The sequence below is a fragment of the Opisthocomus hoazin genome, chromosome 1 (genome assembly GCF_030867145.1).
Source record: "Opisthocomus hoazin isolate bOpiHoa1 chromosome 1, bOpiHoa1.hap1, whole genome shotgun sequence".
NCBI lineage: Eukaryota > Metazoa > Chordata > Aves > Opisthocomiformes > Opisthocomidae > Opisthocomus > Opisthocomus hoazin.
This window is the reverse complement of record NC_134414.1, coordinates 88,479,648-88,611,798: the sequence shown is the minus strand read 5'-3', so window position 1 is coordinate 88,611,798 and position 132,151 is coordinate 88,479,648. Positions and strand designations below refer to the sequence as shown.

General features: G+C 41.9%; 3 protein-coding genes across 15 annotated transcripts in view; all 3 read right to left on the bottom strand.

Moving 5' to 3' along the window:
* The window catches only part of RAB9A (RAB9A, member RAS oncogene family), a 10,567-nt gene extending 5,501 nt beyond the window's left edge, over positions 1-5,066 (bottom strand). For 3 of the 8 annotated variants that reach the window (XM_075428572.1, XM_075428566.1, XM_075428577.1), the window contains exon 1: positions 4,933-5,066. The gene's annotated coding sequence lies outside the window, so the exon portion shown is untranslated. Of the gene's footprint in view, positions 1-1,544; positions 2,314-4,563; positions 4,640-4,932 lie in introns of those variants that run through there. The other 5 variants (XM_075428578.1, XM_075428591.1, XM_075428606.1 and 2 more) reach the window with 4 other exon arrangements.
* A 6,276-nt stretch (positions 5,067-11,342) lies between these two features.
* On the bottom strand, positions 11,343-27,896 carry TCEANC (transcription elongation factor A N-terminal and central domain containing). 6 transcript variants are annotated; one of them, XM_075428523.1, is made up of 5 exons: positions 27,800-27,887; positions 23,450-23,576; positions 22,087-22,137; positions 19,654-19,716; positions 11,344-13,539 (listed from the first exon to the last, which is right to left on the bottom strand). In XM_075428523.1, the coding sequence occupies exons 3-5, from the start codon at positions 22,109-22,111 to the stop codon at positions 12,449-12,451; spliced, it is 1,179 nt and encodes a 392-aa protein (XP_075284638.1). In that variant the 5' UTR covers positions 22,112-22,137; positions 23,450-23,576; positions 27,800-27,887; the 3' UTR covers positions 11,344-12,448. The 6 variants fall into 6 exon arrangements, with proteins under 6 accessions (XP_075284660.1, XP_075284638.1, XP_075284664.1 ...); XM_075428549.1 differs by lacking the exon at positions 22,087-22,137; XM_075428557.1 differs by lacking the exons at positions 19,654-19,716; positions 22,087-22,137.
* Positions 27,897-41,463: 13,567 nt separating this feature from the next.
* On the bottom strand, positions 41,464-90,344 carry EGFL6 (EGF like domain multiple 6). The gene is made up of 12 exons (XM_075441466.1): positions 90,256-90,344; positions 84,397-84,509; positions 82,125-82,217; positions 79,212-79,331; positions 75,358-75,477; positions 72,386-72,520; positions 70,517-70,639; positions 57,013-57,351; positions 46,924-47,004; positions 44,907-44,993; positions 43,262-43,527; positions 41,464-42,058 (listed from the first exon to the last, which is right to left on the bottom strand). The coding sequence occupies exons 1-12, from the start codon at positions 90,321-90,323 to the stop codon at positions 41,963-41,965; spliced, it is 1,641 nt and encodes a 546-aa protein (XP_075297581.1). The 5' UTR covers positions 90,324-90,344; the 3' UTR covers positions 41,464-41,962.
* Positions 90,345-132,151: the final 41,807 nt, after the last annotated feature.

Below are 132,151 nucleotides of genomic sequence, written 5' to 3'. Positions count from 1 at the left end.
TATAATGAGTCCAGCTCTTCTACCACCAACTTCAATATTCCTGTTAAAAGGAGGGAACAGTTTCCACTAAACACCATTTCTAACATGATCATACACCATAATACAAAAAGTAATTTAATTGTCACGTCCCATAATCTTCCTTTTAAACAGTGAAATGAATTACAAATCAAACATTTCCATTAGCAGTCCAAGTATTTGCTGGCAAGACTGAAAACAACATGCTAAGCAACTTAAAAAAAAACAACCACCCAGTGCATATTACAGAATCTTTGATTCCCAGCCCCTCAAAGCTTAAACACCACTGCCTTGTCCAATCTATCCATCTACATTTTTTTTTTAAGTTTCATGACTGTCAACTTCGTAGCTGCCTTTTGAGTGCAATTACCTCTTTTAGGTACTGAGGCAGCACTCAGAGAAAAGCGAGATTCTTGGTCTAGAAAACCATAGCAACAACATGCAAACTTAACTTATGAATCTGTCTTTTTTTACTATAAAAATAATTTAATAGAATAAGGAGGACCTACTTATACCAGAGTACTGAAGGCTGAAGACAAGTGCTGAACTCAAGTTTTGTCTATGGAAAAATAAGTGTTAGCCAATACGATAACTGCGTTGTATTTATGATGTCAGCAAGCTACAACCCCAACTTAAACTATCAAGCAAACAGAGTCAACTGGACTGATTCATAGTTTCACTTTTACTGATACCAGACAGAGTAGCACACCAAAAAAACCCCAAACCACACAGCAACTGCAATCTCACTTCTACACCCCGCTCCCCTGCTTTTTTAATGAAAGACACCAAAAACCGGATCTGTTGCAACAGCACCACTGAATTCCCTCTGTATTCTTGAATAAACAGCTGTAAGGGACACTTCAAATTTCCAAACTATTGTTTCTCCACTTGTACCTACTTTCTAACTTGGAAACAGGAAAGAGAATGTATTTCAACCACCATTTCCAGCCATGGTCACTGACGAACCACCTGCTATATGAAATCAAGACTAAACCCAAAGGTTTCCTTGTAGATACATGGTGAACCGACCTTTAACTAAAGTTGTTAAAGAGCACCCGTTTGACTTGGGGAAGGAAAGAAAGCAAAAATCCAAGGAAAGGCAGGCTCAAGTTTGTTCCAACTAATTGCATTTATTTACAGCCTCATAAGCTTTCAGCCAAGATTTCTTATAAAAGGGGCCATCTTTGTTAAAGATTTAAGAAAACGCTCTCTCAAAGTTACTGACAAGCAGAATTAGCAGTTCCATAACTGGCATAACAATAACACTGACCATGTTACATAGCTTCCTATCTATCCTCAAATTTACACATACACAACACATCCATTTCAGCTCTGAAGGTTATTCACAATTTTCTTTGCTAAGCCATCTTATTTTGTTAACAGGTCTCAGACATTAACAGTTTAAAAGGGCACACTAACACTTCCAAGTATTTTGTCTGACCAAAACACTTGCCTTTCAATAATGTAATCTTACTCTCCCATTAGTAATTATTTTTCTTAACACTAACAAAGCATTTGCTGATATTTACCAGGCTAGCATAAAAAAAAAAAAAGCTGTTTCCTGTGGTTTGTTAGTTGCAGTGGCTCATGAAAAAATGACATAAATTGCTTCTCTGTAAAGTGTCTGAAAAAAGTCCCAAGAATATCAGAGTTGCAGCAGAAGGGGCAGAATCCAGACTGTGAAAAGTAGTTTTCAACACACTTGCTGTTTGTGGAATCTTGACATGCCCTCAATTACTACAGAGTAGTTATACTTGTCACCTACAGCATATCTGCAAGTTTCCAGGAATCTGAAAAGAAAGGACAGAAGAAAATTGTCTCCTCTTTCTCCATTTGGCCAATCCTTGTTCTTGTATTTAGAAGGTACTGGTTTACACCCTGGCCAATTAAGTGGCACAGGAACAGTTACTTGGTGCATAAGAAGTCACCAGCCTGTTCAACCCCAAAACATTTTGCTCTCAATTCAGGGGGAAACGTACAGATATGAAACCTAAACTGCTGCACGCATTGTACTTCTGAACGCATTACATGCCCAGACATTACTCAGCCTCCAAACTGACTCTCCCCTCTACCTAAGACCTGTGGATCAGGAACACCCCTTAAATAATGGGCACTTGTCAGCTGCCTGGTTCTCTACAAGCCCTTTAGTCACATGGCTCGACCTACTGAGATCCTAATCATCTTGCAAGTCTTCCTTCCTTTATCTACGATTTCACCACTGCACTGTGAAGGTAGCTTGTGTTTTCTGACGGATAGCTCTTTAGTAATTTGATGACAGGTTATCTGAAAATTGCCTCTAGTTTTAAACAGCCTAAACAGGCCTTATCTAACACCAGAATATCACTAGAGTTTATTCATAATAATTTGTAATACGAACACAACCGAAACTGAACTGACACACAGCTGTTGCCACTCTTTTCTATATCAAAAAATATTTGGGGGGTTTTTTAGAAGGTTATTTTGACCTCCTGCATAGTTCAGGACTCTAGTTCAAACAGTTGCCTGGCATGACTCAGGACTATGAAAGCAGCAGCCCAGGGAAGGAATCCTTCAGTCCTCATAACCCCAGCATCATGACGTCATTCCAGTATCTACTGCCAGAATCTCTTCATTTATTCTAATTTACATCTAGCCACAAACTCAGTCAGCAAAACTTGTCACGAGAAATACCTACATTTATACCTCTGCTAGTTTAATCTTGCAGAGACCTAGCCTTCACTTTCCATCTTGTGCCCCCATGTTCAAGTAGAATGAGCAAACTATTCTTTATTCTGATTTAGTAAGAGCTGACACTTCTCAGCAGCTCACAGTTGAGCATCTCCCAACTTAAATATTCTGTTACTTTCAGCCAACTTCAAAATACCCTTAGGTCCAACATTTCTAACAATTTGTGAGGTAACTGACATCCTCCTTGCACCTACTTCTCTGTTACTGCTTCCACACTTTCAATAACTTGCCAAGCAATTATTTCTGCTCTTCTGTGCTTGTCTTTCTCCCTTGCATTAGTTTCCCTTCTGCTCCAGGGACTCTTAGCAACAGCAGCTTCTATTGGCCAGGCTATATTGTGCATTCATATTCTTCCCAATATAACTATGTGACCAGAGCCCGTCCCTAAGGGATTATGTGGGTTACACTGTTCCGGGCCAACATACTGTCTCCTCTGTGGAGAACAAAAACAAAACACTAAGGAGAATGAACATTATAAAAAGGAAAACCCAACTTGAGGAATTCTTATAAGCCTTTTTGCTGAGAAGTTCTTATTCACTGTGAAACCTTCATGTAAAATTCCAATCCTAAGGAGCCAAAAGATCTGTTTCTCATGATTTATTACTAACTTGACACAAAATAAAATATAGCTGGAAATCCAAATACCTCATTTGACCCTCTGCAATTTTTTTTCACAAATTTTCAATTATAGGAAGCTGACGGTTTGTTTGAGCACTCAAAAGCAAAACAAGGACTGCTGGAGCTTTTATTTTTTTAACTACACACTCATTTTTAACTTAATGGAAAAGGCTTTACTAAAATTAAGGCAACAAACAGAGCTCCTTACAACCCGAAAGAAGACAGAGAAAAATAAGTTTGTTATAAATCCCATGTTGGTACTGACACAGATGTAGTTGTACCACCGTTTGGTTAGATTTCTCTAGAAATGAAAGTGCCACAAAAAAAAGGTTTCGCATTTATTTTGGGTATGTCTGAGAAACAGCCCTCCCCCTCCAGCCTGCCATTACAGTTTGTTACTTTATAAGCTACTAAAAAAATCACAAAAAAATTCCCCAAAAAAACCCAGCCACACACAATCACTCTTGAGCTGAAAAAAGCAAGCACTGGCAATTTCAGTGTTGTACAACACTTCAAAGACAATGCTTACTTAGTAGAGCTGTAAATTACTGTGGACAAGAAGGAGGAAAGCAACACGCGGGGCAGCAGACTGCATGACAGCTATCTGCAGACAGGCGAGTGTTTTAATTCCAAAACAAAATTTAGCCACGGAGTTCCCTACTTGCCTACCCCACCCAAGTTAATAAAATTCAGTGGTCTCCATGTATCTAGCTATATGCAACCTTGCTCGAAAGGCCACTAATAGAGGTTTTTAAAAGCAGTTTTCTTGCACTATACTGCTATTCGTTCGACTGTTTTGCACAAGCTACATGGAATACTTACACCGAAACTGCTCCTTACCCATTCGGACGACAGAGATTCAGCTATTTTAACCCGACCTTTTGGCCCTCCGGCCACCCCCGTACCTAGGTTTGCCATCACAGCCACCCTTCGGGTCCGGGAAGCAACCGGCCGCTGCAGAGCGGAGCTCAACCGAGCCGCTGCTTCAGAAAAGAAGAACTAAAACCGTGCAGCACGCACCGCTCAGGGCCCCTCGGGAGCGCGCAGTCCTCCTTCAGCAGACACCAACCCCAAAATACGACAGAGCAACTTATTTTTCCACACCTCCCCCCCCATTTTCGGTTTGCAAGGTGCCGAACGGACACCGCAACCGCCTTCCACCCGCGCAGACCCCCCAGGCCTTCACCCGCGCCGAGTACGCACCGCGGAGCCGCAGCCGGACCCCGCTCCGCCTGGGAACCCCCCGCCCGGAGCCGCTTCCCAGGGAGCCACCGCCTGCCCCGCAGTCACGGGATCCCCGGTCACGCCACCGCGGGGAGAGGCGGGGCGCGGCGGCCGGGGCTCCCCTCCCGCTCCCCGCAGGCCGGCGGGCACCGGGCGAACGCCCGGGAGCCGGCAGAGCTCGGACGGCGGCGGGGGGAGCGGCCCCTCACCCCGCGACGCCGAGCCAGGGGAGAGCGCTCGGCGCTCGGTCCACCCCCCCCGGGACACCGGCCCCGGAGCCGGCGGCCACTGCTCGCCCCGCGCCCGCCAGAAAAAGGGGGAGGGGGATCCCGCCGCACCAGCCGATACCTGCCAGAGGGAAGGGGGCTACCGCCCGTCCCGAGCCCAGGCCACACCGCCGCCCGAAGCCGCCGCCGGGCGCCGGGGAAGGAAGAAACAACATGGCGGAGCGGGCAGGGGGCGGGGACCGATCGGATCACGTGAGCAGACCCCGGCCACCCGACCCCGCCCTCCCGGGAAGGGGCGGGAGCGCGGCTCGCCCCGCCCTCCCCCGAAGCCCCGCCCCCGGCCCGGGACCGCCGCGGGGGCGGTGACGCGGCGCTGGCCTCCAGCCGGGGCAGGGGCGTAGGCACGGAGGGTGTCTGTCGGTCTGTCTGTCCGACCTGCCGAAGAGTTTTGGACGGTAACGGGAGCGGCTGCCCTCCCAGCAAGCGCACGGCCCTGAGGCGCCCAGAGAGGGCCACGCCCCCCACCGACCGCACGCCGTTGAAAAGCGGACGCGCTGCTCCACGGCCGGAGGGCGGGACTCGCTTGCTCCGGAGCGCTCTGAATTATTGAGCTTTCGAACGCCTTCGTACAGTTCCGTGCAGGCCGGAGTTATTTACTACAGGCAGCAGCCTCGCTGTGCCCCGCGCCAAGGGCGCCGTGCGAGCAAACGTGTGGCGGGAAGGCAGCTTCACCTTACAGCTAGAGATGTTTCAAAATGTACATCTGGGCCTGAAGGAACTCACCAAAACCCGAAGTATGCTACTTAAAAGGAGTAGTCAGACACTCCTCTCTGTAGTAATTCAGAGTAACGTCAGCTTGACTGTTTAAACGAGATCACAGGAAATAAAAAAGCCTGAAGAGGCTGGTGACAGAGCTCTTGCAACTCATCGCAGGATAGGGCAAGACGTAATTAAAATGAAAAGAGCAGAAATGTACTTAAGTGTATCCGAAGAGGTTCCCACATCATCAAGAGGAACAGGTGATGACAGGCCTATTCTCTAAGGGGAAATATACCCGTTTGCTCAAGCAGCCATCACATGCTCCCGATCATGAGGGAGATGCCAGCAGACTGGAACTGCCACTTGCAGTCGTCTTGTTGTGGATCAGATTCACAACACGGCCCAAGGAATGGAAAACAAGATCTCAGCGTCATCAAATGGAAATGTCTCCTACTGACAGGAGCAGGATTATTAAAAGGCAGTCCATGCCGGAGGCAAAACTGACGATACTAGACCCGTTCTTATTCAACAAAGCTGGACTTTGAAAATTTTAAAGCACTTTTTTTCCTGGCATCTGCTTTCATCCAGTGCTTAAGTAAAATGGAAACATGTGCTGGAGGGGTAGAAAAATGGCCTCTTTAAATGGTGGTAATTCAAAGACATAAGTTCTGATCCGTTATGGCATCATTTTGTGATTCAAAAAGAAAAAACAAATCTGCATTTAGGAGTGGAGGAAACAAGTACTCTATTTTGCACTCGGTACCTTGCAGGATGAAGTAACCATCCTTTTCTCTTGAGACAGCACTGGTTCTCAGACATCTGATTACGTTTCAGGAAATTCTTAAAATTCTAGTTAGAAACAAAATCCTTAAACCTCTCAGATAAGGTGTGTCTTTATTTCTTCTACATGGGAACACAAAAGAAAACAGACAAGGACCATGCTGTAACCATAGCCTATGACGCTTACGGTCTTACAGGCATAGCGGAGTATTGGCCATGTTGCTCTTCTGGTTAAAACATACACACGTGTGCTTGTGGATCGGGAACTGAAGACCCTTTTCCCTTGCGACCACCCTGTTGCTGTTATTCATGTACACAACAAAACTGACAGATGCTGCAGAACAACCAGGAACTGTAGAACAGATAACGCCATCGGCAGGGCTGGCCACGCGCAGCGTCCCTGCCAGCTCGTAGGAACAGGCAGGAGAAAAAGCCCAGCTGAGACGTGGTTTGGAAGGCATACGCCGAAACCGCCCCCGTTCCAAATCCTGCCGGTGTCGGGGGCTGCGGGTGCCCCAGGGTCCCCCCGCCAGCGGGAGCCACACTTCGGCCCCGGCCCTGCCTGAGCTCGGCAGCCCCAGTGCTGCACCCACCTCATACCCCGACTCAGCACGGCCTCCTCCCTGCTCTCCCCGTCCGGGTTCTGTGGGACGGTGACCCTTTCGCTGAAGCCACTGTCGCCGTGCTCCTTGTCACCCACCCTCCGCTCCTGGCTCCCCTCCCCTCGCAGCCCACCCTCGCTGCTCCCTCACCTGCACGTTCGCCTGAAAGCCGACCTTGCGCCTTAAGGACGTTATTCACAGAGCTGAATTAATGAAGAGGTAATTGTTGTTATGTCATGTGCTAGCAAACGGTGCAAATAACATCCCAAAGGCAAAGAGCAATTTCTGTGCCTGTGTGTGTATGAGAAAGTTCTGTGCCAGCAAAGCTCTCACATAATAGAGCTTCTGAATAATGCTTTTTACCATCTGTAGTTGGCAAGGAGGCTTTGTCCCATCCTGGCAAGTGATGCCACGGCCTTAATAAAACCTGACTTTTTCACCTTCTGGCTGAATTACAGCAGCATGAAATCAGGGGATATGAAGTCATCTGCCTTTATGGCTCTGCTAATACCAGAACGAAGCGAGCCAGCCCCCAAGCAATCCAAGAAATGATCAAAGTGCTTGTTTCTTTCCTTATCTTCCAGGCACTCAGTGAACTGGGCCATTACACCCTGAACATTCCCTGAAGGACTGTAATTCAACATATTTGCTCCTCAACCACAGCCTGTTACCAGGTAACTTTCCTTTTTTTGCCAGAAATAGAGCTGTTCTTTTTCTGTTTAAAGAGTTGTAGTTCTTGGCTTTGGTAACAAACGTACCTAGCACAGCAGACTGAAAGGAATACATTTTAAATAAACAACAAACAGCACGTATTTCCTTTTGGCTTGGAAAGGAAGAAACAGTTATAAACAACAAATGGCAGCTGAGTGCTTTTCTGAAAAGTGCTACAGTAAGAGGGTTAGGAGGGAGACACAAAAGGCCCTCCACAGAACGAAATTCAATGGATCCGGCAGCAGATCTCCAGCAGTTAGGAGGAGTTTTGTCACTGGCGTTAAGGGAGCAAAATTCCAACTAACAGAGCACTTCTATCTTCACTTTTACATTGAAAGATGTGTGAAATTAATTGTTAATCTAGCTCTCATCTTCTTTAGACGCGTATTACAAGTTCTGCCACTAAAGGCTGCTTGAGCTTTGAGTGCAACCTACATGTGAGACCTTATTGCTGAATTTACAGCATCTCTGCAAAGCCAGTGAAAACAAATATAGACTTGGGCCTTCTTCGGCATGCATTTGACCTACATCTGTGTGGATCACCTCTAGTATCATGCTCCTTTATGGAGCAGCATGACGGATGTGCTAAATGTCACACCAAAATTAACTGTCTCTGCTTAAAAGTTGAGAGATCTTTTTCCCTTTCTTGGAACAAACTGAAAAAAGGTTACTTCAACAACATAAACCAACCTCACTTTTCAAAGCTTTCCTTTTATTCTTGTTTCTGGACTCTGACACTCCCTGTACTCCCCTACTCCAGACCGTGCTGCTGGTGCGCAGGCTGTGTAGCTGCAAGCTGACCTTGTAGAGCCACTTTGAGCCAAGGCATACAATCGCACCCTGTCAAACATGTCAGCCTGCGCAGTTACACAATCTGGGTAGGGACAATATAACCTATTGACAAACTGCGGCCTGGAGCAGTACTTTGCTTAGTCAAACTACGACCACACCTTTTTTCAGTAAGAGCAATGATTTACTCAATGACCGTTGCTCACACTTGGCACTCCAGGTCTGTACAGTATTCTGATATACAGTGGCACATGACCCTACACAACATCTGCTTTGTACTAAACCTTTCAAGTAACGAGGCTTGGATACAAACGCAGATGGAAAAATGGCCAAAGTGGTAACAAACTCTGTTAGGTGAATATAACTAACAGCGTAAGATGATCAAGAAAGTAATACAGAAATTCATTATTTTGTATACAGTTTCACTAGCTGTTAAATGTGAAGTTGTGGGCAGCACGTTTATCAGCATGAATGAGGCATAAAGCAAAACCAAACCCAGATGAACTTTTTCACCAGCCCTGGAACAACAAAGCCTCATTTCCTGCAGATCTGTGTCCTCAGCACACTTACAATGGGCCTGGTTCCCTCTCCCTGCATCCCAACACTCTCTGCTCCTTTCTGCCAGTATTCCCACATCTCCTCCTTGTCCCAGACCACAATCTACGCAAGCTGGAGTGTATTTTGTGCCTGGCTTTTAGGTAATGCCAACAGCCTAGCAACTATGGGAGTGTTGCGCCAGCAGCTAGCAGCTTAGACTAGGTAACTCCTGAATAAAGGTAAGGGCTCCATCTCTTCCAATAGGAACAGAAATTCTTTTCACGATTACTGAATTTCACAAAATTTACAAATATATTCTCATCTTATAATGTCTTTAACTAGCTTTAACTGGATGTGTTACACAGCCAGCTCTCAAGTTCAATTGTTATTGGGAAGGAAGGCAACAGAGGAATGCCTGCTCACAATGTATTACCATGGAAAACTACTTTGAAAGCCTGAGTTTACAACTGCAACTGTACCAAGGACTTGCCCTAAGAGTTCCGACTGCTCTTGGTTTGAAACGGATGGAAGAAAGTTAAGGGACAGCTGTAAAAGGGGCATGGTTACAATCCATTTTTTGACTATTTGTAGTTACTGACAGTTGTTTCTATACCATATGCTGCAACCGCAGTTGTTAGTAACCAATTTTATTATTTCCATATCCTAGAAGAAAGGGCAAGATGTGGAACGCTAGAACCAAACGACCCTCTTGCTGCTGCAGGTATGGCTCACTCAGATCCACAGTGGGACAGGCTTGCTCACTGATTTGAAAAAAGTTTTAAGACACCCGCTGTTTACATTTTCTTAGCTGCTCAATAAATATGGATCTACGGAAAATCCCAGTCACGTTGTGGCATATAGCTTAGCACTAGACATTTAGCGATGGGCAGTTCGAAAGAAAATGACGTTACACATCACGTCACCAATGTAGTCAGCAGTATGGCCACAAATTTTACCTTTGAAATACATTCTATCAAAAACACCGTCCATGCCCTGTAACACTTCCCTTCGCCAAGACGAAACCTGGACATGCTAGACATTACTGGAGCGGCTTCACAACCATCCCCAGGCAGAAATTATTTCTAAGTGCCCGTTGTTCACCATTAAAATAAAGGCTCCTGCGACACAGTGTTCTGACACAGCACAGTGCTGGCATACAGCTCTCCTCAACAGGACCACAACCTCCAAAACGACAGCACACAACCCTGCGCTTACTGTGAACCAGTAACACAGAAGTGTTTGCTTTCCTATGGTTTTACTGAAACCTAAAAATACTACTTCACACAGAAGTACCTTCACTTAGACAAGCAGGACTACTTGTAAGCATCAATTCCAGCACTTGGGTAAGGGCTGGGAAGGAAGGTCAGATATTAACTGATTGGTTACACAGTTAACACTGGGGATCTGGCCTAATGGTTTAATATTTGTTTTACATCAGTGCAATTCCACTAAACACACATTTTCGCCTGATAAAAATCTAGGCAATGCCACAGAAAATCACAGCGCTGAAAGTTAACTGTTAGCACTTCAAAGAATGGAAAAGATTTTTCTTGGGGTTTTTTTTCAGTAGAATAAATAGTAAGTGCCTCTTTGTAACATCAGGTTACACACTGTTTTCAGCATATACAGATAAAGGCCTGTCTTCTGTTTTGTTTTCAGTCCTGGCTGGCTTTTAGTTCACCAACAGCTATTTCCTCACCTCCTGCTCCCAACTCCTTTCTCCGCCAGCCCGTGCGGCTGGAGAGCTCCAGGGCGGTGCCCGAGCCCAGCGAAGCCGGCCAGCCTCAGCTGTTACAGCCAGATGGGCGCAGGAACTGCCCTCAGCTCCTCCAGCAACTACTCACCAGGTTTCTCTGCTCAGCTGATGCATTTTAGCCTTGAACTGCAAAATGCCTGTCGTGCATTTGTAAAAGATATCTCCATTAAAGCCAAGTATACAGCTTTATTGTGTTTACACAATAGGGTGAAACCAAACACTTTCCTCTGTGCCCAAAGCATGACTTTGGCAATTTACTGACCCATTTCACCATCTTGCCCGTACTCCAGCAAGGAAACTCATTATGAAGGTTATGTTTCCAAACAGTACTACTGCTTTGCTGCAAGAAACCAACCTCTCAGGCAGGGCAGACTTACTCTTCACTGCATTTCCTTACGTGTGTGAGTTGACACATTCGTGTGCTCAGAAAATCAGGACTCAATGCAAGACCCATTTCCTCTCATTTAAACATTTACACTAAGTCAAAAACAGTGAAGAAACCAAAAAAGAGACACACAGTGTGAACACAGTCTTCTACAGACCAACACACAGCTGTGAAAGATACCCAGACTCGGGTGGTTCGCCCAGTTCAGAAAGAAACATCTCCCTGACTTCTGACACATACTCCATTCAAGTACTCAGCTGATTTTGAAGCAATTTTAAGTTTTCTAGGGGCGGAAGGAAGGCTATTACTTGAGTGAGAAGAACACTAAGGTGAATATTTTTGACATAATAAATGCCTCTAGTATATAGCCAGTGGGAATCCTCTTGACTCTGGAACAAAAACATGTATAAAAACTTAAGCTATTAGATTTCCTTCTATTAATTATTTCTGGGAAATCTGCACTATACAAAAGCATTTACTTGCTCAGTTCAGGACAGATGTTTCTGTTCAAGAAAGGCTATCCACTCAGAAAGTGATTAACTCCTACTAATTTCATGCTTTTATTAAACAAAGATAAATAATGTATTTACATCATTTACTGAAATAAACCATTGTCTGATCCATCATTAATTTCTTAACAGTTGCAGGACACACTGTCTTACATTGCAAATCTGAACTGCAAACTGATAGATTGTCACCAGTCCTATTTTCTTCCCAAAAGCTATAAAAATCTAAAGCAGAAATTAATTTTGCTTTCAATTGCTAGCTGCCTTCTCCCCCTTTTACACTCTATTTTTCATTCCTTTTTTCCTTTTCTAAAGCAACTTAATAATCTAACGCTTACTTGCAAAAAGTGATTTAATTAAGGAGTGAATCCATGCTGAACATTCTGCAATGCAGGCCAGTATGTGAACTGCAGTTTTGGAAACAATTTGTTTACTATAAACAAAACTTATGTTCTGTGAAAGAACTCCTTCTGAAGATAATGAAAATTCCAAGTACTCAGTACCTTGGGGAAAAGAAATTGCAGCACTTGGAATATTTGCAGAGGATTTACTAGCGAATATTCCTCTTTCAGACATAGTATTACCATTTTTTCCCTTTTTTCTTTTATTTCTTTACATATTGACATCACTTATAAACACATAGATTTATTCAAGTCATCTTCAAAAATAACTTAGCAATTTTTAAAACGGATTTTGCACCTTTTAATGGCAGCATCTACATAATAGCAATACAGAATTTTAAATTATGCAATTTCAACAGAGATATCTTCTCATATCTATGTTTCTCAGCCACTTCTTAAAGAGGGATAGCGTTACAAACAAATCCATCTGCTGTGATACCACTGTTCCCCACATTCATTACAAATAACATAAGTCAACATCTGTTCATCTGGATTTGTGTTTTGCACCCAGCCTGGAAGAAAGAGAGTTCCTCTGGCGATCATAGTGACAGTGCAGTCAAATTTTTCACAGCGCCTACACTTTATTTTGTTTGTCTGTGTGCCATTAATAACTTGTGGAAGCTGATGTTCCTGAACAGATGATTCTGTGTACAGAGCCCTGAGCTGTTTCAGTTCATCGCTGGCCATTTCCATCACTGTCATCTCAGCAAAAGCCTTTGGACTCAACATCCCTGAAAAAAGGTTATGTTTTAAGTGGCAACTTTTAGGGTTCTTCAGGTTAGAGATTTTGCTTCTGATACAATTTTTATACTTTTTGTCATTTTTAGCATGAAGAGCAAAAATATGTTCTTCAATTTCTTTAGATAGCTCTAGCCATTTATCAGTTTCTTCTTCGTCTGTGGCAGAACCAGTCAAAGCTTTATGAAGAAGATGCGTACACTTACACCTCAGAGCTCTCACTGAATCCACCTGCAGACTTACTTCATTCACATGAGATTTAGAATCTTCATTATCGGTGTGTTGTTCCTCAAAAGAAGAAAGCTGATTCATGCTGCCTTCTGTGTTTTTATGTACCACATTTTTAACAGTTTGCGATGGGACCAAAATTTTAGAACTTGCAGCATCTAAAGCCTCCTGCTGACATGGTCCTTCACACAGCGACTGCTCTCTAGGAAACACACTGAGATGTTCATTTTCCTTTTTCACACACACAGGAACTGACTTTTTAATTTGCATTGACCGAACACAGTTATTCTTGTAAAGTCCTTTCCACCTTGATAATAACTGCTTTGCTTTCTTTTTCAACCCCACTGAAGGGCAGCTTTTGAGTACTCGGAATACAGCCTTGGCAACTTCTGTCCCCTGAAGATATTCTATAGTCATATCAATATCTTCAAGCTCTTTAAGATGATCCTCGACATCTTGGAAATTGTTCTCAGACAGTAGTTTTTCAATACAATGGGCTCTGTGTACAATATTTTTCTGGTCAGACATTTTTAAACCTGAAAGGGAAAAAAACATTTATCACATTTATTGCAATTATTACATTAATTCATTTTCTGTATATTCTCACAAGGTTTTCTTATTATTTTATGCTGATTTACACTATTTTATTTGTATACATCACTGGGTTTGCCAGTTTTTTTCTTGAAATGGTGTAGAGTAGAGCTAGTGGAGCATATGCAAAATGCACAGAAGCCCGGGTCCTGGAAAAATGCAAGTGGGCATGCTCATCTAACTCGTGCAAGGAAAATACTGGTGGAAAGGAGAGCCCACAGGGACTTCTGCTGGGGTAGGGTTAATACATTAAAAAGTAGGTTATGACACTAATTTTTCAAGAAAATCACAGTGTCTTGCCAGAAACCACAACAAAGACACTGCCAGCATAATGAAGATGTTTGTCATACTTGCTTTTCTACGCATGCCCACCACAACAGAAGTTCACAGGGAGATTCTCAAACGCCACACGAAGGTAGGTACCTACACGACCACTCTGCTGTATGAGATTACGGGCAGACTTTGCAGTGTTTGCGCATTAGTAGACTCCGGTACTACTGGACTACCAAGAAGCAATGAGTTTAGAAATTCAGCATTTGTCACCAAAAGCAGCAGATGATCACCAACTCACATTTACAACTGAGACACCATTACCAAATGATACGCTTTCCAAAAAATAAAAAGGAGGCTTTATTGGCAATGTATCTCCCACTCCTCACACATACAGGGAAACTATAAAAACATTAGTAAGATTTTTACAGTGCTGGTGTCAACAATTTGAATTTAATAAGAACGCTGTCTTCAGAAAATCAGTTTGTTTTTCTATCACAGAAATTTACAGTCTATTAAAAAACACGTCTGGGACCTTCTGCTGTAACAGGTATTTGAATAACATAATGATCTCACACTACTGAATACATTCTGTACTGGCTTCCCACTAATCTCCAAAGGCAGATTTGTAGGTAAACACTGCACTGATTTAATCTGAAAGTTGCAATGACATGGAAGCTCACTGCAAGACTCTAAACCCAGGGAGACCATTGCTGTCATTCTTCCAGAATGCATATGCAAAATAACCCTCCTCAGAAAAACTGACTTATGTCTCAACTTTTGGGAACCTTTATTTAAATATCTTCTTCCATTTTTCACAGTTTTCAAGCATCTGACTCATTATTAACTCATTTATTAAATATTACTACAAATTAACTCATTTATTAAATATTAAATATTAAATATTTATGACTATAAATTAACTCATAATTCAAGCATCTGACTACAAATTAACTTGTAAGTTGCAATGATACAGAATAACAGACAAATCAAAGTGAGTCAAAAACCTCCACATTCTAAGGGGCTTTTTTGGTTGCTGGTTTTTGGGGGTTGTATGTTTGTTGGGTTTTGTTTTTCTTTAAAAAAAAATCAGTCATTCTTGCAACTATACCCTAACTTATCAAGACTTTTTCACAAATGCTTATAATAAATGCCGAGATGTTTGGCTATCTGTGGTTTTGATTTTTAATTAAATCTGCAAGTTTTGACTTGGTTTCTCATAACAAACCCTTTAGTTAAAATCAAATATATAATCTGGAGTAGGGAAAAAGGTGTAGCACAGCTGTTTTTCACAAAGTTGTTTGGTTTTGCCACTGTCATATATGTCGTAGCCTGTATAACGGAGAATCCTTGATACACGCAGAAATTAGACATATGCATTAAGAATGACCCATAAAACATACAAACTTAGAAAGTTTAAGAAAACTTGCACACTCACATTGTTTCAGTTAATATTAACTCCTACAGCAGACAGATGAGATACCTGTGAATTTTTTTTTTAATTTCAGACTTTTTGCTCAAGCCTTTGTTCCTTCAAAAGAATAAAACTAACTAGCTAATGCTGGCATGGTATCTGACCAAAAACCACTGACCTAAATTACTTTTTCAAGCACCTGGTGGAGATGTCAGAGTTTTCAGTCCTTTTGAGGAACTTTTATATGTCACCATAGCTTGATATTAGTGATTTTTTCAATTACTAAACAGTAAGTAGCTGAACACATTTTACTGGGAGCTGCAAAGCAAAGGTTTAGGGCTACTCTGCAGCAAGTTTGAGTAAGTGAGCCTGACATAACTCAGTGGTTTTTAAGCCCAAAATGCCATTCTGGTTCCTACATGACCCTTAACCTTTCACTTGCTATGCAAGAGACCACGCATTGTATCTCTACCAACAGTTCCTCTTTACAGCAGCTAACAGAGAAGCAAGCCAGACTACTAAACTTTTCACCGAGGTCCCCACAGCTGCCCTTTCACTTGCTAGCTCTGGCATCATATTACAGTTTGATTACCAAGGCAGGGCAGCTCAAAAAAGTGACACCTGCAAAACAGTTTCAAAACAGTGACATCTACAAACTCCTAACTGGTATTTTTATTTTTGGAAATTCTCAAAAGTTAAAGACACACCCCTCTACATCCTAAAAAGTACCCATTATCTTACAGCCATAGCATTATTAAAGCATGCTTTCACACATTTTGACATGTCAAATGAAAAGAAAAAGGGGATTTCAGAATGTGGAGTCTCATGGCTTGACTAAGATTTCCTTTTGATTGCTTTTCATCAAGCCCTTTGACCAAAAAACGCTCAGTGCATTGCTATGTGAAAATTTACACACACAAAGAGTTAGTACTACTAACATTCTTCTCCTGTTTGCTGAAAAGGAGAAATAAATGTAGAATGCAGAATTGAATGGTGTGTTGTGTTCCTCTTTTCTTAGGAGTTAGTCTTCTAAATTTGTGCAAAAAACCAGTGTTTTGTCTGAAGCTGCATACATCCTAATTCTACTCTAGAAAAAGTCACCTGCCTGATAAGAGACTGACAGAAGGCTAGCCACACATGTCCATATTTAAATGAACTCATAAGCAGATCTCCTGCACCATCACTGTTTCCATGCTGAAACCTTCTGAGAACGGGAGAAGAGGAGGGACAAGTGATACAGCTGTGTAATTTGCACGCTCTGTTGCATTTCTATGACCACCAGCCCAGCTAATTTGTTTTCTGCATGACGGAAGTAAGTTCAAACTTTAGGTAGGGCCTCAGAGCTCCACAGAAGAAAAGGACAGAGACAGAGCGAGCATAAACCTTCACCTGTTTCTACAATCCTGAACCACAGACCAACCTGACCTCCACAGTGAACGATCTCTGCATTCACTTAACCTGTATTTTAACAGCTCATTCTTGTCTGGCATTCTGCAGTCCTGCAAAACCTCAACAATGGGTATTACAAAAACTGATTCATTACTCAAGAAGTTTCAGAATCAGAGAAACAGGATGCATTTTTCAAATACTTAAGTTGAACTCTATGCATAATCGCCATCCTGAAAAGCACATATAATTGCATCCTTGCTCATCTGTTCTGCTGCAAGAACACACAGAGTTTGTGAGACTGGAAGGGGTGTTTTCTTATGTAGAGCAGCCAACGCTATGGCAGGACAGTTCCTTGTCTCCCAAACACTACGCAGCCGACATCAGAAAATGACCTGCTTGCATTTACTGTTTTTCATGCAATCTAGGGCGGAGCTGGTGACACAGTTACATGCTCAACCGACATGAATGCCCTATGACTTAGACCCAGTTGTGCTCCTTCCAACATACTCCACTTCAAACGTAATTTTCTACAGTTCTTGTACCCATCTACATATGTATTGTATTATGCTAAACATACCGGAAAATAGACTTATCCAAATGCAAGATGACTTCATGAATTCTCAGTATTTAGTATACAGGACCATGGACATGTGAAGAAATTACTACACACAAAGTGCTCTGCTGATAACGTGTCTGTGCATATACTTTTACCCTGCAACAACAGTGAGGTATTTTGATGCTTCATTGAGGACTATGCCTCATAGAAAGCTTCCTTTCTAATACTGCAGGGTGAGGATCCACACGTAAGAAATGGTGCACAAAGTTCATGGATATCACATGCTTTATGGTCGTCGTCCTTGCTCACAGTTATCCACCTGACCCTAGGCAGCCCACGGTGGCAAAGTGAAGACATGCCTGTTTCTGTCAGCAATCTCACCCAAGAAAATTATATGGCTGAAAAAAGACTCCGTCGGCTCCAGAGCTATGAGTAGGCACTGGCAGCTGGGGTGGCTAACACAGAGCCTCTGAGGGGGAGCTGGAGCCCATGCGTTGGCATCTGCAGTGAGAACACAGCCATTCTGTCACACACTCACAGTGAATTACCTTACACTTACCGGTCACCTACAGCTACCAAGAAGGAGCCGACATATGCTAACTCCTCACCCCACACTAAGACGCTTTTATCCTAAAAGGCAGATCTAAGACAACCTGCTTTTTTTTAACCCTCTACTAGATATATAAAAGGCTGGTTTAGATTGGATTAAATGCAGTATCTACGTTCTACCTTAGGACTTTCTCCACACGTGCTCTAAGGCAATACATTAAATAATTAGAAATATTATGATTTCTTAGTCATGCACTGACTTTTCAAGTTTATGGAATATTAAATTCAAGTACATAGATGTTATGGCAGCAATTAAATAAACAAACTGAAAACAGAATATGGACATCAAAATATGAACAATAATTTTAAATAATGTTGGAAATTCAACCACCTAACAGACTACTCACATTTAAACCAAAACAATCACTTCTAAGGCAATGCTTTTCTCAACATGTGCAACATACAGCAAAGAGGTAGGACTGAGTGACTCCAATCTTATTAAGCAAAGCTAGGTAAAAGTAACAGAAAAAATAAGTCATCAACAATATATGACAAGAACAGAACCAAATCCATAATGAATTACTTCAATGAAGTGGGATATTCACTGGTAACTGGCAGAAGCACAAGAAACAGCCAGTAGAGAAACCACTAAATAAAGGTAATAAACATGTCTTTATCAGGGCCAATAAAGAGGTTTCTGTGGGGAAAGCATTCTTGGAATGGCACTGGCTTTGTTGCGTGTACCTAGTTTGCAAAGGATTTTAAGATCCTTCAGATGAAAAGTAATACATACATCTGAAATACTATACTAACTACTTAATCAGAAAGTTCATCTCAGCTTCCAAATTACAAGGCAGTGTGGTGAACAAAAAAAGAAGTTGTTTGTGCATTTGTTGCCCTATAAATCAAGCAAGGACTGGATTTATCACCAAGGTCGACAGAGACTATTATTTCACAGGATCAGAAATTAAACAGAGATTCCTGAACTCATAAAAAACATGTAAGGCTATGAAATGGTTCATTTTACTACTGCTGGCGTCCTTCAAAGGACGAGGCAGAGCTCTTCTTTAATACTGGGAATCCCGCACAGCATTTCATATTAGGTCTGGATGTCAAGCACCTCTTCTGCTTCTCCAGCCAAGGCACAACATGATTTCCTTAAGTAACTGTAGGAAACATTTTTCATGTTCACATAGGGAGAAACAAGAAGTTACTGATGCAGTGGTAATACTCCAGTGTATTTTCTAGATAAAGTACACTAGAAACTTAACTATAGCTAGCCTGAGTTCTGTCCTGCTCAGCCTCCTGTTCCTCAAACTTTGATGTTTCTGCTGCAAATCAGGGTTTTGGTGCTTTGTGGAATGATGGCAAAACCTCCAGGTATGTGTATGCTTTGTTACTTTGTAGAAAGAAGAGTGGAAGTCTGTGACACCCAAGACAGCTACCAGATCTCTGCCCCACTGACCAGGGATTTTTGAGTTTTCTGCTATGTCAGACAAGCAAAATCATTGATTAAAATAAAAGTTACTTTTAAAAATAATTGCAAAATAGGTTAAAAATACTCTAGGTGATCTACAAATATTTATCATTCTCTCTAGCTCTTAGATGCCAGAAATGAGGCTTACAGGGTGAAGTGACCTGCCCCAGATGGTTCAGTAGGTTAGCTGCAGAACAAAGATTGTGACCACAACCCTTTAACCTACAGCTCTACTACTCTTGTGACCCCACAGTCCTAAGCACCTGTTCATAATGTTCAACATGTGAGGGGGGGAACAAAAAGATAGAACAAAGAGGAAGCTGAAGGAAGCCTTAAAACTTTCTGAAGAGAAAGCAAGTGTTTCACAGAAAAAAGCTGCAATTCCATATGGGAAATTATTTTACCACTTGAGGGAGCTGTAGCGTAGCAAACCCATGGAGTCTTGTGAAATGCGCATGAACTCACGCCTGTTAAGAAAAAAGATAAAACAATTTTACTGTGATCTTTAGGAGACGTCACATTTTTAGGGTAACTATTTGCCTAAATTTGGCAAAAAAAGTGGTGTCAGTCCAAAGGCGCTGGGATACTGACAGGAGGGAAAGGGTGCATCCCTTACTCAGTCATTGTCTTGTACATTGCTCTTTCATTCAACATTTTTTAAATTTGGAATTTGACCATTTTTCTACCTGATTTAATGCTATTTGGCAAATGCTGCTGAACAAATATTTGTAAAATTAACTGAATTGTACTCAGTCAGCACTGTTCTGCTGTGTTCCTAATTCCAAGAGGCAAGAAATCCAGGAAAAAGGATTTTTTTTTTCCTTACGTTATGAATCATGCATTTTTGTTATAGTACAGATGCAAGAACAAAAGCACAAATGACAGTATCACAATTCTGTGCAGTACAAAACAAACATCCTTATCCCTCCTACAACGACACAAGGCATTTCTATCCTGCTTAACTTCAGCAATGCAACAGAATATCCATTTGAACTCCAAGTGTCCATGAAGGTTACAAGGTAGAGATTGACTCATATTTACAATGAGACTCTGCAATACTGTGCTGATGAGGTACTTTCTTGCCAAGTCATTAGGAGCTTTCACACTGACTGCATGGTATAATGAGTCACTTGTGTACACAAGAATAAATGATAGCGATCAATAAAAATCTTCCAAGTCAATCTTGCTCCTCAGCAAAAAAAGATCAGGCTACTGCAGGTTTAAAACAGGGTCGTCCTCTAATAACACCAAGTTGACTCAGAACTTTTTTAAACAGTAAAATGACTAAGCGGGATAAAACAAACAAAAGAAAAACCCAGCCTGAGACACTTGCTGCTAACTGCAAAGCCAGCCCCTGGGAAAAACACCATCCCCTCCAAACCCATTTGGGGTAAATGCCTCATCTCTGCTATACGCCTTATCTGGTTCAAAGCCATAGCCTATTTTGCCTTAGCACAGTTAACTCCCACTGATAAACCAAGATAAACTCAAAATGCACTCAAGTAAGTGAGGATGAATGTCTTGGAAGTGTAGAGAAGGCTGAACAGCAATCCTCCCTCATCCCAGCCTCAGATGTAGATGATTTTTCCTCCAAGGAATTCTATGTAATCAGAAGAAAATCCAGACCACAGCCAAGACAAAGATCAGAAGATCAGAAGAAGCCAAGTACTCCTCATAGTTTCTGCCAAAAATGTGGCTAATGCTATAGCAGAGATGGTGCATAGCACAGGCCTGAAAACACCAGATTTCTTCCTCTGGGCAACCTAAACTCCCTACAAACAATGAAAATTATAAAATGCTATTTTAAACTCAGAGCCTAAGAGGAAATCAGAGAATTCTCACAGCCACCTTCCGGACCCAAAAACATTCCTTCATCCTCTCTACAGTGGGAGAGCGGATATCAAAGATGTCACCACAAAATCATTTTCTGGGGCTTTTATTCCATCTTGGCAAAAATCAGAGCTCTTTCTGCCTCTCAGCAGGACTGCCTCCCACCCCTAAAAACTTCTGAACTATATATTCATCTTTGAAGAATAGCCACATGAATAAAGCTAAGTTAATACCCTAATAACTGAGAGAGCGCAACAGTACCACAGCCAGCTGTCCATGACCACCTCACCGACCAAGACAGTCACCTCTCGGTCAAAGATCCAGAAGCAGCAGAGTACATGATCTCAGGATTATCGCAAAACCATTCCCCAAAAATCTCTACCTGACTTGCAGAATGCTATCACTGTAGTGCCAGAGGCAAAATGCTGCTGTTTTTCTTCTGCAGACAACAGAATAGAGCCACAGTGAGCAAGAAAAGGAAAAATAAGTAAGAATACTACATAACACGTTGTTTCAAGAAATTTTCCAGGACAACATCTGGTAAAAGAGTTTGTGCATAGTGGAAAGTAGTCTGATAGAGCAACAGCTTTGTTCTGCATCTTTTACGCCAGTGACTGCCTGCACTACAGCGCTCGTAACTAATCTGGAGCTATACTGTCTCTACCCCATGCTTCTCTCACTGGAACCATTCTCCCACAGCTTTCTTCCCAAGAGAGGGAGTTTGCAAGGGAGAAAGGGCAGAGTACATTGCATTCATGTGAGGATGAACACAGTAGTCTCTTTTACATGGCAAATTTTTAATCCTGATTTGGAGTTGCTTCTCCTAGAAGTCTCATCTTCAATTAAAACAGAATTCTTATTTCCTTTAAAAAAATTTAAAAATCAATAGACTGCATAATGAAGTTATCGAGCCTCAGGGATTAACCCCGAAGTAGAGTGCTTTTTTTCTAGTAAGATCAAACAAGCATGCATGGATTTAATGAGGTGGGAAAAGCTGTTGCCCTTACCAGACTGTTTAGCCACTGGATTCATTTGACCTCAGTATATAAGCTGGAGCTCTGGAAAAGACTGAAAATATTACAGCTACACTGAACAAATAACACATCAGACTTGTCTCATGGCAAAAAGTAGCTCAGAAAATTCTTGACGAATTACACAGCTACGACTGTTTTGAGTTCTAGGAGCTTCAGCTTATGTTACAGTGGGGACACACACACCAGCAGAGATGTTACCTTGCTAACAGCTTCTTCTGACAATTTAGTTTAGAACTAAAACTGATTCTCAGTGGAAGATATTTTAGTTTTTCCTGTATTTTTTCTGCCATGTGAATTTTTATACTGAACTGACTGGCCATCTAAGTTAGACAAACACCTTAAACACCTTAAACCCTGAAAATGTTACAAGTAATGTACCTTTCCCCTGATTTGAAATCTTTGTTTCTATTGATACGGTTTACTTTTTTTGATAAAATATTTCTAAGGAGTTAAAAAAATGAGAAAATTCAGTTTTAACAAAGTTACAGATTGCAGGTATCAAGTGGAGGTATTAGCTAATCTCTTCCACAATAGGATAGCTACACAGATTCACAATACATTCTAATACATTATGATTCAATGGGGCAATAATAAAATCCACATATAGTTGAGAGACATTTGTCATTACTAGTTTCATTTGAAATTATGTATAAATAACATGTGCTTCTATTTGCTTTAAAATTTGCACCATTTCACATAAAGAAACACTTATATGGTTTCTCTAATCTACCATGAGATGATTTTTCAGTATTAACTAACTTCCTTCAAAATCATGCTTTCAAGTTGGGGCACAAGGTCACACAGATTTTCCACGGGGCGCTCTGGTTTTTCAAACTTTTATGACAACACCATATCAAAGCCGTCAGAGGAATAACTTTTCTCTCAGCCACTTGCCAACTATGAGGTACCAGCTGGAGCTTCCAGCAGGTCAAAGTCAAGCTTTTGACACAAGGGGCACATTTTCAAAATATGAACTACTATTCTGGCCTTAAGTGACAAATACACATGGGAAAAGAAGAGTGTTGAATGAAATTTAAGCAGATGACTCAGACATGAATTAACGCTACCTAGTTGTGGTAGGGACACAGACTGAGACATAAGTATTTTGTACTAATTAAGCTGATCTGCTAGAGCGAAGCATATCAAGGGGTTCAGGCTTTTGGCAGGGTTGCCCACAATTTTTCACAATCATAAAATATTTTTTATAATTATAAATTAACAGAGGCTTTTGCAAACTAAAGACTACAGCTTATCATCTGCACAAAAACCCCAAGCTTGCTAAAAGTACACTTGGCATCTTCCCAACATGGCTCTATCATGAAGAGAAAAGCTTAACCTGCGACAAGTAGGTTGTTACAAGGGTTGTCATCAGTGGCGCCGAGTCTAGTTGGAGGCCTGTAACTAGTGGTGTCCCTCAGGGGTCAGTACTGGGCCCAGTCTTCTTCAACTTCTTCATCAATGACCTGCACGAAGAGTTAGAATGTACCCTCAGCAAGTTTGCTGACGACACCAAATTGGGAGGAGTGGTGGATACACCAGAAGGCTGTGCTGCCATTCAGAGAGACCTGGACAAGCTGGAGAGCTGGGCAGAGAGGAACCTGATGAGGTTCAACAAGGGCAAATGCAGGGTCCTGCACCTGAGGAGGATCAACCCCATGCATCAGAACAGGCTTGGGGAGGACCTGCTGGAGAGCAGCTCTGCGGAGAGGGACCTGGGTGTCTGGTGGACGACAGGTTAACCATGAGCCAGCAGTGTGCCCTGGCTGCCAAGAAAGCCAATGGGATCCTGGGGTGCATCAAGAGGAGTGTGGCCAGCAGGTCAAGAGAGGTTCTCCTTCCCCTCTACACTGCCCTGGTGAGGCCTCATCTGGAGTACTGTGTCCAGTTCTGGGCTCCCCAGTTCAAGAAAGATGAGGAGCTGCTGGAGAGAGTCCAGCGGAGGGCTACGAGGATGGTGAGGGGACTGGAGCATCTCTGCTACGAGGAGAGGCTGAGGGAGCTGGGCTTGTTCAGCCTGAAGAACAGAAGGCTGCGAGAGGACCTAATATATGCTTATAAATATCTTAAGGGTGGGTGTCAGGAGGAGAGGGCCAGACTCTTTTCATTGGTGCCCAGTGACAGGACAAGGGGCAACGGGCACAAACTGAAGCATAGGAAGTTCCTTCTAAACATGAGGAAGAAATTCTTCCCTCTGAGGGTGATGGAGCACTGGAACAGGCTGCCCAGGGAGGTTGTGGAGTCTCCTTCTCTGGAGATATTCAAGACCCACCTGGACAAGGTCCTGTGCAGCCTGCTGTAGGTGACCCTGCTTTGGCAGGGGGGTTGGACTGGATGACCCACAGAGGTCCCTTCCAACCGCGAACATTCTGTGAAGTAGCAAATGCTAATACCGTTCATATAACATCACCTACCTTAGTACCCAATCAAAACTTCACTGTGTGAAATTATTTTATTTGTGAAACAATTGCTTCGTTTCCTAACATGCATGGTTTTCCAACAGTAACAGATTTTCAAGCAAAAATAATTTATTATTATTGTTAAATTTGAAAGACAATATGAAGAATATTTCACTATTTCCCCACAGCAAGAAGATGCATAAACATTCTTCCTCACTCAAGAAACACACCAGGTGATACCAATATGATTTCAGTAGCTTTTTGTCATCATTTATTAATTAACTACTTTCATCCAATACAGTTTAGTCTGCTAAACTGTTCATCTGGATGGATGCAAATGATCATTTTCATACTTCCCATCACTTAGGACAGCAAATCAGCTGAGTAATTTCAGCAAGGCTGCGACATCTTCCAAGGGGAAGCTGGTTTATTCAACATACATTAATGGTATTGCCTTATATAGGTAGCGCTAACAATTCCATTCATGAAGCACGCGCTCTCTCTCTTTCTTGACACCACTGGGATTGTATCAGACATCTGGACTGCTACCTCTATGCAATCTCTATGCACAAGCATTCATAATGCTGTCTGCCAAACACGGGGAAATCATAATTCACAATTCCCAACACACTGAGATTGCTTATATGCTATAACGTTTTTAGAAGTAAAACAATGAGAGCTGTTCTGTATTTCTTTTACGGCTGTAAGTCTTCCCATCTTTCCACCACAGACAAGATGATTAGGAGTTTACTTTTTTGAAAAAGAAAGGTTACACCATCACACACAATATGGCTCCAAGCACTTGAAGATATCAGAGTTTTGAGCATTCTACTGCAACTGTAAGAGACTGACAATACTTCCCCTGTTCACCTACAATGATGTTACCTCTCCTGTTCCTGCTTGGTATTAGATCTTTCCTCCACTATTTTCTAACTTCCTCTTGAATGTCTTGTTCATTTACCTAGGCAGAATTAATTGAGTGGGTCTTTTTAAACCTACTGAAGTGCACAATTTGTTGTGAGCTGCAGGTTTAACCTTGTCTTTTAAGTGACAGATCTCATCTAACATTCTTGCATGTCCACTTATTTTTCAGTCTTCATAAACACTGTTTATATCCTCTTGAAGATATACTGATTTGAAACCTGGACAGTCTCAATCTAAACAAAGCTTTCTTAAGGTGCATCTCGTATCCTCCTTTAGGTAAGCTTCTGCATTGGCACTGAAGTCCAACAAAACAGACTGACTTGCAAACAGCAGCCTATATCAACAAGCAAAAATGTACTTAAGACATATCTATCCAAAGGACATTTGTTCACTTCATACTTTAGAAACAAAATATGAATCATTTTGGAGAGGAACAAGCAATTCTTTCTCTTGAATACATTTCCTTGACAAAACAGCTTTAAAGATTAGTCTTATTCATATAGAGCTAGCAAAGACTTCAATTCTAGCACACTACAAGCAAAAGTAAATGTTCAGTCTGCAATGTCTTTTTATGCCAAACTGTGCTGACAAATTAATATAAAAACAGAACATGTAAGTAATAAAAACATGTTTTATGAACTTTTGTGAGTTTTTGATGATTTGTCAAATGAACACAGACTTTTAATTGCTTTAATGTTCAGTTCCTAGTTAAGCCTCGGCTCAATACTATTTCTATTTGTCATTCCACTGCCAGGGACATACTTACATTAGGTATCACTTTATCATTCTTTCACAGGTTTTCCACTGAAAAATGATATAACTTCTCTACTTGAAAAATAAATCCTTTGTATGCAGAAAAGCACATATGTTCCTGACCCCTCTACAGAGAAAGTGTATGATATAATCTATGGGTATTTGTAAGATATTATTCAGTGCCTGCTAAAATTCCTTCTGCTAAGACATAAACAATTAAATATGAAAGCATATAATGTCTGAACATTTGAGTCTCTTGATCAAGACTCCTGATGTACTGGTTGAAATAAGATGTGCAATACACTTGAAATGAAATTGATTTTTAATAATTAAGTATAAAAAAATACTACTACATTGCAAAGTGTGAACTCTCTAAATCCCTTCTATATTTCTGCCAGCGTTTGACTTATCTCAAGACGTCATTGGTGTATGGAGACCAATATAATAAATACCTAAAAAATTCCCATCATACTACAATCACAGATATCCATCACGCAATTTTCAAGGTCAGCCTCTTCTGCGAGTGGGAATTACAGCCGCTTATGATCTAAATCAGCAGGGTAATCACGACAGCTGGGAGCAGCAGCCCAGCCGCACGCGTTTGCCTGCCGTGGCAGCCAGCCACAGACGACAGCTCAATTGGAAGTGGTTCGGAGTCGGCCTCACAACGCCAGCAGCTGACCAACACCAGCACAACCTGCATCTCAGGCACCGGCCCAAGAAACGAGGGGCTGACGGGCCTGCCAACCGGCCCACAGCCACTCCCGTAGAAAGGGTGGGCCCCAAAACGCCACTCAGTAATGCCGCAGGCACGCAAACTCCGTGGGTTTTCTCCACATCCTAAAGTGAAACTTCCTCACGTCTGTTCCTCCTGCACACCCTGGGACTCCCAGCATCACAGAACGGCGGGGGTTGGATGGGACCTCTGTGGGTCATCCAGTCCAACCCTCCTGCCGAAGCAGGGTCACCTACAGCAGGCTGCACAGGACCTTATCCAGGCGGGTCTTGAATATCTCCAGAGAAGCAGACTCCACAACCTCCCTGGGCAGCCTGTTCCAGGGCTCCGTCACCCTCAGAGAGAAGAAGTTCTTCCTCCTGTTCAGAAGGAACTCCCTATGCTTCAGTCCAGCTCAAGTCCGATCCACCGCTGTACTGCTGAGGCGAGAAATGTCGCCTTCCCTCAGGCTGCAGGCGCACCCACGGCAGAAGGAAAAGCAAGCGCAGACCCACCCACTGACGCCCCCCACTCCTCAGGGAGCGGTCACCGCGGCCCCTCTTCCCCTCGGACCCCGAGGCCAGACCGGGGCCAGCACGGCGCCAACGGGCGCACCGGCCCCGGGGAGAAGCGGGACGGTTGGGGTGTCTGGCGGGTCGAGGCCCCGTGGGAGAGCCGCCGGCCGCCATTTCATGGCGCTGCGGGGACCCCCCACCACCACCGCCGCCCCTCCGGACCTCACCCCCAGCGCCAGGGCACGGGGAAGCGCCTCGCCGGCGCCACCGGACGGGCAACACGGAGGAGGGGGGAGCTGCGCGCCTCCCTCCCGCTGCCCCCGGCGAAACGCGCAGCGCTAGTACGGCCCGCGGTACCGCGGCAGCAGGGCCGCCGCCGTTACCTCCGTAGCCGGCAGCAACATGGCGCCTCCCTCCCGCTTCCCGCTCCGCGCCGGGCCGCGCCGCCGCCATCGCTGCGGGGGCGAGCTCATGCGCGCTGGCTGCGGCCCGCGGCTGGCTGCGAGCCCCGGGGCGGCGGAGCGCCGTCCTGCGGCCGCCAGGCCTGAGGCGGCCCCTCGCCTCAGCGCGGGCAGCGGGCGGGGAAGCCGGGGCGGGCGCTGCCCCCGGGCAGAGAGGCCGCGTCCCGGGGCGTGGGGGGCGCAGCTTCCACGGCGGCTGCCGCCACGCTTTGGGCATCGCTCGGCCCTGGCACCACCGTGGGGGGGGGTGACAGGGGCACCGGGACGCTGCGCTGGGGGTCCCGTGCCGGGCTCTGCCTTCCCGGGCCGCGGGCCCTGCGGGCCGGCCTCGGGCAGCGCTGCGCTTGGGAGAGCTGGGGAAGCGCTTTCGCTCCCCTCGGCCCCGAGACGAATGGAGGTGTAGGTGACATGCACGGGGTTTTAAACTTTTACCTCAGCCGCGACAGCTGGGAAAGGCAGTGCGACGCACCGAGCGGGGCGAACGAGTATCGTACCTAAGGCTGATGGAGAACGGCAAAAACGTCGTAAAACGTCTCATTTCTGACGTTGCGCTGCAGTACTTTTGGCATAACCAGGTAGTCTTGTGGATGACAAACAGAGCTGTTGGTATACACAGGGTTAAAGAAAATAAACACGGTAAAACCTGCTTCACAGGGCAACAGCTTTTGCATATAATGAAGCATGCTGTGCATATCAGATAATGCAGTAAACACCTAAAAGTTGATGTATTTTAGTCAAAGCAAAGGTGTTTGTCATTGCCCTTCTTGCAGTGCTTTCCTCTTTCATGTATGTTTTACCTACGGCATCCAAAATTATTTTGTAAAAGATTAATACTTCCAGAACTTTGGTTTTACTGCAAATGTGCGGGTGTATGGTGGGATTTGTTCTCCATTACAGCAAAAAATCCGTGTGATTTTTTTAATAAATATTCTTTGGTTTATTCACTAATGACGCCTGTGTTGCCCTCTGCTGACAGTGAACTGAACCTACCAGCCTGAACTTGCCAAATGCATTTCGGCACCAATGTCGTGTACGGCAGACACACTTGCTTTTCCCTCCTTTCACATAATGAACATCACCAGTACTAATCACAAAGAAAGAAAATAAAAGCCTTGCATTGTTGCATGGGTTGTAAAAAATCACATAGGCAATTTATTAAATTATTGTAATGAAACTGTGATCAGTGTTATTGAGTGGTATGAAACCTTTCCTTGCTAGCGCTGCAGTGGTTGCATTATACACTGATAGCTGAAGAACCCTAAATGATTGCTAATTCTGTTTAATACTTAACTTGCAATGTATTTGTGCCAAACTCACAAATTCATCAGTGACCATACACGTGGTGCAACGGTTAGCCCTGGCTAGCTGGAGGCCGCAGTTGAGGTCAGGCTTTCTTTTTGCCTCGTCTTTGTGGCTCACACAGCAACAAAGTGTGGGACAAAAGCTATCCCAAAGAGTCCGTAGTTCTGTGAAACAGGAGATGAAGAATTTGAAGCAGATGACATGACTGTCCAGAACTGGCACAATAAAATAGTAGCAGATCAGGAACACAGTCCAAATCCTCCAGGTCCAAATGTGGCATGACATCCGACAGCCGATCTTACATATTTTTAAGTATTTTTGCAGCATACCTATGTCATGAGCTCATCGTCAGCTGTCATTGCAATATTCAAGAGTTCTCAGTTTAGTCTCAGTTTGGGGCTCCCAGGATAACGCTTTGGAATGCTGGATTTCTTCAGCTGTTCTCTATGTGTACGATGGTGAGCATGGTACATATAGGATTCTGTATATCCTCTGATGAAAGTGCCTTGCTTACTGCAGAGGGGCAGAGCTCCCTGGGTAGGAAGGTGCAAGAAGGAGCATGACTTGCTTCTCGTGATTAGCCCTCCTGTGAGCAGGGATGAGAACTGAGGATGCTCCTCCAGCAGTTCCTCACTCAAAGGGCTCCTCCGGCATCTCAGTTACATCATCTTTGGTCTAATGAATAAAGGATCATTATTCCAGTTGTCCATTTATAAAACAGAGACAATAATGCTTTATCAATTACCCCGATGTAAAACAAAACAAAAATATGGTAAAAATCATATACTCATTCATATATACGTGTATATGTGTGTAATGATATATATATGTATACATACATAATGATGTAACAGGCTGCCCAGGGAAGTGGTGGAGTCACCATCCCTGGAGGTGTTCAAAAAACGCGTAGATGTGGCACTTCGGGACACGGTTTAGCAGGCACGGTGGTGATGGGTTGATAGTTGGACTTGATCTTAGAGGTCTTTTCCAACCTTAATGATTCTGTGATTCTGTATATGTACATCTTTGGTTTTGCCTGTTTTTCCAGGATAAAATCAGTGCTACTCTAACAGCGACAACTTCGTTGAGGCTGTGACAAGTATCTCCTTCTCTAAAAACATAGGCTTCTATTCAACAAAGTGAGATATTCTGCCAGCTGATAAAGTGTTAAATATCCACAGAACTAGTTGGAAAAAAGTTGGTCAAACAATGTTCATCGTAAGATTCTTGCACGGAATAGTATCAGTTTCAAATCAGCATCCCTAAAAAAGTTTGGGTTTTTTTTTTTCTGAAAGAGTGGCTCTATTGTAAGGAAAACAAAATCAAAACAAAATGATTGGATATTATTTTTTCTATAAAATTCTTTTTTATATTTTTATTTTATTTTTAAAATTGTGTCTTATCATAATGTCGTAACAGCCTGCTATTTTATCACGTGATGTACTGCTTTGTCATATAGTCCCACAGTGGTACAACACATCATTTTGGACTTACTATAAAAATTTAACATTTATGAGTTTAAATGAGCTGTATGTTTGCATTTTCTGCATGTGATCTCCATAAAAGACAACGTTAGCATAACAACACGTGGACAGTTCTGGCTTGCCATCGAGCAGGAAACACCCTGCAAAACTGCCACAATCATTACTTTGTTTATTTATTAACTTGTACCCATGTCTATGAAAGAGATCGCAGTCACTGAAAGTAGAACAGTGATATGCAGTTTCTTTTAATGAAATAAAAAGCTTTTTTTGTACCAGTTTTGAAGATTATGTATGTTGATAATACATTAGCAATGAAATACTGCAGAGATGTATACCCATTCACAAAATATTTGTAATGTATTTATGTAAAATAAAATACGTGTGAATTCCCTTAAAGTCTTCTTTCTTCAATTTGTTTTTTGAAGGATAAGCTTTAGTCTCTTCCTTTTTATTGTCCGTTCTTGGAATTGTAAAAACTGCCTCTTCAGAATAGCTCAGGCAAATTGTGTTGTGGCAGGAAGGACTGACAGGCATTTCCGCTGAAATCCCTGTTTACAGGCACTGGAGCTGTGGTCTGAACTTTCTGAAACCTTGTGCACAGGTAGTGGCAGCCGCTGTTCCTTACGGAGAGGAATTAAAGGAATTGCATCCTCCCTGAAAACCTGGAAGGGAACTGGTAACTTCCCACTTGCTAGAAACGCTCCTCGACAGAGAGGCAAAGTCAACGACAGCTCCCCATAACACCAGCATAAATCAAAGTGGCAGTAATGAACTCAGATGAGTAAAAGATTTACATAAACGTGGCTGAGAAATGAATGTGTCTCCGTATCTTCAGCAAAAAGCTTAAATGCCAAAGTTTTGAGAAATGATTAAAAAATGTTCTTGCCTCCTGACTGAAAATCAAAGGAAGGCAGAATTACAAATATCATTATTAAATGTACCATTAATCCTATAGAAAACCGTTATCTTTTTTGATTTATACCTCATACAGCCTTTTTTTAAAGGTTTGTAAAGCACTGAGTCGGCCACAGGATAGTTTTGTATTAAATCTCCGTGATAGTATGGCTGTAAAGACAAGATGAAAGGTGGTGACAGTTCAGAAACTCTTTATTACCATGGCTGAATAAAATGGATTTCTTCAGAATTATGGACATTTTCTGGCACTGACTTTAAAACCCGATTTTTATTACTGTGTTTCCTGCCTAGGAAGAATTAGGTTACATTATCCTTGAAAACCTAGGAAGCCAAGAGTGATTAATCACGGCACTGACGGACTAAGGCGAAGGAGCCCTGGCCAGGTTGGTGTTCGGGAAAGGCTGTTCCCAGGGCAGCAGCAGCAGCAAGGAGAGAGATGGGTCCTGCAAATGGCAGACGGGTGCAGCTGGAGGTGTGAGAGGCTGCTAGGGAAATAACCTGCAGTGATTTTCAAGACTTCTTTCCAGCTGCTTGAATTCTTGTGGGAGCCCTGAGTGGCCAATATGTTCACGCCTCAGTCTGTCACTGGCAGGAGATTTCCCTTCTTTGCATAGTATCTGCTCCCAAATCCGACTGACACTAGCCAGAGGAGGCATCTGTCTCCTGACAGGGGAATGTACCTCAGAAAAAAGACTTTTAACTTGGCGTGCAGTTTGAGTGGGAGTATACAATTATATCTATTCTAGCATAAAGCCCTCACAATCATTTCCATTTTGTGTGAGAAGGCAGCTGGGATAGCAGGAAAAGAAAAGTAGACCATACTTTCAAAATGGTTTGTTTATGGAATAATTGAATTGATTGACTGAGATACCAAATCTTGTAATAATAAGACACATGAATATGGTGAGGGAGCAGTAAGAACAGGATGCAAGAAAATATCCCCCACCTCAGTGTTCGTCCGAACATCTGCGTCCGAGGTTGGCTTTCATATTTCTCCCATGCTCCAGTTAGTGACCCTTATCCCGATTTCCCTTCCCCGTTCTTGGGCTACCTCATGTCAGCTTCCTCCGCTTCATGTAGTGGCCAGTCTGCTTCAGTGGCGGGATACTGTAACAAGATTTGTGGCCTCCTAAGAGAGGTGCTCAGATCCAGCAAATTTTAAAAGAAATAAAAAAGGGCCCACAGAAAGAGAGGCCCTCCCTATGGCATTCATTTTGTGGTCTGGTGCTGTAGTCCTTGCTAGAGAGCTTTCTTCAGTTTAAGGTTTCTTCAGTTTGAAGGTTATTTTGTCAGTAAGTCTTGAATTTGTATTGTTTTTAGAGTTCCCAGGAAAAAAACAAAATCTGTCTATGATCCAGACATATGATTCAGTTCACGAGAAGGCTCACTACCACCTCCTCTATGCTACGAAAAACAGGGTTGCTGCATGCAGACTGCCTCCTGCAAGTGGTTCCTGGAGAATTTTGACTTCCGTACTCTGCCTGGGAATCATTTGAGAGAGAGTGCTTGGAGCCGGGCCTTAACAAAGCATGTCTGTGGAGATACTCAGTGCTCCTGCACATCATCCAGTTTGTTGGAGAAGCACCATCTTTGCATGGAAGTAAAAAAAAGTTTATGAAGAAAAAAGAATGAAATGCTATTTTAAAACAAGTTTATGGAAATGCTATTTCCTTTCACTCATATCTATATTTCTATTGGAATCAAATACACTGATTGTTTATAACAAATTGTATAATGATATTTAGCTTTGAAATATTTTTCTTTCATTTTATAATGAATGAATAAACCGCTTTAAATGTGGCATTAAAGTTAGCTTTAATCTGAGGACCTAAAAGGATCACTATTTAAATGTTTCTCAAATCTGTCTAAGGAGAATATTGTTCTCAGCGGTGTATTTGAAATAGGAATTGGTATAATGCATTACACAAATTTTAAGAAATTGAGACATTTTCACAGTATTAGACTGTTTCCCAGGGAGGAAAAAAAAAAGGAAAGGAAAGGGAAGAACTTCCCACAACATTCAGTCATGCTATACTGCATCACTAAAGACTAAATATTCCCCAAATAAAAAAAATGAACAATCAGTGTTCTCTCACCAGTTCCATAATGTACACTTTCTGAAGAGCTGGAGTTTGGAAGGGGAAAGGTGAGAGAGACTGGATGTCTAAATTTGGTGAAATTAAACTTTAAAGTCAGGTATTTGAGAGGTTAATAACTATCAAAATTAGAAATTATTTTCCATCAAAAATATTCTGCTGTGAAGAGTTTTCATGTAACAGTACATACATGACCAAAAAAATTATTATCCACACTTTCTTGTTATTTACCTTTTCATTAATATATTTTCATGAATTTCAATACCTCCAGTACATGCTGGTCTATGACTGTGTCCTAAAAAATATAACAATTATGAAGTAAATATGAGAGGCAATCAGTCATTGAAAGCATCTCTCCATTATCTTCAGCTTTATGATCCTTAAAAATTGCAGTGGGGAATCCTTATTTAATGTATAAAAATAACATCTAACAGCTGGAAAATGTTTTAAGTTCCTTTCAATTGCAGGTTACAAGATAATCACCTTGTGGGAACATGCCTCAGCGTTTCCATGTATTCAAGGCTGACAAAATGAAATGTCTCCTTGAATTCTTTTGGCAGTTGAAGAAAAGTTATTGAAACCTTTTGCTGTACAACCTTCAAGATTAAGTGATCACGTCTGTTGAGTAGTTTTTGAGGGGTGTAGTATAGATTTGGGTAATTAGCTAGAAGCTCTTTTTTTCCATTAACGTGTAGGCAGAGTACTGTCTCCAAATCAGACTTAAGAGCTGCAAATGATGCTGTCAAAGTTCAGGCCGATGGATTATAGCATACTTTTAACATTTCCAAATACTCCCAGTGCAGTTTGCTTGCTGTCTAAAATGTTCAAGGCGATAATGGATTTCACATTTTACAGAAATGGAAAACTGTCAGGAACATTTTGAGGCATTAATGACTGTGGGTATAACATGCCCTTTAACTGGCTTCATGTGAAGGAGGAACATGTAGCTTTTGCCCTGAGTGGCTGCATCTTTTGAATGAATGTTGCGAACAATCCCCGTTAATTTGCTGATGTGCTGATGTGGTTTATATGAATGTCTATACACAGTGGATTTATTCTGTTGCTTCTGCAGAAGCTATCTTTGAATTTATTCACAACAAAAAAGGTTTCATTTTTGCTCTTCAGACCTTATCACGCTAGAATTATTTTTATGATTTGCTGTGATGCAAGCTATCTTGTATCTGACAGTCCATTGCAAATAAATGAGAAACAATTTCTGCATCCACTACAGAAAGCCTGATGGCAGCTATTGCAGTCTGTGCTGATCTGTGCAAATCATTTGCTTACTCATTCCATGAAATGCAAAATCTTTTCTTTGTATCTTGTCTTTTGGATGGAATGCTACTATTAAAGTCATTGTCACAGTCATGCTTTGTGGGATATTTGGAGAACCACGGCCATGTGCTGAGCCCTCCAGATACCCTGAGCCTGACTCTTGATAAGCTGTAAAGGAGCAGGCATCAAGGTCACAATGAGGAACTAAAGGGGCTGCATTAACTGCGATTAGCAAGACAAACAAGATCTTGAGGAGGAGTTTGATGCGTGTGGCTGATGGCGTCACAGGAATCAGAGACTGAGAAGTGCGTGTGACCAGCGCGTGGACAGTGCATGCATCCAATCGCGTTAGAGCTATCGCTTGGCAAGGAACTATATAAACACGGGTTTGTAGCGCAATAAACTGGCTTTGTCTGATCATATTGGTCGTATGACGAGTCCTTAATCCCGCCGTGACAAGTGGCGCCCGAACAGGGATCCTCAGATCGGCGCTGGACCAGAGAACAGGAGCCTTCCAGTGGGAAGCCAACAGAGGGTGCGGAGGCGGCAGAAGGTGAGTGCTGCCCCAGCACTTGGGAAAAAATATTGCTAGCATATGTTGAGGGAAAACCTGCCCTGATCAGGCAGGCAGCCGGGGAGGAGATGGGGTCCACAATGACCCGAGAAGAGTCGGCAGTGGAAAAGCTCCTCCAACATATCCTTTCTACGAGAGGGCTATAATATGACTCACTTACCTTGAAGTCTCTGTTGCTTTGGGCACAGTGAAATGACTTGATCCCCACAGTGGGCGCTGCTTTTGAGGTGCAGACTTGGGAAAAAATGGGTGCAAGACTGTGGGAAGAAGTTAGTAAGGGATCGAAGGAAGTGAGTGAATTCTCTACGGTGTGGAGACTGATTTATGAGACGCTGAAAGAAATGAGAGCCAAAAGGAGGGCTGCTGCATCGACTTTCGCTGCGTTAACACGGGAAAGGGGGTCCACTTCAGCTACGACCATGCTTTTTGCGGGTTCCAGTATTCCGCTTGCCCCAGTAAACAAGAAAAAGGAAGGTTGAGGCACGATGGAGACCGCGAGTGAGAGCGTCGCAGCAGGGTCGCAGAGCGAAGGAAAAGGGCTACTGCCGGAATGCTCACCGCCACCGCCCGAAGCACCGTCACCACCATCTCCGGGAACACCAGCGACACAGACAGCAGAAGAAAGAGTACGAGCTCGAGAGTCGAAGGACAGTCAGATCGCAGAACTGATTGCAAAATTGGAAAAGTTGCAGGCGACAGGGCTGCCACCTCCACCTGAACCGCCAGCTCCTGACCCTGCCAACCTATTCCTGTCTCCTCCTCTGAATTGCGCTGCGCCATGGGGGAGGAGGCTAGGAGAAATGGGGAGAGGGGAAAGGGGACCTGGGGCCAGGCGGAGGGGGATAGTTCGTGACGCGCTCGTAGAAGGGGTTCTACTTCCAACCGTGTATCCGACTTTGATAGATAAGCAAGGGGGTCGTGTCTGGGAAGCGCTCAATTGGAAAGTGTTAAAGGAAGCGAAGGGGGTGGTAACGCAGTATGGTTTGAAATCTCCATATACCCATTCGGTTATCCAACATATTTTTTCAGCAACGTTGCTTACGCCTTATGACACGTGAATGTTAGTGCGAATGCTTTTATCGCCATTGCAGCAGTTACAGTTTTTTCAGCACTGGCAGCAGAGCTGTGACTCTGTTGCTGCAACACCTAGACAGCAGGGTGATCCGCTCTGTGGGGTTCAGTCTCAAATGCTGCTGGGGACAGGTCCGTTTGTGCGTCCTGAATGGCAGGCACAGTTTGCTCCAGAAGTGCTGCAACTGAGCTAGGATTTAGCGTTTAAGGCGCTGACGGGAGTTCCCGATGAGAAAGCACGGCCAGCATTCACAAACATTAAGCAGGGACCTGCTGAGTCGTTTGCAAAATTTATAGACCGCTTGCATAGTGCGATTATGGCGCATCCAGATTTAGGAGAGGACATGAAGGCAAAATTCTTAGACCTGTTAGCTTTTGAAAATGCAAATGAAAAAACCAAAAAAGGGAGAAAGGAGAAGGTCGCAAAACAAAAAAAGGGAAAACAGGGGAAAAGTTGTTTTAATTGCGGGAAGAAAGGTCATTTTCAGAGAGAATGCCGAAGTATAGGGAAAGCACTTCAGGGAAAAAGGAGAAACAAATGGTGTAGTAACTGCAAGCGGGATAACCATAACACAACTGAATGCAGAAAGTCGGGAAACAGATTGTTGAGTGCGGGGAGCGACGACACAAGTCCAGGGTGCCTGGACAGCTGCGCCGCCGCCACCACCGGCAGTGCAGGAGCGGATGTGGCAACAGCAGCAGGAGTCACGCTAACAACCCCGGAAGTTACGGTAGTGAACTCGGAAATGAATGGGCCTTTGGGACACGGTTTAAATGCTTTGCTCCTAGGCAGGTCGTCAACATCTAGACGAGGGATTTTTGTAGTCCCAGGAGCGATAGATGCAGATTATCAAGGGATTATAAAAATCATGGTCTATACGTTGTCTCCACCTGTTCACATCCCAAAGGATCAGCGATCTCCCAATTGATACCCTTCAGAGCAGCTGTTCTGAGAACACAGGCAATAGAACGAGGAACAGGAGGTTTTGGATCAACCTGTCAAGCAAATGTGCTATTGGCATTGGACGTAAAAAAGGGGAAACCAGAGGAGTGCGTGCGAATATCTCATCCGGCAGGGGGCACTATTCAATTAAAGATGCTGGTAGATTCAGGAGCAGATGTCAGTATTGTTCTGAAGAACTGGTGGCCTAAAGCGTGGCCAACAATCCCAACTAACATGGCCATGGTAAGTGCTGGAGGATCACAACAAACATTTATTAGCAAGGCACCAGTGAACTTAGAATTTAGAGATGGGTCGAGCATTACCACACGACCTTACGTGATGGCATTGCCTATTGCATTGCTTGATAGGGATGTATTGTCACAAATGGGGGTGAGAATCAACAATCAGGATTTTTAGGAGCGGTCACTGAGCAGCAGCCAGTCCTAAAATTGACCTGGACCACTTCCACGCCAGTATGGGTGCATCAATGGCCGCTAAAAATGGATAGGCTGCAAATTGTAAAAGAACTAGTAGCAGAGCAATTGAAAGCGGGACATGTTGTTCCATCCACTAGTCCGTGGAATTCGCCAATATTCACAATACAGAAAAAATCAGGGAAATGGAGGTTCCTACACGACCTAAGAGTGATTAATGCAGTAATGCAGGACAGGGGGGCCGTACAACCAGGGCTTCCATCTCCGGTCATGATCCCAGAACATTTGGATTTGTTAATTGTTGATCTCAAAGACTGTTTCTTTACCATTCCTTTACATCCAGATGATGCCGAAAAGTTTGCATTTATAGTGCCAGCTATAAACAATGGGGATCCCTCATTCCCCTACAGGACAGACAATAGTGGAACGTGCACACGGCACGTTGAAAGCGCTGTTGCAAAAACAAAAAGGGGGAGAAATAGGCAGTCCAGCAGAATGCGTTGCAAAAGCGCTTTATGTATTGAATTACTTGCGCGTCACGGAGGGTCGGATCTCTCCACCGATCATAGTACACCAATTATCATCAGACACTAATCCACAGCAGTCTAGTCCAGTGAAGGTCAGGTATCGGGATTTAATCACAGGAGAATGGAAGGGGCCTGTAGAGGTAAAATTAACTGGCAGAGGTTATGTTTGTGTCCTTGCAGAGAACGGTCCAATTTGGGTGCCAGCAAGGTGGGTAAGGCCTTGGATAGAGGAAAGGACCCAGAAACGAGGTAAGCCCACAAAAGTTCAAAGCGAGAGACCAGAAGCAACTCCACCCATGGTCGATGATGCTATGTAAGGATAACAAAATTGACTTAAACTTTTTAGTGGGTAGAGCAATTTATGCGACAACCCTTAGCCCCGCGGGAACCTGTGGAGCTAATAGAACAGGCTTTTGCTGAATGGCTAGTGTTAGTACAGAATTTAGAGCAGCAATAGATTTTTTGCTATTAGTGCATGGTCACGGTTGTGAAGATTTTGAGGGAATGTGTTGCGTGAATCTGAGTGATCACTCACAGTCCATCCATAACCAATTGGCAGACTTGCGAAAAAATCTGAACGCTATACAGGTAGAGTCTGGCCTTACGGATTGGCTGAAGCATCTTGGGATCTCAGGATGGCTTGCAGACCTGGTGCGCCAAGTGATAACAATGTTCATTATGGTTGTTGTTGTGCTGTTAATATTTAGTTGTGCTCTACAATGTATAAAGAAGTTAATGGCAAAGATGATGCAGGGTATCTGGATGGCTCAAAAACAAAAAGGGGGATCTGTGGGATATTTGGAGAACCACGGCCACGTGCTGAGCCCTCCAGATACTCTGAGCCTGACTCTTGATAGCCTGTAAAGGAGCAGGCATCAAGGTCACAATGAGGAACTAAAGGGGCTGCATTAACCGCAGTTAGCAAGACAAACAAGATCTTGAGGAGGAGTTTGATGTGCGTGGCTGATGGCGTCACACGAATCAGAGACTGAGAAGTGCACGTGACCAGTGCATGGACAGTGCATGCATCCAATCACGTTAGAGCTATCGCGTGGCAAGGAACTATATAAACACGGGTTTGTAGCGCAATAAACTGGCTTTGTCTGATCATATTGGTCGTATGACGAGTCCTTAATCCCGCCGCGACAATGCTTCAAGGTGGACTATGATCCAGCCAGCAACAAATAAATAGCAGTATATCTGACTCGATATGAGACCATGTTCATTGTGCTTACTCTCTATTGTTTGTGTATGGAGCAAATGATCTTTAGATATTATGCCTTCCACAGGCAGCATCTATCTTTCCATGCCAAATAACTGCACATGCAAGAAATGCCCAGCTGCACTTTATTAGGTAGACCCTGGTTGCTCCTTGTACATATTTCAGGTATCTCATTTGCACTGTGATGCTCAAGACTGTAACAATTCTTAGGCTTTAGGGGCACTGTGTATGCGTAAATTATTGCTGGTTGAAGCTAGACACAGAATTTTATTTCAGTAAAAGTGATCTTTTATTTTCTTGGTCTTCAGTAAGGGTAGTTCAACTTCAGAGAGTCAGAAGAGGAGGAGTCCAGAAAAACACTTGTTTCACTTTTCTGCCCCGTTGTGACCAGGTTCTTCAGGCATCCTCAGATCGCAGTCAGCATCCAGTCCACTACTGTGGGAACTTTCCCCTCTCTTTGAAACTCCCAGAGTCTTTGCCCTGAGACTAAAGAAAGTTTGGTTTTCTCAAGTCCCTGTTCTGTAATTTCCTCAGCACCTCCAGAAATACCAGGAAAGAAATTCGTATGTCACAGCTGAAGTCCATGTACAGTTCTTGGAGCACCTGTTTTGTAACACAAACTGGTTGTAACAAAGAACAAACATTTCCTGATTACATAGCTATGGTGAACTTTGCAGACATTTCCAGTCTTGCTTACCCTTTCCCCACCTGTGTGCAAAGTGCAAAAATACTATGTTTGCGTTTCAACAAGAAATGTCTCAAGCATCCATGACTTGCTTCATAGGTGCAGTTCAAGGTGTCTGAACTTTTGTAGTTGTTTTTTGTTAAAAAGCTTAGGTTCGTATAGGCTGAATTCTTCAAGATTTTTTAGTGTTGGTCTATAAAATTCTATTCAATTGTTTTGGATGTCCCCTTCTTCATACAAGAAATAAAATAAAGACTGTCACTAATAATAACCAGTGAGCAGTCAGCCTAGAAGGGGATAGACAGAGCTAACTAAGAGGAAGATGTATGCATGCATGTTTAACTGAGCGTTGCCTGAACTGGGGCTTCTCCATGGGCATCTCTGTCCTCTCGGGATTCAGACCATCAGGTACTTTCAGAAGATATCACAAGACAGAAGAAGATGGTTCTGTCCTCCATGGCATTGTCATCTGACTTCTTTTCGGAACAGGTGGAACCCGTATTCTGGACCCTCCTCAAACATGTACATGTATGTGTACCTGTGTGTGTGCACAGGTGAGCGTGGTGGGGGGTGGCTGTGTGGCAGCTCCTAGTTTGTGGGAGAAGGTTCTATGTACCTCCCTGCTCCTGGGGATGGCGGATAGTCTGCGTCCCTTTTGCGGAAATTTGAAGGGCCATGAAGGGACTTGCAACAAAGACTTTTTTTTCAGTTGTGTAAGAAGGAGCCTTATTGTGTGACCACTCTGTGCTGGAAAATGAAAACTGTTCTTTCACGCCTTTATGGGGTAAAGTAGGCCTGCAATCCAGCAGGAACCAATTTGTTCCTGAAGGTCAGTACACAATGTGAAGTTTCTTAAGTGCTAATAATGGGTCATTCTGTTTGTTCTTTTTTTCAGTGCCAGTCAGTAACATCATCTGTTAATGATGAACATTAAATGCTTATAGAACTATAAAGGGATCATTTCTAAACAGTGATTTATGTGACTCAAAGACACTGATGACAAGATATTTTACATACTTTATTAGTAATGAAAATATTCCTCAAAGACATGACTCCACTTACAACCTGCATAGCTCCATCAACAAGGAAATAAAGCTCCTCTCTTTGTTCTTGTTGAATAGATTGAATATCTACACACTAAGAAGTTAAAATTACATCACCAGAAGTAGTAACATCCTCTTAAATACTGCTTGATGTTTTTGTGGAGTAAAAAAAACGAAATAGAAAACTTACAAATAGCCTTGAAAACAACTTTAAGGAATAAAAGCACGTAGAATTTGTAAAAAAGCTAGACAAATAAGGCTTTAGAAACGCTGATCTTGAATTATAAAATACAGTATTGCTGCAATCAAAGCATGTATTAGAACTAGAATAACTCATTAAAAAGTGTACTGTGCATCTTGCATGTGTCATTTTTTCTGTTTGCATTGCTGCATTAAGTTCAAGTCACAGTTTTTATGGTTTTGGTTTGTTATAAAGAAAATTATATAAAAATACAATACTAGTAAGGCAAATATTAAAAACAGGATTAAATCCGGTACGCTCAAATATCCATTGTCAAGTATCCTCTGGGCATAGACCAGAAATTAATGTAACATTGTCTACTCCAATTTCTCCAGTTTTGCCCTTCCCACGTTCTGATTCAAAAGTGACCTGTTATAAGAAAAGAGATGTATTAACAGTGAAAATGTAGTTTATCCAACCATGTAGCAACTCTAAATGTTAACTAGTTATAAAGCTATATCTGAGGAATGTTTTATCACAATACAGGACTTAATGACTCAAATCCTTGCAGTTTTTAGAGTTTCCCTGTATTATTTGAACTAGACTTATAATCCTCTGCACAGATTTACAATACCAAATGGATTCCTTTAATAAGATTACTTATTTTCATTGTACGAAGAAAATGCAAATTGAGTGAAATCCTATTACAATAATGTAGTTTTATCACAGTATGTGATGTTAATGCACTTCATTTCTTGAAGACATTACAACTGTTCATTTGCAATCTATTTGAAACCTTAAGTTTTGGGTTTATATACTATACATATATATTTATGTATATAGCATGTGTATATATAGTATAGTAGGTATACTATATATATAGAGTAGGTTCATTTTTATGAATAGGATGCCTGGGTTTTTATTTGATAAGTCTGCTTCTCGTATATGTAAGGGCTTGTCTACATCATTCCAGCAGTGCAAAGAACTTTGAAAAGGGCTTGCATCTCATTTATACTCATAGCATTCAATTACACAGCAGAAGCCTTTAGACAGCACTGAAAATGTTCAGTCACATAAATGAAAACCAGGCCTTAGAATTTCAAGGAAAAACTTGCTCAAGTCCTAATTGAGGCAGTTTTCAGGCATACATCAGTGCACAGTGTTCCCTCTTGGCTAGCATGACCTGCTCCAAAGGTGATTGCCCACCCTTGATTATAAATGGTATCTCCTTTTGCTCTAATGGTCTGATTTAGTGTGGTTTGAGAGCATCTCCTTCTCTGAAATTGAAAATTTTCATTTTTCCAGGCATGTATGTATGCTTCTGTTGCATGAGATATTACGGAGAGATTTTGATTGCTTGTGTTCATTTATGATCTGATGCAGTTTTTACACAAAATGACAGGATTACTGGCATCAGTGTCCTAACCAACTGGGGTAATTCAGTTCTGAAATTACAACCAGATAATAACTTTTCCACCTCCTAAAATGTGTGCTGCTATTTCCCATTTCAGATAAGCATTTCAATTGCCAGCAAGCGATGCCTATAAAACAGTTGGTGGAACACTTGAGGATTAGGAAATTAAGCTGTTGTGTTGATTGTGGTAGCTGGTTTATAAATTGTGTTATACTTACACTGTTGGTTGTTTCAGCCCCCTGAAATATCTCTATTTTTCCAGTTCTCCACCTTTCATCTTTTCCTTTGTCCTGCTCCCAGACAGGAGCAGGTTTTTTGTTTGCCAGGAACACTCGAAGTTTGCCCACTCTCTCGCCAGCAAGCCGATAACTGAAAATCAGGCAGTAGCTGCTCTTTGGTTTGAGGTCAGTGAGGAGAAGTTTTAGACGCCCCATATCCTTCTTGTGCCCCACAAAAGCTGGAACTGCCATGTAGTACCCATCACCTAGTACCAAAAAAAAAAAAAAAAAAAAAAAAAGGAGAACGCATCTTTAATGGACTTGTGTTATTTATTAGCGAATTGAATACATATGTGCTAAGAAAATAGATGGAAGCTGTGTTACTTGAATAATTTAAAATCAGACTGGAGAAAAGCAGCAGGGAGCGTACTTTCCAAAGAATAAGCTTGCACTGTTGGAAGTCAGATGAGTTTACAGAGGAGATGAGTTCGTATTTCCCTGGCAATTACAGTCATTCTTCCTTGCACTATCTTTCAAAGGCAAAACCATCTCAGTTTTTCAAATGCAACAGCCTGAAACAAGCTGCTGTGCCTCTGTGGTCAGACCATTTCCTGCACTTGAGCTAGCTCAGTACTCTCCACTGCCCTCTGCAGTGATGACAAACTCATAAAGGAACTGATTGCTTATTCTCCAGATCTTGGGGTGGCAATGAAATGACAGACACACACAAAGTGATAAAGGGATAAAACATCTGGGCTCATAAATAAAGTTGTAATCAGCAGATGTAAGTTCAGGGAGATGGGGTAAGGTCAGGGTAAGGTCTTCCTGGAAGTGACAGCACATAGAATGGACTTGGGGAGAGGGAAATTTATGAGGCAGGAGAGGAAGGATTAGTGAAGAAAGACTGGGATGGAAAGACTGTGAGGGAAGAGGGGGAGAATGTGTGTGTAGGAACAGGAGCAAGTGGCCTGCAGGATCCACCTGTCCCTACCGCAGCAACTTCTGCAACATTTCCTGCGTCACAGGGGAAGAGACAGCCTTTCAAGCAAGTTTCTTCAGCACAAGTTTCTGCACACACCCGCAAAGCAATTGCACATTGTGCTCGTGGAGCTCCTTCTCAGGTTTGAGCAGGCCTGCCCTTGGTACCAGGTCAGGTATCGGTTGTTCTTGAATAGCCCCCTGCCCTTGGCTCGTCCTGAGGAACGCCGACACTAGTTGGTCTTGCAGAGTTTGAGATTTCTGAGCAGCTGTCACAGCGCTGTCTAAGCCCTGTGAGTGACTATGTTGCCACATCCATCTAAACGGCAGACGTGTGATTAAATGCCCTACCAGTGTTGGAGAGACACAATGTGTAACCAATAAGTTTTCCGTTGCCTTGTACCTTGTAATTCTGAACAGTTATATTCTAATAATTTCTCTCTTTTGACTCGGTTGTGTTGAAATATGTTGCCGATTACCAGTTTCCACTGGATATTTCAAAGAAACAATTTCCACTCCCAGCGTTCTCTGCCTCCTTTTCTCTTTTATAAAGATAACCCGCTGATGGGAAAGCTAATTCTTGATCCTGTTCTCCGCTCTGTCCTCCTTGTTCTGGAGGGGGTGAGCCATCAAATCAAAGCATAGCTAGAGGACAAATATTAAATACCTCTATCTCGATCAGCAGGATTCCAGTCAAAGTCATCATCAGCATCTTGTTTCCAGTCACAGACCCCTCGACTGAAGCTGCAATCAACTGAAAAAAAAATTGGCAATAGAGACTCAGAGATAAGAGGGCCACTATGTCATAAGTACTGATAAAAATAATTTGCTCTTTATTCACCCAGTTATTAAAGTATAGGTCATTCTAAAATTATCTACAATCTGAGTTCCGATAAGTGTTGACCTAGATGAAATCGCAAAAAAGCAAAACATCAGAATTTATGTACTAATTCTTTCTTTAACTCACAGGAAAATCTGTTGTGTCTTTTTACTGCCAATCTATCTCACATCTGCACATGGGTTATGTGCTGTGGCTTCTGTACACTGCGTGTCTGCTGATCACCAGGTATAGCTGGAGGTGTTAGTTTTGAACTCTAGCATCCTAAATGGTTTGGGATCTGCCAACGTTAGAGCTTTCCTCTCTCCATTTGTTACACTGCTGTAGTTGCAATCGGCTGAGATGCTCAAGCTCCAGTTCTGTCCATTGAAAGAGGGAAGCTGGTCTCCCATGAGAGAAATCCTTTACATCAGCACTTCATACTCGTACTACATGGAGCTGGGAGTAGCCCAGATCAGTTGACCTTTAGAGCACACTGAAAAAGGGTGTCACCCAGAGCAGACCACAGCCTTCGGCTGACAGTGCAGATGAAAAGCATTTCACACGCAAAGATAGAAACACTGTGCAATGCAAGCATGACAGATCAGATTACGAATGATACGTCAGCCATCTGAATTTCCTCAGAAAGAAGCATCCTTCTTGTTATTTTCATGTATTTTATCACGAGACAGAGAAGTGCAGAACATGGCATTTACAGAGATTTACTGTAAAAGTCCATTGTTTCTGAGATTACTGCTTTCTGAATTGGAAAAACCCGTATCTCACCCTTAATGTCAGCCAGCACATCTATCTATTTTGTTTTTGTTTTGTTTACGATTTGGAAGCATTTGTGGATTGTTTTTGGGTGAAACCCACCTTGTCCTAAAAAAAATCTCAGCTACAGCCAATCCCAGCATTTCAGCCCCTGCCCGCTTGGCTGGTAAGTCCCCAGGAGCATGCTGCTGTCCTGTAAATACATCAGCTCAATGCAATCTCTCAGTCCCCTCTTTTGCATTCTGCTTTTTTCCATGGCTCTCATAAGCAGGTCGTTATAGTCAGCTTCATGATCCTGTCCACCCCAGGGAAACTGTTTCCCACCAGGGAAGTGGGGGAGAGTGCCCTTTGGTCTGCCTTTATGCTCTGCTTTGACCAGAGCTGCCCTGCAGCCTGCTACAGTTCCCAACAGGCAGTGAAGTTTTCCGTTTAAAAGTGTGTGAAGCAGTTTCCTAGGGCATGGCAGAAGCTCGTGTACATAAATTGACAGGTCTTGGATCTTTTATGCTCCCTTGACTGGCTTCACAACAATTTTTCAATGTGAGAAAGAACAGCTAGTATCATCTTACTCTGATATACATAGGACTTACTGATGAATTGGGAACCATCATAGATACATAGCTAGGCTATTTAAGATTCAGGGTAAATACTTATTCAGTCTTGTTCAGGGGAAACTCCTATTGACTTCTGACAGAGGACCAGGAGAAAAACCAAGAGAATATGGCTGAAGGACTTTGGCATATTGTTGCAGGCTATGCAACACTCTTCTAACATGGTTTCATTTTATAGACGATAGAAGTGACTTTATTTTTTCATGACTATTTCATCAGATGAATTCAACTGCAAGTCAAGTTTCAGTGTGGGGAACTTTCTATACATGGCTTATAATATGTATGTTTTGAAAGGGACACAAAAACAGCTTCTCACATTGGAACTGGCAGAATGGTTTGGCCAGATAGTGTCTCTAACACGCTCACCAAACCTTTGTTTTATGTTAAAGGCTTTTAAACTGGTTGTGGCTTGGCTAATATAGGTTGTCAAGAAAACACAAAACACACAGGAAAATAAATACTGTAGAATAAAAATAATCTACCTTCTTGCTCTGGTCTCGACACTGGAACTTTCCTCTGTGCCAGGAGAGGGCCAAAGGCAGCTGCTTCTTTCACCTTAGGAACTATGGAAAACAACTTGTTAAGTGCTAAGTAATCATGGGACAGAAAATGGAACTTCACTCCTTTACACCAGTTGCCATCATTTATTTAAATAACTCAATGTATGTGTTTTCCACTCCACCACCAAACTCACATTCCCAACCCCAGTTAGATACTAACTCTGAATTTTAAAACGTAGTGTAAATTGCTGTTTTCCACAGCACTGTGCCTTCTAAGCTGTGGGCAATGGAGCCACAAGATTCACAAGGTCATAAAATGTTGAACGTGAACTTTCTTTGGCATGGTGGTCTGCTTTCTTGCTACAAAACTTCGATCAATGATCGAAGTACCTGAACTTTACCAGACAGCGAAGACAAATCCTCAGTGACTTGGCAGCACTTTGCCAACAGCAGCCTCAAAAAACAGGTAATGTCAGAGACTTTGTAAAAGCCATAAATGTTGGGGGAATCAAAGGTCCACAGCTCTGTATTCAGGTAAGTGATAGCTGGTGCTGCTATAACAGAAGCCCCAGGAAATTATTTTTCTGAAGCCATACTCTCCACTGGGGCACATGTTCTCTTGCAAAGCTGATCAGCTCTGCTGTCTGTTGGGGAGGAAGGCTGCAGTGACTGCCCTATCTCTTCCTCACCCTCCCTGCAACAGCTGACAAGCACAGCCTGACGTTTTGATAACCAGTCCTGGTGGAAACCCCCAAACAAGTTTTTTGTAAAAATTGGTTGATGTGTTTTGTGCCAGACTGGAAGAGTCAGTACAGCAGCACAGTACAGGAGTGTTAGGTGCACTCTCTAAGATACTGGCCTACAGGATGTAGTTACTCAAGAAGCCATATTTTTCAGCAGCAGCCTCAGGGACCAAGGCAAAATCTCTCCTGTCTAATGAGCTACAAAGATATAGAAGCTTGCAAACTCTTTTTTACTCTAAGTAATACTCTAAAATACTCAAAGTATTTTTAAAGTTCTGTGATTAAGCTTGTTTTGTACTATTTTAAGTGATTAATAGAGAAATGCACTCACTAAAAAAAATTATAGTCTCAACTTCTTTATGCAAAGCCTGTATAAGTAACTAATCACACACGAGATAAGGGGAAGATGTGCTTTCACTGGCGGAGGATTCTATCCTTTGCAAACAGATATGCAGATGTTACCTATGGTATATACATACATATCTATGAAAACAGGAGGAGCTTAAATGTGCCATTTTAGAGGAGGAGTGAGGGAGGAACCTTTGGATTAACGCTTACAGAAGCTGTTAGTGGAAAGCCTGACAGACTGAAGTCCACTTTTCAGTCACACCACATGGGCAGCAGTGCTAAGAAAAGTTCAGACTTCCCCAGCAGAGCCAAATGATAGGATGCCATCTACTTAACCTTTCTTCTCCTTCAAAACTGTCAAAAATTGCTCTGTGTGTACACCAGAGAAAACACACACTAACGAAGAGGCCCTGGAGGCACTTCCAAAGGTGCTCATCTGAGCTGAGAAAGGAGATTCATGCAATCTTACGAGCTTTCTGATAAATTGCCAGAGCGTGTCCTCTCTTGTTGCCCTTGCAGTCCTTCCCTCACCCAGACCATTGCTTAAATCACCTGGATAATATTCTTACTTAAGGCAAGGATTACTATATCTTTCTCCAAATTAATATGTGTCTACATCTACACATCTAGGAACAGGCATATAGAGATTAGGTGCTAAGTTTACTGTCATGCCATAAACTTGGCCTCATACTTAGTGAAAGAGGCTCAGGCTGTGAAAACCCTTGCCAAAGTGAAGAGAGCTATTAAAATATGATGAGTTCTGGAAAGAGTGGAGTGATTTAACAGAAGACAACAGCTGCCAGAATGATTTATTTATTGAGTTATTGAATTACACTTGAATTCACTTGAGGGATATACATGCAGGTGTAGCTGTGTGGTGACGATGCTTCAAGTGAAGAACTGTCATGCACATAAAAAGCGCCAAATTTTGTATCCAAATCTATTTTTGTTTTCAGTGTCAGGTATTACGCTCAGGTTCTCCACTTGATGGAGGATACCACCTGCGTATTACGAGAAACTGTAAGCTTCAGCTTACAGAAAGGTTTCCAAGAAACCTTACTTCTTGGAACGTGCGTACATTTTACATCAGATCATCACTGGACATAGCCATGATCCAAAGTTTACCCCTCCTAAGTACTGGGCAGCAGTCTGGATTGCTCTTTTCAGCTCTTCTGCTGTCAAGCGGCGCTTGCAGAAAGGCAGGCCTCATCTCATGTTCCCTAAGAACATACTCTCACCAACAAAAGCTCACATACATCCCACTTCAGGCACAGCAGAGCCTATCCTTCTTTCTGCACTGCTGGTGCCCACCCACCTACTTATCTGCAGCCCTAGCTATTATATAGTCTCTACATATAAAACCCTTCGTATCATGGTGCAACACATTCTTAACCGTTGATGTCATCCTGATACTCTTATGAGGTAAAAAGGGTTGATTGTATGAGCAGGAATTAGTGGCAGAGAGAACTCATGCCCAGGTCTTCAGCAGTATCTATATAACTAACTACCACCAGTTCCCGTAGGACTTATGCCTGTGGATGTCTGTCATGAGCTGAGCATAAGTACATTGGCAATGTTCTGGTCCTGAGAATGGCCACCTTGTTGCTGACACAGGTTCTTGCATCTGCAAGAAATTCAGTGTTGCTATCTGTGACATGTATCTGAGTATTGCCCCTGTTCTGAGCAGGGGGGAATCTCTCTGAGCCATGTTAGATGCAGTTTGTCACTTGTATTATATATCAGGAACTGCAGCAAGGAAGGAGACTTTCTGCAAAATAGAACAGCCCCAGCCAGCTCTATCTGGCTGAAAGCACATAAACCAGCTCTGAAACTACTGAGGACGTCTGCAATCATGGAAACGCTTCTTAGCAATAACCTCAGAAAATGAGCAAGTAGTGCTGAAAAGAAGCATTGAGACATTGTTCTAGTATAAACATGGATGAACAGAGTGCCAGGAAGGGGATTTAGAAACAAATTTATACCTGAAACTAGAATTCCACTTTAAAAACACCAGGTTTACAGGGAGTGCTGCACATAATGAAATAGATGAGCTTTGAGAGCTACTTCTTAGCCATCCCCCTGTCTGGGGACCTTTAGATAGCTAAGTAAAGAAAGATAACAGACTGCCACTAAAAGATATAGCAGAAGAGCTAGTTAGGTTCAAGCAACCTTCTCACTTTCTCAAGGTGAGAAGCTTGTTTGGAGCTGGCTTGCACCTGGCTTGGTTGGAGCACAACTGGAGTGAGTTCAGGTCCACCTGAAAAGTACCACATCAGTCTATAAGTCAAATAAGGGCCAGTGAGGTCATGAAAGCAACAGGAAACTTCAGGAGCACATCTGGAAAACCACTGCTTCAATTAAGCTGCAATATTAAAAGGTCCAAAGTAAAAAAAAAGAAAAAAAAAAGAATTGTAGAATGATTTGGGTTGGAAGGGACCTTAAAGATCATCTAGTTCCAACCCCCCTGCCATGGGCAGGGACACCTTCCACTAGACCAGGTTGCTCAAAGCCCCGTCCAACCTGGCCTTGAACACTTCCTGGGAGGGGGCATCCACAGGTTCTCTGGGAAGAAGAAACTGAAACCCCAAATCCAACAAGCAGAAGCTCAGTAGAATGGGTCTGTGGAACACTGTCTCCTGGACACCCTTCAGAAACAGTACAAAAGCACTGGTAACAGACTGGTTGAAGGAGCTTACTGAAAACACTGATAGATTTTCCTTTAGTGCACTTGGTTTCACCTCTCTGCTTGGCCAACTGCTGTATATAAAATTACTTATAGTGCATTTGGAAACCACATTTTTGTCTGAAAAAATATGGCTTGGTTTTGGCTTGGAAGTAATTTTCTATTTGTCTGCAGTAATGCATATGCTATCTTTAAACCTTTCATTCCTTTTTTTTTCCTGTTAGTGGGACTGTGTTTCTTATAAATCATCTGTGGCATCACACTGAGCTCTTGCTGAGGCAGCTCTACAGGAAGAACAGACATATAGCAGAATATAAGCACCCATGTGTTCATGTATTTAAATGTTCTATTTTTATTTCCTGTTATGGCTGTTTGATTTTTCTCTCCCCTGGAAAACAGCTATACCTGGTTTTGCCTAGGTAGTCTAGTTAGTCTAAATGTAAAAATAACACACAAAATTTGGGAAAAGAAACTCACTGTTGGCAATTCTGATATGCAGAATTCTAAAGTGCCTGAAACTCAGCATGCAGGAACTCTCACAAGAATGGCACTCCCTGTCTTACTAATACTGCTTTCTGATGTTCAAACCCCATTAAAAAAAACCCCAGAAAACCAGAGTGGGCACTGTAAAAAAATCCAGCAGAACACAAGAGGTAGTAAAATGAAGACTGGCTTCCTACAGATAAAGTGTAACACTATGCTGGACTCAAAGGAATATGCCACATCTCTGCTACCACATCCTCCTCTGAAAGAATTACAGATGTCAGATGTCTGACATTTTTTGAGCCTTTTATCTACAGCTGCGGACTGAACTGTGGCCTGAGTGTTATTTGCTCACACAGTGGTCTAATTATCAGAAAAGAATAAGATGAAGACCAAACATCCTGATTAACTGAGAGTGCTCTTGTTCAGAATTAGGAGCCTAGAACCCATAAGGGAAACAGTTCCATGTACAGAAAGGACATTTCTCACACAGTAAGGAGCTTTCCAATACTTTGGTTTACTCTCATTTTCTATGCATCTGCAATTTTTGCAATGAGTAGGACAGAGTCCTATTTATTAAACTGTACCTTTCACAGCAAGACAGGACCTTCCTTCACACTGAACAAGGCAAATATCCCATGGAAAATAAGTGATTTAAAGTCATTACAGACTGTATCATAAGGTACAAAAATATAAGAAGAAAAATTTAGCACAGATGATCTTATTTTGACATTTCTTAAATGTTGGGGGCTTCATTTTGCTATCTTTAACTATTGTGTTTAAAAAAAACCACTTTGTGTAGTAGTTTTCACAAAGGTCCTGTATTTTGGATAGTTGGCCTAGTTTAATAATTTCAATCTCTATATAATAACTCCTTTTTTTTCCCCCACAATATTTTTCTGTGGCTTCCTATATTATGTAGTAAAACTACTACAATAAAATAATACATAAATTTAAAAATAATAATTAGGATCTCTGAAAAGTGTGACCTATCCATTTTTCCTAATTAACTACTCTTTCTGAAAGACAAACAATATCAATATTAATAATACAAAAGGCAGATGCTATGTGAATACTTGAGGGAATTATATGAAGGAAATTAATGTGGTAGTAAAAGAATCACTGCTGAACAGACATCAGCAGAGAAGGAGAAAAAAGGATGTGTAAATTTACGAGCTGTAAATCTGAACTAAGCATGTACTCCAAAGGATTGTTCAATGTCATTAAAAATGAAAGTGTTTTTAAAGCCAAATGTTCAAGCAAGTAAGTGCCTAAATCATGACTGATTTTTTACAATAACAAGGATCAAGTATAGCATATGAAATTTTAAAAGGAGAGGAAACGCAGTTAACACATGCAACCCATCCTGACAGAAAAATGCAAATGGCACAATGTCTTAAGTCCTATACATAGCTGGTATCAAACAAGAAAGCCATAAATAATACAGAGTTCACATACTTAATGAAACTACATCTTGGGTGTACTAGTATCACTATATCAAGAAGTACACTAGTATTTTGCCAGTATCCCCTGGCAAAATAAAATCTCTCTAGCATGTTCAGCATATAAATCCCTTACATTAATAGTAGAAAATTCCAGCCAAATGTGACTGGAACAAAGACAGTATAGGCAAAAATATAGATAAACCACAGTGCTTTAATATTTTTAAGCAATAATATTAATTGTCACTGCTGTCAGTTGTAGTGGCAATCTTGTAGAGACAAGTGGTCTCTGCCTAGCCCAGGTATGCGGTGTTCAAATGTCCTGGTGTGGTTGAGAAAGTCCTTGAAAAAGAATCTCACCAAACACTACAACAAAAATCTCTTGCGTATTATTTGGCTTTTCCTATGGACAAAGGATTTTCCCTGTGTGCCCTCACTCAAACTGAAACTGGGGAAACGAATGCATTCCAAATAGTATGGCAGCGAGTACTCAACAGGAAGGTTACAACGATCCACCCCTTGCAACGGCATCAGGTCGTGTGCAGGAGAGCATGTTCCCCTTCTATCACCAGGCACAGAAAGCAGAGTCCTATGTCCTTTTACCTGAAAAAGATGGTGGCCCTACCCTAGGGACACTATTTCTGCCAATCTTGCCTGATCTGCTCAAGCAGGTCACAGAAGAAACCTGTTGAGATGTCTGAGCTACCTCCCCCAAGCCATCAATCCATCCATCACAGAAAGGCAGAAAGGAATAGGAGGACTGACTTGGATGATTATTTTTTTTTCTCACAGGCTGCCTTGCCTCACAAGTGAAGAAGCAGAAAAGCCTGCAGTCCTTATGGCACAGAATTTTGAATAAGTGTATATGTAACTGATAACAGTATTACTTATAAATATTTAGTTTATTGTTTATAGTAACTATTAACAGAACCTATTAGTACTATGTCCCTAAAAGTGCAATATTCTTGCAGTTCTGTTTGGAAGAAAAAGCTTTTGTCCCTACAGTAATCACAGCTACGGGGAAGCACACTCTGGCTGAGGGTAAATATACCTTCAGGTTCCACTAGCATTTTGCAATTTGTTAGTCAATCTTTTTGAGTCCTTCCCAGTCTAACCACATTTAGCTGAACGTAACTGTTACTACCAGTGCTGGTCAGTTCACACCATTCTCTTGGCACATGCAAGTTCCCCACCAACTTACCTCCATGAAGAAGCTTAAATACCTGAGAACTTTGTCTTAACAAAAGTCTCCATATGCATTGCAACTGTCTTCTGCTCATTTTCTTCATACTTACTGCAAAATTATGGCCAGTTTTGGATTAATTAGCATGACTGGGAAGAGTTATGTCCTTCCTTAGGATAGTATTTTAGTGAAAATGCGTGTGAAACAGAAAAATCATAAAAGTATGAGATTGGCCATCAAAAGACCCAGGTTTTATTGCTTCTTGTGAGTCAACAGAGGCAAGTCACTTAATCCTTTAGTCTGAGACTCTCAAATGCATTTGGCAGTACCAGCACTGTAAGGCTGAACCCTAAGGGTAGCTTGCCATCCAGTGAAAACTTCAACCCCGATTTGGCTTCAGCTCCTGCAGCTGCTGCCTCTTTTAGGTAAGTGATTTATGAAGGCATCCTTAGAAGATGGGTAGAAAGTGGCAGAAGCTTGTCAGGAGTGAAAGGCTGAGTAAAGAGGTAGGCTGAGGCTTAGGTAATGACTCTGGTGTGCCTGCCTGGAAGGAGAATGGCATCCTGAGCACAGGACCCTCAACTTCAGAGGCATGGCACCATTAGCCAGCAACTTTTCACCATCTGGTCTGGTTAAAAGCTGACATGCAGAAGTGTATTTTTGCATGTGGGTCGGTGGCAGCTGTTTTGATATTTTGGAACTATCACTGATTCCTGAATTGTGAGTTGATGTGCTTACAGTACCAGAGAGGCATCTAAGCATTTAGTTTTTGTAGAGACAGTAGAGACAGCAGTGACAGGACAAGGGGTAATGGTTTTAAACTAAAACAGGGTAGGTTTAGGCTAGATATAAGGAAGAAATTCTTTACAATGAAGGTGGTGAAACACTGGAACGGGTTGCCCAGAGAGGCAGTGGAGGCCCCATCACTGGAAACATTCAAGACCAGGTTGGACAGGGCTCTGAGAAACCTGATCTAGTTAGTGGTGTCCCTGCTCGCTGCGGGGGGGTTGGACTAGATGACCTCTAGGGGTCCCTTCTGACCCAAAACTTTCTATGATTCTATGATCTTCCAGGATGCAGGTCTACACACACTGAATACCACTATTTTCTAAACTGCTTTGAAATGCTTGGTTGAAAGTACAGAATGAATCACAGAATCATGTAGGTTGGAAGGGACATCTGTAGGTCACCTACTCTGACCTCCTAATGAGGAGGTTGCTGAAGGCTCAGCTCAGTCATATTATGAGTATCTCCAAGGATGGATATTTCACAGCTTCTCTGCATACCTGTACCAATTTTTGTCCACCTTCATGTTAAAATATTCTTTTCATTATATCTAATCAGATTTTTTTTTTCCAACTTGTATTCATTACTTCTTGCTGTATATTTTCAAGAAGAGTCTGGCTGTGCCTTCTCTATAGCCTTCCATTAGATAGTTGAAGACAGCTGTAAGATCTCCGCTTAGCCTTCTCCTCTTAAGGCTGAAAAAAAGAGTTACTCTCAGCCTCTCCTCGTATACCATGTTCTCCAGGCCCCTGACGTTGGCGGAGCACTGCTAGACTCATGCCTGTATGTCCTCATCTGTCTTGTAATGGAGCGCCCCAAACCGGACACAGCACCTCAGATGTGATCTCACATGTGCCAAACAGAGGGGAAGAACCACTTCCCTTTTCCTGCAAATCTTCTTCCTAAGCAGTCATCCCATGTCTGTAATGTTGCACGAGGCTTTTCTCTCCCTTTGCATTTGCTTTTGTTGAACTTCATAATGTTCCCATCAGCCCATTTCCACAGCCTGGCCAGGTCTCTTTTAATAGCAGCGCTGGCCTTGAGCATATGGGTCGCTCTCCCCAGTTTGGTATTGTCAGAAAACTTGAAAAATGCCACTCACTGTTAACATTTGCAGGAAGGGAGGAGGCTGGTGAACAGAGACCTGACTTCATTCTGTTTATCAGCTCACTAGCATAATTCAGGGAAGCAATATTAGTTTATATCCTTAGCTTGAACTGAAACAGGCCAATTACCACTGAAAACTAAAAAAGGCAATTTTAGGAGAAGAGTGCCTTTGGCAAAGAAGCTTGTATTCTTAAATGTATTGAAGTGAAAAATCACATTTTTTCTTGGCTTTCTTACAATACCAATATTACAGACCATTTTTTCTAGAGTACCTTAAAATGATTTTTCCTTTAAAAAAGTTATACTCCTGTGTCTTTTCAAATCAAATATAGCAACAATTTGAATGCTAGCTTAAACTTAATTTGTGTTCATTTTTATCATTATGAAATATGGTGCATAATTTTAATTAACGTGGTATAGTATTTATTCTTTTTCTATACTTTGGAAAAGAGAAAGTATTGTGAATAAACTGTTAGCAGGGTGTATTTTTCATATTACATGTTTTTGCCACTACCTTGAAGAATGTTTGACTGAGCCAGATGTACTAAAAGTCAGTTAAAATGCATTTCAAAACTTCAGAGAACACAGCAAGAAATCTCATAGCATACAAGGTAATAGCTGGAAGGAAACACCTGAAAGCAGACTGAGAAAACCTATCTCAATCTTCCTGATAAATGACTAATGTCAGAAATTAAGCAAGACTCCAACTCAAATACCATCAAATGCTTTAAATTTGAGAGTATCCATTCAGATAAACTCTCACATTTAAACAAAAGGGATAAAAAACCCCCTCTGTGATTCATGTCGTTATATTCCTGTTGGGAATGACATGAACAACAGTGGTGCCTATTATATGGTCTATATTATCTGAAACACAATGACACCAAAGTCGATGTTTTTCTTCTGAACAATGTACACTACTTAGGATGATGGGCATGCCTATCATGAATCAAAGCTAGCTGTTGTCTTACTCATAACAAAGCAGCACACGCTTTGCTGGGGCTTCTGTGAAGAAAATGGGGAGTAGCTACGTGCTACATCTAAGCTGCTCTGAAAGCCCAGCCCGCAGAGGCGCTGTCAGGATGGCGCACTCCCTCTCTGCTCACATTGACTGCAGACAGGTTCCCCTAAAACGGAGATTTGGTACCTTTAGTCTCACCAGTAGGTATGTTAGGTTGCTTTTCATTCTTCAAGTAAATTCTGATAAAATGGCTGTGAAGTTTCGTGATGATTTTGTTAGTGTTTTTATATAGATTTACATTGAAACCAGATTTGTAAAAAAATGAAGGAACTTACAAAAGACATCTCCTCTAAGGCTTCGCTCATGGTCAATTTGATTCTCAAAATTTTCCTTCTCCTCTTTGTCTGACTCTTCTGCCTCCTCTTCTGGAGTAGCTTCAGTTTCTTTCTCTTCCTCAGTGTAGCTCCCACCAAGATCAATACCACCTTCATAGTGCAATAGCTGCAAGTGCATCTTAGAAGATGGTGTCACAGCTGCTTCTGGGATGGCATTCTTGATTGTTTCATGCTTTTTCACACCGTTTTTATGTGTAAGAAGTTTCTTAATTGTGTCCTTAGCTGTTCCAGGGATTCTTGCAATTCTTGCAATTTCCTTCACTGACTTTTCAGGGATAACTAGAATCAAGAAGAAAATACTAAATATTCATCTAAGGAATCATTCAGCAATGACATTTATAAATGGCACCACAGTGTCCTTTACAATGTCCAGAGACCTAGACAGCCAAATTCTCTACTATGAGATACAAGTTCAGCTCTGCACAGAACTGCACGTGCATGCACGTGTTCAGCTCTGTTGTACAGACAACCCTCTGAGTTACAGTGAAAAGACCAAAGCGACCCTCTGTCATAACCTCATTCGGACTCCTGTGTAACACAGACCATAGAGCCCCTTACTTCAATTTTTTTTACACTAGAGATTGGGTAAAAAAGAAATCGTCTTTCTTCGATTTATGGACTACTAAGAATTGCACATGAAGGTGTGATTCCCTACATAACAAATGTCAGCAATGACCATTTTTCTTAGCTATCTTTTGTGAACGCCTCTGGCTGAACTTTCCTTGCATGACAGGCTGAAAGCCACTGAAATTGAGAGTATTTTGAGAGGAGATACATCTAGCTGCTCTGTTACATTTCATTTAGCTCTAAGAGATATTTAGTTCTAAGTGACAAACCCTAAAACTTTAGAGAGGCATCCAATAATGCCAAATTATTATCTTCTTGCAATTCCAAGGTGCACTAGAACATAAATGCAAAATTCCCTGAGATTTTTACTATTTTATGGTTCTTCTTGGCTACAAAATACTAAAAGGATAACCAGCCTTGTAGTATCTTGCAACTTTGGATTCTGTTCAGAAACACAAAGGCTGCCAGAAGTGACAAACTTGGGGTGGGGTAAAAGACAATTGAGATTGTTCAAATCTGTAAAACAAACAAAAAAAATCTGAATTTGGTGTTTTCTCTGTTATGAAGTATAATGAAGTCAAATGTCCTCTATATCCAGACAAAAACCTCAAAAAATTCATTGGTAAGAGGACATCTTTACTTTTATTTATATTCATTCCTGGAAAATACAATCCTATCACTGTGAATTTGTCACATTTTATTTACGGTAAATGCAACTACATGCTATTTAGTATGCCAGAAACAGAATCAGACTCTCTTGGTGTGCTCACTGGAGCATTCAGGTTTTTTGAGGCTGCAGTTGGAGGCATAAAGTAAACAGATGCCAATAAAAAGATAAATCAAAACTGAGGATTTTGTTTTTCTTTTCCTTTGGATAAAACTTGCAGCCTTGCTTGTCAGATACTTGCAAGTAAACTCTTTACTAATACTCCACTAAGTGAGCCTTTCATCTGGAGGACGATGTCATGAACGATGTAAGGTTCTCTGGGTCTAAACTCAGAATGCAGCAATAAAAATTAACAGGAAAGCTTCATTCCAAACAAATTTCCTCTTGACAATCAGTAACAAGAAACTTCAGGCTGTTAATAAGGAGGCTGTGGAGAATTTCAAGCCAGGACTGACTGCTCAGCAAACCTGAACATCTGCTTTTAGTTTCTCTTTGAAGTCTTCCTAGTGAAATGAAAAATTCTTGCAGCTCAACATAATAACATCTGTAGTGTCAGAAAACTGATCTCCTTGTATATGCAAAACTAAGCAGTGCAGAAAACCAGCTGACAGGACTGACAAAAATAGAGGGATGAAAGCGTATAAATCCCCACACACTTGCAGACTCCAGTTTGCTGCTGCAATGTGAAAATCTGCATGCTCATGGGGACGAAGAGGGATTAGACACCAAGCGTATTTTAGGTTATATCACTAGTATCCTTCTATTCCGCATTCAGGTTTAGGATAGCCAGAGGTGTGGATTTAAGGCTTTTTATGTCTACCCATAAACCGCAGGAGGAATAATCCAGTGTGAGGACAGATCACCTTAAACTCAGTCTGTTCTGTTGAATCCACTGTTTGTGGACTTGCCTGAATGAACAGCTCACCTTCTCTGACAATCTGGAGTGCTACAGATGAGGCAGTGATTCTTCAGGACCCTTTGCCCCAAGACATGTATATAAATGCACAGGTGCTGCTCACAAACATTTGTGCATTTATCCATCCACATGACTGCATAGAGAATTTTGGAAAGTGAAAAGAAATGTAGTGTGCATTTCATCCCAGCTTTTCTTTATGTACCTTCCATCAGGCAGCAGGTAGATTAATGCCTCCTGTTCTTATACAGTTTCTGTTTATTGCCCTAGCATGAAAATATCTCAGCTTTCAAAGGTATTTTATTTCTTTGAATTAGAGAGAATTAAAGCAAGAGGTGGAAAAACAAAGGCAAATGGTGGCTGAGGGCTAAAAGTAAATCTTTTCTATCACCAGTTGCTGTACAAGTTTATAAGACCATAGAAAAGGCTTGATGTAGGATTTCTGATGACCAAGCTGTGAAAGTTGAGTCGGAAAAAAATATAGGGAGACCAGATGCCAACCCCCTGTCTCTGTGCTGCATTGTGTAAATGGAAATACTCAGGGGATGACAGAGGAGGAGGACACACACCCCGTGACCGCAGCCGGCGCTGGCTGGGGCTCTGCGCATAAGGGGGCTGCAACAGGAGACAGCTTGCTCTGCACCCCAGCGGGGCACCGCTCTGCTTCCACCTTCACACCTAGCAATATATTTAAAAACCTGGTGAGTGACAAGCCTAGGAGACTGGCTTACAAATCCTTTTGTAGCTCCCTCTGTAGCTTCTGTACATATAAATTGGACAGGGGATGAGGGATACAGACAACCATTTGCCATGTTTAGGGGGAGCCTATAGATGTGAGTAAAGTTTAGATCAGCAGGAAATAGTTTCAGAAATAATTCTAAAAGTTCTCAACCTCTTTTAGATAGCCTTAAGAGAGTCTGAAAGCTTTCACAAATGGGTTAAAACACAGATTCTAGACTGTTATTCTCTTTTAAGCATCATTGAATATCCTCTGTCAATATACATGCCTAGCTTGTTTAATTTCTAAAATTCTTACCATCTTATTTAGGGAAGGATGCTTTGAGAAATCAGGGCGAGTTCATCATGCTGGACTGTGCTTAATACACGACTACACCAGCCAGCAGTGCTTCCAGTAGGAAATGTGGGATGACAAAAGCCTAAGTGTTATTCATTAAAGGATGACAGCAGTACTTGTCTCCAATACTGAATTGAATTGTAGGAGTCTCACCAGTGATATGACCAGTATTGCTTTTTAAGCTTTGAAATTTTATTATGTCCAACCTAACTTTTCTCAGGACTGGCAAGTTAATAAGAAAGCAAAATCATATATGGGGTTTAGGGGTTACGCTATGAGCAAGAAAGTAACATGAGTAATACAAGAGGCACAGAGAGAGTTGGCATGACTTTGTACTGCCATTTAGATATCCAGCTAGGCATAATGAAGAATAGTAACCTCTGCCTCCAGCCAGGCAATAACAAGTGTCATTGTCGAGCTCCTTAGAGTGACGCCTGAAGGCTGTAGGCTTTAAATTAGTACTGCCTTTTCCTGTCATTTTGTAGTTTCCTACCAAAAAAGTGAACCAAAAATAGGTTCATTTTTCCCCCAAGAATCTTAATTACTTATGGAACCTTGTGAGACTATTCTTAAATAAAAGCTGAAATACACATAGAAGCATGTGGTGAGGGAAATGTGGTTTTTCAATGCACAATAGGAAATCAGGAAACATATGAACCTGAGAACAGCAACAGATTGCAGCAAGATAGAGGCCAGATGTGGAAATGGCTAGGACTCTTTTAGGGAGCATTGAAAGGTTACATCTTTATGGATTCTCAAATGAAATGTGTGCTAGAGACAGTTCAGAAACAGCCTCCAACGTTTCATGCATACAGGAGTGCAGACTGGCAAAAGGCTGCCTAACAAACACAGGTCGTATCCATACAAGCAGCACTGTTTGCAGCCTGATATTTCAGCAGCTTTCTCCTAAATTAGTATATTGTCATACAAATGAAATGAAAGAATTTCCCCTACCTTCTGTGCAAAGGTGAATTTTACACTACCTTACTTACTGTGTTATCTGGTAGCATGAGGAAATGTAGCCATAGAAGTTTCATTATAAACAATGTGCTTAGTTACTCTTGTTTCATACTCTGAAAATTAAGCTGTATGTTAAAATGCTTTTCATTTGTTAGAAAAAGCTAATACTGCTGCCATGGCAGCCAGTTTATTATATACTAGAGACAATTGCTATAAGGAATGAATGCTTCCTTGTGAAAACAGCATTCCTACCCTGTGGGAATAATTATGTGGAGTCCTGAGGACATGTTTAAGAACCCTTTCATTTAGCTGCAGCACAACCCCAGGCCCATCTGCTGGGAGCTGTGATGGGCTGCAGGAGATGCTGACACCAAAAGAAATGTGAATCCACAGCCTCCGGTCCCCAAATTCCCAGGATGATGCTCTCATCCTACTAAACCCAACAGCAAAACTTTCTTTGGCTTCAGTAAAGCCTGTTCTTCCACAATTGCCGTAAGACATGGAGAACACTTCACGTCTCAGTGTAGGCTGGTACATTCAATTGGTGTTTGTGTCACTGTTTGCAAAAACATTTTCCCTGATAGCAAAACACATGTCCTGCCCCCATCAGTTACACCGGTCAGACTTTTTTGAAGATTGCAGTAAAAATCAACTATTGAAACATTCAAGATTAAAAAGAACCTCCTCCTCTTCCCTTTAAAAACAGGTGTATGTGTGGGCATTAGAATTTGCACATGACTGATAGGCAAGTCATTTAGAAGCATAGAATTGTTCAGGTTGGAGGAGACCTTCAAGATCATCGAGTCCAACCATTAACCTAACACTGACAATTCCACCACTGAACCATGTCCCTAGGCTCTGCATCTAATTACCACCAGAGCAGCCAGTCTCTTTTCAGCACCACTGTTTTTCAGGTTTTACCTACCACTGACTCTGTATTTTTCCTCCGCTGTGTTGTTATATACATCTTTCTAACTAGACCCTTGCATTTTGACCTTCTGCCTGTGGCTCTGATTTCTCTCATTACTCATTATTCCTCTATCCTGTCTTGTATTAAACCTCTTTTCCATTTAGTGTGTTCTACTAAGTTTATGAATGCACGGCTCCCTCCTCTTCTGAACAACTAATGAACCTCAGTAATGGGAAATCTGACATAAGGGAGTATACAGACAGAGAGCAAACGATTTAACATCAGTGAGAAGACAGAAATCATGTCTTCAGCACTGATGTTTTTTTACAGGGCTAGACACTAAAAACTGTGTCATAGGCTCTCCACAACCTAAAGTATTTCCTCTGTTCATATTAAGCAAGCATTCCTGTGGAATCATTTCTGCTTGAGGAAAGAATATTTTATACATAGACTTGGTCAAAAGGAGATTTTCCTTTGAAATTTTCAGCTTCTTGTTAAAATGAAAAACACAAACAAAAAAAACCCAGACCTTTTTGCTCAGAGATGTATTTGTTTAACGTTTCATCTGTGGTACGTTTTGCTTTAACAGAATCATATCAAGACATGTCATGTCAGTTTACTTTGATATTCAGTCAGGTCTCAAGCCCTATTGTATCCTTCTGTTGCAGTAAGCTGCGCTGACATATTACAAGGGATATGGTCTAGCAAGGAAACTGGCTCATAACATTGAATTTGAGCATGAAGAATCTTCTAAAAGCTCTGCTGTGGTAATCTGTATCCAAATCAAACCCTTCAGTACCAGTCAGGTTTTTGTGTGTTTAGTTTTTCTTGTTAAAAGTCAACATTTTTTACTGGAAGTAGAAACTTAATGGAAGTTTAACTTCATGATGCGATACTGGAGATTTCAATTACTATGATAATGGGAGCAGGAACATGAATAATAAAGAGACTCATAGAACATCTGTGACCATGAAGTATTATCATAGTATGTATCTGATCAAAGATGACTTGAAAAAGATCCAGGAAAAAAGGATTATATATCATGTAGACTTCATCTGCTGTAGACAAGAACTTTTAAAATGTTCTCACAGCATCTTTTCTTCAAAAAATTTGAGCAGGACTCAGATGTCCTCCTGAGGAAAACATCTCAAATGACATTGCAGGAGAAACCTCTGCCAAGTTCAATAAAGGTATTAAATAATAAGGTTCATTTTAAATATAAAGACAAAAGCAGCTTTTCTTCTTTCTTTCTTCTTGGGGAGTCATATTCAGTTAGAACCAGGTAATGACATCTTTATATTTTACCTCAATATTCAATAGACAAAGGCAAAATTATAAGTGAAAATAGTTTAGCACAGATGTCATGGCTTTCCTCCCTTCTCTCACTTTTTGCTAAGTTAGCTTGAAACTGTGGATAGTTAGGGCCTGGCGGTCGGAAGATGTCGTGCTGTACGGAAAGGTAGGCCCCCCCCTCCTCTCCTGATAACCAGTAGCGTTTAGCCCATAGGTGTAAGCAGACGGAAGTGACGCTGTAAACCTAAGCTATATAATACTGTGCTACCCGTCAATAAACGCCATTTGCCGTCCACCACATTGGTGTTTGCGAGCTGATGGCCCGAGCGGCCTGGGGTAGGTCGCCGTGCCGTTCCTGAACCAGGTCGCCACGCCAACAAAGGCAACAAGTGGTGCCGAAACCCGGGAAAGACTCGCCTGGAGTCGGGTGAACGGCGGCCGGAGCGGCGGGACCAGCCCGGCGGGGAGGACGCTCCCGGACCAACAAGGAGGATGGAAGCCCTTGTGAAGGTCGTATCGCAATTACATAAGCAGTGGGGAATTGATTGTAAGCCCAAAGATTTTACGCTCGCAGTTGCGAGGCTTTTGCAAATTGGGGTCATTGACCAGCCGGTGGATATTCTCCACCCTGAGGTGTGGGATAAGTGCACTAAAGCGTTAGCCGAGGAAACGATGTCCTCGGGTTGTGGGAAAAAGCTTAAGTCGTGGGGGAAAGTCGTGCAGGCCCTGCAGAAAGCTATACAAGAGCAGGAGACCTGGAAGGCGGCAAAGAACTGTTTGTTAGCTACCCCAAAATTGGGAATCGGGGCAGCTACACAGACTTCGCACCCCCCAGACGATAACGGTTCTGCTGAGCCTAAAAATCAGCAAGAGGGCGACACGTCCCCTCAACTCCCGGACCCCGATCCGCTTACGGAGGGAGAGAAACAAGCTAAATCCTTCTGGGGCGGGTTAGCTGAGGAGGCTAGGGGCGCCGCGAAAGAAACAGAGTCTGATAAAGTCTGGGCCACACCACCGCCCTATGCGCCCCAAGATGGCACCGAGCACAAAGGGGAAAGGCGGGATGAAAATTCCTTTGGTGATAACAGGGAGGAAGCGCTAAAGTTATCAAGCGCACACAAAGGGGAGGCGGAGGAGAACAGGGGGGAGAGGAGCGGTAGGAGCGACCTAGAAGGGGAAAGGGGGGCCAGCGGGGGGCAGAGAGCCAACCGGCGAGTGCATTTCAAAAGATGCGCCTGTGAGGTGGGCACCCCGCCGAGCGGAGGGCGGGGCGGGCCCGGGCGGGGGGAGGAGCAGCCTGCCCATGGGGGAGGGGGCCGGAGCTCGGCAAAAACGTACTGGAGACCGGAAGTAACCAGTCAGTCGAGTTCCGACTCCGAGTCAAACACTAGTGGGGATGAGTGGCTCGTAACTAATTTAAGTTTAGAAGAGAAGAAAACAAAGATAAATAAAGTCAAGAGCCAAAATATCCCCATCCAAATTAAAGAGAAACCGCGAGGGGGAGAAATCCCTCTCACGGACTGGAGGAAAATAAAGATTACGTGCGCCGACTGGACCCCATCGGCCGCACTAGCGTTCCCGGTCCGGGTGACGGACGGGGGACAGAGGGTCCACACACCGATAAACCCTAAGGATATACAAGCGATTGTTAAGGCAGTCGCAGATAAAGGCCTTAATTCTGCCATTGTCTCCGCCCTCATAGATGGTGTCTTCGGGGGAGACGATATGCTCCCGTTCGATATAAAACAAACTTGTAGATTGATCTTTGACGGGGCAGGGATGATCGTTTTTAAACAAGAATGGGAGGACAACTGTGCGAGGCAACTGGCCCAAGTAACTGGGGCAGACCATCCACTGCATGGCTCCAGCCTGCAGCGGTTAATGGGCACAGATCCCACAATGATTACTCCCCAGGCACAAGCCCAGGGCCTGCGGGCCCATGAAGTCATTACAACTACTCGTGCGGCCAGAGAAGCTATTCGCATAGCCTCTAGAGTCATTGCCAAACCATCGCCATGGTCCACAATTAAGCAAAGTGAGAGTGAGAGTTTCACAACATTTGTGGATCGTCTCCAAGCAGCGGTCGATTCATCAGCCTTGCCTGTGGAGGCAAAAGGCCCAGTCGTCGCAGAATGTTTACGTCAGCAGTGTAATTCGACAACCAAAGAAATCCTGCGATCACTATCAGCGGGGTCGAGTATCGCAGACATGATTAAGCATGTCGTGAAGGAAGAGCATCTAACCCCGATCGAGACGGCTGTTCGTACCATAGTAGCTAATGTGATGACATGTTTTAAATGTGACCAGGCAGGCCACGTCGTAGCAAACTGTCCTCAGTTTAGGGACCCACGCCAAAATCGACCCAGAGGACCGTGTTGGGCCTGTGGGAAAAAGGGGCATTTCGCCAGAGAATGCAGATCTACAAACCAGGGAAACGGAAGGGGGAGAGGGCACTCGGGCCGTGCACAGCCCTCTCCCACTTGGGACATCAGGCGGCCCAATTATGCCAACCCCAAGTGGGGCGAGGTGCTTCCGAACCCGCTACCCCCTCGAGAAGCGACCAATTTTATGATTCAACCAATGGTCCAGCCAAACCCGTTCCCACCTCAGGGACAGCAAGAACCACCCCTGGGGGGCGAGACCCCAGGGTGGCCCTGGCGGTAAAGTGTGATAACCCGCCGGTAGTGTGGGGAATCTGCTCCCTCTATGACACCCCAAACGGCACCACCATTAGTGTCCCTTTTTTAATCGACACTGGAGCAGATGTTACAGTTATCCCTGAGACAAATTGGCCCCCACGTTGGAAACTGGAAGATGCCCCCATGGTGGGAGGAGTCGGGGGATTAACCCGAGCTCGAAAGAGTGCCCAATTCGTAGCAATCACGCTTCACACTGAAAAAGGACCAGAAAAAACCATCACCCTCTTCCCATATGTCATGTCAGGAATCCCACCCCTGCTGGGAAGGGACGCTCTAACCCTATTAAAAGCCAGGGTGACAAATTTACCGTAAGGGCCACTGCCGTACACCCACTTCCACCAATTAAACTGACGTGGAAATCGTCTGACCCAGTGTGGGTCGAGCAGTGGCCCCTGTCGAAGCCTCGAATGGATGCCCTTCTCGAGCTAGTTGACCGCGAGTTACAACGAGGTCACATAGAGCCTTCCACTAGCCCATGGAACACCCCAGTTTTTGTAATACCCAAACGAACCGGCGAAGGGTTTCGCCTCCTCCATGACCTGCGTGAGGTAAACAAAAAAATCCAACCAATGGGTCCTGTTCAAACGTTTTTACCCATGAACTCTATGATGCCGGAAGGACAACCCTGTGCTGTCCTTGATATTAAAGACTGTTTTTTCTCAATACCTCTGCATGAGGAAGACAAGGAGCGGTTTGCTTTCTCTGTTGTGTTTCCAAACAGCCAACGCCCCAACTTACGTTTCCAGTGGAAAGTGCTGCCTCCAGGAATGATCAACTCACCTACCATCTGCCAGATTGCGGTGGACCGGGCGTTAACACCAGTCCGACACAGCAATCCGACCGCGACCATCATTCAGTACATGGACGATATCTTAATCGCCGCACCGTCGGGAAGTCAGGTAGACCAGCTAGTGTCAACAGTCTCGGAAACTCTGAAAACAAACGGGTTCGAAATCGCGAGCGCAAAGATTAAAAGAGGACCGTGCGTAAGCTTTTTAGGAGTAGGGATCACGAGTTCTTACGTGACCCCCCCTCAAATAAAAATCCACCGTCACATTAAAACGCTCTACGATATGCAGCAGTTAGTGGGGTCCTTACAATGGCTCCGCAACATTGTCTTGATCCCTCCTGAAATCATGGCTCCCCTGTATGATCTCTTAAAAGGAAAGAACCCATGGGAACAAAAAACTCTGACAACAGAAGCAGCAAACTCTCTCGACTTTATCGAGCAACAGGTATCGTCAAGCACACTTGCCAGATGGAATCCAAATCTACCACTTGATCTGTACGTACACTTCACAAAAGGGGGGGGAGTGGGAGCACTAGCACAGGGCCCCCCTGAAAAAGCTCAACCAATACAATGGGTAGTTCAGGGAAAACCATCACGCGCATTCTCTCCAGGAGTCGAATGCCTTGGTAATCTCATCATGAAAGGCAGAAAACTCGCCCTGAGACACCTAGGCATCGAACCCGCCAGGATATACCTACCCTTCCGCAAACAACTCCCTGCGCAGTCAGTGGCAACGTCAGAGTATCTGGCCATAGCTCTCGTCGGATTCGGCGGCGAAGTTCGTTACGCTGCAAAGCCTCCCTGGACTCAAATGATGGCAGTTGTCAACATCGACCTCCCGCAAAAAATCATAGACCGGCCCCAACAAGGACCAACGGTCTTCACAGATGCATCCTCAGCGACCTCAACAGCGGCGGCGGTATGGCAATCGGGAGAAAAATGGCACTGTGTCAAAATGACCGATCGTGCGCTTTCAGTCCAACAATTAGAAGCAACGGCCGTAGTGCTAGCGTGCGGCCTGTTCCCAACAGAGCATCTCAACATAGTGACTGACTCAATGTTCGTGGCCAAGCTTTGTTTAGCTATGTCGGGGCCCAGCGTGTCAACATCCACAACAGCTCTAATGCTGGAAGAAGCACTTTTCTCCCGAAAGGGCACCATATCAGTCATTCACGTTAACAGCCACAACCCAATTAAAGGGTTTTTCCAAATCGGTAATGACAAGGCAGATGCCGCTGCAAAAGGGGTGTGGACGCTAAGAGATGCCCGTCAGCTACACGAGTCTCTCCACATCGGAGCTAAAGTGCTAGCAAAAAAATGCGGGATCTCAGTCACCGACGCGAAACACATAGTAGCCACATGTCCTCACTGTCAGAAAACACCACTGTGGTCCAGTGGAGTCAACCCTAGAGGTCTCAAGGCCTCCGAAGTGTGGCAAACAGATTTTACGCTCTGTCAGTTGCTGAAACCTCGAGCGTGGCTAGCGGTAACCGTAGATACATATAGCGGAATAATTGTAGCTACACAACACCTTAAGACCGACTCCAAAGCAACCATTCAGCATTGGTTGACAGCCATGGCATGGCTCGGTATCCCTAATCAGATCAAAACAGACAACGGTCCAAATTTCATCTCTAAATCAGTCCAAACATTTACTTTGAAGTGGGGTATCACCCTAACACATGGTATTCCGTATAACAGCACAGGTCAAGCTATAGTTGAACGAGCAAATCAGACTTTAAAATCTAAATTAGAAGTGTTAGCGAAAACAGAGGGTTTTGCTAACGCCATTCCCCCGGGAGACCAAACACGCCTGTTAGCTACCGCTCTTTTAGCACTAAATCAGTTCCCCAGGGGGGAAGAGGTAAACAGCCCCACCCAGAAACATTGGGCCACCCGAGCACTAGAAGAAGGCCCGTTAGTCATAATCAGAAATGAGCTGGGAGAGTGGGAACAAGGGTGGAGGTTAGTCCTTACAGGGCGAGGGTATGCCGCTGTCAAAAAAGATGGTAAAGTTAAGTGGTGTCCGCTTAAGTCCATTAAACCAGACCTCCAGAATAAAACTAATGAAAACTGTGAGTTTTTGTTCACAGGACCAGATCATCAGACACCCCCATAACCCGCACACCCTGACGACAAAAGAAGATAACAAGTCAGCAAACGTTCTGTCCAAGCCTGGAAGTTCCTCACTATCAGAAGTTGTGTTACAAAATAGGAGGGGAATGGATATTCTTTTCTTGTGACAGGGAGGCCTCTGCGCTGCATTAGGGGAAGAGTGCTGTTTTTATGCTGATCACACCGGAGTAGTCAGAGATACCATGGCCAAACTTAGAGAAGGTCTAGAAAAAAGAAAAAGAGACAAAGAAGCCCAACAAGGATGGTTTGAGTCGTGGTTTAACCATTCGCCATGGTTAACCACCCTGATATCCACCTTGATAGGGCCGATCGCGATGATCGTAATGACACTAATTTTTGGACCCTGTATACTGAACAAGATCGTGTCATTCGTCAAGAGTCGGCTAGAGAAAGTTAACATCATGTTCGTAGAACACCAACAACTGCTTTAAAAATGTACCTACCCAGTGTTACCCTCAATCGTCCCTAAAAGTTAACTTCTACCTGTTTACTGTGCCTTATGTTTTCTATTCAAGTTTATAGCATATACTTTTTAACACTCCTGTACAATATAGAATAAGAATAAGAATAACAATAGAATTTTTAAGATTATATTTTAGCTAATTTACAAATGCATTTGTCTAAGGTACCTTATCTTTGTAATCGTAAGATTTTAATATTTACATTTTTTAAATTGTAGTTAAGGTTAAGTAAGGTTAAGTCTGGCCAGATATTAAGTTTAAGTCTTAAGGTTAAGTATTAACACTTTTATATTTTATATTAACCTATTTAGTTAAGCATAAGGAGGGGGGAAATGTGGATAGTTAGGGCCTGGCGGTCGGAAGATGTCGTGCTGTACGGAAAGGTAGGCCCCCCCCTCCTCTCCTGATAACCAGTAGCGTTTAGCCCATAGGTGTAAGCAGACGGAAGTGACGCTGTAAACCTAAGCTATATAATACTGTGCTACCCGTCAATAAACGCCATTTGCCGTCCACCACATTGGTGTTTGCGAGCTGATGGCCCGAGCGGCCTGGGGTAGGTCGCCGTGCCGTTCCTGAACCAGGTCGCCACGCCAACAAAGGCAACAGAAACTCTTCTGGAAGGGACTGCACAGCCCTCCAAGGGGCTAGCTATGGGAGTTCAAGGAAAATACACAGTAAAGTTTTTAAAGCTATTTTCTCTGTTTCTTCAGGAAAAATTATCTTCTCGGTTCTACTTGTGATTCCTAGTGATACTGTGAGACTTCAAGACTCCTAGGCAAAATGAATTGGAACAAATAAAACTTGTATTAACTGTGAAATGATTTGTACAATCAATATATTATTTTGTGGAGAGGTTTTGCTTGGTTGGTATTGCTGCACTGTTCAGAATGACATTTCCTAGAAAATGCCTTATAACCATCAATTATTGGAGAAAAACAATATAGCACTATTCCTGACATCAAATGGTACTCACCAGCACAATTGAATCCACTTCCTCGGTAGCCCTGTTTACATTTGCACTTGAAGGATCCTTCAGTGTTGAGGCACTCTGCATGGAGGTTACACCTGTGTGTATTTGTCACACATTCATTTACATCTAGGGAAAGACATAAATGCTTCAGGGAAAACTGCGTTGAAACCGAAGCTTCATGACAGCCTGTTTGTGCCAGCCATCTGTTTCCAGGTATTGTAAGTACTAGAGTTAGACCAAGACGGTCCAGAGACCATCGGAGGCAGAAGTAACACTAGGGGAGAATGCTTAAGGTCAGCTCCAACTGCACAACTACTGGTATGTGCATCCATGGAAAACGCAGAGGATCCCAGTAAAGACAAAGTGAACGTAGTGATTTTCTGACTGAGAATGGGATTCAAACTGTAGGTTGTACACGCTCTTCTATCAACAAAATGCAAAAGGCACCAAGAGAATGTGTGACATCAATGAAAAAACAGTTCACCAAATCTTTCTGATTCTTTCATTCACTCCAGAAGAAATGCAATGGAAAGTAACCCTGAGCATGCCAAGATGTTGAGATCTTCTAACTACCTCTAACATTCCAGCACATATATGATGATGTATGAAAACACTATAATCAGGAAAAATTCAGTAGCAAATACTATGTTCAACTGACAGCAAAATGTACAGGCAGCAAGAGTAACTGATCTTGTTCTTCTTTTCCATTATTTTGCTATGTCACAGAGGTGCTTCTGATTTCTCCCACATGGGGGAGCCAAGTTGGTGGACAAATTTTTGCACCACTTGCATTTTATCCAGATTGCTTAATTTTTAGCAGCTGACAGGTCCTCTCATAATGTAACCCAGCTAGGAGACAAGCAGCAGGAAGACTGACTCGAAAATATGGTATGTCTGTGAGCGAGATTAAGGTTTGCAGATAAAATCCTGACTACTGAGACCTCTCCAGTTTTTCCTCCAGGCACACATATTGTATGAAAAAGTAAATAATTTTTACACTTTAAGACTCTCAGGGTTTGCATGCAACAGGAAATGCAGACTTCAGTCTACAAAACCTGCCTTATGATCTCCCTCCCACCCCTAACTCTCAATACCAAGCAAATACAAACAAACCCCATGAATTCTCTTTTGTATGCATTTCTTGTAGTAGTTCCAACTATTCCAGGTACTCGTGTAGTCAACTGCTTGAACAATACTGCTGCAGTAACTTACATTTTGCTGTTCTTCCACCATTCAGCTAACAGATTGAAACAGGCGTGAAGGTGTTCTGACATGTGTTTTAACACCTGGGCACACCAAGATAACTTTTTGCCTGTATTTATTTTTTGGGGGGAGAAACTAAGGCACACAAGAGAGACCTGAAAAGTAATTAAACCCTACTATTTTCATACCTTTTTTAAAAGTTCTGTACTGTCCATCCACACAACTGTGTTTACAATTATGAGGGAACTAGATTCACATTCCTCATTAATGACAAAAAAAAGGGAAAAAAAAGATTGTGGGGCTGCTTGTTCATCACGGGTTGAAAGCCAAGAAGACAAAACATGGCTCTTTAACTAAACCTGTACCAGAAGTAGCACTTCTTTCTAGTCAACTGTTGCTAACTTCTTGCAAGTCCTTGCACATCTTGACTTGGTACAACGAGGCAATTTAATTTGCAGGTGGCACTGATTAAGTTTTGCGTAAGACCAGAGAGAAAACCCAGAGAAAAATTCAAAGTACCATCAAGAATATTCTTAGTGTGGCACCTTTTATCCATTTCTGAGGCAATAACCCCAGACTAGGCCAACATGCTTCAGGCAACGACAGGAAAGATGCACAGTGTGGGAATTAAAAATAATGGAGAAGGAAAATTCATGGGCTAAATCTTACCTACACAGTCATAATGGCCGCTGACGTATTTCAATTCATAACCAAGCTGGCACTTGCAGTAGTAGCTTCCAAATGTGTTGACGCACCTGCGGTTGTAAGAGCAGACAGCTTTGCCAGCAGAGCATTCATCTATGTCTAGAGCAGGAGAAGGGATGCTGGTCAGATCCATGAGAAGCTAACATGGGAAAGCAAGAACTGATCTGGATTTGCACGGGAATGGTTTGGTCTTGGTTATCACAAGTTGTTTAATAAGCAAGTCCTATAATTTCACACTTGCGTGGCTTTTGCACGTGCTCATACAAATGAAGCAGCACAATGTGAACTAACTTTATGGAAGATTTTGAGACCCAGCATGGTAAAAACTAGGGTAACTGGCACTGGGGATTCGCCCCACTGGGGACAATGATTAAGTTAAGACTAATAGCCAGGGATCTTCAAATGTTTATCTGTTTATAGTGTTTCTGTGACTAATACCAGAGTATTAGAGTATCTTATAATCTCTTAAGCACCTATTATGTTATACAGCAGAAAGATGCTATCTCTCTCATTTTAGAGTGGAGAACTCATGACATACCACAAGTTACACAGAAAGAAGAGGGCTGGTATTTCCAACCATTGTACATACTTTTTTCTCTATTTTACTTACTATCGTATGTATCAGCATTCTTCCAAATCCATCTGAGCACGCAAAGTAAATACAAATAAACTCAATACAAAAGAATAAAAACAGTTGCCTGAATAATTCAATAAAAGATTTAAGAGAACCACTTATCTATTGTAAAGATGTATGTCTACAATGTTTACCTTCAAATAGCTCTTAAATAATTCAAACATTTTAACTGTGAGTGGTAGTAGTCTGAGAGCCTTGCTGATGACTCAAAGCAGGACACTTTCAATTACAAAATCATTTCATTTTGAAAGAAAGAAATACCGTTCTCATGTTGGAGCGTTTATAGTTTGGAAATTAAGTCAAGTATCCGTATGAGTTTATTTGATAGCTCCTAAAATTGTTAAAGTAATCCCAGGCCATATGACCTTCATATGTGATGATCTTACATCTGCATGTTAAGGAGAACAATTAATGTAGTAACTGTCCTTCTACACAGCAGTGTCTCTTGGTCAATGTATTTATCTAATCTGTGGTTTGAAATATTAAGCGTAATATTATTTTGGCCATTGGAGTTAAAATTAGTTTATGTTTGAATGTTAAACCTTTCAACATCTAAAACATTCTTTAAGTTGTAGAAATCATTCAACCAGTATGTACTGGTAAGCAGCATCTGAAATGAGTTAGCTACTGTTATTCTTTGCCTGTAAGGTATGATGTCCAAGCCACCCTTTACGAACTGAAGGACTTGCACTATTGTGAGAGAAACGATGTAAAAATATGTGAAATCATCAATATCTTCAGGTATGTTGCTACAGATATTTTAGTAAATAGCACCAGCTGAAAAAAGTTTTCTTACAGAATCACAGAATGATTGAGGTTGGAAGGGACCTCTGGAGGTCATCTGGTCCAATCCCCCTGCTCAAGCAGGAACACCTAGAGACAGTTGCCCAGGACCATGTCCAGGCAGGTTTTGAACATCTCCAAGGAGAAATTTCCATTCTCTATTTTCCATTGTATTTTTGGCAGCTCTGGGAAATAAAACATTTCCCAGCTGCAACTTTCAGTCTTCTGTGCTTGCCTGAGTGGAATAAAGGTTTTAAAACCCAGAAAATATCATTCCCTGAAGTTGACTAGGGGTGTTACCTATTTAGAGACCAGGTGAGACCAGGAAAGAAAGGTTAGATTGGAAAAAAGGAAAGCAAGAAAGAAGGAAACAAACACTATTTTCTGGCTGTTTGTGGGTTTTTTGTTTTGTTTTGTTTTGTTTTTTAACTTGGAATTGTTCAAATGCTACAAGTTACCATTTTACAGGACAATGTACTTACTGATTCAAAAGGACAACTTGCATTTCAAAAATTAGCTAAAGCTATTCCAAAGAAGAAATCTGGAACTGAAAATTTTTTTGTTTTTTTCACATCTGAAGCTCTGCTACTGGTCCTATTTTAAAATGAAATGGCATAAAGTATTTACAAAGCAGTATTTCTCTTAAATATAAAACAAAGAGCATCTGGTCTGAAAAATGAACACTTTCAGAGCCTTTCAGGTCTTTCTGTGATGAATAGCAACAAGAATATTCCAGCTTTTGGAAAGATGCCTGGACAGACACCGGACCTTATTTATCAGGGCCCAGCCCTGCCGACTCTGGGTCATCCGTGGCTCCTGGATCATCTCCACTTTGAGAAGCCAGGAACTCCTCCCTGACATGCTCTTCACTGCCCCCTCTTCTCTAGTTTTTGGAGTGGTCTCTGCTTTGAAGTGTTTGTTTTACATCTATTGGGTTTTGAAATGAGTTAATTTAGCTTCAGTATTAAAATAGGTACGATTTCAGCATTGGATTACAATGCTGTAGCACCACTATGTCAGGTGACAATGTAAAACCAGTATCACAGAATAGTACCAAGTGTTGTAAGTAATGCTTTCTTTACCACAGAAAACCCTCAGGTTAAGTGATGTTGAGTCTTCTGGAGAAAAACCTGAAGGCTTGTATTCTGGGCTACCACAATAAAAGAAAACCCCATCCAAACACAACCCATAAATCCTCTAACGCATTATGTCAGTAAGACAGCTTCCTGCAGGCAACACATTGTAGACCTCAGAGCAAACTGAATCTGATAATGACTCCAAATTATGTCAAAACATTTAATTATTTATTGGGGATGGGACTCACCTGAAGAATTGCATGGCCAGTATTACATGAACATTTTTCTAAAAAACCATGCAAGATTTATACCATACTGCGAGTAACAAGAAGCATTATTCAAGCCAGTGAGGAGGACTAACTACTTCTTAACCTTTCCCCAGAATCTTGAGTTTTTTCAAGATCCTATAGAAAAGAAGGTGAGAGTGAGCTCTCTAACCATACCGATGCATGTCCTTCCGTTTGGTCCCAGCTGAAGACCACCTGATGGACAAAGACACTGCATCTCCCCTTTGACTTCTTCACATCCATATTGGCAATTCACCATGGCACACGTCCTAGAACCTGAAACAGTATTTAAAATAACAAAAAGAGCAAAATTCTAGGCTGGGATCATGCACTCTAAGTTAGATCTGGATGAATGCAGAAAATTAATCAGAACAACAAAAATCCATTCATCATAAATCAAGCTGTTTATACACTGACACAGTAACAATTCAGGAGCCCATGAGAAGGATCTCACACCCCACTTTGTTCTTTGCTTATTTGCCCTTATTCCTCCTTTTGTCTCTGATCCCAGTTCTGTAACTTCTTACTACTACCTTTTAGATTCAGAGACAAAACTGCTCAAAGTAGAAAAAAGGTGTCTTTTACATTTTCTATTGAAACTGTTTTACCTTGCAGAAAAATGCTATTCAGTAGTGAAATGTTTTAATTGCTTACCATTAAATATACTTCTAGTATAAAATTTTATTTTAAAAACTATTTAGCCTTATGGACTTAGAAACTGCCCTTTATTTTGACCCTTTATGGAACAGATATCTGAATTTTACAAGGCTCTAGCCAGAACACAAGTCCTGGTCACCACAGATTGGTTAGGAGTCTAAATTATTGAAGATGATTTTTTAAATAGAAATGTAGGAGTCTAGATCCTGTCTGAGAGACCTATGCAAGACTAGAAAAGCAGGAGAAATATATTAAGTATGTAGGGAGATATTTCTAAAATCCTGAAGATATCCAGGAAGCTTTAGTGTTATGACGCCAGGGACAGAAGTAGCATTTGGAAGTGTTTACTGGAACAAATGGAGGTGTGTGCAACGAAAGTATTTCCAGCTACTTCACCCTGGTTGCATTCAGAGAAACAAAACTGTATATAGGTTCATTGTAAGCGGAAAGCCTGGAACAGTTGTCAATTTATTAGAGACAGAAACCAATCGAAAGAACTTGAAACTGGCTCACTGCTTACGTAGAAAATAATACGAAATTTATTTTTAAATGCAATATGTTCATTGTCAGAGGTACCAGAACTTTCAGAACAGTGGTTAATAACAGAGTGTATAGAAAAGACAATGATGTGTGCAGTGTATATATAGCTACAGCCATATTATTTGTGATTTGAATATAAAATACAATGCATATTAGTTCTATGTGCTATTAAAATTAATCTGTTTGATCTGTGATAAAATTACTTTTCTTAGGCTGGTTTGTGCAGAATCTGGGGCTAAGTGATGCATATTCAAGGCCAAGAATGTACTGTATTTGCAAAAGCATTTTACTTTTGTATGAATGCGAAGACACAGGAGATAAGAGTTAAAAAAAAGATGGACTGCAAATCATAATACTTTGGCACATTATCTACTTCCTAACTGGGAATAAAGAAACTGGCTAAAAATTCTTCTTCTCTAATTGATAATTGTCTGTTTTCTCTTCTGTTTGAAGCTCCCGTTCCTGGCTTTGGTTAGACATAATATTGGCTTAGATGAAGTGCTAAACAAAATCTAGTATAGTAATTCCTGCAGACTTTGGCTGATCTTGTGTTAGGTATCAACTTACTATTGTAAGCAATGGTTCTCTGTGGCCCAAAGCCACATTCTTCTGATGATACCCTTCTTCCAGCTCCACAGCCCCTCGGCATGGTTGCAGATAAGCCTGACTGCTCAGACTAGGTGGACTTCATCTCACTAAGGAGATTTGCATCATGGGGACTTTGATTCAGAAAGAGCAACAATATGCTCAAAATGTCTGCCTGAATAAAACTATGAGAATTATACAGTTGGTTAAATAACCTAGCATTTCATCTAAGCATCATCTTAAGTTAGCATGAAGTGAAATGGGAGGCTTCTAAACTTAACCAAGAATAGTTTCTACTCAAGCAAATAATTTACTACTACATAGTTTCTGCTTAATGGAAAAGTGGCACACGGGTTGGGTCAATGTAGTACAAGCTGGATGAACATTTTTGCCTGCTTAAGTAGAGCTGTGAAGAATTAAGACTTCCCTTCTATGGGAAACCTGGGTTTCCCCTGAAAACTGTTCATTCTGTGCCAGCGTTTGTCAGGGTTCTACTGAGAAATAACGTTTCCATGTGCCAAAGTGAAACATAAGCTTCAGGGCTCACAGCTGCTCAGGGAATTTTTTTTCACATAAATTTGACACTGGCCACCACTGTCACGGAGAAATTCAGCGGTTTGTGCTGGCTTAAGCAAGGGATGGTGCAACTGCGCATTCGGTAAAAACTTCGTACAAATGCAGAGTTTCTTAAATCAGGAAATGAGTCCTGAACTAAGACTGGCTTAAAACTAATGCATCAGAAATGCTAAGTTACAGTCTAGATCTAGTTTTCTGACTTGGTCCAGAAGCGTGGCTGCAGCAAGCATTTGTGCTCAGAGGAGCGGGTGTGAGGGAGGGATGGGACAAAGCTGCTGCTAGGCTCAAAGGATGGTTTCTTTTGACTGCAGTGCTGGTTTCTGCCCGTTTCAGCTGTTCGTAAGACAGTGGCCTTACTGAAGACTGCTCCGCGTGTGATGTCAGCAGATACACAAGTCATCTTGGATGAAACAGAAGTAACATACATCAATTTGTCAGGGGTCTCAGGGCTCTGCAGCTGTTGCCTGCCGGTGATGCCCACCATGATTAGTAACGCAGAGCTGTGATGCAGGGAAGGGAAACCCTCCAAAGGCTCTGGCCCCAGCACCTTTTGCAGCAGTTTCAGTCTCTCTGCCATAAGAGAGAGAGAGAGTAGGAGCTCCGGCTTTCCTACCTGCCCCAGAGCTGCAGACCCTGCGCTCCCATGAGTGTTTGCCAAGGCTGGGTATTTTTCCAGTTCTCCCAAGACTGACAGCAGATTTGTCAGATGGACACCCCACCTGGTGAATGGTTGTCTCCAAGGTTTGCAGATCAAAGCCTTTCAGAGTTTATGGTTTTCTGTCATATCCATGGGAAAGATTGTGCTGCACCCCATACAGCTAGGTCTGTTGCTTTGGGACAGACCTCTCAAGCAGATTGTTCTGCTGCTGAGACCAACTACCTTCCTTGTCCAACTCACGCATCTGCTCCAGTCCAGTGGACTCCATAAAGGGCTGTCACCATGCTACCTAGAGTTTTGTGAAATTCAAAGCCAAAATACCTGTATGGAGCAGCTCAGGTGAAGAAAAAGCATGTTTTCTACAAACAAAAGAGTGTCATTGAAAAATAAGAAGCTTCCTCAGGTCTGCAAAATCAGGTTGGCTAGGAAAGCAGAATGCTTTCCATTACATGCTGGCTTAAAGACAAAGAAAATAGGTAGAAATACAGTTTAGATAAGCCCTAGCTCCATCAAAAAATGTTTGCAAGAAGCTGGTGGCAACTGATGGCATATCAACACACAGATAAAATTAATTAGTCAGGGAGCACAGAAAGGTAATGCAAGGAATAATGGCATGAAATTCAGCACAGTAAAAAGTAGTCTATATTGCCGCTTTGCTTGGATAGATTAATTCACTCTTAGTCAACAGATGAACTGGCAGGACTATGCACCAAGGTTGTACTAACTGCCCTTCATCTGAAGTAATGCTATCAAAGTTTTTTACTTCTAGCAGGACAAAAATTCCTCTGAACACCAAAATACAAGTATGACCTAGTTTACTTTATCTGGGTACTGCCAAATAGAAAGCCTCTGCCAGCTGCTGACAGTACCAGAGAGCTAAGGCAAAGACCCTGTCCTGAATAAGTTAACGCGTTCATCACAAGAAGAAAATCTGCTGGGATCAAATGCGATCAGATGATTTTGATGTGCCTGTCTTATCAGCTCTATTACTTACTTGCACATGTGCCATCTGGCATAAGCATGTACCCGTTGAGACAATAGCACTTGTAGCTGCCATGTGTGTTCATACATCTGTGTTCACAGGGACGTGGTTTCAGTCCACATTCGTTCAGATCTGCAGAAGTCATTGGAATGAAGTGAGCGCTGGGTTTACACACATATATTCATACATATAGGTGGGTAATACTGCCTAATGCCTTGAATTCCCCACAGTAAAATGGCCTGGATTGAAAATGAGCCAGCCCCTTGCAAGATGAGAGTTCAGCAGACCACCTGGCTGAAAGACTGCTAGCAAAACTAACAAGCACACGCTTCTACACCTGGAAAAGTAGTGCAAACTCTGGCCACATCTGGCAGCTTGTTAGGAAGAGGTGGAGGGGTGGGGAGAGAATTGCAGTTACTCTTTACTGGGAGTTAGCTTTCTGGTTTTCGCTCATTCTAGCTGGAGATTTCAGCCCTCTAGTTGACTTCTGTACTAGAAAGGCAAAAATGTGAGACTTTTTTTTCTGAGCTACATATCCACACCAAGGTTATCAGGGTAGGGCTGTTTAGCATAGATGAAATACAAAATATAAAAATCATGTGACTTTAACAATAAAAGCACTGAGAATAAAAGCATTCTAAATCCTTCTCAAAATCCAGGGTTTAAAAGGCTTTGCAGAAGCTAAATTAATTTCAAATTCCTAATAGTCAGCCTTCACAGAGAGAAAACCAGAATCCTAAAGAGTTCAATTTGTGTGGTATAGGCAGAGCAGTGCTGGCAATGGTATTGGTCCTATGACAAGGGGACACAAGGTGCGTGTGACTTCTGTGAACTGACACTTCACCTCCTATATTTTGAATACTCATTAGTCAACACACAGAACTCACTAACAGCATGCAGCAGCATATGCAGCCCATTCAACATGTGTTTAACAGCACATATGATCAATAATGTAATTCCAATAAAGATGCAACTCTCCAAGCACTGAGCTTGTCCAGCTCCACTTCTAATGGGAGAAGCATCTGTTCCCATGTTTATGTGCCCTGCAGACCACAGAAGAAACTCTAGACCATTCAAAGCCTAAACTTTGTTGTGGTTATACATGTGCAAAAGTGTTTGTCACAGTTCGCTCCAGGGAAGAAAAAGAGGGTTGCATTCTATTATTTAAACATAGGGTCTGTTTGAAAAAGGACAACCTATCAGCTTGCAATCACATTGGATTTTTGTGCTCCTGTGGCTCCACTAAAAAACCAAGGCTCCCTTCATAAAGAAACTAGAGGGGAACAAAAGTTATTCCGCTTAGACCATACATTTTCAAAAGTGCTTAGCTGCACCTATTTTGCACAATGCACAGTAATGCACAGATAACCTACACAGCTCCAAATGAGAGCCTATGGAGATAAGGCTAATTTAGCTCAGACTCAGTGGCAGACTAGTAGTCCCCTTATCTCTGTTATTTTAGTTAGCTCATGTTGAGCTTGCTCAGCAGGGCATTCTGCTGTAAGGACAGACCAAGGCTACATCTGCCAGTAAATTAGAAGTGGCTCTGAGCATTCCTGGCTGCTGGAACATGACCACCTCTATGGCTATACTACTGAAAGAGCTCTGGGACATTTCTGGTCTGTGCCAGCCGCCACTTTAATAAAAAATTCCCGGCCATGCTTCAGAAGGTAGAACAGCCCAGGGAGGCAATTTGCACATGTAGGTCTGTGCGGTGCTCCCACCAAGCCTCAGACTCCGAATCTACTGCAAGTGCGCAGAACCGATCTGCTCGCCTGTGGAGGGTGTATCAAATTCAGCTGGAGTTACTGCACAGAAACACCTAAAAGCTGGGGGCTTTGTTGCCTTTCAGTAACATTTAAGCTGCCAAATAATTTTTGAGGTTAAACTTCTGGGTTTAGAGGCTGAAGTTGCAAGTGATACCTACATACCTATTACACAGTGCCACGGCTGCTGTTTCACTTCCCTCTTTAGTGGTATTGAGGAATTGGCTTCTTTGCTTGTGAGCAACATCAAAAGCACAAAAGATGGAGTTTTCCAAAATACTTCACAGTATAGCTTTGTAGTGTGTTGTTTGAGATATTGTGTAATAAATGGGTTGACTCTAAAAATGCGAGTGTGTTTGGTACGTCAATGCAACATTTTCAAGCAAAGGCTGCAGGTGCTTAGGAGGGTAGCAAGGACAGACGCATCCACTTGTGTGGCCTTTATGTCACGCTTCCCTCACAGCACCTACAGTCCACTCATCTGCAGTGCAGCAGGATGGCCGCTCTCCACGCACAGTGACCTGCTCCTTTCGTCTGATCCAATACAGGGGTCTCATATATCGGAACAGGGAAAAAAAGCTGAGTTCTCACCAATGTGTTAGATGAAGTATTTCCACGTCCAATTGCAAGTTTATGGAGGGAAAGTGGTGCAGTCAAAGTTTCTGAACATGCAATTCTGAAGTTCTGGTTCTCAGAAATACCAATCAGCATATGCAAACAGATGGCATTGGCCCAGGCAGCTTGACAAGTTACATATCTAGCATATAATTGCATGTCTTTCTGACAAGAAGGTTAGTCAAGAAAGTAACATGTGTTGCTAGTTAATAACATGGGTTCTGGATTTGCCTTCTGTCTCTTCTAATAATTTCCTATATAGCCTCTCCATGCCTTAATCCTCTGACTACAAATACGACAGTTTGCCCTTGTCATCAGCCCACAGGAGATACATGATATAGGTTAAAACTTCTGTGTGCTGAAGGAGGCTTAGAACTTGCCTGGGATGTTGGAGATGGAAGAGCGTCAAACAGTAAGCTCTTCTATGTAAACAAGAAAATATCATGTTTTACTATTTTGGAAGAGAACACAACCCATAGTACAAGATAAGAAGACAGAACATCAACAGTCTGCTTTCTGGAATAATATCCCCATGCGCACAAACCTTGATTACAGGTTTTCCCTGTAAATCCAGGGAAACATTTGCATTTGTTTGGTCCCATGCACTCGCCGTACTTGCAGCCATGTCCACAGATAGCTGGCGGAGTCCGGCAGAGAAAGGAGAGAGAAAAAGAAAAAGTTAGAAATACTCTCTCTGAGAACTTTTTTCCTTGCTTAGCTGCCTAAAAACTTGTTTCACAAGTTCAACATCCTCCAAACCTCTTCCTCTAGTCTGGGCATGGTTGCTACTGATCAGCGCTTTATTTCCGTTTGAGAAAAGCGACACTAGCAGGGATTACACGAGTGTGTGCTTTTTCAGGTTTGTAAAGACCTGCAAAAGAAGGGACTGCTTTTAGCTCTCTCCCTCATGCTTTTCCTGCCATGCTTATGATTCCCATTTAGTTTTGTACTCTTGCCTTTTCCCTATTTTTAAGAAGCCTATGTGAGAAGCAGCTAGGCAGCAGCTGGACTTCCTACGCTTGGCATCTGGAGTAGGAAAGAGGCAACAGCACTCTCCTGCAGCCAGAGGAGACACATTACCCTACAGCAGTTTTCCAGTCTTGGATCTCCTCAGTTGCAGCTGAGGAACATGTCCATCCCACAGTGGAACGTCCAGAGCACATCTGTCAAACAATCACGCAACTGTCCTTACCACACATCCCGGTAAGTAGATTTGCATCAAGGTTTTACAATTATTTAAGAGGTCTACGCATAGCCTGGATGCATTAAAAAGTAAAAATTTTCTACCTCTCAGCCCCCTGGATCACTAGCCAGGAATTAAATGCTGACTTTTATAAGGCTTAAGGCTCCTAGAGTCAATGTGATTGTCAACATGAGGGTTATTCAGGAAAAGCAAACCAAATATGCACTTAAATCAGGGCTAGCTCTGGAAAAATAGCAAAAGAGTATGGACCAGGATGCGCATCTCACTACCTTGTGTAATTAAGTTGCTATGCAAACTATAGGAAATAGGAAAGTCACAGTCTTAGTTACTATATAGTAAAATCCATAATTAAAATTCATACTTCTGAATTCAAGTATCTTCCCTACATGTAAAGATTCAGTCAGATGTACTAATCCACTAACTCTGAAGATTAAGGCATTCTTCAACACTACCTCTATCCCTGAATGCAACATGGCATGCTGCAAGACCAGCTGAGTATTAGGACTGCAGCAGAGAACACTGCTGCGTCTGCATTTACAATGCAGAATTACATCATAGTTGGCTTAAACTAATCTGCCACAAAGAAGAATCTTAAAAGTTTATGAAAGCTGTATTTTAGTACGAAAGCAACCTATTGCCTTAAAACAAGACAACCTACTCCACTGGCTGATCAAAGTTATATTTGCCAGTTGATCAATTTGCCACTTGTTGCTCCAGGTATTCATCTGCATGAAAACTAAGGTGCTACAAAGCAATGCAGAAATATTAATAAAGGTATTAATCAGTTTTTCCTTTTTTAATCTGACATGCTATATATACAGAGCAGAGACATTTTGGCATCTTTCCCTTTCAGGTACCAGGATGTTGATTTTCAGCAATGAATAACCCTGAGCCTCTATTCAAATTCACTGGATGTATAATGCCAAACTTTCTGGGACAACACGTGCAACATCTCAAAAGGATTCCTAAAACATGTATTTTATGATTTCGTTGTGTTTTGCCCAAGTACATCTAGACAGAGTTTCCGCATCACCTTCTCTTTCACATCTGTAGACCTTTTACAAATTAGAAATGTCTTAAGAGTCATTGACTCTCTGTTTAGCCAACGATCCACAGACCAGAATGCTGGCTGCCTACCCAAGCTCAAGTCAGGTGCGCTTATTGCTTGGGTTTTATTTATATTTTCAGAAAGTTAAAAGCTCCTGGTTCTCAGAGGCTGTATACTCTGAAGATAAGGAATACCAACTGATAGAAAACCATTTTAGAGGACCATATGCAGCATTAGAAAACACTGCATTTTTGGCCCTTACTTGACAGCTGTACCAGTATAGGCACTGACCAGGGCTGTGCAGGAGGTTAGAACAGATGGCCCCTTCTGGATCTAAGAATTTTTTAATATATATTTTATGGTTTGGTGTTGTTCGCCCAAACCTCTGCTTTTTTTGAGGAGATGGTCTCTCAAATGTGTTTTATTTGCTCTCTCACAGAGTTAAGAGCTTTCACTCCTCAGAAGGTTTCTTTCTGTAACTTCTGGCAGACATCTACGAAATCCCTTTATTAGTACCAAGTGCACAGCCTTGGAGAGGAAACAAGCATAAAGTGTTAATGTTACCTTCACAGTGGCCCTTGTTGTTCTTTTTCCAGCCATAACAGCAATCCAACCTAGAACCATAGCGACACACCCCAGGCTGGCTCCCAGCCACCAGCTGCCCACGAGCTCTTGAGCTGTGTAAGGAAGGATAAACACTAGCTCCAGCAGGCAAACGCACTTTAATCCATTGCTCCGTATACTCCTTTGTACATTCCCCTTATGTTTTACCACTGTCAGGCATTTTCATTTCACCGAACCTAGAGCAGCGCTCCTAGACAGGAATGCAAAATTGCATTTGGTTGGAGAGACAGGGGACATGGGAACGTTCCACCTGCAGTAAATTAACCGTGCAACATAAATCCTTTCTAATGAGAAACACGGCAACGGCAAAAAATACAGCCAGGTCCCCTGCTAGAATGAGTCATTTTTAGTATCGGTGAAGTCAATGGGGCTGCTCCAGCATGCGTCACGTGAAGAATCTGGTTCAGATATATGATGCTGTAGCTGACAGCGCTATTGGCTTGGATGATGAAATACTAATTCTACAGAAAAGCGGCTTTCTGAACAGCAGTCAGCCCCATAAAAGCCAGTGACTTGCAGGCCCAGAGCCACTGCATACGTGCAAATCAATTGCGTAAGTGCAGACAGTCCCATGCATTCTGGTTGCATGGGACTCCCTGATCGTACAAATTAACATTAATTTAATCTGCCAGTAAGCCCATGGGGTTCAAAGTCACTGTGCAGATCAACAGCTACAAGAATCGGAAAACCTGCAATGTTAGTTGCCAAAATTATGAATCTGATGGAAATCCACAACTGTGTAAGTCTTCTAGACCGACTCTATGCTGCAACGGGTGCTGTGACTCCAGTTCTCTTCTGCTTGCTGTTACTTAAGTTCTCCATTACCACATGCCTGTCCCCTTTATACAATTTCTTCTTTATCCAAAATCTTCTGTCGCCACTGCTTTTTCCAGGCCATAATTTAAAATGTGCTCTCTTCAAAGAGTCCAAAGTGTTGTTTCTGACACAGAAAAATATCTTATCTGCGAGAACTTCGTAGTAAGTGATTTGGGGTGTGAGGGGGGCAATACACCGCAACAACATCCCCACGATGGGGACACAAAAACAAAAATAAACTCAACAGGCCAGGAACTTCTGCATTTTTTGGTCTTATCCACAATAAATGCATTGCTTTATCACCTTACAGCAGTGCTTTGCACATATCCTCCTGTGCTTATCTGTAAGGGTTGCACTCATATTGTTACAGTTACTGTAAACATCACTAAGGCAAACTAGTAAAATAAATATATGCATACACTTCAAACATACAAGATGTTACTTCAGAGTTTTCTTTAGCAGCAGAACCACTGGACAGAGAAGGGAGTTCAGAGGAAATCGTAAGTTCGTGTGTCAGATACCCCGAAAGAAGAGATGGTTGTCATGTCACTTGGCAAGTAAAAAGACTTCAGTGTCGGAATAAGTTGTTCTGAAGTCACCCAGCCTTTGCCATCAACCCAGTAATGCAGTTTACAGGAATACATATACCCCATTTTCAGACAGGAGAAAAAGCGTATTGAATGGCTATGACTCCTGTATCTGTGTCTGTTAGAATTCAGCACCCTGCCTCTGGATTTACAGACAAGGAGACAACATTTTTCCGTTTTGTTCATCCAAATGGTGCCGGTTTACATCACTTGCAAGTATACAAGTTAAAGAATGTTATGTTCTTCTTGCTTGCTAGCAAGTCCCCTTGAATTCACCTGGCCAGTAAATGCACATTCATCTTGCATCCCAGAAAATCCCCTTGAATGCGGCTGGATAGTGCTATGACTCCCGTGCGAGGTTAAAATGCCTAAAGCTTGGAGGAAACAGGATCTCATTACTTTCCAAACTGTGCTCATTTTCACAGGAAGACAAACTCACTCAGTAACAACTCACTTCAAAATCAAACAATGAAAGCATCTTTACAAAGTATACAATACGTCACAAGATTTCAGTACAAACTTGTCTTAGAACTGGGAAATGTTCCATAAAACTGCAAACAAAACACACATAGCTGAACTTTATACATATCGCCCTGGACAAGGTCTTTCACTTCTTCTGACTTCCACAACTAACACCAAGTTAAAGCCTACCTTTGGCAGCGGGAAAGGTCAGCTAGATTATTGAGAGCCCACCTGGATCCCAAAATCTGGGAAGAGAACCAGTTTTGCCAGGTTAGTCCCTCCAACCTGTCAAGAACCACCAGCCAGCAGCTCAGCTATCACTGTCAGGAGTTCAGCATTTTGCGCAAAAGAAAGAAATTTAGAAAGGGAAGATCCTTTCAGCAAGGCAGATCCTTTCCAGGAGAACGTCGCATAGAGTCTCCTGGACGCCTGGGGAGAAGTAATGCAGACTGGAGGCACGGCGTGCTTCTGATCCCTCCCTGAATGAAATTCTTACAGGATTTCACAGGGAGTGCCTAGACTGAGATTGCTGTGCTTGTCACTGTCTGCACAGTGTGCAAAAAATGCCTGGACTTGAAGAACCTGCTGCCTAAACACGTGACTGAAGAAGAAAGGCAGAAGAAGGTAGAATGTGCAGGTCGGGTCGCTGTGCAGGTCAGTGGCAAGAGCGGTCTCCGCATTTCTAGTGAAGAACTCTCTCCTCCGTGAGTCAGCAGCTTACAGCACTGGTGCTAAGGGTAACAAGTGGCAGACTGAGCCATGCACGGTACCCAGGCAGCAGAGGAGCAACTGGTTTTATGTGGCCCTGACGTTGCTGACACCGATAGGATGGCATTTAGCAAAGAACATTGAAGACGAATCACAAGAACTTCTACAGTAAGCCAGAGCCTCCTTAGCTGAGGTGACAGAAAGAAAGAGCTGACCATATTTGCTGTCACAAGATCACTGTGAGCCACTAGCACCATTATTAAATAGGCGAGACCCTCAGGTGTTTCGGTCAAAATTCCAGAAAAGTTTTATGGCTGCCATATCAGGTTATATTGTGCACAGTGCTTAACGTACATGTTGAAGAAATATGAATTATATACTGTATATATGATGATAAAAGCTGTGAAGAATGAAAAACCTGTTTCAGAAAGGATTTTATATCCATTTGCTCTTGTGCTACTGTCCATTAATACTCTGAGGGGGACACAAGAGTACAAACACAGCCAGGTGAGCTGTAAGAGTCTTAAAGAGCATTGAAGAACCAGGAGAAAAACTCCTACCTAATTTTAAGATACACAGTCTCCCTCAGAAACTGAGAAAGATCTAATGCTGCCTATAATGATACAAACATAGGCATGAATGAAGTTACGTCCTATTTACTCAGGTGCTGCTGAAAAAAGACGTTCCTCTCTGGAGTAATACGAAGATCATGAATTCTATCCCAAAAGAAGTCGGATCAATTCAGAGCAAAGCATTCAGATAAGTATATAACTCTACATCTATGGTGGCGTGAGCAGCAGACAAAATAAATTGGGTGTGTGATGTCAGAATAGAGCTTAAACTAATACATAGTACCTTTGACTTCTTGCAGTGATTTACTTAATTTGATATAAAAAAGAAAACTTTTATATTTACAATAAAACACGTTCAGAAAGTTTATCTGCTCCACTGATCAAACGGCTAGGTAGGTCTTCCAGCACAGCTAGGTTGATTGATAGGGTAGGACTAATATCCCAAATAGCTTAAATATACAAACAGCTGCAAAGGAAAACATTACAATAACTGATGAAAGAAGGGGAATAAAACACACCTGAATGTCGGCACTTGCTTATCCAACAGACTCCCCCTATCATCCCCTAACCACTTTTTTTTTGTTGTTTTGTTCTATAAAATAAGAAAATAGTTTTACATTGCATCCATTTCCCAAAATTAGTTATGACCCAGGCCAACTCCAGGCTACTAAAGATGTCTGTATACCAACGGGCAGTCAAAAATTTCAGATACAATAACTGGGCTGATAGCTGTGCTGGACTGTAATCCTCATTAGCACCAGCAGCAGCTAAAATAAACAGAAGTAAAAATCCCAACAGTGAAAAAACCGTACTTGTCGTGTTCTCCTGACCAGTGATCATGAATGGTCAAAGCCCTGTCTGAACTGAGTTACGTGACAGTAACAGCGGCAGAAGATGAGCGAGCAAGTCTGCTAAAGCCTGGTTTAACCAGGTAGGTAGATAGCAAAGTCAGGTATGGTTTGAACTAATACAGTTGTTTGTTTTCAGGTCCAACTAATATTCTGTCTTTTACTAAAGTTTTCTCTTGGAAGGAACATTTATGAGCTTTTACCTTTCGTTTTTTTCTCCTCCAAGACACAGCTGCTGAATAGATTCAGTTCGCTGTTTCCGTAAGATCTCTACACAACACTTGCGGTCAGCTCTTGCGCACACAATAGCTGCCTGCTGCGGGGTGAGGGGGAAACGTCTCGATTACATTATTAGCAGGTTCCAGTTAACTTCAAAGACAGGAATATTATTATTCCTTTCTTTAATTTCCCTCTAAAAAAATTTCTTGACACTGTTGCTAGCAAAAAAAAGCTAGCACCAAGCCTAAAAATTTGTTTAACTGGTATATTCAGAAGGATAAAAAGATGGCATCTCACAAATAAGCAATCTGAAAGACATTCCTAAGAAGTCCATTATGAGTGTACGTCACGCAGAGATACATTTGAACACTTTACCAAATGAAGGCATAGGGGTTTTTTGTTGTGTTGGTCGGTTGTTTTGTGGGTTTCGCTTGGTTTGTTTGTTTTTACACAAGTTTATTTGAAGAGTGACTTCCTTCTGGAAAAAAGTTCACCTATTAAATAAAACCAAAAAGTGTCACTTTCTGTCTTTTAATAACTGTGCCTTCGATACCCTTTCAGCCAGCTTCAGGCACTCAGCCTGACAACAGTCTTGCTTCACTGCGAGTCCCTCCCAAAACACCGAGTGAAGCTTAGCTTGGGCCTGCAGAAGCTACTTCTTTAAGACTTCACGCGGCTAACAAACTCCTTAAAGGAAGTGCTCAGAGCAGGGAAGTTCAAAGCCCAGGTATGAAAGCTACAGTTCTAAGAGACAAAAATAACCGTGATTCATTCAGCCCTCCAAAACTGATCCTAATTTTTACCATTTCCCGTTCCTTCTTCCTAGCTATTCAGAGCAGGCAGGATTTCTTCGTCCCCTGAAGTTAGAATCCCTTGCCATCCCAGATTTCCATCAAGGTGTTTGAATGTCTCTTCTTTCTCCTTCCTCCCAGTGGAAATGGCAGAGTGACAGTCTTGGTAGAACAGAGAGATGCCACCACCGTCACCCAACATCAACGTGTACAAGACTGGCTTCAGAGCCACCCGTCTTCGGCAGGCTGTAGGTTTCCCGCACGTTTCCTGACTTGCTGTGAAATAACATCGCTTTCACTGAACGGATTGCTCTCGGCTTCGGCTAGCCCCAGGCCGCACCTTTTTTTTTGGTGGGAGGAGATGCTCCCCTCATTCTGCAGCCTCGCACCTTCCGAAGCGTTCCGAACGCAAGCAGACGGCGCCAAGGAGCGACCAAGACGAAAGCCTGGAGAGACCTCCGCCCAGGAGCAGACGCGTTTTCGGTGGGAGCGGGCCCGGCGCCCGCAGACCCCCAGCTCGGGGGGAGCAGCGCAGCGGGGAGCCCCCCCTCCGCGCGCCGGGACACCCCGCTGCCGCCTGCTGACCGCAACCCCCCCCCAATCCCCCCCCGCTCGGGCTCTGCAGCGCGGCCCGGGGACCCGCCGCCGGGGCGAGCACCGCACGGCAGGGACCGCGCCCCGACACCGGGCCCCGGCCCGCCCCGACCCTCGCAGCGGAGCGGGGCGGCGGCGCCCGGGCGCGCCCTCCCCGCCACCTCCCCGCCCCGCCCCGCCCCGCCCCGCCGTCCCCGCTCACCTGCCCGCGGCGGCCAGCCCGGCGGCGAGGAGGGCGGCGAGGAGGGCGGCCCCGGGCACCGGCACCATGGCCCGTCCGCGGCGGCTGGCTGGCCCTCGGCGGCGGGGCGGGCGGACCGGCGGGACCGGGCTCTATAACCGGGCGGGGCGGAGCCTGCGGCCGCGCTCCGGGGGCGGGAGGCGGGAGGCGGGAGCGGGAGGGCGGGCTGCGGGCCGGGACGGGGCCGGTGTCCCCGCGGGGAACGCCGTGGCAGCCCGGTGCGTGAGCTGCCTCACCCCGTCCCGTCTCCTCCCGGGGCAGTCGGGGCTTCGGCCTCGGGGGGCTGGGCTCCGTGTCGGGTTTTGGTTTTGGCGGAGATTCACCTAGAGCTCCGTCTTCTTGCGGCGAGCGGAGAGACTCGGCCGAGACGTGACGGAGGTTTGCCAGCAAATTTAAAATTCGTCAGTGCGAGGCCGGTGAGCCGCGTTCTGCCCTTGATGCCTCCCCCAATTACAACAGCACCCAGCAAGGAGAAGGATAGGTCTATTGTTTTGGGTTTTTTTGTGCTGGTGTTCACCCTAGCCTACTCACTAAACACCTTTTGGCAATAAAGAACGTGGTGTCAGAAAGCACTGACTCTGTTCCCCGTCTCCAGATCTTGCCGTGAACAATTTTCCTGATCCCGAGCTCCAGATGGCTGCTGCTGCTGAAAGCAGCTCGGCTGCAGCCAGCGCAGGGAGAGAGAGGGCAGCTGGGACCAGCAGAGAGAGCGCAGCGCCCGCACGAATCACAGCATCACAGAATGGTAGGGGTTGGAAGGGACCTCTGTGGGTCATCTAGTCCAACCCCCCTGCCGAAGCAGGGTCACCTACAGCAGGCTGCACAGGATCTTGTCCAGGCGGGTCTTGAATATCTCCAGAGAAGGAGAATCCACAACATCTCTGGGAAGCCTGTTTCAGTGCTCTGTCACCCTCAGAGGGAAGAAGTTCTTCCTCATGTGCAGATGGAACTTCCTATGCTTCAGTCTGTGCCCATTGCCCCTTGTCCTGTCGCTGGGCTCCACTGAAAAGAGTCTGGCCCCATCCTCCTGACATCCACCCTTAATATATTTATAGGCATTTATAAGGTCCCCTCTCAGCCTTCTCCAGGCTAAACAAGCCCAGCTCCCTCAGCCTGTCCTTGTAGCAGAGATGCTCCAGTCCCCTCATCATCCTCGTAGCCCTCTGCTGAACTCTCTCCAGTAGCTCCTCAGAGTGAAGCAGGGGACGCTTAGGCCCTGATTCAGTGTCCTACTGAAACTCTCTGGATCCCGAGCCCATCTTTAACTGGACACATCCAGAATTAGACCAGGGAGCGTAAAGAGCAGCTGTGACAAAAGCCAGCTTGATGGAAGGTCACAACCTGAGTAATCACAGGGAAGTGGTAATTCATACTTTAAAATCCCAGATGCTGACAGTACATATGTAGCATAATGTTCACAATCAAGGAGTTGATTCAGAAAGCAGAAATAGTTATAAAAGCGGTGTTGAAACAAATCTGAAGGTTGAAGTCAAGCGAATTCTGACCTGCAATGACATTTCTGGGCTAAAAATACCCACTGCTACCACCAACCAACATTTTTTTTGGTAGGTAAATTTCTTACAAAATACCTACAGCAGCTCTGATTGCAGCTGTAAGGTGTCCAACACAAAACAAAATAGGGAAAGCTTTCATCACTCCCGACTGGCCGTGTTTGATTCACACCACCAGCTCAGTCCTCTCATAGAGCCCTGTGAGCCTGAGGTCGCTCCCGGAACGCTGCTAGGAGTTTGAAGGGACTCCTTTTCCCTTTTGTTTGACAGAAGGGAAAGCCGAGGAGTAAGGTTTCCCCAGGAAGCCTGTGGCAAAGGCGGGAAAAGAGATCTTCTGACCAGGTCACCAGCGGTGGGTCACCCCACTCGGTTCAGCGAGTGTCGGCGAGCACGCCTCGGCAGAGGAGGCTGGGGCGGCTGGCGCAGTCAGGGCGGCTAGCTGCCTGCCATCCCCAGGGGTTGCCAGGGATGCTGCGGGAGAGCGTTCCTACACCGGCATGTTGAATTCAGCCTTTTAAGCACAAGCCTTTGGCCAGCTTCGTCTTCTCTCGTCCGTGCCATGGGAAAGGGGATGTCTAGGGAAGCTGGGATGGCAACTGTTTCAGACCCTTCAACTTCACCCTCTGAAGGCAATATCAATGCCTACACTCAGGAGAGGTATCTGAAGCAGCAGTGCCTACTCAGGTCAGCCTGAAATGATGACCTGGAACTCTAGTTCCATCTGAACATGAGAAAGAATTTCTTCACTCTGAGGGTGACGGAGCACTGGAACAGGCTGCCCAGGGAGGTGTGGAGTCTCCTTCTCTGGAGATATTGAAAGCCCGCCTGGGCAAGGTCCTGTGCAGCCTGCTGTAGGTGACCCTGCTTTGGCAGGAGGGTTGGACTAGATGACCCACAGAGGTCCCTTCCAACCCCTGCCATTCTGTGATTCTGTGATTCTGTGATTCTGTGATTCTGTGATTTAGAACAATAATTAGAGACACAAGAACAATGGACTTCATATACTGTGATTATATTTGCTAGGATATTCATATTTGCATTCTTTAGCCCTTCTAGCCCACAAGATACTGAGCTTTCCCGAGATCGCCTGTCACACAGCGTTTTGCTGTATGATTCCCAGGGTGAGAAATTCTGAAGTATCCTCAGGTCATGATCCACCCCTGAAAAGACGCTACAGAGTGAAACAGGAGACAGATAGATACATTCACACTTGCCATTTTAATTTGGTTTTGCTTTAACCATCCAAAAAGTTACATGCGTCTTCACCACAGAAGAGGACAAGGCTCCAGCTACACTTTTACTACCTATGACTTTGGGAAAATTCTTAAATTACACTTGCCTTACCTGGTTATTATAGGAATGCAAATCAGCTGGTATAATCAACCTGAGCCACAGTGTGTAAACCATGATTTCTGTTAGAGTTTAAGCATGCTGATTTGCCATAGCAAATGCAGATTTACTGGAACACTAGAGAAATTTTGTTCTTGCACCTGCCATCCTCTCCTCTTCCTTCACACTGGCCAGCGTGGCACATGCCCCCGTGTCCCAGCTTCCTTCTGCCTGCGAAGGGTCACATCTGGAGCTGGACCGGGAGCAGCACAGCTTCTGCTTGGCTTGAGGTCTGGAGGTTGTCCGCTTGCTGGCTGCAGAAGCCACCTCCCCGTTGCCTTGCAGTGGAAGATAAACTTGTGTTTGCCCACCACAAATGCTTACTCAACTGTCAAAGGATCACTTGTGCTTGTCCATAGCATGAACAGTTTATTAGAGGACAAAGGGAAAAAATTCAAAAGTTTCATTCAATATGACTTCTGCCTTCTCTTTGTTCTTTTTTCCATTTAAATGCGCTAATATTGAAGTTCAGACTTAAGTGCATGGTAGGGTTTTTTTTCTTGGTTGATTTTTTTTTTTTTAGTCTGGGTAGCCAATGATTTTGTAAGAGGAATATGAATTTGGGAATGCCTTCTACAAAGCTTTTTAGTACTGGTGGAAAAGGTGACAATAGTGGTACAAGACAGAAGAGTTGAGAAGAATCTTCAGTCTTTCTTATTGGGGATAATTTTAGATAAAAGTGTCATTTTTAGTAAGAAAACAGCCAAGAGAACATGATGTGTGTTGTAGGCCATTTTTAGCAGTGCTTGTGGATGTCAGGACATTCTACTTTTCCCAGGGGTGCAACATTAACAGAGCAGAGCACTGCCAAGGCAGAGCATATTTTAATGCATTTATGATTTCTTATTCCACCTGATCGCTAGCTACTATTGCCACTGTTGACTTGCCACACTGCTAATCTCTACATGCTTTTAATCTCTGGTGTGTAGAAATAGAGAAAAGAAGTTGTGAGTTGATAAAAACGCTCTACTCGGACTTTCAAATTTTTTTTCAGTTACAAACACACAGACTCAATGTAACTTCCTAACGTGACAGATTTATATACAGAACATACATATATATATACGGAATATATATATTCTGTATTTATAGAATAAATCTGTGGATCCCAGGATACAGTTGACCTTCTGGGCTGCAAGCACACATTGCTGGGTCATGCTGAGCTTCTCGTCAGCCAACACCCCCAGGTCCTTCTTCTCAGGGTTGCTCTCAATCCATTGACAGATACGCCCAGCCTGTATTCCTGTTTGGGATTGCCCTGACCCAGATGAAGGAGCTTGCACTTGGCCTTGTTGAACTTCATGAGGTTCGCCTGTCCAGGTCCCTCCCTCACCACACAGCTTGGTGTCACTGGCAAACTGGCTGAGGGTACATTCAGTCCCATTGTCCATGTTGCTGACAAAGATGCTATACAGCGCTGGTCCCAAAACTGATCCCTGAGGGATGCCACATGTTATTTTGACATTTGGAAAATGCATGATTTAAGCTTGTATATTTCTAAATGAGTTTGAGAATACATATGTATTTTTCCCAAAAGGCAGTTATGAAGAAATGTTTTTTTGCAATAGATGTATAAATGGCATCATATAATCTCTAGCACAGCTGCAGAGGCCTGATATCACAACAGCTTGTTTCCAGGAAACAGCAACACAAAAAAATGTAGCAGAAAAAAACACTAGAAAAAAATTTTGAAAAGAAAAGGGAAGATATGAAAGAGCTTTATCACTTAAAAGATAGGTATCTGAAAAGGAAAGTTTCTGAGATTTTTTTTTTTCTATTAGAGGACTCCTCGTCTGACAAAGATTTTACTTCTTTTCACTCTTTAGGAGACCCAGCCTACTGACGAATGTCAGTAAAGTCATAGACGCAAGTAATACTCTGTCATAATGTCTTTGTTTTACTTTAAAAAACAATTCCAAAATAAAAATAGGATGCTGTGAGCTATACATACACGTAACAAATAAGTGGTGCCATTCTTACCATTTCAACCAGAAGAGGCGGCTGGAAATGGTCTACCTAGTACAAAAGCACATCTGTATGCTCCTTGGCCATCTGCAGAATAGGTTTTTATTTTTGTCTATGCTGCCATTTTGTACAAGTGAATCTGTAATTATTTTATAGCAGCGAATTTCGGTGGAATAACCCCTCACTCACACCTGTACAGATGAGAGGAAAAACACTGCGGCAGGGCTCAGGTGAATACACTGCCTTTCTGGGTTGCTCCCAGAGGTCAGCATGATCTACTCCATTGCCTGTCAGCCCTGGTGGTCCCTGATAAGCAGTGTTCCACAGCAGTGCCTGCTGGAATGGGACCGGCCCTGGGTCTCCCCTATTCCCTGTGATCTATTAGGAAGCTATTTACTGGGGCTGTAGCCATGGCTGCCTCCTGGGTGAAAGCTGATGGGTGGTTTTTGGATCATCCTCCCAACCTGGCCCTGAGCTCTCACAGGGGCTGTTTCATGCTAGGCTGGTATAAGAGTGACCCGTGACCTCCAGTGTCTTGTTTAACAACACAAAACAAGACAGCAAAGCCCTTTTTTACTCAGTGTAATTCTGGTCCCAAAGCAGAGCTCCTGGCTCCTCTTGGCCATGTATTTTCTTGAGATCTAGAATGCAAAATGAAAATTAATATGACAGCAATTATTAATCCTGTCGCTAGTCTGAGCACTGTTCATGTTATTGTTTCATGAAGCACTGCCCCTAGTTTTGGGTCTTAGCTACATTTTATACTCCAGTTTGTCCTTGCTGACACCCCATGACAGGGCTGCTTTGCCCACTGAGGGTGCGGTTTCCCAAAATGAAGTGAATGAACATGACAGCTCTGAATCTGGGGGGAGGGCAGGGTCCTGCTCACCCACCTCATTTCCTCCTTTGCCTGACTCCCAGCGACGCATTGACATCGCTGGCCATCACTGCTGCACGTTGGACAGTTAACATGATGCTGGAACTCGCTAAAACATATACAGAAAATGAAAATAATAATAATAAAAAAGTAATCTTCTGCAGTTTTTGGTGAGTTAAATTGGTTTAGTAAGGGCTCCAGTGAGCACCAGGGCCAGCATCCATGCTGCAGGTGGGAGGGAGGAGAAGGGGACCAAGATGTCTTTCTCCTGGCAGGGGAGGACTTGATGCTTGTGCTTGCACAACAGACTAAATCCTGGGCCCCTCAGTTCTGCATTTATGCTAAACTGTGTGTGTGTAAGCAGATTACTGGAGTGGAGCTCTTGACATTTCAAATGAAAACCTCTGATCAGGTTTAGGTCTGCTTGACTTAAGTATTGTATCCCTACGTTTGTTGGATCACGTCCTCCATTGAGATATGTGTGAAAGTGAGCTTATGCCGAGGAAGTGAAAAACCTGAAAATGTGACACATTCTGCAAGCCCATTTCTGCTCTTGTTACAACATTGCAGCACTGATTTCGTTATTGCAGCACTTGATTTCTTTACAGGCTTGGGCTTTGCAAGAAGAGGTAAGAAAACACAAAATTTTAAGCAGCACCTCCTGCAACTCAGTGACCTCTATCTTGATGAAATTCAGTCCTGTTTTCATCACAGATATTAAATGCTTTTGTGTTTAAAGTGAACATTGCATGTATAAAGTCATAATCAAAAAATACTGCAAAACAGACTTGACCCACAAGGCGATATGGCTTTAACTAGGTTTCTTACTAACACAGAATAATCCACCCACGTTTCCCTTGTCAGTCACATGACATGATTATTATCACTGTGTTTAATAGGCATCTTTCAGTCATGCACAAAATACTGCTAGTAAAATTGCCTGGTCAATAACAACATAATGGAAAAACTTGCTTTCATTTGGTGTACAGGTCATAAAGTTTGCTATTATTTACAATAAAAATGCTAAAATAAATGATAATATATTTTGCCTTCAAAATTAAAAAGATGTTTTAAGGCAATTTTCATATACAGATATGCCATTTTAGCTTAATCAGAAATAATCTCACAGTAAATTGTCACAACATTTATGGTCATGAATTTAAGGTTCAGCTGTTGCTCTCAGTAATCACAGGAGAGGTTCCATTTTAGGTCATTCACACAGTTCCTATAGGTAAAGTTAAGCAGGTTTGAGTCCTGATGTATAGATCAGATTAGCAACTAGAGAAAGTCACTGTTCTTTTATAACTCACCATTACCTGTCACCATCACCATTATCAGTGATAAGCCTCACTAAGCTGGGACTGAGCTGGAACAGAGAAGCATTTTCAGAATCTCTGCGGAAAGGTATCTCTGACCTTCAAGACCCTAAGATTTCCTGGGGTTCAAATTTCAACCGTAGTTTTTTGAAAATGCCCATTAAGTGGTGGTTAAAGGCACAAGTGAAACACACACGCTTTCCTCTTACAAAAAGCTAATGGGAAGTTAGTATCTGTTTCCTGCTTACAGTGGCAACTCCATTTCTTTGGCAGGGGTTTGCAAAGGCGCTTGCTGACTGCTTTGGCCAGAAACTGGTCGGGTTCCTGGTGGACAAAGAACCAAATTTTTTGCAGATGTTGCCCTCTCGGCTTTCATACTAAACGTGTTTCATGGGTCCAGGTGAATGGTAGTGACAGCAAACAGAAAGAAAAGACAAAAAGAGAAAACAAAATGAAAACCAAAGCTGAACATTTTTAACAAGTGAAATTATTTTTGAGGGCCTTTTGTGACTGTCAATATTGCTGCTGTCTTTTCACCAGGATTTAAATGTTAGCTGTGCTGTAAGGTAGTTACAGTAATTATGAGAAGACCTGTGTCTCATGTGACTGCTTCCTTCGCTATAATCTCTGAATCCAGATTCAGCAGGATACACCCAGGCACTTAAGACCTTGAGTCTCCTCATGCACTTTAGTCTCCTCATGGTGTATTTTGCAAAGTGCTGGGAAATCCACTTGCTTACGTTTTTCCTACTTTTCGTACTTGCTGCTTCCCCTCTGAAAGTTACTGCAGAACTCCTCTGTAGACTCATGGACCCTGATGATCCCATGCAGGGGAAGAGATTAAGCCTCCAGAGTGTGCTGAGGGACATGAAATATAGGCATTGACGTGGCTCTGGCTGAACCATGCTTTACTGTGCTTTACCCTCCGAGGCACTAGTGCTCATACTCAATGGGACGGAAGGGTGAGATGGAAGGTGGCTCACTGAGGCAATGGAAGAGCTGAGCTAGGTTTGCCCCTTTCTTCCCCATGCTTCAAGTATTCCTTCCAATAGAAATCAAGGGCTTACATTTTCAAATTAAACCTTAACTCTGAAAAGTGCTTCAAGTCCAGTGTGAAGAACCCAGCACCAAGTGTCACACATAATGATATATCAATATCTACACGTAATGCCCCCTATGTAAGCCCTTGCTTCCCACCTGGCCTATTTTAATTGATAACTGCGCAATCCATGTGTGTACCAGGGGTTGCCATTTCCAACAGCTTTATGAATGAGTGTAATAAGAGATCACTATGTGGTTTTTACTGAGGAATTTTAAAAGTATAAATTCCTGGCTTTTGACGTGATTTTCTTTAGTTTCAGGTCTCCTGCTAAAAAGATGTAGACATTTTTTTCGCATATTATTTCTCAACATACTAAAGCACAAGTCTTTCACTGCTCTTTAACTGCTGCTTTAGCCGGTAACAAAAATAATTCAATCACTGTTGATCCTCTTATATATAACACTTTCCATATGGTAGCCAATAAGATGCTACCTCTGTCTTAGCAGTTTGGGTTTTTTTTCCTGACAGAAAAAAACAGTGATTTTAAAGTTTCTTCAGTAATACTACATCTAAAACAATGAAAAGCTCATGTAATGTGTACCTTTATTTTGTCATATTAGTAAGTGTTAAATGCTAATTGACTGTCCTGAAATTTTGTGTTTTGGAGCTTTAAATTTTAATAATTTGTCCTTTTTATTTGAATCATCAAAATGGAACAGTTCAGCATGTGGCAAAAGAATGAAGAAAAGTCAGGATTAAGCCAGATAGGACCGGACTGAACTTATCATGGGTCCATAGCTACTGCTTTTCAGCTTTTCCTAATTTGCTGCTGCCCTTTGAGATTATTGTGTGAGGAACAGCAGTGGATTTCTGCTAACTTGGATCCTCAAGATGCATCCTTGTTTGTTCCCCTTGAGTATCTCAGTGCTGATGTGCTCTGTAAGAACACAAAAATCTTAGCTCAGTGGGGAAGCACAAACCATGCTCCACGTAATAGCTGTGACTATATAGAACTGATAGAGGAAGGAGACCACAGCAATCTGAAATTCAGAAGTCTGACATTTTATTGAATTTTTAAAAATTCCAAACACTTTTAATTATATTAAACAATTCTAGGGACTTTTTTTAAAAATCTGTAGTGATACAACCCTGTTAGGATTATTGTTACTTTTACTGTAATGGTTATCATTTAACATCTCAGTTGCAGTTCTGCTTAAAAAACACAGCAATATATGAGGTGTTTTACAACCTCTGTCATAGGAAGTAGTGTTCACCCTAATTGTACCAATTAAAAATTTAAATTACAAGACAGACTTAAAATTGGACTTTTTTGCTTCTAGGGGTTTTAGAATGAAAGTTTCTTTTCAGATGAGAGTTATGGAAAATTCTTTTAAAAATTACAGCTACATCTTTTCATAACCACCCAATATTTTAGGGAAACTGTCATTGGTCATGAGGCACCCAGGATGACAGGAGTGGGAAGAACAGCACAGCTGGGCTCTGCATTTATAGGAGGAAGCCAAGGATCTAAAGACCTGTCTGTCTGTATTTTTCTAAATGAATGTATCTAGCTTGAGAGTAGTTATATTTTTGTGAGCCAGGATGCAGAGCAGCTTTGCAGAACTCACCAAGCCTCCTCTGCATGTTAAAGTACTCAGTTCCTAGAGCAGATGTTTTCTCATGCTGCAGCTGAAGTTAGCTGTAGAATGAACGAAGGTTTATATCTGTTAAAACAGTGAAATCTCTTTAGTCCATTGAGATACTTTTGTATAAAGATCAGCTGCTGTGTGTATAACCGTCTAAACAGTTTTGGACTGACAGGTCTCTCTCTAGCAGGGTAAGTCCAGTTTTAGAGAGACCAGAGCCTATTTTCTCCATGCAGAGGTGTGTTGGTGTTTTGAAGGTCTTCATGATTTTCTCCTTCCCCTCTACACTGCCCTGGTGAGGCCTCATCTGGAGTACTCTGTCCAGTTCTGGGCTCCCCAGTTCAAGAAAGATGAAGAGTCCAGCGGAGGGCTACGAGGATGGTGAGGGGACTGGAGCATCTCTCCTACGAGGAGAGGCTGAGGGAGGTGGGCTTGTTCAGCCTGAAAAAGCGAAGGCTGAGAGGGAACCTTATAAATGCCTACAAATACCTTAAGGGTGGATGTCAGGAGGATGGGGCCAGACTCTTTTCATTGGTGCCCAGCGACAGGACAAGGGGCAATGTGCACAAACTGAAGCACAGGAAGTTCTGTCTGAACATGAGGAAGAACTTCTTCACTCTGAGGGTGACGGAGCACTGAAACAGGCTGCCCAGGGAGGTTGTGGAGTCTCCTTCTCTGGAGATATTCAAGACCCGCCTGGACAAGGTCCTCTACAGCCTGCTGTAGGTGACCCTGCTTCGGCAGGGGGGTTGGACTAGATGACCCACAGAGGTCCCTTCCAACCCCTACCATTCTGTGATTCTGTGATTCTGTGATTTCACATCACAAAGGCGTTTGGTCCTGTATTCTCAGCTGCCAGATTGCTGTAGTTACAATGCTAACTGCAAAGACCACACTTTCGCTATCATGTGAGTTGCAAGTTCTCTCTGTGTCTTAATATTGGAAGTAGATGTTGGTTTAAGATTCTAACTTTTCTCATGGAGGAAATATCAATGACCTAATCTTTAATTAGGAGTCAGGAAGTACCGATGAAGCTGAAATACAAATACTTCAGCTAAGACATTTAGATTAGGATTTGGACAGAGTGAAAAATAGATCAGTACAGCATTGAGGATTGAAACATTGCTATAACAGCAATCATGACTATGTCTCATTATTTTAGGTTACTGAAGTTTCCATTTGTTTTGCCAAGTAGTTTCAGATCAAGTAATTTTATAGAGTTTTGTGCAGTCGGATAAACAGAGGAATAAGAGCAAACCATTCATTCCTTGTTCCCATGAACCATTCTATCAGCTTTAACAGACCATTTCAAAACACTAGAAGTCATGAATTCTGAATTGGGTTAGAATCGTGATTATAAAATGAATTGTGATTCATTTTTGGTTTGGCTGGTTTGGTCTCTGAAATCATTCATTTAGTGTTGCTTCAGGCTATCTTGAGAATCCAAATTAAGTTGAAAGTTGAAATTCTTGCCGTCATTTAACTAGGATCTGAGGCTTTAGGAAAGCTATCAAATTTCCAGAGATTTACGAGACCTGATAATATTGCTTCACTGAGACTATGAGCATGAGAAAAAGTTGGCAGACTAGATTGTTAAAGGTAGAGCACCAGTATTAACAAATCTCTGTCACTAGGAAATTTTAATTGGAACCTTAACCTCCTTTTATGCCTGAAATTATAAAATACCTCCCAAAGTGGGCTGTTTGCATCACTCTGATGTTTGAGAACATTTTTCAGACTGGTTGCATGGTTAAACTCAACCCTGTAGCTCATGGGGCAACACTTGCTGACTTCTGTGCAGCAGAGGGTATGAATCCATTGACACAATCAACATGGATCCCAGATACTCCTAAGAAGGGATTGGTACATCTAACTGAAGTGTGTCTTCTATGAGGGAATCCTTATTTCTGGCCAAAATAATGGCAAGCATCAAAGCTTAGTTAATACACAGCTTAGCTTAATACAAATGCTTTGTATTTTATTATATTTAAATAAATAAAAATCATGCATTCAAGATGGTGTGTGGCCTAATGCAACATTAACAAGAGCCTGTTAAAATTATACCATCAGATAGCAGTCCACTTTTCTAAACACATAAGTAAGAGGTTTCACATGTTGGGTTTATATTCCACAGTCTGGATTTCCAAATGAGGTTATCTGGCAGTAGTGACTGAACTGCAGGATATGTACGCATATTTGATGACTTGTTCAGGAGAACGTGACGAAGAACTCAGTGAAAGCTGACAAAGTTTATTCTGTCAAATAAGATAAAGGTCATTAAATGAAAAGATGACAATATGGAAGTAATGATAAATCTGAAGGGATCATACATGAAAATATGTGTAGAAATGTCTAGTGAAGGTTTTCTTTGCTGTAGTCTGGTTCTCTGGCACAGATGTTCATTACTGCTTCAGTTGCATCAGGTGTGCTCTTGGAGTGCTTCTTAAGGTTTCAGCTAAAATCCATGGAGTCCATGTCATGAGGTCTGTGTGAACCTAAGCGTACTATACAGTCAATCACAAGATTTACTTTAGAAGCACAACTCTGATTAGAATTAAAAAAGCAGATGTAGACACACAGTCTGGGTCTGCATTATGGAAAGTACTGGTATTATAATAAATAAATACTCACTTTTTTGAAAAAATCTTTCCAAAGGGTCTCTTTCAAACCATTTTTTTTTAACTGGCTGTCTACACTTGTCTTCATGTGACTCCTATCATAAGCCCTTTCCTCTTCTCTAGACCTTAATTTTAAATGCTTAAACATGTGGCTATATAATTTTTTTGAAAATAATCCGCTTCCTGATCTCTGCTCCTTAAAAGAACTGTCTTGTCATAGATATGTGTAGAAAGTGTTTTTCACTTCCAGTCGTCCTCTAGGTGAATATTTTGGTCTGTTTTCACTCTTTTTTCACAAAACAGAGACTATACAGTGCCTTCCTCTGGATGACAAATGACTTTTTCCTGCCATTGCTTCTCTTACCAATCTACACAATCTCAATATGGCTTTTATTGCTAGTGATCAATCTGATCTTAAATGGAAACTGGGATTTCCAGTACTTTATCCTACTTGGAAGATATTCAAGACCCGCCTGGACAAGGTCCTGTGCGGCCTGCTCTGGGTAACCCTGCTTCGGCAGGAGGGTTGGACTAGATGACCCACAAAGGTCCCTTCCAACCCCTACCATTCTGTGATTCTGTGAATGAGGTTGTGTATCCTTAATGTTTCTGAACATTTTCTATGTCTATAACCTCCTCTAGAATGGGATATTTAATCCTTTCTGTTTTGTTTTCCTCTGGGATATCTAGTTTCTAGCCTTTTGCTTTGAAGTCACCCACTGACACCACTGTTTCACCCACTGACTCTCTGTTCTTCAAACCCACGGATACACCTCCAGAAACTACACTTGTGATTTTAATCTTCCATTTCTGCAGTCAGATTCTTGTAATTTGGTCCTGGTTCTTTGCTGATATTACTGTGATCATCCCAAGCATCTGGCCAGAACAAGAAGTGTCAGTGGCTGTGAGACAATTTTGGTGCATTGCTTTCATGGATGCTCAATTCTTTATTAATACTTACTGTAGGCAGAACAGAAACCATTGATTAACATTTTGCATGCTTTCCCCTTCTGATTAGGCTCAGGATGATCAAAAAAAGAAAAGGGAAAGCAATGCAAATGAAACGATATCTCCAAAGTTTCTGTGCTCCTAGGAACTCCTGCAAAAATTGTCTCTCAGCCCCTGAGTACACAACGACTTTCAAGTACAACATGCTTTGTAATCCTTCTCATGGTGTCTTCTGATGTTTATAAAGTTGGCTATAAACTAACCAAACATTCCTGCACCATCTATAAATTATGAGACAGACAAAAGGCACGCCACCATTTTTCTGATTAAAATTGTATTTGGAAAGGAAGAGCCTCACAGAGATTTTATTGCTTTTAATGCTCTAGCCACTGCCTAGCAGCCATGTAGGAATCATTCAGGAGTCTGGAGTCCAGCTGAGTAAGATACTGAAATCTCAAATGAGAGTTTTGGAGGAGATGTATTATTATGGGTATTTTTACAACAAACATCTGTTTAACATCTATCTGTTGCTAATATGCGCAATGTAAAGCTAAGTGTATGGCTTAGGTCCCTTCTGGAAAATATTTTTCCTGCTTTTTTTTCTTTGGCTCCTCAGCTGTGTAGATACTGTAAATAAATTTGTACTCTGAAGCCACAGTGTTTATGTCCAACTGCCTTTCTCCCTCATCCATTCCTACTCTCTTTTCCTTAAAGGTGTCTCTTCAGAAACATCTGGTTTCTATTACTCTCTGTGTCAAACCGAAAACAATCACAGTGCTCATTAAGAAGTTTCCATCTTTAACCTCTGCATGGCAACTTTCAGAGAAAGAAGACCTCCCAGAAGAGTTTTGTTATTTTCTCACCACAAACTCTCAAGAAGGCTTTCGGCAGTTCTTCCATGGTGCTTGGTTGCTTGCCTGGAAACTCGACCTCTTGAAATATCCAATTCCTATACTCTTCAGTCTTCAAGTCACACTGGGTGGTGTGCTTACCACAGTAACTAGAAAATGACTGCTATTAAAATAACAGCTGTTGTTTTAAAAATTATGCAGTATTTTAGAACCTCCTTGTTCACACCACTAATGAGTAGTTTGTTCCCATGAATGCATAACATGGTTCTAAATTAACCCAGCCAGCTGATGAAAGCTTGAAAGTAATCAGTGTTTCTGCCTGCTTGGTAGATCTTCTTTCATTTGATCTACAGTTACTTGTGGCCTGGGTTTAGGAAGATGGAAAAGTTCTGCTCTTTCCCATTGTCCAAGAAATGTTGAGGAATGTGTGCTATAGGAAGAGGTCCTTAGTGGAAAAGGATGATAATAACGTTCTCTTGATCAGTATTAGTTTACAGAAGATGTTATTATCTGACATAAAGTCTCTTGAATACTTTTGAATCCTTACAGGACAGGTCACACTGGCTGTACAGTGCTAGTATAGACACTTATACAGAGACACTTGGTAACTGGTGTAGCAAAATTCAGTGTCAGATCTAAAAGGAAGGGGAAGGTGCAAGTTATTTGCCAAAGGAATGAATAAGTTGATTTTACTCACACTCATTCTCTCAGTGTATGTCTTCATTCACACTCTGACTTCCACTTACAAGTACCAAGTGTGTCTGAGCAGTGTGGCATTGTGTGTGACACACAGCACCAGGGGCACAGGCTGCTGAGTCCTCATCAGAGCTCTGGGGTTCCTCATGATCCACAATGATGAATACATTTTTGGACAGATCTCTCACATCCATTTAGGAATAGTATTTTGCTGTTATCCTTCTGTTGTGATAACAGAGGAGGGAATGACATATATGATGTTCTGCAGCCTTGTTGCCATCCAGTCTCTTGTTCTGTTAATGAGTCACTTCTGCTGCAGTCTTATCACACTGAACGTTGTCTGGATTTGACACATTCCTCAGTGTGATTGACTGGGAACAGTGTTCTTCATTAGGTTATTTTTTTAACCCTTGTTCAGCTGTTTCTTCTGGTGCTTTCTCTGTCACACATTTCCATTCTTATTTAATTCTTGCCAACTTCAATACTTCCTTTACATGTCTCTACATCCTGGTTACAGTTATAGGAAAAACTTTGAATTATAGCTGTGCAGGACTTAGGCATCATGAATAACCAGTGCTCCCTTCATACCATGAAAAGACAAAGAGTAGTATGTGGTTCATTATGAGAACACATTATGGCAAACCTATGTTTGCATTGCAACTCAGAAAGCTGCATAACTCTGAAGCTTGTAGGTAAACAGAATGTAACAAAAACCCACACCTGCTCCTACTTATAGTCACATACAAAAAAAAAAAGTACCAGTGTGAATGCAATATTTGACAAGGAGAGGCCATCTCTGTCCCATTCAAATACTACCAGGTCATGTGTGAGAACGCTAAGGCTGAGAAAGCTTTTAACCTCCAGCTTGAGGATTATCTTTCTTTTGAGGAGACAAAGAATGATATCATTATCACCCAAGTATAATGATTTTTTTTTTTTACATTTTCAGCACTGGCCTGCTTCAGAATTCTAATTCTGTAAAAAAAAAAATATTCAACTGAGTATGTGCTTCCTCTGTGGCCTCATTTATATCCCCTTGCAATAAACTGTGGGATTTTGATGCTGCTGTGTTTGAGGAAACAGGAACTGCACAACAAAGACTTGAAGAAAACAGACATTGTAGACTAACAGTGTGAGGCAATACTGACTAATGGTATGATTGAGCAGACAGCTCAAAACTTGCTGGTTTTGTTTTGTAATGTTGTATCCCACTGGTACCTGCTGTGCTTACACAGGTAACAAAGAGTGTTCAGTTTTTCTGTTTCTACTGCGGACTGGATTCCTTGCTTCTTTGTATGGGAGCTGTTCCATTTTGAAATCTAAAGTACTTCTCCATTGCACAGCGTTTAACTCTTCTGTAATTCAGTGCAGATGGATTTATACACTGTCTGGATTTTTGTTTTTCCATTGCTGATTTGTCTAAGCAGACAGGTGGAGTTGGATAACCATACTGATGGCTGAACGGGTGCCAGATAGAGAAACAATCTGTATGAAGTAATCTGCAGACCTCAACAGTGCTAGTAACAAAAACAGACTCATAGCCCTCATATCAGCAGTCACAATTACCCCAGTGTGATGTTACTGGGCACCATGTGTTTTGTGTATCATCATTCCCGACTATGCATAGTAACTTCAGATGGTTTATAAGAATGAGTAATGGCTAATCCTGCCCTGCTAAAGAAAAGTCGAATTTAGGTTGGATGGAATTTACAGACTTTTTGTCACTGCTCTGTAATTGCATTTGGCTGTCATACTGCCCTGTACCATGTAACCACAGTTCTCCTGGAAGTGGTTGCCATGTGGTATTGGACACTGGGATGTTCCTTAGTGAACAGATGCATACAAGCATCTTAAATCCATGTGGCTACAATAGTAGTGTGGAATCAGTGTCACTGTTTTCTAATGCCATCTCCTGCATGCCAATAATGCACAGCTTCTAAGCAGATGAAGTGCACAGACTTCAGAAGCTTTCAGATTGAAACTGAGGACTGGAAATGTTTATTGACTTCAGCTTTCTCTGGGCTTCTTGCAGAATCAATTCTCCTTTCCCACTGAGGGTCTGTGAGTATGTGAAAGGGAAATCAGAAGTATATCTGTACGACATTTCTGCATAATTCAGTCCTTTATGACAGTGCTTCCCAACTTTTCTGCACTTTAGCCCCACCTGAGGAGAGTGAGTGTTCTGTGCCTCATGGTGCACTAAGGAACCTGCACAGGACAGTGGAGCCTGTTGGTGTGTCCCTTTTCTCGTGTGTCATCTATAGTGTGCTTCATTAGCACCTCACCAGTGCTACCCCAGTCTCTGGTTGGGAGCTGCTGTGCAAAGGCCTAATCCAGATTTCAGAGGCTTTACCCACAATCCCATTAGTGCCTTGTTCAGTGGTTCCCTGCTGGATCACTAAAGGAGAAGGACTTTTCATTTTCTCTATAAACAGCCTATCTACTCTTCTGAAGGAGAAATGCAAGAGACCTTTTCAAAGGCTTCATTCATTTCAAGGTCTTTAGAGCTAGCTCTTGATGCTTTTGGAGTGATGCTTGGTCATCTACAGTAAGAAGCAGTGCTATAGCAAAGCACAGGTGCAGAATTTGTTATTGTCTGAGTGGTACCCTTTTAAAAGATACTTGTCTATTTCAAGGACAACTATATCTATCCTTTCTTGCTCTGTTTACTTTTTAAGCCACATAATCACTATTTTCTGGAAAAATCCAACAAGTAGGAGTCGAATTTTTGTCCATTGATTGTATCTTGACAAAAGTGTTCTGATATGAGATGGAAAACTGCTCATTTCCAAAAAGCCGTATCAGTCACCTACCTTGCTCACTAATTTGGAATTTAATTTCTTTATAATTAATTTAATTCAGCACATTGAAGAAATTGAGTTTCTTCTTGCTAGAAGCAGCAGAAACTGATATGCTATGGTTGGGGATTGCACTAGCAGCTAGTAAATCCTTCTCTGTCTGTTATTCTCAAGCTGCAGGAAGCTGTCTAACATTTTACAGCAGTCTTCCATTTCCAATACCATTGTCAGTAAAATGGACATGTTTACTAAACTTAAAATATAAATCGTATGATATGCAGTTTGTTAAAAAGGAGAGTCTGGCTGATGGGAGGCATCCAGTGCGTTAGTCAGTGGAGTAACAGTGAGCTCTGGTGACTGGGGAAGCAGGGTAGACCACGTGGGCTGTGTAAGCAGCAGGGTGCAAGGAGAAGGAGGAATACGAGGAAAAAGATCAGTTGTGATCCAGAACTTCTGACTGCCCAGGGTAGACTTGGCTTCTTGCTCAAAAGAGGGAAGGAAGAAGTAAAAGCTTTAGAGCATTAAAAAAGTATTAGTTCACTGTTTGAAGTAGGCTGTCTTTGTCATTGACCTGTAAGAGATGGGCTTTTCTGTTCTTGGAATTCGTGCTGTTTACAGTATAAGTCTGAGCAGTTAATAATGTAGAGAGACGCCACATGTGCTTGCAACTCTTGGAATCAGAAACCAATGTACAGTGCCCCGCTGATCCCCAGAAATCTGTTTAAGAGAGTTAAATTACATCTCCTGTCTTGAACAAGAGTGGTCTCTGGAAAGAATATCTTCTCTAGAAACACAACTGTATGGCTTTGTGTCACATAGTGTTCATTGGTTTCTGGAGGAGGACTGTAATACTGAAAAAATGCCAGTATCTGCTTGTGTTTTAATGTGCATGTTTGTGCTAGTACTTTTTATTTAATTGAACATTTATTTCACAGGTGTGCTGCTAATTGATGAAAGAGCCCCATGTGAGAAAGAATGACAGGAAATACAAAGTGAAGGAATCCCAGCCATCTCACCACTACACCTGTGCTCTTTTCTGCTGCACACAATATGGTGCATTCTTTCTTTCAATTTCACAGCTGTGTGTGTTTTACTTGCCTAGGATGCAGCTCTTGATTTAGAAGTGAGTAGGTCGGTTCCTGTAGGCTGGGGAGCATTCCTGAGAAACTTCAGCCTTTGAGCCCTGGTCTATGACAGGAACTAAATGGCTGAGCACGGATTTTGTGACTCAGGTCTGTGTAGGAATGTTATGCTAGATTTCTTGAATGACTAATTTACTGAGACAGTGCCCTGCTAAGTCTTGAACATCTCCAAGGATGCATATCCCACAGCCTCTCTGGACACCTGTTCCAATATTTGACCACCCTCACTGAAAAGAAAAAATGTATTCCTTATACCTAATTGGAATTGCCCATGTTCCAAGTTGTGTCCATTGCCTCTTGCTTTATTCCAATGTACTTCTGAGAAGAAACCTGGCTCCATGTTCAGCCCCATGACCAGCTCGATAGCCCTCCACTGAATTTGCTCCAATATGTCTGTGTCTGTCTTGCACTGGGGAATGTAGAAGTGGACACTCCACTCCAGATTTGGTCTCACAAGTGCTGAATAGATAGAAATGATCACTTCCTTTGACCTACTGGCCACATTCTTGGCTAATGCAGTCAAGGAGAGTTGGCCTTCTTTGGTGCCAGGGCACAGTACTGCCTCTTGCCAGCTTGTTGCCCATCAGGACACTCAGGCCCTTCTTCTGCAAAGCTACTTCCTAGTCTTCCCCAAACCTGTATTGCTGCATGGTGATATTCCATTCCAGATGCAAGAACTTGCATGTGCTTTTATAGAACTTTCTGAGGATCTTCTCAACCCATTTCTCCAGTCTGTTCAGGACCCTTTGAATGGCAACCCCGCCCTATAGCATACTGACCACTCATCCCAGTGAAGCGTCATCTGTAAGCTTGCTGAGAAGACATGTTGTCCTGCCATTGACGTTAAGCAGTATGGACCCCAGTGTAGAATACCTGAGGGATGCTGTGGCTACTGGCTGCTGGCTGGACTTTGCGCAGCTCTTCACAATTCCTTGAGAAACCAATCTGTGCAATTTTCTACCCACCTTACTGACCACTAATCTGGTGATAAGGGGACTGTGGCAAAGGCTGTGCTTTGACTAGCCATCAGGGTTAGTCACCTTTTCACAGAAAACAATCAGGTTGGTTCAGTGTGATTTCTCTCTGCTGTTTTGTCACCTGCCCCAAGACAAACCTCCATGCATTCAAGCCACTCCTCTACATATATTTACTTATATCTATGGATATAAATAGATTAATAGATACGCATAAGCACAGACATGCTTGTATTTGATGTGCCATATCAGTAGTCTTTAGCAAAAGAGGGCACCTAGACACAGTTCATTCCTAGACCATAAGAAACCTAGGGTATTCAAACCTGGCAAAATTTCTTCCTCTCCAAATTCTATCAATCAAATGCTTTACTTAAAGGATGGAGAAAGTCAAAGCTTTCCAAAAGGTGGCAGGATTTTAGAATTAGATTTTAGTTCACCACGTCAGGGAAAAGCTGGAAGCAGGTCATATTCTCTTTCAAACTACCTCGCATTCATGCTGCAGGACTTCAGAACACTCCAAACCCTAGCCATAACTGCTTTAGGCTTACAGGAGGCTTCTAACTTTTGGAGCACTTTTGGACAGTAATTTGATGTGCATGTTTCAGCCAGCAGTTTTGGGTTGAACATTTTCCATCCCCATCTGCTCATTTTTGTCCTCAGAGCCACTCTGTTGTGCTGTTGTAGTTGTTTCACAAACATCTGACTGTTCTTTTCCTATGAGACACTGATATGGAGAAAAAGAGACAGTCATGTCTCAGACTGAGATTAACGAGTTGTCTGCTCAAAGCTATTTATATACAAGATTTTCCTTTGTTTATTTTGTTTATTTGAATCGGGACTCCCTCTGCTTCGGTACTAAATGATGCAAGGAAAACTGCCAGAAGTGTAAGGAACACTATGTACTTTCACACTTGCATTGCTTCCATAGTGCCAACTTGGGACAACAAAATCTCATGGTAGAGAAAAATAAGAAGCTTTAATTAACTATCACTGCAGCTTCATTATTTTTTATTTCCTGTGGCCTAATTAGTGACATGTGTATGGGTTTTTGTAAATACACTAGCTTCACTGTTTTTGATAGACTTTAAATAGATATATCTTTCTCATTAACTTCACTTTGGAGAGACACTGGGGGTAGCTAAAATGCAACAGAGACGAAGAAAAGGTGGAAAACTATTTTCCCTTTGCTGCTAAAGGGGGAATTAATTCCACTAATTTCTTCCACATCACTCTCAAAAATGCATTTTTAGGGTTTTCTTAAAGGTGTCAGCTGTAATGAAATACACTTGAAATTTGAGAGATACTAAGCTAAATACATAACTTTTTTTCTTTTTTAATCCTCTATTCAAATTTATGATAAAAGGAATAAATAGCTTTGTTTCCTCAGCTTTGAAAATCGCCATTAAATCTGTCAAGAGGATTATTACAACTACAAAACAATAATTTGAAAAATGAGTTTGTATAGCAAATGTTGCCTTTGTAGAATTGGAGGCATTTCATAACATTAAAGCTATAACATCAAAATTGCCAAACTGAGATAAACCTTCTATTAAATTAGGATATTATGTATTGACTATATACTCCACATTTTGACAGTATCTGTGTAAACCTGCTCCTACATTATTGCTTGTCTGTGTGGATTAATTCTAGAAAGAGCTGTAGGGCCGGAAGAAGGAAACAAAGGGTGGAAACAGATTTTACAGTTCGTCAGGCTATCATCCAGATTTGTGGGGAGACCTTAAAAATAGCTTTTTCTTCATATTAGAATTGCCTGCCACAGCAGAGCTGAGCCTATGCTATCATGTTATGAACAGAAACCAAAATTCAGAATTCTGACTAGGCAGCTCATAAAAATGGACATTGAATCTGGTCTGAATTCAGAGTGAAGGGATGTTCAGGCCCATATCTAGTTTAGTAAAAAGAGGTAGAGTATTTTGCTAAAGCTCTTGGACTGAAATTTGGAAATTTTGTGGGTTTAGAAGCTTGCTGTAGCACAGTTTCTGGTATGATGCTGGGTAAACCACATGAGAAAATTACCTCTTATGCGGTCAGAAAAGTCCATTCTTTGGTCGAAGAGTTGATAACAGCATGGTTGCTTAAATGCTATTTCATTATGTCTAAACTCTGTACAGACTGATGTTTACATTATTTTATTCCTTTCACAGTGCTAAAACAATGTTATCTCTGCCTTTGAAACCAACTTGACTGTTCTAAGATCTGCTCTTATAGTGTCTCCACAAAAGCCTTCAGAGGATAGCTTACAAAAAAAAAACACTTGGAGACCCTAGTTATAATTAAAAAAAAACCCAAAACAACAAGTATTTCATGGCCAGAATCATTGTTACTCTTCGCATCTGAAGTACTCTATAGTAAGAATATACTAAAGTTAGTCACTGGTGAATCATGCCTGATAATTTCAAAAACTGAGATTATAACAATGCTTTAGATTCCTTATCCTGTCAGATCAAGGAGAGTAACCAAGATTTTTTATTTTATTATTTGCCAGTAAAATTATGTGTTTGAGTATGATTGTTCTAAAGTCTGCAGATCTGTTAGTCTTATTGATGCCCAGTCAAAACCAAGCAGATGCTCTCCCTGCCTTTCCTTCAGGCCACATGGTGACTGTCCCCACAGGGCAGTGGAAACGTACTGCAGATGATGAGCTGAAGGAGGGCCCTGTATCCTGTTCTCTGCTTGGGTGGACGGTGGACATTTGGCCACAGCGCCTGTGTGCAATCAGCTGAGTGACATGATTCAGTCTGAATCTGACCCAAGTCCCGTTCGTTGTTAGCTGTAGACAGAATTGCTTGACACACACAGAGCTTTCTGACGAGAATGCTACTGTGAAACTGTGTGCGATGGTATACGTAAAACTGGATATATGGCTGCACTAATTCTTGCTTCTCCCTGCTCTGTCGGACCACACCAAGTCTGTCACGGGGTTTGCCAGAGCTCTCAATGGGTCCTGTGAACATAGTTTTTAAACAGAGGGGGATGCTGCTTTCCTCAGCTACAAGAAAACCATGTTTCATGGTAATTATCAATAAATGAGTACATGTTTAATATCACAAATGCCTGTTTCTGTGTCTCTGTAGTAAAATACAGGTCTCAAGGTACCATTTGCCCTCTCTTAAGCACTAGAACAGGAAGGAGTGTGTTCATAGTATTATTGAGTTGGGGATATAGAAACTAATGGATACTAGTTCGCATACATTCATGCTTTTGTGCAATGCCCATTTCTTGTGATATTATGTTATGATGCTGGTTAAGGGTGTCTGTGCATTTTTATTTTTGTGTGTTTGCTTCATCAAATTAGGGCTTAATTTGCAGCAAACTTTTAAAGTAAGATAAATGAAACATTATCATTGAAATGTACTAATACCACATGAGTCTGGCATGTAAGTAGGAAACTATGACAACTAGTAAAGGGTGTTCCAGTTCTAGTCCACCCATTAATAGCTACCAGGAGACCAGAGAACAGAAAAGGATCAGATCCTAGTCTGCGATGTATTATGGTTTGTCTTCTCAATGGGAATGAAGTGTGTGAATCTAAGGGAGGAACTTGGCCTTGCAGCAAGGTTTTTCAGACCTGGTTTTACGACCAGCCTCCTGAGACGAAAACATAAACTATATTGTGCCTGTTGTGGGACCATACTTCTTCGAAAAAAACCAAACAAAAACATGTTTCTCCCCCCTATTCTCATCTGTGCAATCATCTGTTCTCCAACTTAGTAAAAAGGGGTTTGAGATACTTCTATGTCTGTTTTGTCTATCTTGCTTTTTAACCATAGTGGTTGGATTTCTTCTGTATGGTTCTCAAACATAAAACCGTATTTCTTTTAGCTCTTGAAAGTTCCTGAATATTTGCCTTCTATATGTTGCCATGCCTTGTTTTGGTATCCCAGAAATCTTTATTTCTGGGATACCAAAAGGCTGTTAAAAGGAACCTAACGGACAGTTCTTTCTTCCTTAAATGTATTGGGTTTAGATATACCGTTCGCAACAGTTACACTGATTGAAAGAACTTGTAGAAAGGTAGCCTGCTACTATTGCAAAGCCATTGTATGAGGGGACAATTCTTTAATATTTAGATGTTTTTCTGGAGAGAGCTGACCGAAAGTTGCTACCTGATACTTGGTTTTATCCGGTGGTAGCTCCATGTGCTGTGGGATGCGGGTTTGAATCTGTTAGATTTGTGTTAACTTACAGCATTTAGCTTCGACTTAACATGTAGAAAACAAGTTGGAGTAAGTCAACCACAGCCAATGTAATTGCTACTGGGTACTCTCTGCTAAAATCATAGCTCTAAATTAATCAAGTATTTTCTTGAAATTAATCAGAAGTGAATGTTTGCAGCACTAAAGTAGTTTCTCTGCCTCAAATCCTGCAGTACTTTGTCAGAATCTGTACGGAACCTTAGTACTTTGGACAAAGAGAAAAGGTAATATGTCGTAAGTGTAACAAGTCTGCGAGGTACTATACAAAATCTACTGCCAAAGAAAGGGAGCTGAAGGTTGTTATTCATCATTGGTGGTGGAGGTCATGCCCTTTGCTTTGATGACAAACATTTGCCTATTGAATTTCTGTTAGTGAAAAATTCTACTTATGTAAAATGGGGGAGCAGTATAGGAATTACTTTGGTCTGTTGGAATGTAAAATAAGGATTAAACAAGGAGCTTTTCATTCCTATTGCTTTGGCTTTGAGGCTCAGCTGCTAATAGCTTATGCATAGTCATATATTTAAAAAACTTAAAGATAAGATTACTAAGTCAGCAATGGGATAGCTGAAATAAACCACTGCGTAGGTCCACTGTTCAATAAAGATTGTATGTAAAGATGCTCAGTCTGAAGATCTTTGAATTTGCTTGTTCTGCAGCAAGAAGGAGCCTGTCAGAAAGAGACTTCCTGAGCACCTATTACCCAAGTACAGAGAAGCTTGCTGACTGAGGTAACTGCTGAATGATCAGATAATCACTTGGATAATCACCTGACATTACTTGTTGAGCTCCCACACATGTTCTGTTCAATAACTTCCTACCCCTGACTGATGAGTGGTGGTTTGATTCTTATGAAGTTGTATGGAAACATATAATCGGGGGCAAAAGTGGGATTCACCTTACCTAACTCTACCTGACCAGTCTTAGGTTGGGATGTGTAGCTCTCTGAAGGTGACTGTCCTTGCTGTAAAGTCAAACAAGGATGACTAGCCTGTGCACAGGCTTTTAGACACCCCAACTAGGGCAGATGACTCTCAGCTGCCACTCTCCTTCATTGTACTCCAGAATTTGGTTCAAATCACCTCCTTACCTCTAACTTTCTGGTAGACACAAATCATCATAATTTCAATAACCAGATCACGTACATTATATATTAAACAGATAGTCTGATCCGGCCTTTTGGGCAATGTGTGTCCAAAGTCCAGAGAAGAAAAGGGAGGCTTCTAACATCTTTCCAAAAATACCTTCTCTGGTAAAATCCAACAAACTTAAACTGATGAAGAACTACTGTCTCCCCACAGAATGGCAGTATTGCAGGCACCAGACACTTGCACCAAGTTGGGGATTGATAGAGTTATTTAAGATTTTCACTGGCTCAAAATGGAGCTTGTACCCTTTCTTTCCTTAAAACAAGATGTAAATGAGGTTGAATATAACAAATACACAAAATAGTCCTTGAGGATGATGTCAGTAGTGGTATTCCCTTACTTCTCTGAAAGACATGCCTCCACTGATGGCACTATTTTCACTCATGCATAAATGGCTATAGGTGTACTCTGTGTGTTTTGATTAGATTATAGTAAAAGACTCACAAATTCTACATTTTTCACACATCTGACATTTCATTTAGTCTTCATGTCACCCACATGATCTGCTCTGGAGGCCTTTTTTTTGTTCACTATAGTGGACCTACAGGAGGTACCTTAGGAAAGATGGTCTTGGGGGATACATGAGACAAATCTGATTGAACTTTGATTAAGGAACCACTAAATAGTTGCAGCAACCCCTGCTGTGGAAGGAGATGGTGAAAAGCTGAGAAGCAACTTCTGGATTTAAGCTGAATTGTGGAAGAGTGAAAACAGATCTTTGAACTGTAGTGTTACATGGTCTCGTAACTAGAGAACTGCAAGTCTTGTCAATGCAATGCAGTTTGGAGGCTGCAAGAACAAGTCTTAGTTTTAACATTTCCTCACTTCTCACTTATCAGCTAAGGAATGTTCATATTTCTACCAAAGATTTCACATGTAATTCATATGCTGCTGAAAAGTATTTTGACACCGTAACTATATAAGCAAAAATAGATTAAAAAGAAGATTTCAGACCATTTTGCAACATGATATCTGAGGATATTTGTGAAGTGTTCTCTTGCTAAGAAACTCTCCTGTCTGTACAGTCAATTATTCTTTAGTGTTGGCTGCTAGGCATGCTAAGTGTCATGAAACTGTAAAAACAAATAGACTTTTTAGGAACCAAGAAGTACCAAGAACCTCAGAATGACCTTCAAATGTATGCCTTCAGCTTATTACTTCTGCAGTAATAAATATTTTGTTAAAGAATGTATGTGACTATAGCCTTTCTCTTAATGTAAGTGCAGGAAAAATTAAGCTTGTTTATAACATACTTGAAACAATATCATTCCCAAGAGCACAGACATGAATGCATAGCACACTAAGGGACAGTGAGCGAGTCCAGGTTAGTTTGTAAGTAAAAGGTTGTGAAAAGCAAGCGGAAAAATCAAAGAAGTAAAAGAAGGAGCAAAAAAAGCCCAAAACAGTCTGAAAAAGCATTTTGTTTAGGACCATGATAAAGAATAGAAAGAACAATTGAGCTAAGCCCTGTCAGGAAAATGTGCTTGGAACCACCAGTAAAGCTTGATTTTTGCTGAGTTTGGGAAACCAGAACTTTCAAAATTATTTGCAAATACTTTTACAGCATTGTACAGGAGGAACATCTGCCTCTTGGCAGTCTCAGTTTCTACCTATAAGTCCTTGAATTTTTTTTTTTTTTTGGCTAGTTGCCTAAAAGAGGCTTGGGCTTGTGGGAAATTGTCATCTGAATTTACCAGTGATAAATAATTCCAGTTACAACATTTAAAAGACAGATTTTTACTAAGTGTGCAAAATTATATTAAAAAAAACGTTATCACATGTCAAATCAAATGCTTTGAGAAGATGTCAGTAGACCTGAACATTTTTAACTAAGAAAACACAATGTTTTGCATTGTAGAAAAAAATGGAGTCTGGCTATCATCATGAAAAACACCTGTAAAGTACAGAGAATATATTTCCAGCACTGTACTTGTCGGCATGGTTCAGCTGTGAAGCACATCAATCTGTTAAATGCATCTTTGATCCAGCTTAGCATTTTTAGCAAGAAAATGTTGATAAAATATTTTTGCCCAGTTTATAAAACAGCTGGTGTATTTTTTAATAACTGGTCTGAAGAATAAGTCTTAGCTTTGAGGCTTCCTCACAGATGTGAAATATTTGTGAACATCTGTACATCGCTTCTGAACTGAAATACTTCCATCCTTTCCCTTCCCATTTGCCTTTCCCACTAGCTGGCTGAGCTAGTGCATTCATGAGGATTCTCAAGTTTTATGCATTTTGGGGCCTGTTTCCAGTCGAAGTGCAGCAGTCTGATTTCACATAGGACACTTTTTAAAGCCTTGTTCCTAACCCAAAGTTCATTAAAGTCAGTAGGATGACTCCTATGTAGGTTAGTTGATTTTGACTTAAGTTTATGATGAAACTATGGCTTCACTGTTCATGCTCTGAGTTGGAAGCTGCACACACCTTCATTGCAGTGAATGACTTCTCCCAGCCTCCCCCATGCTGCCCTTCCTCCAATGGCTCACAGGTCACAGGACTTGAAGACACAGCAGTGGTGATCTGGGAACTACCAGACACTGACCTCTGTGACACTCAAACCACCTGCTTCTCAGTTATTTTTGTAAGCTACCTTGGTGGTATGTCTATTTAGAGTCATACTCAGAGGTATGGATATCAGTGACCCCGTGAGATGCTAATGATGCTGTCATTAGCATCTAGAGAAGAATTGCTGGCATAAAGTGGAGAAGCCAAATTTAAAAATGGACCTGGCAATTTTGCATGTAACTAGAAAGACCATTGCTAGTTGAACTAAGAAAATGTTAAGTAATTTAATTTTCTCACAGCAATCTGAATTTCCCCTTCTCTCATTTACACTGTTGCCTAACCAAGGCTGGATTCCTGAGAGGGGCAAGAATGGACTGCTACATATTTCACATATGGGAGTATATGGCATATGTTTCAACTCCATATCCATATATATACGTACATCTCTTGCAGACATAAGGTGAGTAGTTGTCAGTTAGTCACAGACACATTCATATCTTTTATCACTATTCACATCATCTTGAAGTTTAAAGCCTGGAAAGAATGTTTCTTGTAAGAGCAAATATCCTTCCAGCTCCAGGTGCAGAGGAGTGTGTCCAGGAATGCTCAAGGCTAAGTGCTTTTGAAACTGCAGTTTTGTCGCCTTGGAAAAAAAGAACTGACCATTGTTTAAGAGAGTTGGCTAGAAATTGCCTTTAGTTCTTATTCTGCTAAAAGACATGGTGTAAATCTTGGCAAGTCACCGGGAACCTGTCTCCTGTGTAGAATATGAGAAAGAGGAGGGAAGTCATACAGTGATTCATATGACTTCTCTCAGTACTAGACCTGGGTAATCTTTTAAATTTTTCACAATTTAAAAAACGTTATGATCAGCACTGCTCAAAGCCTTTTCCTCAGAGGGTGCATTTTTCCAGAGTTAGCCGAAAGTGCTGTAGGTGTGTTGAAGAAGCAGCCTGGGAGAAATTACACATTCACAACACTCAGCTGGTATCAGAGGAGCTACACTGATTTACTCTTGCTGAGTAGCTGGCCAGTTTCTTTGCAAGTAACTTGCACATTGTCTTATCCCAGAGGTAGTGCTGTGCAATAAGTGAAGTAGGAGTCACTTGGGTTTTTTTCCTTATTTATTTCCACCTTTGAAAGAGGGCAGTAGCGATACTTATTTTTATCATCTACCTTGTTTTCCTGAAATAGAAACTAAATTCATGGTGATTTTATCTGAAAGTATTTTTTTTAATTCTTCGTTTCTTAAAGTGATTACATTGGCGTATGGAGCTAGAAATTTACTGAAATTTTCTGTCATTTACAACTGCAGTTTATATGAAGATCTGTCCTTGAGTATCATGCTCACTTTTGCTTCGTAGTCATTGTGACTCTGTAGGTATCAAGGGATCTTCTTTTATATAATTTATGTATTCTGTTGCTCTAGGGACTAAAAATTTTAAACAGCATAAGAATTTAATTACAAGTAGAAAGAGAGAGAGCTGGAATCCTAGCAGCTATGGTTGAAATAACAGCATTATTTAGAAACTATATGTTAAAACTGTAGTTATAGCTATTGAAACTACAAATATTGGTTGGTTCTTCTAAGTATGGCCTATCATTTATTTTGGGGAAAAAAAAATCTTGGGTAAGATTAACTGCAATTATTACTAATTGTCTCCTTGACAGAGGTTTTTGCCTCTTCACTTATGGCTACAGAAACAGCAAAATTGGGATGTGGCACATCTGAAGGTGTGAAGACATCTGCATGGGAAACAGAAACAGCAGGTAGCTGAAAGCCAGAGTATCTCTATCATAGTTCTGAATATCTTGATTTTGGAATTTCTGTCCCCGAACCTACTTTTCTTAGAGAATTTAGATGTATACATTTACATTATATATTGTATATTGTATATTATTTTATATATACTTTACATATATTTTCAGAAAAGAGTTGTACTTTTATATATATATACACTTACAAATTTAATTCCTTAGAAAGCTTATTAACTCAAGAGAAATGCATATAGCACCATTAACACACATCTCCCTTTCTCCTTTCTGATTTTTTTTTTCTAAAACAACCACATTGGTAATAGTTTGTTTTCTGGCTTACATATGGTCAGTTTCTGAAGATGGTGGACCTCTTTTTACTTGTAGCAGGAAGCTCTGACAACACTGCTCATAAAAAGTAGCATATCGTAGAAAGTAACACTGACCTAAATTCAACTTTGAAAAGAGCTTCAGCCAGTAAACACCATCAAATAAATGAAGGCTAGCATGTGGCCTGCTCTGTTAGTTGTAACATCATCTGGAATATTGCATCCTCACCAGAAGCTCTTTCATGACCTCGGCAAAAAAAGTAATAAATGGAAATGAGGAGGTAGTGTGTCTATGCGCCAGTAACAATTTCGTGTACTTACATGCAATGCTGATATGCTGACGGCCTGAATCCTATAGCAGCCATGGCAGGTCAGAGCAAATGCTGTAGCCTGTTTTGTGAGATTTGTTGCTCATTTTTCAGACTGGTAGTAGCTCTTACTACATGTAAAGGAAATTACTGGTTTGCTGACAGTCTATTTTTGGTATGATTCCTCTTCGGTACTTACATCAGATTCTCTTTTGCAGTCCATCATTTGTCTGCTCCCCATATGTCCTCAGGAATTCTTAAATTAAGGAGCCCACAGTTTATATGAACCGTCTGCTTCATCGTCAGATGTTACCTTTTTCCTCATTAATGTCTTTTGAAGCTCTTGATTTCTAGCCAAATATCTGACAGTAAAATCAGTGAGATGCTTCTATCCCATTTCTAGTAATCAGTTAACTAGACTCCCTCAGGGCCCCAAAGAAAAGCCTCTTATCTGTTGTCAGTTTAATTTCTGCTGTATCTGTTTCTGTCAGTTCTTTCTGAAAGAATACTTCTATTCTATTGCTTGTTTAGTTTACTTTTTTCTTCAATTTTGGTTGCTTTTCAGAGTCTTCAGAATTTATCATAAGAATTAATCTCAAACTACTATTCTGAGAGGAATTAGAAAACAAGATTTTAAAATCTTAGTTCTCTTCATATTTTCCTCTTTCTCAAAGTCACAACACTTCCTACGTAGGGGGCATATTTGGGGCAACTATGACCTACTACAGTGTTAATTGTATGAAACTGAAATTAATATGAAACAGACAGCATAAAGCCTCCTCCCACTTACTCCTTCAACCTGCTTTCAATCTGTTTTAACAGAAGAACACATTGCAAGGAAAACTTGGAAGTGAAAAGGGAAATATATAAAAGGACTGGGTTTTGAAGGAAGGGAAAATTAAAGTACATGCATAAGATAGTAAATATCTTGTTTATAAATACCTCTTTTGCATGTGCATGCTGTTATTATGTTACCACTAAAACACGGAAATGCTAAAATGATGAAAAATTTCCATGTGTTCAAAATCACACATAAAAGCTTAATTTGGAACTCTACTATTCAGACGTGAATTCTGGGTCTGCTCCCATTGTTATCAGTGACAGCTTTATTCGTTAATTTACAGGAGGTAGTTTGGGATCCCAGTTAGGCAGTCTGACAGAATAAAACATAAGATTCTCCAGACTTCAGTGGCTCATAACGCTGTGGGATATTCTTGTTATTAACATGAACATCTAACATTCGCAAACACATCATGAATGAGGAGGAATGTTACGGAACTGGTGAGAAGAAAAAGAAGGATTAAGCTTGACATGAAGAAGGGTTCAGGGCTTGTTTCTTCTTTGTTACTGTTCACACGGAGTCCCTTGGTGCTGCCATTCTGTAGCTCAGTACCGCGTCTTGTCAAAGCATGAACCAGAACTGTTGCACTGAGTTCAGCTTATTTCAGAGGCAACTGTGAGAGGAAAATTATGCAAGAATCAGAAAGAATGGGAAGCAGGAGAGAAGGGAGCTCATGAGTGTTAGCACATGCAGTGATCCACAAAGATGTGAAATTCAGCTTTCAGAGAGGTTATTTTTTTTCTTGTATTTATACAGCTGCTTCCAGTTTAAATGAAATGGTCATTTGCTGAAAATTGATACTGATGAACTGAGTATAATAATGGTTTAAAAAATTTATGAGAGGCAAGTTAATGAAGTTGAGCTGTTCAGTCTCTTCATTCTCGGTCACTCTACTTACCAGAAGAAATGGTTATCTTGAGCTCTACCTGATCTGGGAAATGTGCACATTATTGCATTGAAAGATATAGTGATTTTACAAAGAGACATACACCTCGTGATATTGGCAGTTATTTATGAAACATAATATGGTTATGAATAAAGGAATATATAGCTTAACTCCAGTATTACCAGTCACTCCAGTAACTTCCTTTTTTAAAAAAAAGATATAATGTACAGATATGCATAATGTACCATTTTGGTATGCTAGTGGATGCATTTCCCATGTCAGAAGTAGTTACAGGACACAGATATGTATGCATCTCTTTTCATGTGTTAGAATGCACACATGTATGAAAGTGAAAGAGATGTCATAAGAAGAAACAGGTTTAGAGGACTCATCCTAAAGTAGTGGCTTGTTTGTCAGTCTTTAAATGGGTTCATACACAGTGATGCAAAGTTCAGGAACTCTCCAAAGCAATGCTGAAAATTAATGGAGGTCTAAATGTCATAGGAAGGACAAGATTTGAAACAAAATTCAGCCAAGGGGAGAATAAGCTAATAGACTTTAAAGTACCCAAAATATATTGACTAAAGAAGAAAACCGTCAGAACTCCTCCACTTCATTTCCCCCCACCCCCAGCTCCAACGCATAGAAAAAAATTGCTGTGTTAGATTTCGCTGTAACAAAAATTGCAGTCCTGATGCTGCAGTGGGCTGAAGCAATTCCCAGCCTTCATTCTGCTTCGCTATTAAAAGAGTTTCTTTGTATCTCAACTCTCTGTGGGCCTATTACATATGATGGAAAAAAGCCATTAACCCCTTCAAATCTCTCTCAAAATGTCACTTTCCTCCAGTAAAGAGCTCAGTTTGCAACTTTACAAAAGTGAGAGCTCTCAGGAGTTCACGAGGTTCATTCAACTCAATTGCCCACAATTGCTTTGAATGGGCACAGTAAGTGGATAAATAATCTCCCGGATGGCAGTTAAAAAATGCGATCAGAAAGCACAAGTTCTCCTACACAAAATCACAGAAAGCAGGGCTGGAAAGGACCCCAGGAGATCCTTTTCAAGTTCTGAATATTCCTGAAATATAACATTAAAAGCTGTGCTGCTCTATAAGTACAGCAGAGCTGTGTTCTGTTGACCAACACCTTGAAATAAAGAATAACCAATCTCATATAGGAGGGGGCCCTTGCTCTGTTTTTTCCTGTGCTTCCATGGCAATGTAACTTCAGCTACAGCTCTCCTCTCTTTCCGACATAAAGCAAAATATATTCATGTTTCTTGGCTTGCGAAGAGCTTGCACTGTGCGTACCTTCACCACCCTACTGCACAAGCTCCCTGGTAGCAACACCCCATTTCTGCCCATGGAAAGGATGGGGCTCTATCTGTGAGACACTGTGTACATCCAGTGTCTCTGGTCTTCTCGCTGGCCGCTTCTTCCTATTGTCTTTTTGCCAAGAGCAGTCAGTCATGAGAGGCTCTGTCCCTCCACTGCCGAATTCACCATATTCCCCCTTCCAGGGTTCCTGCCCCCAAGTTTCCAGCTCAGAGGCGGGATTAGCATGCACTATTTGCCCTTTGCCTCTGCCCTAACTGTGTGTTGTTCAGACTGCTCTGCTGAGGGGTTGAGCAGGGGTCTTGTATTGTGACCAGCTGTTAGTGGAAATAGTTGTTTGAGCTGTAGGTTACTGTAGGAAGAGATTCATGCTATGGCTGTGGAAAACACCTTTCATTCTTCTCCCAGATAATTACAGTTCTGGCTAGGACACCACTATTGCCTGAGGTTCTGGAATTCATCAATGCCTCATGGAAAAGCGACAGGACAAGGGGCAATGGGCACAAACTGAAGCAGAGGAAGTTCTATCTGAACATGAGGAAGAGCTTCTTTGCCCTGAGGGTGACGGAGCACTGGCACAGGCTGCCCAGAGAGGTTGTGGATTCTCCTTCTCTGGAGATATTCAAGACCCGCCTGGACAAGGTCTTCTGCAGCCTTCTGTAGGTGACCCTGCTTCGGTAGGGGAGTTGGACTAGATGACCCACAGAGGTCCCTTCCATCCCCTACCATTCTGTGATTCTGTAAAAGTTGTCCCAAGAATCACAGGTGGAGAGAAAACCCTCCACAATCCTATTCAGTTCAGCCTAAGCTTTTACAAGTCAAGCCTGGTGCTGTGCTCCTCCCAGAACAGTGGAGTGAGAGGAATTCAGCTTCAGCACAGATTTTGAGGGGGTATCATGCAAGTGAATGATGGCCTCTCACATGACTTGGCAGCCCTCATCTTGTGAGGTGGCCACAGGATGGAGACCCTGTTTAGTGTGGCTCATCAGGACCCCTGAGGCTTTCATGTTCTTTCCATGGCCTTTCCTAAAGAAGTAGACTTCACTCAAATTAAAAAAAAAAAAAGACCAAAAAGCAGGAAAATGAGGAAGTTTGAAGGAGTGATTGCGTGGCCTCTGTTTGTTTTCTGGTCTTGATTTCACCAAAAGCTGCATAAGTTCAAGTACTCATGAGACATTTCTAACTCTTTACTAGTGTAGCAAAATCCTTTCCCTTCCATGCGCTTTCACCTTGCTGACTACCTGAGTATGCTTTGGAATATGAATATAGGTCATATTCTTAAGAAGGATGTCCTTAACTTAAAATCTCTCCCGTAAAATTGTAGTCTAAAATATATTTTTGGATGCATTGCATATATACATCTACATGCCACTACCCTACCTCATATGTCTGTCCTCTCCTTTTTTATTTAAGCAGCTGCCTTTTGGGATGCCAGTAGCATTTTTGAGTGTCAGGAGGGATCTGTTACTCTCCTGGTTGAATTCTTTGCTTGAGGAAGAACATCAGCAGTACTTGTGCTTCCTTGTAAAGGTCCAGCATTGCCAGTTCTGAAGGTGCTGGTGAGAATTTGTTGTTGTACATACTGGAAAATAACAGTGTGGGGATACAGTAGGAATGGGATCTGGACTACCAGTGTAATACATCTGTTTTAAAGCAGGCTGATATGGATTTTCTACAAATCACAACTGGTTCCTGACTGGAAAGTGTTTGTTCTAATACTACTATATATAGTTTGTTCTACTCTGCTTTTGATGGTGTCTGCTGTGGCCATCTGATAAAGTTTTTAAACGTGTTAAATATGCTAGCCTTCACATCATGCTCTATGAATTCTTAAACATTTGTTTGGCCTCAGGGGCAAGATTTTTGGGGCAGACTAGGTCTTTTAATGTAAGGATTAAGCTTTCAGGACTCTAAAACATGGCAAATGTGAAAGAGTAATTCATATTTAGAGTGATTATAAAGTTTTTTCTAGTCTCCAGAGGCAACACGATTTAAGCACATTAAAGCAGATTTTTTAATAATTAGAATCACTAGATTAAAGCAGAGATTTTTTTTTGGAGCAAGCAAAAACATTCATCATAGATTAATGGAATTTGGAGTCAGGTTTTTAATATAATGACTGGAAATGGCACTTTTCATTTTCTTACACTGAAACTTTTTTCCTATGATATGAACATGACATCAGCTTAGCTGAAATGTATCTTTATTGTGTGGGTTGAGCTCATGTGGGAAAAAAGGAATTATCATATTTGCATTTGCTTTTATTATCTTGTGCTCAAATATAGAGAATTTTCCTTATATATTCAATGTTAGTTCACTTCGTATACCACATTGGTGTTTCTAAAGATAATATCCATATTTTTCATGGCTTTTTAGGGCTCTTTTTCAGGCACTTTACAGAAGCCAAAGATATTATCTTTGCACTGAAGAGTCTGAGGGAATGTGAGGGTTTGTGTTAACAGATAAGCTGCACAACTTTAATTTAAATCAGCCTTGACAACCTGAAACATCTAGGTGCAACATAATCTGATATGGTAAAATGAAACTGATGTATGAATAGGGTTAACATATATTCAGGTTTTCCTAGTTTGTTTGGTCTTCCTTACCCAGAAACTTTTTGAAGCTGTGTTTTAAGTCTGCACGTGTACTGAAAGTCAGTTTATCCATTAACACACAGCAGATGGCTCAAAGAGGGGTTTTGCATAGATTGCGAAGTCAGCAGTTATAAAATTGTGCCTTTTCTGTTGTAATGGTATGACTATACAGGTAGATGAAGCTATAGAGGGCAGAGGCAAGTACAGAGCAAGTTAGGGTATGAATGGGTAAGCGACCAATTCTTTATAAAACCCAGGCTTCTGTCCATGTTCTTGCTGAATCCACAAACCAAATACAGAGTTGCTTGTCTTTGTGATTGCCACACTTATGGTCTGCATTAAGTTAATAGTGTATAATACCCTGATTAAATTTCTGTCTCCTAAATTCAAGGAATTTTTTCATTAGTATCAGTAGTAAACTGATCCGTTGTGATCAGACACAAGAGCTGTTACGTTCTGCCTTTCTGCAGTCACGAAACATGCTCCCATGTACTTTTTTCATCAGTTCTCATCTTTTTTAGACTGCAGTAAATCAGTGAAATATCTTCTCCTCTTGCTTGATGGTGGACTAAATCCCTGTTGCAGAATCTGTGATATCTTTGTATTGTATATTATGACATATTTTCATAATAGGCTGTGATGACATAAATTTCAAATAGTAATAAGCCTCCAGTTATTAAAACAGTCTTATTCAGGAACATCTATCTTCCACAACAAAACCAGGGGAAAATAAAGAAGCACTGCTATTTGGTGGATCATAAGAAATGGTGTAGAGAAGCAGTATAGAGATGAGCGCTGAGCAAGAACAGATCTGTGTCATTGCATTCAATGATTTGCTTACTGTTACTCCTTCTACAAGACCTGTAAACACAAAGAGTCTCATGATGGATATTCACAAGTATTAGCTTTGGTCCAGGGATTATGGTCTCCTTGGGTTCTGTCTACAGACAAGGCTGTCAGTCAGGTTACTCTTAAGCAGTTGCTTAACTTGAAGCATCCAGGTGCCCAGTAAGAGCCACTTCCGAGTAGTGGAGCCCTGCTTTGCAGTTTTTCACCAACTTGAAGAGCCTGTTCATTCCCCCAGTGGAAGTTCAGACTTGAATATAAGCTGCAGCCTCCTAACATTAGGCTCACTCTTCTCAGATATGTTTTCAGACCTATTTCAAGCATTTCACAGAGCATCAGTGTTCCGCAGACCGTACGTTGAAAACCTCAGCCATAACTGGAAACAAGGGAGATCAACCTGCTGAAGCTGTACTGAGACTTTCTGACTATTTCCAGAGCTATTCCCTCTTCCCCATGCACACAAGAGATGTCATGGAACACAGCAGCATGTGCATTTCTATGTCTGGTGCCAATGATGCTTATTGTTGAGCATCAGGACATCAGGACGTCAGAGGAGGGCCACAAAAACGATCAGAGGGATGGAACACTTCTGCAATGAGGACAGGCTGAGTCAGTTGGGTCTGTTCAGCTTGGAGAAAAGAAGGCTCTGGGGAGACCTTACAGCAGCCTTCCAGTACCTGAAGGGGACATGAAACAAATCTGGAGAGGGATTTTGTACAAGGGCATGCAGTGACAGAACAAGGAGTAATGGCTTCAAGCTGAAAGAGGGTAGGTTTAGATTAAATATAAGGAAGAAATTCTTTCTTATGAGGGTTGTGAGGCACTGGAACAGGTTGTCCAGAGAAGCTGTGGATGCCCCCTCCCTGGAAGTGTTCAAAGCCAGGTTGGATGGGGCTTTGAGCAACCTGGTCTAGTGGAAGGGGGGGTTGGAACTAGGTGATCTATAAGGTCCCTTCCAACCCAAAACATTCTATGATTCCATGATGCGGACAACCTTCTCTGTCTCACATTAGTTGTAATGTTCTCTTTCATTCCTTTCCCTTCTTTTCCAGTTGCTTGATAAGTAATAAGCCTTTTATTTGCCTGTCAGTGATCATTCATATTTTGGAGAGCTTCAAGGAATTAGATCAGGGAATCTTCTTGCAGTGGTTTATGACACTGAACTCTGAAAGTCTGGGCAGCAGCCAGCCAGCTGTCACACGAAAAATAAATTTTAAAAAGGCAGTAGTATGAACACTATTCCCTTGCAATTGGGCAAAAGCTACAGGGCAGAGTGGTGATTTAGCAGTTGTGCTGAGCACTGTCATAGTAGAAGACTGTGATGCCAGTTTTTGTTTCTGCATAAGAAGGTATTGCCAAGGTTGATCTATTCAGCTGATATAAGCCTTAATTGCCTAATAATGACTTTTTAGCTGTTTGATTACAATATTGACAAATGCCAAATGAGATATGTACTAGTGGTATTTCACTGTAGCATGGTGTTCTGAGGAAGTGTGTAGGATAACATTTGTAGGTAGAGATAATATCTTTTTATAGACCACTTGGTATAAACGGAAAAGTTAGAGTAGCTTTTGGGCACAAGATGGCTTGTAAAGATCTCAGTGCAACACACAACTCTTGTTCAGGGAGTAGCTCTTTGCTGAGCCGTAGGAAAAGGAATTTACAGCCGTTATCTCTGTCCTTCTTAAAGTTTTGCAGAGGGCTGGTGAATCCAACAAATACTTTGTCATCTACTCATTTGCTTATTTTCAGAGAAGATTTCTTAAGCAGTAGCAATGGAGTAACAGGTACTGAAGTAGTGAGTTCTGCTCTCACAAAACAAAACACCTTTGCTTTCTAAGAACATTGAAAATGAGATCTATACAATAATGACTGACTGATCTCGTTTGACTCTCTACCCTGCCTAGGATGTAGAGGTAGGTGCTCATCATCAAGAAACACCTAACAAATACATGCCAAAATCAATACTTTCTCTGGTTCAATCTCCCTACTATTTGATAAAGTGCTAATGAAAAAGCAAAAAATTAACTGTAACTGGAAAAAAAAAATCACAGTTCCTAATTTTTCACTTTTCTTGTTTTCTGACTTATAATAAGAACACCTGAGTTGAGGTATAGCTGACTGCCTGAAATGACAAAGATGGTTTCTTAAGGTTATAATTATGCTCAGAATTGCAATGGAGTATTTTTCAAGTGTGACCATAAATTTTGGAAACAGTTATATTTAAAACCAGCATTTTTCCAAGCTTCTATTTAATGATTTTGAAATGTCAAAGCATTTCACCTGTAGTGATTAAGCTGAGAGATATGGTGACAAATAAGGGTCTGCATCACTGTTTGCTTGAGTAAGTATACAGAAGCAGAATGTTAAGATGTACCGCCTTTGATTATGGCAACGCTAACAGGATTTACAAGTTAACAGTAAAGATTTTCAAATGTGAAGCAAGGACAAATCTGTGGATGAAAGAGAAGCAAGGAAATACATGCTGTGAGCAGCCAAGCAATTTAAAAAGCACGACAGAATGCATACCCTCCTCTGTTCCTGATTCAGCATCTTTAAATCAAGGAAGGGAAAAATGTTCCTGCTATTATACTTGGTCTAATAGACCTATATATTTTCTACACATCTAAGAACTTGGAAGGCAGGCAAGAGATGTGTATTTACTAGGATGCACATATTCTCCATAATTAGTCTACTGCATGAGTGTCTGGAGAACCAATTGTTCAACCTTAGATATGAGCCTCTAAATAGGGTGTAGTTACATACAATACACATTAAGCTGTAAAATGTTTAACTATACACACTATAGTGGCTGAAGCTGTGTTGCTACATGACTTCTCCTCTGCTTTGCCTTTACATAAATGTTTAAATTAATCTTCAAGTTTTGGGGCATGTGCTTTCCTCAAGTGAAAATGTAGCATCTACCAATGGCTGATTCACATGAAAATTTGATGTAACTCAAAATTATTTTATTATATACACAGTGATGGAGTACCAACTAAGTGGTACATAAAAACTCTTTCCATGCCAAGAAGTTATAGAATAAATGTTACTCAGAGCTACACTTCACACCCTCAATACAAGACAGCTATTGAAAAGAAAGAAAAATTTTCTTAAGCAGATACAACGTGAATATGATTACAAAAATGTTATTAAGCTATCAACTTAGATGTACAAAACTTTTTCCAAACAAGTATTTTGCTATTAGCTAAAAAGAGCAGAGAAATGGCACTAAATGCTTGTCATATCTTCTTTGGGCTTGCCACGCTTTTAACCTTTCTGAATGTCACTAGTTTGAGGGATAGCTACACCACTTGTCTTCATTTGCGTTTGTATTTTGCAACCCATCAGGTGAAATAATACAGCTTCTAATTTGGACTATGGGTTCAGTTTGAGGCAGGCAGGTATTTTGGGTGACATTAAAATACAGGAAGCCCCACCTGCCTCGTGATAATGCACTTTGTTTAAAAGCAACGAAACCAAGATTTTAGTAATCTGCATTTGTGAATATCGCATTTTTGCAGAAACAGGGTACATGCAGTATGTGGCAAGGAAGCCACATTAGAAACAATCTTCTAGTTCAATGCAGCCAGGTATCCACATAACACATTTAAACACATGTACGGTATTTGTGCCAGTTTGTTAACACATCTCCCAGCACAACTGAAGCCTTAGTTCAGACAAAGGTGTAGAGCTCTTTTCAGTACTATGGCACCGCCACCAAATACGCTTAGGGGTTCATTCGTTTTAGAAAACATGCCATTTGAGTGGGTTTTCCCACAAGGGCTCAGCCACTCACCCTTAACTGCTGCCATTTTAAAAAAGAAGATATTTTGTCTGCTAGCTTCATATTCCTGGAGTAAAGTCTTCAGAGAAAAGCTCACTTGTCAATTAGATACGCTGTTCTCTTGACTTTGCTCAAGCTATTGGGCTTGTTTGCACAGAGGAGTCAGTGCACAGTAAATTAAGTTGTGAACTTAATAACTGTCCAGAGATTTTACACTATTTCTCTGCTTGAGCACCTACGGAGCACTATGTTGGCCAACTCACCTCAGAAAATACAAAGAACTACTCACAGTGTACAGTGGATAACAGTCTGTAAATCCATACACTTCTTTACCTGTATTTTAACTTTCCTGTGTGCATAAGGCAAAAAAATAAATGCTTACCAAAGAGCTTGTGAACTTAACAAAAATTAAACATCCAGGACATGACTGGGAAATTCCGCCTTTCTGCTGTTTTCAACATAATCTTTAACTGTAGCATACTACAAGTAAACCCAGTTCATTGACAGGATTAGCTGCATCCACATTGTAGGAACATTTCTCAACAGTGCAGGTCTTCTGCAAATCTGAATGCAACACCAGCAGCCCGCAGCCTCCAACAGCCCTCAGAGAAACACCTTTGGCTATTCTTTGGGCTTTTATGCTTGAGCTGTCAGTTGGAAGTCCCCTTGAAGGAAATATAGAGGCTGGATACTGTCTCAGAATTTAATAAAAGTGTTTGTTTTAACTTGCTTTAATCTTCAGAGAAGGCTGAGGGAAATTCCAAGTGACTGAAAAGACATAGAATAACTAAAGTCTTTGGACTTCAAATCTGTTAGAGCTTTAGCTAATTTTATGTGCCTCAATGTGCACACTTTCATATCCCCTAGCAGACAGGGAGAACTGGTAAGCAATCAAGCAAGTCTGAAATATGTTCCTGCAAGTCAATGAGTTTGAAGCATAACATGAAGCATTTTTCACTGTTTGTATAATCTACTGTAGTGCTATACGGTAATGAGTGATGGCCTGTCCCCACACAATTACAGGTTGCAATTTTTTGTTCTGATGTCTGCCTTGCTTTCACAAAGTAAATTTTAATTAAATAGGTCTAAAGATGGAAAGCACTGAGGAAACTTGGTATGGTTTCAGAATGTAGAGCTGAAACTTGGCATGTTTTTAAGGTTAGTTTTTTATTTGTTTGTGGTTCTGCTGATGTGATTCATTTTTGCCTGATCTCCTGCTGCTGCATAGAGACCTCAGGTTGTCTGTGACGCATCTGAAGACAATTCAGTTCCTGCTTTATTAAACTAATCAGAATAGGATTTGTGGACTGGGAACTACAAGGCTACCACCATGGTTCTGTGACGAGATTTTGAATAAAAAAAAATTTCTCTGCCTTTATTCTACAGCCATCTATAATATTACGGCTCAGCTTCTCTACCTGACAAAATACTTATGATTGTACCTGCTCTACAGTAGCTACCCTGAAGTTTAATCTGATGTCTTAATGAATTGAAATAGAAAGTAATATACAAATAAGAATTTAAAGAGTATAGA

Excerpts from the sequence above, each read along its gene's own strand:
- TCEANC (XM_075428523.1), bottom strand. The coding sequence starts at position 22,111 with ATGAATCCAGTGGCTAAACAGTCTG. Across the intron at positions 19,717-22,086 it reads TCCAGTGGCTAAACAGTCTG|GCGTGAGTTCATGCGCATTT; the intron begins GTAAGGGCAACA and ends TTTTCTTAACAG. Across the intron at positions 13,540-19,653 it reads CGCTACAGCTCCCTCAAGTG|GTTTAAAAATGTCTGACCAG; the intron begins GTAAAATAATTT and ends TTTCCCTTTCAG.
- EGFL6 (XM_075441466.1), bottom strand. The coding sequence starts at position 90,323 with ATGGTGCCGGTGCCCGGGGCCGCCCTCCTCGCCGCCCTCCTCGCCGCC. Across the intron at positions 44,994-46,923 it reads GTCGAGACCAGAGCAAGAAG|TTGATTGCAGCTTCAGTCGA; the intron begins GTAGATTATTTT and ends TTTTTTTTTCAG. Across the intron at positions 43,528-44,906 it reads TCCTGCTGATCGAGATAGAG|GTGATGGGTACTACATGGCA; the intron begins GTATTTAATATT and ends TTTTGGTACTAG.